Source organism: Diceros bicornis, chromosome 36 (assembly GCF_020826845.1).
Source record: "Diceros bicornis minor isolate mBicDic1 chromosome 36, mDicBic1.mat.cur, whole genome shotgun sequence".
Taxonomy (NCBI): Eukaryota; Metazoa; Chordata; class Mammalia; order Perissodactyla; family Rhinocerotidae; genus Diceros; species Diceros bicornis.
In genome coordinates, this window is record NC_080775.1 from 17,522,184 (window position 1) to 17,644,079 (window position 121,896).

General features: G+C 40.6%; 1 protein-coding gene across 1 annotated transcript; it reads right to left on the minus strand.

Annotated features, from left to right (window-relative positions):
* Positions 1 to 4,725: 4,725 nt before the first annotated feature.
* On the minus strand, positions 4,726 to 120,864 carry ST8SIA6 (ST8 alpha-N-acetyl-neuraminide alpha-2,8-sialyltransferase 6). The gene is made up of 8 exons (XM_058532863.1): positions 120,764 to 120,864; positions 120,126 to 120,224; positions 61,966 to 62,058; positions 42,770 to 42,856; positions 13,809 to 13,953; positions 9,469 to 9,581; positions 6,456 to 6,548; positions 4,726 to 5,194 (listed from the first exon to the last, which is right to left on the minus strand). The coding sequence occupies exons 1-8, from the start codon at positions 120,862 to 120,864 to the stop codon at positions 4,726 to 4,728; spliced, it is 1,200 nt and encodes a 399-aa protein (XP_058388846.1).
* Positions 120,865 to 121,896: the final 1,032 nt, after the last annotated feature.

Sequence of the window (121,896 nt, forward strand, 5' to 3'; positions counted from 1 at the left end):
GACCATTTTTATATTGAGTTTTCTGTCTTTTATTGTCGATTTGTAGTTCCTAGGAATGTTTCCATATTGATGTCATTAATTTTATGCATTGCTAAAACCTATTCCAGTCTATCGCCAGTCTATTAACTTTGTTTAAGGTGTGGTTCATTGACTAGAAACCCTTCATTTTAATATAGCCATAGCCATCATTTCTTTTTTTTTTTATAATTTTATTTATTTATTTATTTTTTCCCCCAAAGCCCTAGTAGATAGTTGTATGTCATAGCTGCACATCCTTCTAGTTGCTGTATGTGGGACGCGGCCTCAGCATGGCCAGAGAAGCGGTGCGTCGGTGTGCCAGCAGTGGAGCGCGTGCACTTAACCACTAAGCCACGGGGCCAGCCCTAGCCATCATTTCTTAAGCAAATTTTTAAAAATTATTGTTGGGTTATGTTTAAGAAGTATAGCCACTCACCTACGTTTTGTTCTACTAACTTTACAGTTTACCTTTTAATCCATCTTTAATCTATCTGGAGTCCAACTTTTTCTATGGTGCAACGTAGGAATTTGTTTTTCTCCCTATTGTGAGCCAGTACCAGCTCCCAATACCAGCTGCTAAAGAGTTTGTCTTCTCTCCATTATGCAAGTGATGCACCTTTATCATATATCACTCAGATTTTTTTGATAAAAAGAAGAATGCTCTTGGAAGAATGATGACACAGATAAGATGGGCAAGAGAAATATTCCTTCTCATTTGTCTTCAGGAGGGTAATGGTGACTGCTCACTATAGACTCAGCCTTCTGAAGTCACAAGCAAATAAAAAAACCTTGAACTCACCCAGTGGCTCTAAATGGACTTCTTAAAACTCAAGAATAAAGAAAGAAATAGTCTTATTAGGTCAAGTGCTTCAGATATTTCATGTGAATTCCTGCAATTCCTTCAATGTTTAGGAGCATAACAATGTATTTCCATGGCATGTTACATAAATAAAATATTTGAGTGTCACAACTATACTATACATTGCATCATAATTATACTTCTGCAGTAGCTATTTAGGATGTGTGCAGACCTGTTATCCACAAAATTTTCCGATTTTCCCAAAGCTTTCCAAAATTCATGGAATGACTTAGGGTATTTGGCATGATATAGTATTTAACTGGCAAATTTTTTGTAAGCAAGGAAGAATCTAGCCCCAAACACATCTGATTTATGGCTTAATTCAGTATTCTATACATAAAAAGTCCTCAAAAAAAAAAAATGTCCTTGGCTGACTACCTGGCTGCAAGCCCATATATTTACTGGGTTGGAATTGACATGCAGAAGGAAATCTTCTTTCATGAAAGTCATGATCTATTTGCCTTTGCCTTTTGTTAGGAGGAAAAAACACCAGAGACTTCAAGGACTATTATATTGTGTAAAACTTAACTCTATGCAATTGTTCATGGAGTCCTTTCCAGGGACCATACAGCACTATGGACTACATGCTTAAATGAGTATTTCTGCCTTACCACTTGGATTTCGATGGAAATTGTTTTGGAATCTTGTTATTTGGTTACATTGACCAATGATGCTAAACAACAAATAGAAAATAGAATCAAGCAAGCCAGTATTTCCCTGAAACTGGTCGTGTGCAGTATTTTCAGCTGAAGTCCTAACTAAAAGTTTAGTACTATGTAGCATCAGTACTCAGACTTTCTATTTTCAATGCTCATGGATGTACTTCAAGTTTAAGAGCAGAGGATTAAATCCAATCCATCTAACAACACTTAAGCAATGCTCATTATACCCAGAAATTTCTTGAGAGTGTCACAGTCAGACTTGGCAGTGGTTAATCTATAAATCTACAAGATGGAGTCCATAGCTTTTCTTTTTGTTTTGATCTTGGCGAAAACTTGTAATAATTCACCATGACAGAACAAAAAGAATGGTGATTTGTGATTTACAATTCACACGGCTGATATGTTACATTATCAAAATTCAAGTTCTATTATATTTTAGAAAGTTAAAAAAAATTCTGTTTCAGAACAAAAGGACGTTATTGGCACATCACAACAGAACATGTGGAAGGTCATCCTCTGCCAGGGAGGAAATGTTATGACGTGAATGAGGGCTCCCATTCCCTTATTTCTCCATAACACAATGACTACACTAGGGAGAGTGAAGGAGAGTTTCAAGTTATAGCAGATAACTGCAAGCTGTTGAAAAGATAGAAGAATGCACATGTTCTTTTTGACCAAAGACTTTTGGCTAATGTGCATCTAGCTAGCGTTGTTGTAAAGTTTCAACATGCTTTAAGGATGGCAAAACAAAAGGTAAGTAAGAAATCAACTTCAGTTGTGTTCATGAGGAAAGGTCTACAACTTTCTCCACAACTTAAAATTTTTTTTCTATTGTGCTTTTATTGGAACATGCGTATCATTAGACACTGCTCCTTGATCTCATACCATTTTGAATATTTCTGAAATCTGTGTCAGTGACATTGAAGATTCTGTTTTGACATTCTAAAGAAAATTTCCAAAGTTAAAATAAGAAGATATATGGGAAAATCTTAAATAAGCTCTAAATGTCCTAATCATATGTAATTTTATTAAAATAACTTATAAAGTCTCCATATTGTATATTTAATGATTTATTTCAGTGTATTCTATTACTTTTACTCATCAATCATATATTTCCAATACCATCAAAAAGAAAAGTTTAAGTTTCTACTCACCAGAAAACATTTTGAGGGAAACATTTTTCTAACTATAAAATATTAGTGTTCTGATCTATTTTTAATAATCCATTGCTAGTCACATAACAGAGACATTACCAATACTGATAGCAGATTTTTAAAAACTAATTAAATCCATTAGAAACAGTAGAAAACAGCCACTTATTCATCACCACAAAAAGAAAGATAAATGAATTAGACTTTATGTAACTAAAAACATGTTTCTTTTGGAAAATATTTGTATGGACTTTTAATCGATTTATGGAGCTAATAGGTTTCATTTGCTAGAGAAAAACAAATGAAAATCTGAACTAAGAATGGCATCACAGATGTCAACTACAATCAAATTTAAGATGCACTTTGTCAAAATAGTAGTTTACAGAAGTGTCCTTACAAGTGAACATTTAGGAAAACAATAATCCTGCTAAAGTAAGAATTCAGAATTATATTTGTAATTAATTCAGCATGCTGCCCAATCTGCTCTACCCCTATTTCTGCTCTTCTTGTGGTGGTACAAAGACAAGGAGGAAAGTATGCATATAATTACTTATTTAAGTCAAATAATTTATTCAGTAGATGCAGGGATGAACCATATTAATGGGTACCATCAGAAACGTAAGGGAGTGGTGTGAAAATGCTAATATTCAATATCTACTCAACTTCATTTTAGATTGATGTTGAATTTATCAGTCTTATTTCTCATGTACACGTACACCTTTCCTTACGAGAATTAAGTTTTTGTGTACTTTAATCCATACAGCTTTCCTATGAAATCAATCAGGTTGGTATTATTCCCATTTCTCAGACGCCCAAGCCACCACTCCCACATGCTATACCCTACCCTCATGTGGCAGTTTTTGGGGCAAAGACCATGATCTAACTTCAAATATCCTCATTCTGATGAATCAGAATCAAGGGGACAGCTCCTTCTGCTATCATAGTCCCTCAACCTAGAATCTTCTTCATGTGGTAAAACCTTACTCATCATCTAGGTTAATTCAGAAATCACCTCTTCTCTGAAACAGATCCCACTGAAATAGATTTGATTATTCCTGCCTCCATTCCTTATAGTACTTATTCATAACTTTTGTAATAACATTTATCGTACCATATCATAGTTGATGATATGCACATCCGTTTCCTTCTGCAGGACTTAGTCTTCTTTATGTCCCTTTCACAGAGCCTGTTACAGGGTCTGGCTTGAAGTAACTTTTCAATAATCAAAAAAAAATAAATAAATTGAATGAGTGACCCCATAGACAAGGCAACAGATAAGAAAAACTGGGTATTGTAACCATTCAGATCCTTGAAGCAGATCCCTTCAGTGGCAGAAGAAAAGGTTTAAGAGTGAGCCAGGAAGTTAATATAAACTATAAAGAGCAATTTAAAAATGTAGATAAAGGAGGAAAAGAATTGGAAATCCAACCAATGCGTGGTGTCATCGCAGCTGATACAAGTGAAGGTAATCAGAAGCAGGCACATTACCATACGAAAAGAAGGATTTCACTCCTGAATAACCAAGGGTTTCTTGTATAAGTACGTAATTTTCTTATATTTACTCTCTAAGATAGGAAGAAAGATGAGAAGGATATTATTGATAATAGAGAGGCCTGCCAGAGAAAGAACCCCAATAAATACTAGCAATTCACCATTCTCTCCAGAAAGGATCCCCAAGACAGCATCCCTTTCATTGTCAGTCTAGTAAGGGTGGAAATGGCTGCTGTAAATATCAACAAGGAAATATTCATTGAGTCCCTAACTCATGCCAAATACTTGGCCAAGAGTTTTCACAGATCATCATATTTTCCTAATAGGAATTAGATATCATGGTCCCCATTTTACAGGGAGGAAAATTGAGGATCAGAATGACTGAATGAGTTGCTGAGGGTGCACACTTAGTGGGGAATTTTGTTCAAACCAAGTTTGGGGGCTCTTCCTAGTATACCCTATAAACACCTCTTTTAATGTTTGGAAACATTGTTACTCACCTACTGCATTAAATTAAAACGATTCCCATTTTAAGACACTTTGCTTAGGCTATTGCACATTTGCTAAATTGTAATTTGAGGATTCCTTTCAGGTGGAGTTGGAGAATTTGGCTGTATTCTTTGGGCATCTCATGGAAACCGCGTTTAGGTAAATTGTTGTCGTAGTAGTGATGGCTGACAGGTGTGTCCTCCACAGTTTTCGAGAAGGGCCAAAATCCATACAATTTCACGTTCTCACACAGTTCAACCGCCACGCTTGTGATCATCAGGCCAGAGGACAGGCGATACTCCATCACACCCTTAGTTCTCCAGAAAAGGGCAAGATTTCTCAGGTACTTGGGATGGAAAAATATCACCTTTTGTCTTGCTTTAAACTCTTTCAGTGTGTCGTACACTTTAAAAGAGGCACCAGTGTTGGCCCTGAAGGAAAACGCTGGCATAAGAAGGAATGCATCTCCATACGTTGCAATGTCCTCCAGAAATAATGCTTTCTTTTCCTTTAAGTTCCCGTATCTGCCGAATTTTTAAAAAATCATCATCATAACAGCAATAGTAATCAAAGTAGCAGTTTTTGTAACATGAGGTTGAATTTACCAGTGGCCAAAAAACTGAACCATTTCTATCACTGTATATGAAAGAGACAAACAGTGGATTCAGAGAAAACTCTGCAAGTACATATCATGTAAATATCAAGGGCTAGGCCTACATCGCTCTTTCTTGGTATATGGAGGCTTTCACTTCTACTTTCTTACAGAGCGATACCTTTACTGGACATACATTTCTTGTATTAATTTTATCTTCCAACTCAGTAATTTTTTTCTTAGTTTGGTTTCTGATGCAGAAACACCTTGTAAATTTATAATGATGAAAGGTTTTCTCAAACATAACACACTGTTAAAATATCTATACATTAAAAAAGATTAACTGAGCTGTACTCTTGTGATTTGTGCACCTTTTATACATGTTGTTATAAAATAAAAGTTTCCTTTAGAAAACCTAAAATATCTATATGCATGTATATACACACACACAAACGCACATATATTTTAAATGTCCTCCATGTATTGTGATAGCTCTATATGTTTGATTCAAATAATACCTTAGTAAATAAATATACTTGTAAGTACAATTATGTGTGTTTAGAGAATAAGCCTTTGGGAGACAAGCAAAATATTTTCTATTCTCTCAAGACATACAAGAATTATTTGAGGGGTGTATTCTATTAATAACAATTATTAGTCACTTTTGATGAAAAAATGGAGTAAAACTACGTATAAGATTTTTAATAACCAACATTTTGTAGTAGTTACATTGCAAAAAATGAAATAAGAGGATTATTTCTTAGTAATAAAGTATCCAAAGTGAAAACTTGATTTTGCCAGGTTCTCCTAAAGCTTACTCTCTGAAGTTTCTAAACTACTAAGTTTATCAAGAAAGTGCTACCAAGAAAAAAAGAGTAATATAAAATTCCCAAAGAAAATTGAAAAAATTAACTTCACTATTTTTAAAAAGGATGAAGAGATAAATAAAATCTCATTTGATTAGCAACATTCAGCTTATGACATTAGAAGTACCATGGATCATATCTCTTATGAGCCACAATCTTGATGGAATGTCAAAAATTACAAATGTATTCTTACATATTTTCCCAAAAAGCCATTGCAGCTGTACTGCAAGTCAGTCTCAGCAACAAGATTAGTGCTCAGACTAATAAACATGTTAAACAGAGAAAAAAAAATATTCTTCAACAGTTATGTAACTTGGAGGTACTTACTTTAGTTTTATGATACTGGGATTTACAGTCACGAGATTGGTTTTACTGCCAACATCTTTACTAACATTTCCTGTGGTTGGGGGGAGGTTACACCTGAAATTTGGAAGGCAAACTGTTTTCAAAATACAACTTGTAAAAACAGAAGTGTGTACACACACATCTACACATACACATACAGTCATTGTCCTTCTATTGGAGAAAATAATGGCTATTAAGGGAGCCTCAGAATCCATCTAATTTCCATTTAAAACTATTTAATAAGTACTGAACTCTTACTTGGCATTTTAACATTGCTTAAAATATGAAAATTTGATAAATGCCTTCAATATTGATTAAGACTTTTATGAGTAACAAAACTAGAAATGACAATTACACCTTGCCTAATTTTTGAAGAGTTCACAATCCTTTTATTATAATTACCATTATTTATATTGATTATATTCCTACAGTGGTATGATCACCAATTTACAGATTTAAAAAAACTGAGGCATTGCGACTAAGGTTATAGAATTTGTCAGAAGCAAAGACTATATAAAAAAATCAAAATGTCCTGATTCCCATATGGATGGTTTTTCTATCAAATTATCCTGTTAATAAATAAAACCCTAATGTTCTTGTAATGATGTTTTCATACTGATGTTCTCATCCTCTTTTGAGTACTAATTTGTTTTTAAATTGGAAAACAAATTAAGAATTGTAATTTTGAGTAATTATATTCCTGTTACAAAAAAAAGGAAAGTTGGTTATGACTCCCTAAGTATCATTTACAGAGTTTCAAGTAGACCATTTTTTTAAAGGTATACATACAAAGAGACCACCTCTGACTGCTTCCTAAGGAAGGATGTGTTCTGCGATATGGCTGAGGCTGAAGTATTCTATTCCACGCTCCATGAAACATACGAATAAATGAAACATGTACTTCTCTCATTAATAAAAAAGATACATCAGAAAATAATTAAATACGGCACCTTGGGAAAACTAAATATTAATTATAGATAATAGGGCACAGAAATGCCCTCATTAGTGGGGTGCCAGTAACAAATCTACTTTCTAGAACAGTCTCATACTCTTTTGAAGAATCAAAGGTGATTTCCAATAAAGTATCATAGGAAACTCCTAAAGGAAATCTTGGGTATTGTATACATACAGTAACATAGTAAAGCCACTCGTTGCCTATTCTTCCTCCTTACACACTTAACCGAGAGCTCCCAAACTTTTGAAATGAAAAAAAAATAATAATACGCAGTTTCCAGATTGTTTTTATTAACTCTGAATGTGTATAGCCAAAATAATACAGGCTTAAAATTAAATAAATTTTAATGACACTGACCATGACTACTAGCCCTCATTTTGCTTTCAGTTTGGAGGTTAACTTCAAAGGAAATTCTATATTCAGAAAAATACCTGGCATCAGCCAATGCAGAACCTAGAAATATATGCAAATATAAGTAGCTGTCGAGATTTTTCTTTTTTTTTAGTTTTTAAACCTAAACTTGTTGTATTTCCTGTATTTGCTATAAAGTAAAATGGATTTTTAATACTCAGCACAGATGTCTTAGAAATTTAGGTCTATAAAAAGTCTATTACAAGACAAATTATTTATCTTCGTTATGGCTTTTTCATACTGAGTACTTCAACAAAATGGCTAAATCATCCAGATATTCGCCATTTTAACATTAATCGTGGGAACATGTTCAATAATTGTTGGACTGCCAGGTCTGTTGTTTTGTCATTACCGTCAGCATAAAATTTTAAAATGAGATAAAAGTGAGGGGGAGCTACTGATTCAAAATCGTGTTTCTTTTTCATTTGCTAATAAGGGCAGCATTAAATCGATAAGGATCAAAAGATCTCCTCTGATGGATGAAATCAGTGCTCCTAAAATGGGAAGAAATAGATTTCAACTTACTTTTTTTGCTGAGGAAGTTTTGCCCTGAGCGAACATTTGTGCCAATCTTCCTCTATTTTGTATGTGGGTCACTGCCACAGCATGGCTGATAAGTGGAGCAGGTCTGAGCCCAGGATTTGAACCCATGAACCTGGGCCACTGAAGCGAAACACATGGAACTTTAACCACTAGGCCCCGGGGCTGGCCCCTTGACTTACTTTTCGAAAAGGTGCATTTCAACTGAAATCGTCCTCAACAGGGATGAATTACCTTCCCATTACATTCTGAAAGTGGAGATGCCTTGTAGCTTGGCTTATTAGTATAAGCACACACAGAAACCACTTTTGTTTCTGTTTTTGCAAGCCAGCTGGTATTGAGACATAAATGTTTAAAAAGACCAGAATTTAGAAGCTGCACAAATTTTTTTTTTTAAATTTCAAAACAGAGAACTAAATAAATGATGTTGCATGGCTGTACAATGCCTAGGTCAGCATTTTCCCAAGTATTATCTGAGAACAAAACTTTCTTGAGATGCTCTGTTTAAAAAAAAAAGAGATTTTGGGGCCAGCCTGGTGGTGTAGTGGTTAAGTTCACACACTCCGCCTTGGCAGCCTGGAGTTCTCGGGCTTGGATCCTGGGTATGGACCTACGCACCGCTCATTGAGCCATACTGTGGTGGCGTCCCATATACAAAATAGAGGAAGACGGGCACAGATGTTAGCTCAGAGCCAATCTTCCTCAGCAAAAAAAAAAAAAAGAAGAAGAAGAAGAAGTTTTCAAGGTCAGGGGAACCTGGGAAATGTCGCTCTCTAGAGTCCTTCTCAAGGAGCTATGATATCCTTAATCCACTGAAAGCTCTCACAAGTCCTGCAGTGCAGACTCTCTTTCATCATGATTTCACCCAGAGTTTCTGAAAAGTGACCCTAGCACATTTTTATCCTTCTGGTATCAGCATTCTGAGGAACTCATGATCCATCTGACACTCCAGGAAAGCCTACCTAGATAATTTGTAGACTTCAGCAACACAGCTCAAAGGTCAAGATTTAGAGGGGGCGCCTTTACATTATCACTTTAAAACAGCCGACTGGTCTTTGGTTGCAAAGACACCAACCTGACAGGCCTTACCTAAAAACGAAGTCGGATTCATCTATTTCAGCTCCACAGAGAGACTTATTCAGAATTCCCCCATTTCCGACCACCGCGCACTGATTGTAAGGGGACTCTGTAAAAGGCTGCGACTATCAGGAGAAAGTGAAAAACTATCATGAAATATCTTTAGTTTTAGAACCACAAACACCATCATCAGCTTAACTCAGGTAGCTGAATTTTTATACACAGTAAGGAAAGAGGAACAAACAGAGGTAGCAACACCACAACATGCTGATAAACTTATGATTTAGAATAAAAAACCCTGTAAAACTAAGTTGCAATTCTCTTGAGAGGAATATACATCCTATCATAAACAATATAATGTAATATTACAAAATAGAATATACTTGTATATAAAATGTAATAAAGTTTGCATCATGTAATTAAGTAAATAAAATGAGAATGGCAAAATCCCACGTTATGCCTTTCCAAAAAACAGGAACGTTTTCAGCAAAAAAGAGAAAATAAAGCAATTAGAAAGTAGCACTAAATTGTATATTCTTGGGCATAAAATTAATAGCTAATGTAGCGAAAGTTTCCTGTGCTTCTTAAATAGTTAGACCTCAGGCTTAGCGATGACAGGAGATTTATCCCTGCCATCTCCGCAAATGACCAGCCAGAGTGCTTCAGGAAGGTCTACCAGCTCTGTGCTGACATATTTCATATTAATTTCCAAGGCCTGAATCTTTTATTTCCTCCAAGGACCCAACTTACCTACCCCACAAGATTTCCCACTTGCACCAAATCCTCCCCAGTCAGAAACATAACTTTTCAGTTCAACAGTGCACTTTTCCTTTGCTGGTCACTTTCCCTAAAGTAACGACGTGACCTTGACCAGAAGCAAGGGTGCCAGCTCATCCCCCACGGTGATGAGGTCCTGATTCACCTATTCTGTTTCTAGAATTTGAGTGTAAGTCCTCAAGGGCAGAGAGGGTGTTTATTACTTTTAATTTCCTCTCATCTTTCATTGCAAACCTAGCACGGTGCAATGTACGCAGTGACTTTTCAATAAGCGCTTACTGGCCCAGTGGCCGGCCCCGGTGCAGCCGCCAGCTTTGTGCTGGAGCCCACTTACACAAGTTCACGAGAGCCAACTGGTAAATAAATACTCAAGAATCGTGTGACCTGGTTGTTAAGCCATCGGTAAATTAACATCGGCCACAGCGGGGGTATTTACACCACTGAAATCAGCAAATGCTACAAATCAGGGCACCCTCCTGCCCAAAGCCAGTTCACCGGCATCACTGGCAGCTCCCCAGGGCTGATGTGGTTCTGAGCAGCCCAACAGACCCCTGAATCGCCATCACTGCCATGTGCTCCTGATGCGGGATCCGGGAGAGGCCAAACAATCAGAGAGAACTCTGTTTCAGCACTGCCAGGTTTTGTCTTTAAAAATTCAAAATTATAGGGGCTGACCCAGTGGCGTAGTGGTTAAGTTCGTGCACCCCACTTCTGGCGGCCCGGGGTTTGCGGGTTCAGATCCCGGGCGCGGACATATGCACCGCTCATCAAGCCACACTGTGGCGGCGTCCCACATAAAGTAGAGGAAGATGGCACAGATGTTAGCCCAGGGCCAGTCTTCCTCAGCAAAAAAAGAGGAGGATTGGCAACAGCTGTTAGCTCAGGGCTAATCTTCCTCACACACACACACACACACACAAAATTAAAAATCACATTGTGCTTATTATGGGAGAGGCACACAATAAGTTGTGTTCCAAGTACACAACTTATTAAAGCATTTAATCTGCATAACAACCTTATGAGTGTTTTACAGATAAGAAAATGGAGGCACGGATTTAAGTAACGGCTAAAAAATGGCAGATTCAAACTCTGGCACTTTGCTCCAGACTGCATGCTCTTAACCATGACACACACATCACACAGCTGCTCACATTCAATGATAGGATGTTAACTTAAGTATGAGCCTTAGTTCTCTTTATAGCCGCAGTGCCTAGCGGCATAGTGCTTGGCTCTTAAATGAACGGTTCCTGGAGACCTCAGGCTATTTCAAGTCACTAAACATCTAGCTCAAGATATCTTCGGACTGTGTTTACTATAAATTCTGTTTATATTCTTCAGATGGTGTTTACCACAATAAATTCTGAATTTCATAGACAGAGTAGGAATGCAAATACACTCTTTATGGTCCAATAGAAAAGATTACTGTGGGAAACATATCTTCAATAAAGCACTCAAAATAATGAATGTTTTTCTCTGGTTTCTTGGTCAACTGGGGGCAAACATCCATATGCTTTGGGATCTCGTGTTCAGTAAGAATTTAAAGAAATTACAAACTTCAGCATTCCCTAAGATAAACCTCTGAAGAAAATGCAAATTTGAACGACTCAGCTGTCTGCCTGTTGCTCACTCTGGTTGAAAACCAACTTTGTTGTTTTCCTTTTCGAGTAGAATGCTGGGTGCCCCGCAGTTCTCCGGGGCTGAACACCACAGAACAGAGCAGGACAGAGCGGGGTGGGGGTGTAAGAAGCAAGGCTGAGAAAAAGGTCAGCCTCCCTGGGAGCCACATCCATGGAAAGGGAATGTCTAAGCAACACAGAAAAGTGACCTCGCTTTGCAATTGTTACTGTCCTGACTTCAGAATTTCCTCCACGGAATATTTAAAAACCAGTATAAATCTGGAAAACGGATACTGTTGTTAATTGCATACAGAATTATCAAGCCTATGTCGTTATTCTTTTCAAGGTGCCAATTAGAGGCCAAATACCTGCTCCTCCTCTGTTCTGGTCAAGGAACACACTAACAAAAATTGCATGGGTAAAAGAGTTGCTCATTGTGGAACTCTCCACGGCTTTCCCTGACAGGGAATATAGTTATTCTTTAGTTATTATCTTTTCAATTATAGGTCATTTCAATGTACCACGAGGACATTTTTAGAATGCTTTATGAGTTATTGTTTTGTCCCTCTTTTTTTTTTTTAATTTATTTTTTTCCCCCAAAGCCCCAGTAGATAGTTGTATGTCATAGCTGCACGTCCTTCTAGCTGCTGCACGTGGGACGCGGCCCCAGCATGGCCAGAGAAGTGGTGCGTCCGTGCGCACCCGGGATCCGAACCCAGGCCGCCAGCAGTGGAGCGCGCGCACCTAACCGCTAAGCCACAGGGCCGGCCCATTGTCCCTCTTTTCTTCCAGAAAATTTACAATATTTTTTCTCCCTCATTTTCTATTATTTCTCATTCATTCCTAGCAAATTATTCTTCCTTTGAATTGTAATATATAAAAAAAAATGTTGGAACAACTTACAAGGCCAATAACTTAGTTGAAAGAAGTCAAAGGCCCAACAAAAGGAAATTAATTGTAAGAATCCAGTACTTGACAGTTGGTAAACTGCTACACAAAGTGATCCCATTTTTGACCATATTGACTTGGTCTAATTGCTTTTTTTTTTGGTGAGGAAGATTAGCCCTGAGCTAACATCTTTGCCAATCCTCCTCCATTTTGTATGTGGGACGTTGCCTCAGCATGGCTTGATGAGCAGTGTGCAGGTACGCGCCTGGGATCTGAACCTGTGAACCCCAGGCCACCAGGCTGATGAAGTAGGGTGTGCAAACTTAACCACTATGCCACCTGGCCAGCCCTGGTCTAATTGCTTTTAATCAAATCATGAAAAGATTCCTGAGAGTATATGTTTTATATACTCTAAGGAATATATTTTATGGGCTATTCTTCATAACAAAAATATCCCCCGAGTTTGGATTTACGTTAAAGGATAAGTTTCTTCTTTTAATGATACTGCATCATTACTCATTAGTTTATTTAAAAATACGTAATGAGTGCAATATGTGTACTGGGGAATGTTCCAGGAGCTTGGGATACATCAACAAACACAGCAGACAAAAATTCTTGTGTTATAGAGATTATGTTGATTGACCATGAATTCTCACCTATTTACTTTCCAAAGATGAGCCACATAAACCCACAGCTCATTGTGAAGAAATTGATTTAGTCACCAAAACTGACAACTGAAAGAATCTTATTCCAGGTGAAAAATGGTCATCTTCCCAGGCCCCAGTAATTACCATGCAGAACGCCCAAGTACCTCATCTCATTCAGGGATGAGTCATGAAGTTCAAGGACTGGGAGAGCTTATCATTTAAGATATAAATACCATTCCCTGCAGAGCCACCCTGCATTCAAAATTGCCTTTTTAAAATAGACCTCAATACATATCTTATACAACAAAACAGAGTACGGTATTTTAATGAATGATCTCCTCCATTATTATACCTTATAACTTAAAGTGAGAGAAAATTCACCTAGAATGGTGACACAAATGAACCACAACAAATCTTTACTCACCACTGGAAACATATTAAAAATGTTCTCTCTAATTAGGATTTCGTTTTTACTTTCCACCTCATAACTCATGTTAGTCCCAACTGGCGTGTTATTTTGAGAAACAATGAAGTTTTGAACAGCATCACAACAGGAAGCAAGTTTGGCTCTGCAAAGGATAAGAATAAAAGGGAACCAAGGAATAAGATTAAGAAACCAAAAGTAGAGACTACAATGGAAAATGCAAAAGAGGATTTTGCCATATTGACTTTCAGAAAGAAGATAAATCATTCACAAAGATGATATGTTTATCTCATTCCATTCTGACTGGCCCTGGATGGGGCAAGGTGACCTGGTAGGGTAAAATAGCAAAAAATATTAAACATACTTATTCGCAGGTACAGACTCTCTTACCAATAGAAATACTCGTTAACACAATGGTTTGAAATATAAAAACTTCCTTCTAATGATAATGTTATAACATTAAAGAGAAAAATGACAGAATACATTATAATTATTTTATAATAAAGTACAGAAACTAAATTAAGAATAGTTATAATCAACAAAGAAATATGTAATTATTTATTATGAGAAAATCCAATGAAAAGTAGAATTATTCAATACAGTGATTTTTCTTATCTTGATTGAGATATAATTCATAAATAAAAATTGTTTATATTTAAGGTATTAAACTTCATGTTTTGGTATGCATATACATTGTGAAATAATCACCACAATCAAGCTAATTAATATATCCATCACCTCACATGGTTATTATTATTTTCTTTTTCTTTAACTTTTTTTGGAGGTGAGAACACTTAAGATCTCTTAGCAAATTTCAAGTATACAATACAGTATTGCTAACTATAGTTGCATTGCTGTACATTAACACAGTAAAATTTTTTTTATTGAATACAATGAATTTTTAAATGAAGCAAATTTAAATTTGCCATTCCTTATAGAGAGCCCAGAAAAATGTAATTTAGTACCAAGCTATATTTCGAAACTATTACTGTAGAGTGAAATGTTATCATTAGAACGCAGACCCAGGAAGGTCCTTCCAGGGATCGTCTGCGTGGACCCCCACCCTCTGCCAGGGGAATTTAGAACCACTCAGAATTTATATTCTGTTTACGTGATTCTCCAGGGATGTGGATTCCATAACATCTCTTGATAATTATTCCAGAGTTTAATCAACCTTGAAGTCAAGAGATTCTTCCATTTGTACAACTGGACTATCTCTTAACTTAAATCCATTCCCCTTGTTAGTTTTGGTAGAATTTCCTCATAAAAACTCTGCATGTAATTGAAAACGGTAATCACGCAAAACTTGAACCTTCTCAATCTTGAAGAGTTTATAGAATTTCCTCTTTTCTTTTCTCATATTTTCCTCCTAGGACCAGTTTTTCATTATTTTGGTCATTTTGTTCCTCTTTAAACACCTACTTATTTCTCCATATTACTTAAAAATATATATCAAAGCTGGATGCAATCAGAGCCCCGGAGACAGTGGAGATTCAGCCACCAGAGCTGACTGTGGTCAGTGCTGACACCCTACATTCATAACTGGCCCTTCCTCGTTCCACACTTTTTTACTGGTTTTTGGTCCTGAAGGGTGTACTTCTGTACACGTTCCTACTGAATTTTGTCCTTTTGAAAAAAATACAATGCTGTAATCTGTTAACGGTCATTTTGAATTATATCCCAGTCTTCCTGAGTTCCAATAATTTTCAGGGTATGAAAAGTCAGCTCTGCGATATTATTTGTACCCCAAAGTCAAGACTTGCAAGAACACTTCTTATAAGTTGACTTACCTCACTAAAATAGTGCACTCTTCCTATCTGAATTCTATCACCTGCTTATTACCCCTAGCATTTCTAAAAGATAGTTCACGGAGATGAACACAACAAAAAATTGAAAAGGAAATGATGTGTAGTCAAAAACATGATACTAAGTAGTTTTTAATTATAAATTTAATTTCATAACAATTCATGTGACACATTGCAAACTCAGAAATCCTTATGTGTGTATAATTTTAAACGTCTCTTTTATGCAGCATTTTGAGAAAGGTAATGTAATGAAATCTCATTTACCTTTGAAAGCAACTTAATTTCCTGAAGGATATTCAGTGCTTAAAAGAATACTGCATCACCAAAAAACACTAACCAGAGTACCCTTTGCATTTTTCCATATTAATAGGTTTTTTCTGAAATTATATTTTTAACACTATATTATAAAATTTTCAAACCTACAGGAAAGTTGAAAGACTTGGACAATGAGCATTTGAATAACCACCAGCTAGACTCTACAATTAACTTTTTACTATATTTGCCTTATTGTGTATTTATCCATCAATCCATTGTTATTGTAGTTATTGCAATTCAAATTACAGATATTAGTACACTTCACCCCTAAACACTTCAGCATGTATATCATTATTTTGGGTAAAATTTAGGTACAATAAAATCATAAGTGCATTCGATGAGTTTTGACAAATGCACACACCTCTGTAACCCAATCCCCTATCAAGATATAGAATATTACCAACCTCCCCAGACAATTCTCTCATAGCCCTTCTCAGGCTATCTCCAGCCTTCCTTCATCTTGAGGCAACCATTTTGTGATTATTTTTTACCAAAGATTAGTTTTGTCTGTTCTAGAATCTATATAAACAGAATCGTAGAGTACGCATGCTTTCGTGTAAGACTTCTTTCTCCTGGCATAAATGTTTTTGCAATTCATGTATGTTGCTCTGTGTATCAGTAGTTTGTTCCTTTTTATTGCTGGAGTAGTATTTTAGAGTTAGTTTAGCCATCCCCCTTGCACTTTTAAAAAAATCACTATCAAAAATCAATCTTAAACATTTAATCACTCATAATAACCTCCCAGGAAAAATATCAGAGTAATTATCCAAAATGTCATTTCTGAAGCCCACCTTGGGGCTTGACTAACGGGACATTTTAAGCCTTTATATTCAGTGGAAGGATTATAAATTTATGCTCTTTGTCACTTCCCAGCTCATCCATGTAGTAGAGACTCCTATAATAGCCAGTGTTGGTATAAAGCTGAGCTGCTTATAATAAACAAAACAAAATGGAATTTTATCTCTATTATTCTATTTTCCATCATCCCTAAAAAGAGTCAGTTCTGATCCTTGGTGACTCTAAAGTCCGCTAGATATGTTCACAGGAATGGACATGGAAATTTTCCCCTTCTTGTGTAAAAACAGTGGGAGATGTCAAGAAATGAAGGCCTCTGGCGGTATTAACTAGAAGTGATGGTTGATTTTATGTGTCAACTTGACCGGGCCAAATCAACCTCAGATAGCTAGTAAAACGTTATTTCTGGGTGTGTCTGTGAGGGTGTTACCAGAAGAGATTAGTATTCAAATCAGTAGACTAAGTAAAGAAGATAGCCCTCACCAAAGCAGGTGGGCATCATCCAATCCACTGAGGGCCTGAATAGAACAAAAGGTGGTGGAGGGCAAATTTGCTCTCTGTTCGGCTGGGATATCCACCTTTTCCTGCCGTCAGACATCGGTGCTCCCAGTTCTCAGGCCTTCAGATTCAGACCAAGGCTTACACCATCGGCCCCTTAGTGCTTGTGCCTTCAAACTCAGGCTGGAACTTACGTCATTGGTTTCTCTGGTTCTCAGGCTGTCAGGTTTGGACTGGAACTAAACCAGCAGCTTTCTTGGGTCTCCAGATTACAGATGGCAGATAATGGAACTTCTCAGCCTCCACAATTGCATAAACCAATCTTACAAAATATATCTCCTTCTATATATCTATACATATCCTATTCATTCTGTTTCTCTAGAAAACCCTAATACAGATATTGGTACCAAGAAGTGGGGGTGTTGCTGTAACAAATACCTAAAAATGTGAAACAGGCTTTGGAACTGGGTGATGAGTAGAAACTGAAAGAAGTTTTAGGTGCATGATAGAAAACGCCTAGATTGCCGTGAACAGTATTTTAAAGGTGACTCTGGTGAGAGCTCAGTAAGAAGAGAGGAGAGCAGTAGAGAAAACTTCCATCTTCTTAGAGAATACCTTTGTAATCATGAACAGAATACTGATAGACGTATGGTTGGTAAAAGCCATTCTGATGGGGTCTCAGACGGAAATGAGGAACATTTTATCGGACAAGGGAGAAAAGGCAATCCTTGTTATAAAATGGCAAAGAACTTGGCTGAATTGTGTTAGAATTCTAGTGTTCTGTGGAAGGTAGAACTTGTGAGCAATGAAATTGGATATTTAATTGAGGAGATTTCTAAGCAAAATGTTGAAGGAGAGGCTTGGTTCTTCCTGACTGCTTATAGTAAAATGCAAGAAGAGAGAAATGCTTGAAGACAGAATTATTAATAAAAACGGAAGCAGAATTTAAAGATTTGGAACATTCTCTGCATGTCCATATCACAAAAAATGAGAAAGTGTGCTCAGGAGAGAACACTAAGGGTGTGGCCAAGCGTCCATTTGGCAAAGAGATTAGTGTGGGTGTGAACCACAGATTTAACCAGCCATCCAGCAGGAAAACTGCCAGTTTGAACTGAAGAGGAAGAAGATGGGAAGGAAGGAAGGAGGCTGTTGAAATTCTTGGATTTTACAGGATGGAATCATAGGGCTATTTGGCTGCAAACATGCACTGTTCTTCAAGGGAAGGGGAGAATGACCCCAAAGGTGATTCAGAGATCATCAGGGCTGCCTCCTCGATTTCAAAAGGGGGGACCTGCTTTCAACAGGCCAGACAGCCTCTGCCCAAAGCCATGGGGGTAGGGTGCCTGGTCAAGTCCTGGGGGCACGACTCCTGCCCAGCAGAGCTGCAGGGGCAGGACCACCACCACAGCGGGTTGAGAAGGTGGGACTGTCACCCCAGTAGGCCTGGAGGGTACAATATTGAGCCAAAAAGGATTATCTTCAGCCTTGAGATCTCATGAAGTTTGCTAAATTTTAGACTTGCCTGGGACCCATCACTGCTTCCTTCTTTCCTATTTCTCTCTTTTAGAACGGGAATGTCTATCCTATGCCTGTCCCACCATTGTATTTGGGAAGCACATAACTTGCTTGGTTTCACAAGTTCACAGCTGGAGAGGAATTTGCCTCAGGATGAATAGTACCTCAAGTCTCAGAGTCTCACCATATCTGATTTAGACGATATTTACTTTAGACTGTAGAGTTAATGCTGGAATGAGTTAAGGCTTTTGGGGTTGTTGGGACAGATGAATGTATTTTGCACGTGAGAAGGATGTGAATTTTGGGGGGCTAGGGGTGGAATGTTATGGACTAAATATTTGTGTCCTCCCAAAATTCATGTGTTGACACCCTACCCCCCTACATGATGGTATTTCGGGAAGATCAGGGTTAGATGAGGTCACGAGGGTGGAGCCCTCAGGAATGGGATTAGTGTTACTATAAGAGTTGGGAGAGAGCTTGCTTCCTCTCTCTGCTCTCCGTCCTCATGTGAAGATACAACCAGAAGTTAGCAGTCTACAACCCAGAGGAGGGCTCTCACCAGAATTTAACCATGATGGTACCCTGATATCCAGTTTCCAGCCTCCAGAACTGCGAGAAATAAATGTCTGTTTATAAGCCATCCAGTCTATGGTACTTTATTATAGCAGCCTGAACGGACTAACATGCTAGAAAACATGCTGTTCCTGTGAGACCTAAATTGTCTGTAATGTGTAGTTTCACATTCCACGATAGTAAATGTCCAACCAGATCAGCATGCACAAACCTCACACTTGCAAAGCACTGCACACTTTCCAGAGCATTTTCATACCCATTACCTCATCTGATTCCCACCACAACCAGGAAGATAGAAATTCCCATTTTAGAGACAAGAGAGGTTAAGTGACATGATCAAGGCACACAGCTTATAATGACTCCAACCTGTGTCTTTTCATACTCAATTCTCTGCAGTTTACACTGGAGTATGTTGTAACTGGGGGTTAATGCTCTCACGTGAGCTTCTTCCTTCAGGATGCTGTCCATAAGGGCACCACAACAACATAGTGCCTCCCAAAAGGATGCTCGAAGCATCTTGCTGAAAACTTGCCCAGACACAACTCAAAGGCTGCCATACAATTTACACATAAATGTTTCAAACTCTTCGTAACTGAGACATTTGAGGCTCTCATTTTACATGGAGGAAGTACAGGGTCCCCCGTGGGATCCAGGTTACCAAGTGGTCGTGTCTATGTGCCCAGTACTAAACTGAAAAGAAACCCTTGGCTTGATGATGATCTAACCTTTGCTGTTTCACACATTCAGCAACTTCCTTTATATAATCCAGTTTCAAAAGGAGAACACACATCCCTCCACCCTCAGGAAATAACGAGGGCCCTCTGTACTGCATGGAGTTCCAAAATGCAAGAGTTCACATACTTTCAAAAGTGCTTAACTTCCAGGAAGTAGGTTGGTCCTGGGAGAATCTGGCTTAGTACTTTTAGCCTTGATCCATAAAGACAGAACTTGAAAATGCGCAAACTCATCTTGGCGTCACAGTTGGTTTAACAGATATATTTTTGAGAAAGGGATTTTTGTTAAAATTGTGGAAATTCCTTTCTCTTTAACTGTAGGCACTGAGTGTTTCCTTTGCTTTTACTTTTTTCCTTTTTGTTTTTGATTCATTTCAAGTCTCAGGTCAAAAATCTTTTTCAGTTCTAAACGGGATGCTTCCTGGATTTCCATGAAATGTTAATGACCGCTTAAGGCTTACAGTGTGCAAGACACTATAGGACACTGAATACTAATGACCTCCCTGCCCCAGCCCAAGCTCACAGGCATCTCTCCTGTTTATCAAACTCTCTAAGACTCTCTAATGAGATGTGGGGCAGTCAGAGTGAAGCAGAGGCTACAGGCACTTTCTAAGTATTAATCAAGAGCTAGCTTTTTTGGCATCCATTCTCCAAGATTCTAATGAGGGTCCTAGGAAAAGGAGCTTTAAAATATAAGTACCTTCAGAAATTCAAGGCACTTATTTGCTATCCTAATCATTCTAAAACAGTCTTATTTCTTTTTCTTCACCAAAACCACAGCATGCTTAGGCCAAGCCATACATCAACTGCCTCCCTCCGGTTGAGGCCCCTGGTCTTTCTTCTGTCCCTACTCTATGTTATATAAGTCATTGATTGACTAATAATAACAATATCAAATATTTAGTGCATTCGTAAGATGTGTTAAAACTACATATATTAGTTCATTTAAGCCCTACAATGACCCTACAAAATAGGTACAGTTAACACTCATTTTATAGTTGAGGACAACTCAGGTCTATAAAAGTTAAGTAGGTCACGTATCACATATTCATTCATTCATTCATATTTATTTAGCACCTAAGTAGGCGTTGAGCACTGTGAAAAATGCTGTCTACACACTGGTGAATAAAATAAGCATTGTCTCTGGCTTTAGGGTGTTTATGATCTAATAAGGAAGAAAATAAAAAAGATACCTTCCAATATGAAGGGTAGCGGAATACATCCTCTCACCCAAAATGTGCTGATTTGGTACACTGATTATTTTGAGCTGTAGGCACTTGAAAAACAGCAAATGCAAGGAGAGGTTTTCTCTGAACTCCCCTTCTCTTCCTAAAGACAGATCCTCCAAAAGGAGCTCAACTGTCACAGACCCCCTGCTGGGCAGTTTCATCAAGAAGGAAGATGAAGTCTTATCACTGGAGAAGAGACTAGAGGTCAACATCACCCAGACAGACTTTGTCACAAACTATCATAGCTCCCATCTATTCTTCTAAAGGCTCATTCATCTTTCCTAAAAATCATTTACTGTCCCCCAAGAGGCCTATGTCCCTCCCGCTTCCCCTTTCCCTATGAAGATGGTGTTTAAGTCTGAATTCTAAGCCACCTCTGCGAGTTACTCAACTTTCCTTGGATGCCTCCCATGTATACATGAGGTATGCATGTTAATAAACCTCTGTTTGTTTTTCTCTTGTTAATCTGTCTTTTATTACAGGGGTCTCAGCCGAGAACTCAGAAGGATAGAGGGGAAATTATTTTTCCTCCCCTACAAATTGTAAGATAGTAAGTGTAAAGCCAAGATTCAAACCCTTTTTCTAAAGTGCACTCTCAGTCGATGTCCTACAAAGTCCCATCGTGTACAATGCTCCGTACAAAGAAACTGGGGGGAGATTAAATGAGTAAAATGTTCTTGTTTGAACCACCATATCTTACTACTCAATAGATTTTTCTAGAATCCTCAAGTTCATAATTAGAAGCACATTAAAATAAATAAGAAAGCACTATGAGCTCAAAGGGCCTTTCACATTAAGTAGACGTTGATGTCACATGATGAAAAAGACCCCCAGCCCAGCCTCTATGCACAGTCTTCAAGCCCAGCGACTGCGCTGGACTCTGTGTGAGTCTGTGTTTGGGGTGGGCCTGTATGTGCAGCTCTGTGGTGTAGGAGCATGAGAAGGTGGGAGAGAAATAATAATTTAGTATCGGAGGTTGAGCATAAGTCACCCCTGGTCAGAGGCCATTTAAGGAGTGAACAAGATGTGCAGGTTTCAAATTGACTTGATACAACTCAGCACGTGCACTGGTTTACTAAAATTTGAATGTGATCTGAAACTAAGAGTGGTTAGAAGGGGAGATACATTCTACTCTGTGATGATCAAACCACACTCAGTGTGCTTGGGTCTTTGCTCTCAAAGGCACATTGAGAAACTAGGGCCTGTCTGGAGGGAGCAGCTATGCTGGTAGAGGGATTGAAATCCACGACAGACAAAGAACCAATAGTCCAGACCAGAGAAGAACAGATCAGGGGGATTCAATAGATGTCTTCAAATATCGCACAGACTTAGGAGGAATTAGATTTATCCTGCTTAACTCCAAGATACAGATCTAGGACCAATGTATAGAACAATTTATCAGGTGATGGCCATGGTTCAAGGTCATGAGGATTACAACTTACAAGTTATTAAATACAAATCTGAATAAAGCATGGATGGGTCCTGCCCTCTGGTAGCTTACTTAGGTCAGATACAAAATGTAACTGGTATTTCAATATAATATGGATGAAGGTATAAAGAGGTTATGATAAGAGCACAAACAATGGGCACTTCAACTAGCCTGGGGGTAAGGGGAAGATTTCATGAAGGTGTTAGGACAGTGCCCAGCACATAGGAGGCATGGGATAAATACGTGTTCAATGAACGAATGAGCCTCTGTTTGGAATAATCTCTCAGGTAATGGAGGATGGATGATGGCGGAAGGAGACCACAGAGAGGAAAGCTGGCTGAGGGGGACTGGGAGGCTGTTGTTAGAGTTCACCTAATTAAAGATTAAAAGCAAGTGATTTTAGGGTGAAAAGGGCAGGAGTGGGGTGGGGGGAGATTCGAGATCTATTTAGTAGATGAAAGCACAAGGCTAAGGGATATGAGAAGGCTGCCAGGAGATGAGACAATGGCTCCATGACACGATGCTCTTCTCCGTCTTCCTTAACCCCCAATGTTCCCCATGGAAGCCATTCATGTCACAAACATTCACCAAGAGCGTCCCGTGTTCCAGGAATAAGAGACCTCGGCATGCCCTTGTCTTGCACTGGGGCGGCACAATTTAGATGAGGAGAATATAGAAGAAGGCTTCAGAGCAAAGCAATCAAGCTGATGAACGGTTTGTTAACCACGATCGAGGAGGAGAAGTCAACACAATGGGGAATCTTTTTTGTATAACGTGTCACTGAACCATAAGGAAGGAAAATCAACGGAAGGTTGTATACACAAAGGACAACAGAAAAGAGTGTATTCATAGGTTTCTAACTTTTTGAAAAGGGAATAGAAAACTCATGAGTTCAGAAAATATTGTTCAAATTTCAGTTTTTATATTAGGGTTAACTGTGGAAGAAAGGCAGAAAGTTTAAAGAGAAAGAACAAACTAAAACTGTAGAGAAACCAAGAAAAAAAAAGCAAATGATGGACATAGCATGAACCAAAGAAGAAAAATGAGAGAGAGACAGAAGGTAGAAGATAGTCACACATAAACAAGGACACAGAGACCCATGAAACAGCCAGTGAGAAAGGCCAACCCTCATACAATCACACAGAACCTTCAACAGAAAAGGGGCCAGAAAGCCTGACGCAAGATAAAGGTCCAGATAGGAATATAAAAAGCAGAACATAAATGATAACAGTAAATACGTGCATGTATTACTTACTATGTCCCAGGCATTCTTTTAAGCACTTTACACAGTAACTTATTTAATCCCCATAACAGTCCTATGTGGGAAATGCTATCGTTATCATATCATTATTTTTTATTCTCATCTTCCAGATGTTGAAGCTGAGACACGGAGAGGCTAAGTTACTTGCCTGAGGTCACACAGCTAGTAAATGACACAACTGAGATTTGAAGCCTAGTCTTAAGGTCCATGTATCCTTAACCACTGCTCCATACTCCTAAATGTTGTCTTATTATACACAAATAAACCATAACAGAGACACGCAGAGGGAAAAAAGTCACCGACACAGCCCACATAGCCACTGTCACAAGATATGCTGATGAACCCTCTGGATTTTATGGGAAAATATCTACATCTTGAGACATTTTGTAAAATGTGATAAAACATTTTTAAATTATGCTGAATTTTCATGACTATCTGCATAAAAGAGTAAAACAGTGTCCAGATGCCTCCTGTGGGTGGGCCAGGGAAGGCCCCGCTAGAGACAGGTTAAAGGGCTGAGGGCTGGGACCTGGGGTCCATGGAGTCAAAGCCAACGCTGAAACTTCCTGCCCAGGCAGCAGAGCTCCTAAGAAAAAGATAGAGTCTGACGCAAAGGAGAACAGATACGAACAGGAAGCACCAAGAGGGTAGTCAGGAACCAAGTTGAGTGATGTGGAACAGTGTTCAGGGTAGATTGAAGACGTCCTTCGTTCATTCATTCATGTGTACATTTATTCAGCAAATCAAGCTCTTAGCACTGTTCTCAGTGAATATAACAGAATATAACAGTTCCCAGGAATATAACAGAAAAAAGACAGAGGGAACGCCCATAGAGAGCTTGTAGTCTAGTGGGAAAGAGACAAGAGCAACAATTACATCATCCCATCAGGCCAACACTGCAACAGGGGTAGGGGGGGTCAGAGGGTGAGGAGCTGGGCTAGGCCGGGCCAGGCCTGCTGCGTACCACTGCTACATAGGAAAAGCCACCTGGAAGAGGGAGACTGCAGCCCACTGGGAACTTCCTATTGTGACAGTAGGGCGGACCTTTGATACTGACACGCCTGCCAGTATAAGGTCGGGAGCCCACAGTTTGGGTCTGGGCTCCTTACTCACTGCCCAAGAGCTGCATAAACTACAGAACTTTAGGTGCTGCTCTGAGTGGAACAATCCACTTGCTTGAACCTTTAATCACAGGTTTATGTTTTGCTGGTGCAGTCATAAAGCAAAGTGAAAGCAAGTTTAACTAAGTCAATTCCACAGTCATGCACACCCAAGGGGAGGGGCATGTAGGAAGGCAGCCACTCCAAACCTGGGGTGTTAGGGCTCAGCTCCCCAGAAGAAGCAAAGCTTAAGGTGAAAACCAAGAGATGAGTAGAAGTTAGCCAGGCAAGGCAAGAGAAAGAGATAGAGTGGTAAAGACCGAATGAGAAGCAGAGAACAGAGAGTGTGCAAGTCTGGAGGAGACAGAGAGAGGGCATGGAACAGGCAAAATGCTGAAAGAAATTCTGTCTGGCTTGGGAGACAGAGTACTAGGTAGGGAATGCTGCAGAATCATATTGTGAAAAGTCTTCTATGCAAGACAAGGGGAACAATTTGGCTTTCTTCTCTGGGGAAGGGGAAGTCATTGAAGGTCTTAGGTATGGTGTGACAGAATGAGATATGCGTTTTAGGATGGGCACCCTGGCTTCAGTGAGGAGGACAGATTAGGGGGTTCTGAATAAAGGTGGTGTGATCAGTTAGGAGGATATGGCAGTTACCCAGTATCGTAGATAATCGCCAAAAATGGCCACTATCAATTCCTTCTCTTCCTATACACACATGTTGTTCCTCACATCAAGAAGTGAAATCTAAACTCCTCCCCTTGAATCTGGGCTGGTCTTCATGACTCCTTTGACCAAGAGAATGCTGAAGAAGTAGTTCTAGGACTTCCAAAGCTAGCTCATAAAAAGTCTCCTGGCTTCTGCTTGGGTCTTTTGGAACATTCACACTTTGGACCTTTCCTCAGGGAATCCAGCCACCACGTTGTAAGAAGTACAAGTCATGTGCAGAGGCTCCTTTGAAGGTGCTGTAGATGGCAGTCCCAGCTGAACTCCTAGGAAAAGCCACTGTCAACTGCCAGCTGTGTGAGTGAGCCATCCTGGATGTCCAGCCCAGACAAGCTTTCGGATGACTCCAGCTCCAGCCATCACTGGAGTGCAACCGCAGGAAAGCCCTTGATTAAGAGTTTCCCAGCTTAGCCCAGTCAGCCCATGGAACTGTGAGAGAATATGAAATCATTGTCTTAAGTCATCAAGTTTTGGGGCAATTTTTTATATAGCAATAGATAATCAGAGGACCAGTTAAGAGATGAATAGCTCTATCAGTCAGGGCTTGCCAGAGAAACAGAACGAATTGTCTGTCTGTCTGTCTGTCTATCTATCTGTCTATCTATCTATCTATCTATCTATTGAGATTTATTTTAAGGAATTGGTGCACACAATTGTGGGGGCTGGCAAGTCTAAAACCTGTAGGGCACGCTGGAAACTCAGGCAGGAATTGATGCTGCAGTCTTGAAGCAGAATTTCTTCTTTTCTGGGAAACCTCCGTTTTTGCTCTTAAGGACATCAAATGATTGGATGAGGCCCACCCACACCAACAAGGGTAACTTTCTTTACTTAAAGTCAACTGATTGTAGATATTAACCACATCTACAACATACCTTCACAGCAATGCCTAGATCAACATTTGATAAAATAACTGAGTACTATAGCCTAGTCAAGGGGACACATAAAACTAACCACCACAGTAACCTAAACCAGAGTAGTGGTAGGGGATAGAAAAAAGTAGAGAGATTTGAAACATATTTAGGATGTGAAACTGTCAAAGTTGGGTGATTGACTGTAGATGGGCAATGAAGGAGAAGACATCAAGGGTAATACAGTTTTCTGCTTCAGGCCTTCCCCGACACGCGGAGTAGCCTAAACAAAAGGTGGAGAGGGTGATGGCTTTTTCATAATGAACTAGTGACCTGTTGTCATTTTAATTCATACTAAGACTCCTAAAAGGAAAATGAGATCACTTTGCAGCACTGGAACTAGAAGTTACATTATGAAAAAGCAGAGTTGTGACGTCTTTGAAAAAAGGAGAGATACTCCACCCCCTGGGTGGCTCCAGATGCCATTCTGAAGGAGCACAAAGCTATGACCGAACTGACCTCTCAAGGACCCTCCTAGTGATCTAGAGCATCACTGGCCCCTGTCTTTTTTAAATTGTTAAAGTCAGTTGTGAATTCCATAAGTGTGGAAAACACAAGTTCTAAAAATACAAAGTCAACTGTTAAGATGAATGTTAAGATTTCTGAATATATTTTACTTTGTAGACAAGAAAAATCCAGGTCACTGCCGTGATTATTCAACATGTGAAGAGAATGTAAAGAAGTCATTTATACCACACCTATCTGGACAGAGTTTATACTTCTATTTGGTTAGATATTTTATAGGGGAGAAGAGAGAGGTAAGAAATTTTTTTTTTTGCACACATTGTCTGGCAACCTATTTAAGATCCTGAATGAACACTCTGAACCCTACGAAAACAGAGTTTTGTCATTTTAAGGTTGAATCAATCTTATGTGTAATTGCACCAACATGATATGCTGTGAAGCATTTCCTAAGGAAAATGTTCCCAGTATATTTTGTGTTTACATCCTTTCTCTTATTAAAGGTCTCATTATTTTGTGATCTTTAGCTTACCAAACCAAGTCCTAATTGTATGCTTCAGTGAAAAGCGATGCATGTGTATCTCAAAGGGCCCCTTCTGTGCTAAGGATAGAACCTTCCATCATGGGCAGATGGAAGTACACGTAGGAGGCCAGCTCTGCTCACGGTCATCTAATGAGCCAGGTTCATATGCACAAATGGGCCCTAAGTGCTCCTAGAAAGCCACTGCAGGCCAGCTCAGAGCTCAGACTTTCTTCCAGGACAGCTTTCTTGGCTCACTGTGGAATTCATTGTCTTCTGCTTTCTGGCATCAGCCCCAAACTCAGCTTCTGTTTCTGCCTGGCCTCTGGGAACTGGACCTTTATTTTCCTGCTTTTGGTGTCTGGCTTCTCTCCACAACCCGACTTTTCATCTCTGCCGTCAGGCTTTGCCCAACAGACAAGAATTAGCCAGGCCTACCCTGAGCTTACCAGCCTTATTCAATCCTAACCGGAGGCTAAATAATTTGGAGAAAGGGTGGGATGTGTCACTCTTTGCACTGCCTACAATCAGGCTGATTAATTTTCAGGCAACTCAGAGTCATTCCTAGTTAGATCTCAGAGCATGGTACCAAACCTGATATGAACAGCCATCTTTAGGGAGGGACAAGCCACAGACTATTCACATAAAGGTAAGTTCTTTTCTACAGCAAAGAATGCACAGGAAGACTGTAACCTAGAAAGCTGAAGCTTAATATTTTCTGCTCTGTGTGACCCATTTTCCATCGTGAAAAGATCAAAGTTCAAATAGAACAAACCAAATAGGAGCTGGTCCTTATAAAATGCGTGGGATAATCCATACAAAATGCATCACAAAGCAAAACTGTGGCTTATAAATGTTTACACATCTCCCTAGGCAGAGGATTGGAACTGAAACTACTACAGTTTATTGATACTCAGGGAATTGCTGAATTTATTACGGATGCCAAGAGTTTAAACTATTTCCAGTAAAATATTAATTGTAATTTAGGAAAATTATATCAATCTGAAAACAATAATAATAGCTACCATGTATTGAGACTTGAACATATAATGGTCTCTGTACTGAACATTTTACATATTGAATATTCATAAAAACTCACAGAGGAAGGTATTATCTCCATTTTACTGACAAAGAAACTGGCTGGGGGGCCAGCCCGGTGGCGTAGCGGTTAAGTTTGCATGCTCTGCTTTGGTGGCCCAGGGTTTGCAGGTTCAGATCCTGGGCGTGGACCTACACACCACTCATCAAGCCATGCTGTGGCGATGTCCCACATCCACAAAGTGGGAGAAGATTGGCAGAGACGTTAGCTCAGGGCCACTCTTCCTCATGCAAAAAGAGGAAGATTGGCAATAGGTGTTAGCTCAGGGCCAATCTTCCTCACCAGAAAAAAAAAAAAAGAAAGAAAGAAATTGGCTGGGAGAAGTGGCTTAGCCTAATAATAATAATGACAATGCCACAAATAACCAACTGCCCAAATGCCTGTCATCAAAGGAAAAATGGTGCCTTTAAAATGTTCTAGTGGGAACTCAGCCATTCCTAGGGGAGAACCAATATAAAAATAAAATTAAAGACTATGGAAAACAAACAACAAAGGTTGATAATAAGAGGCATGGAGTCAACCTGAAGCTGAGCCCATGTTCCTAAGCCCAGAAACCTGACTATGCTTTCCAACCCCTAGTTCCTATACTGAGCCTTGACCCATTTCTAGAACAATCTAGAAAGATTCTTGGTTCCTCCTGATGAAAATATTTTCCCATAATTATTTTGCACTCTATAAAATACATGGGTCACAGATTAACCAGTTCTATCCATTAATCACACACAAAAAGTGGAAATTCATACTTGTGATCAGTGTTGGGAAGGAGAATCTCACTATAGGACAGCAGCAAGGACTTAATCAGATTGTTCAGGGAACGCCTCCCTGAGGAAGGGATGAGTGATTTGGGATGGGAAAGATTAGGACACATTAACTAGGGGATGTAGGGGAGGCAGAAGGGGCACTATTGTCAAGGCTCTATGGTTGAAACAAGTATAGTACATTTGACGAAGTGAAAGACTCATGAAGGTAGAGCAAAAACAGCCCCAGGGAGTGTGGTGTGTGGGGAGGCAGAAGAAGTAGGTAGTGGGCAGGCAACACAGGGTCTTGAGGGAGTTTAGTTTTTGTTTTGAATATAATTAAAAAAACACCAACAGATTCCAAACTGGTTGGGGCAGGGGTATGAGTGGTGGAAGCAAGTTGTGACCAGAGACCATAGTCTCATTTCCATTAAAATAACTGCAACCGGCTGTTGTGTAGAGAATGGATGAGAAGGATACCAATATGGTGCACGATGACCAGGGTGCAGGTCACTGCCACAGTCCAAAGGAGAGGCAACGATGAAGCAAACAGACCCCACCCAACCATAGTCAGTCATGGAGTGCCTGCTAGGCGCCAGCAGAGATTCCCATGTTCTAGAGAGAGACATCTAAAACATCATTATGACTTGAGGTTGGATTGATATGGGGACAAGGAGAATTGACGCAAAAGAACAAATGGAGTGACGCAGAAACCAAGTATAAGAATCTTTCAAGGGAAATGGTCCAACATTTGAAAATACTAGCAAGAGGGGAGAGGTCAAGCAATATGGGAATGGAGAATGCCTTTTGGATTTAGCAATATGGGGTCACTGCTGACCATAGGTGAAATGTAGTTAAAGATGTGGGTGAAAGACAGAGCGAGTATAGACAACTCTTCCCAGGGTTTGGCTGTGAAGTGGAAGAGAAAGAGTCATTGTGTAAGAAGTGAAATGAAAAAGAAAATCAAGATGGCATGCTAAAATATTATGATTTTAGAATCAATTGGCTCACAATGAACGTATGTTTCAAACTAAAAGAATGGTTTGTTATTAAGAACACAATGATCTAAGAATTCCAATGACTTAACAGGGATTCCCAAGGCATGAAAACATTTGCTTCAGCCCCAACAGATCAGAAGAATTTAGGGCTTCAAATAGACACTACTTTTTTTTAGCAACATGTCTCTCCCTAAATCAAAATAGAGCCATCCACAAGATTGAACTAGCCACCTGGAACACCAGGAGAAATTCCAGCAACCCAGAGGGAATCTGTTATTAGTGTGTGTGATTATCAGGCTGGAATCACACTGAAAGTTAGGATGGGGAAATTGATAGTTATCCCTGGTCACGACAGTAATCACACAGCAGAGTTTTATCTTCAAATTCCTGGCTCTCTCACCAAATTAGGAAGGTGGGATGGCCTATACATTTAGAATTAGAAAGTCAGCTACTGGTGATTGTCCTTAATGAATCCAGTTAGATACAGAATGGAAGGCATGGCATTCAGAAAAGCAAGAATATTATCAGATTACAATAATTACAGAAGACTTGTATGATCACCTTGCCACTTTTCCTTTTCCCTGGAACTGTTAAGTGCTCCCTGTCCTCACTCCACCCTAGTGTCTCTCTTCTAGATTGTTCTACTGGGCTTCTCAGTCCAAGCCTTCATCACTTCACACCTGCCCTAATGAAGTAGAGGCCCCTGTCTTACCCATTCTTCTTGAGACCACTAGATTAATCATCCTAAAGAAAATGTTTGACAGGTATGACAGACCTAGCAATGGTACCGAGAGAGAATTCCAAGATTAGATATCCAGTTTTCTCATTTACTAGTGATGACATCTTGGAAAATTCACCCAAAATCTCTGAGCCTCTGACTCTTCATTTGTTGAATGGGAAAAATAAAATGGTGTTATCCCCTTTAGGATCAAAGTAAAGATTTTTATAGTACTACAACCATGATGGCTATATTTAACCTTGAATTATTCCACCATCATTTATAAGATGAAATCCAAATTCCTAGGACCCTACATAACATGACATCAGCCTCCTGAAAATGGCCTATCCACACTTCCTTCTGGGACTGTGTAAATGGCCCTGCATAGGCTTATCTCCATTCATGCCTTCCGTTCCTGTCTGAATTCTTCCTATTCTTCAAGGTTCAGTCTCCTCTACTTCATGAAGGCTTCCCGTATAATCTCATTTCTCAGGGATCTGCTTCTCCTCTGAGTATCAACAGCACTCCATGGTTTATCTCATACAGTGTCTTTTATTGGCAGTTATCTAACCTCGCATATAAATCAAAAGTTGCCATAGATACTAAAGGTCTTTGAGGGAACTGTATCTCATTAATATCAAGAAAAGAGAAGAACACCAAGTGTATTTAGTACATAGCAGCTACCTGTATATACTAAACACTCAATAGAAACATGTCCATTGATTAATTTACCTTGTTGTATATGATCAACCTGGGCAACAACTCCATTGCTCTTACTACACAACAAGAGAAGGGAGCTCAACTCTCTCCCACTGCCACAATCCTAAGGTTTCTTTGGGGGAGAAGGAGCACGATTACAGAACTTTGAGCCGGAAATGGTCTTAGAGATTCTCCCCATAACTCCTCACTCTATAGAAGAGAAAACAGAGGACCAGAGACTTCTTCAGTGTCACTAGCCAGGTACTGGCAGAGCAAAGACCAGACCCTAAAATTCCCAGCATTTTAATTGTTGTATGCCTTGGAAGTGGGTGGTTATGAGACTGCAGATAATTTTAGGATCGTGCTTTCCTCTCTTCAGGCCTCTTCTTCCAACTTTCTAACCCCTACAATTTTTTGCAGTCTGTCCATAGAGATTTCATCTTTATATATGCATAATAAGAACACTACTCCATTAGATAATGTTCAAGACATACAAGCATTGATTTAACAGTAAAATAGTAATGACCAAAATATATTGGGTAGATTTGCATATGCTGTTAAAAGACCTAGATGAAAGGGCCAAAGCAATCCCTGAGACAGGAGTAGGAATAGAGAAAAAAAGGCTACACAAGGAAGTCCATTAATATGAGTATGTAAGGACTAAAATGGAAGGAAGAATAAGAAGTGAGTGGAAAGGAGGAACTGGTCAAAACTGAGCAATTTGTCTGAAGAGAGAAAAAGAATGGAAGAACCAACACTTGTAGAAAACTGTATCCTTCCAAGGTGGACTAAAAACGTAAGACATAGAATAGTGCTCACACTCCCCAATTTCAAAACTTACTACCAGGGTATAGTAATCAAGATTGTGGGGTGCTGGCATAAGGACAGAAAAACCAATGAACTAGAATTGAGAGCCCAGAAAGAAACCCTTACATTTATGGTGAATTGATTTTTGACAAGGCTACCAAGACAATTCATTGGGGAAAGAATAGTTTTTTCAACAAATGATGCTGGGACAACTGGATATGAAGTTGGATCCCTACCTCACAACATATACAAAAATTAATTGAAAATAGATCATAGACCTAAACATAAAAGCTAAAACTATAAACTCTTCAAAGAAAATATAGGAATAACTCTTTATGATCCTGGGTCAGGGAATGGTTTCTTAGATATGACACCAATAACACAAATAAATAAATTGGACGCCATCGAAATTTGAAAGTTTTGTGCTTCAAAGGACACTATCAAGAAAGTGGGGAAAAAAATAATCCACAGAATCAGAAAAAATATTTGCAAATCATATATCTGATAAGGAACTTGTATCTAAAATATATAAAGAACTCTCACAACTCAACAATAAAATGACAGAGTCCAATCTAAATTGAGCAAGGGATTGGGGCAGACATTTCTCCAAAGAAGACATACAAATGGTCAATAAGCACATGAAAAGATACTCAACATCATTAATCACTAAGGAAATGCAAATCAACACCACAGTGAAATACCATTTCACACCCACAAGGATGGCTAAAATTAAAAAAAAAAAAAAGACAATAAAAAGAGTTGTTGAGGACGTATAAAAATTAGAACCTTATATATTGCTGGTGGGAATGTAAAATGGTGCAGCCACTTCACTTTAGAAAACAGTTTGGCAGTTCCTCAAAATGTTGAACCTAAAGTTACCATATGATATAATATATATTATGTATATATTTATATCATTTGGTATAACATATTACTTAATATATGGTTTTACATTAAATTTTACATAACATATTTTTATATTTACATAATGTTTTATATTTAATTTTACATATATAATATATTTACATTACATTACATTATAATTACATAATAATGTATATTATATATGTAAAATTATATATATCAAAATATGGCATATCTGTACGATGGAATATATAAATATACATTTACTATATATATTTATATATAACATTATATATATGTTTAATCTTAAGATGTTACATGTTAACATTATAATATTAAATCTAAAGTTACAATATGACCCAGCAATTCCACTCTTAGGTATATACAAGAGCAATGAAAACATATATTCACAAAAAACCACAAATGTTCATAGTAATATTATTCATAACAACCAAAAAGTGGAAACAACCAAAACTTTCACCTGCTAATGAATGGTAAACAAAATATGGCATATCCATACAACAGAATACTCTTAGACAATAAAAAGGAATAAAGTACTGATAAGCATCTCCATATGGAGATGGAAATAGGAGAGGATTAGTTTTAGAACCAAAGCATTGTGTCTAGGGCTTTGGATTCAAATAGACACAGGTTTAAAAAACAGACCCTTAGTAAGTTCTTTTTCTTTTTCTCTCTTCCCTTCTCCCTCTCTCTTACCCATAAATATTTATTGGCTAGCTAAAACTCTGATTTAGGTCTATAACTATGAAATACTACATTCTCTCAAAGTGCATGGGAAAGAGAACCTTAAGTAGCCAATTTCAGTATGCTACAGAAGGGTGAGCACAGGGTAATATGGGATCGCATGGAAGGAACACTTAATCCACATTGCGGGGCTAGGGAATTTTCCTTAGCAATCTAAGGAAAGGAGCACTGGGGAGACAGACAGGTGATAGGGGGTCATATGGAGATGAAAAGCATTGTAGGCAATTAACATGTCCCAAGGACCAGAACTAAGAAAGAACACGGCCCCTTGAAGAAATTGCAAGTAATTCAAAATGGTTGACAGAGAGCACAGTGGGAGTAGTGGCAAGAGAGAAGGGCTGAAGAGATAAACAGAGCCAGATCATGAAGGGCTTTATTATCATGTTGTGATTTTGGAGGTGGGGTGAGTGTTGTGGGAAGTTCATTTCATGATTAAGTATCGTAGAGTGACTATTTCAATTGTAATGGGAAAGGCACACTGGAGGAAAACAACACTGGAGGGAAGGTGACAAAAGGGAAGCACAAGGTAATGCAGGTGACAAATAATGTCAGTAGAGCTGAAGAAAAGACAGACTGAGAAGATAGAAATGAAGCAGAATAGATGGAGCTGGACTGGTAGGATGTAGGAATGAGGCAGAGCTCGGGATCAACGATGTCCTTCAGGTTTCTGACTTGTACAACTGGCTGGAGGTAAGACCTTGACCAAGTCAAGGAACACGGAATGAAGGAGATCAGATTATGGAATGAAGATCAATGTTTCCGTGTTGAATCTGAGATGCCAGTGGGAAATCCAAGAGAAACTGTCTAGAAGACAAGTAGGCTTCAGTTCACTCATCAGTAAAATGGGGATTATAACATGAAACTCACAAGTTTAACTGAGTTTAACTCACAGATTAAATGAGATAATTTATTTCACTGCGCCATGCATTGTGGCTGGCATGTAGCAGGCACTCAATACGTGCTTGTTTGCCTCCTTTCCTTCCAGAGCCAGTCTATTAATCATTCACATCTCAACATGAGTTGGAACATCGCATGTCAGTGGAGGTCTAGCACAAAGAAACTGGAGTTTTGAGGAAGAATAAGGAAGAGAACATTTGGGAACATGTAAACTTGACATGGTGCAGTGTCCCTGGACCTCTTGCATTGAGAAGCAAGAGAGAAGCGAAGAAGGAGCTGGGACAATTTAGAGCAGGTCAAAAGAGGGTGTGAAAAGGAAACCCAGGCACCTGACATAGAGTGGATGTTCAATACATTTTGAAATATATATGAAAGAAAAAATAAATGAATGACCACGTCACATACTTTGTAATTTTGCTGAGGGTTGATCCCAGCTCTACCTCAACCCACTCAAAGTTCTGCTTCATAACCTAGCAGCCATAGAAAAATCCAAGAGGGTTACATGATCCAGTGTTCAATATGGGAGTTTCAGTCTAAAGAGGGAGAATGAATTAAAACCAAATTCAGTTACCAACTCAGACGACTGAGTTTTTCCCTCATTAGCTAATGTGTGCACTGATATTTTTATGTTTATGAAAGATCAGCTCATAGATCTGTGTAGAATATCAGAACTAAACCAAGGTAACATAAAATATAGAAGAACATGATTATCAAAGCGAGAGACAGGAAGTCAATTGAAATGTAAACTCAGAAGTGAAGGAGCAATGTTGAAACACTGGCGAAAGATCTATATACTGGGATATTGTGTCAGTATTTAAACAATGTAATATACCAGTGAAGGTACTGCCAGCAATGTAACAAGGAGCAGAGAGTTTGAAAGGCAAGGCAGTCTAGAAGGAGGCTTATCTGACATGGGAGCATAAAGCAGTATAGTTAATATCGAGAACAACTTGGGAGATAAGTTTTGAAATCAAATTTAGAAGATCAGTGAATCCCAGGTGAGTTAACTGCATTTTTATGGTAAAGTTTATATTCTGAAGACTAAGAGGGGAACTAGTCCCTAAATGTCCAAGAGCCAGTTTCTATTATTAAATCCAGCAGGCCTAATGACATGGTGTGGTTTTCGTTGCTTCTCTAAACGCACAGGCATGCTGTATGGCATGACAAATAGAAAGATGATATGACAGGATATTAACAGTGAAAAATGGTCTCGATGCAGAGGAAACCAGAAAAAAAAGCTTTTTCAATCTGATAAGTGACCCAAAACACCTACCATAAAGTACACACATCTTCTTAAACTTAAAAAAAAAAATATGTATTGCTTTGAGCCATCATCATAGTCACCCTGTATGAGTCATAAAGAGCAAACATTTAAAGTGTATGAGGAGGAGGAAAACAGTGGCTCAGAAAAATGAACATGATCTTGTATAATCAAAAGAAGCCCCTAATAGAGATGACTTTTGCTTCTCTCCAAGAAATCTGCGCTACAAAACAAAATGCCTGGGATATCATAATGTTCTGGAAGTGTTGACTGAATGAAAAAAAAGTGTAAGCTCACAAAAGGTCAACCAAAGTCAAACCATAACTACTGCTTTTGGAAAAGTATTTCAGAAATAACTGAAAACTTTGTTGGTTAAGCTAAGTTTGGTTGCTCAGTTCTATGATGTCTTGAAAAATATTAACTTATCCATCTACTTATTTGCAAAATTTGTATTCTTTCACAAAGCTAAATCATTAAATGGCACTGTTTTAATCATGTAAATGTCATGTAGTAAAAAAATTAACATATGTGATATACGGTATGTAAATTTATTTTGTTTAACACTCTATTTCTTCCAAGAAGCTCAAATAAAAATGAAAAAACACATTGGCTTTATTTTAAAAATACCAATGAATCTACTAATACAGGACTGGAATCTTTTCCTATATATCCAACAAGAGAAAGACAAAGGAATAACTTCTAAGAAATTTTAATCGAATCAAACCTGAGGGGATGATTTGAGACTTAATAAAATTGCTACCACGTAATAGTTATCTGTTACAAAGTAATCAGGCACAAAATACCTGTTTTGCAAGTAAGTTGAAAGACATCTCATTTGTGTGAGTCTTAAAATAAACATGCGTATTTACATAATAGCACTGTTTTCTGCCACTATGTTTTCAGTAAATATGTGATTGATAATATTTAGTCATTTTGGATTCAAACTCACGTCTATGAAACCTGGGGACATCTACAGAAATCAAATGGTATTAGACGATTCAAAAGAAACCAAAAACAAAATGATAGTATGACTATTTCTGAAAAAAAAAAAAAGAAAATTAAGCACTGTTGTTTGTGTACCTATTAGTTTTCCATTATTGATTACACAAATGAATGCAGTTCTTTTAAGTAGAAAACGATTCATGAAAGCTAATGCAGTAATTACCATGCAAGTTACCTAAAGAATCTAAGACTAATTATTGAAGCTCACAGATCTTCTGCTGGGACAAAACCTGCTTGCCAGAAATTTCCAGAGCTTCACAAAGGAGCTTTCAAGGGTAAAGTAGAGCAAGCGGGGAAAGAGGACTAGGGAGCATTTCATATCACGTTTAATTCAAATTTAAGCGTCTCGAGGTTATTTTCAAATATCTGAGTGTCCTGCTCAAGCAAATGATCATCCAGAAGTTTCTAAAAATGAGAGGGAGAGAATGTGAAGAGCAGTAATTTCTTAAACTGAAATCCAAGTTAGATTTTCCACAAATTATGTGTATCAGCTTGTATCAACAATGTGTATCAACAAGCAATCAAATCTCGAAGCAAACAGAGCCTCAGGTCTAGAAGAGTTCTTAGAAATATTTTAGTCCATTCTGAGGGTACTTGAGAGTCTGATGAAAGTTAGGGACTTTTTCCTAGAAACGTACAAAATTTTACATACAATTTCAAGGGCTTCCTGGAACCACTCATGTGGACCTCAGATGTTTCCAGGTAAAGGCTAAGAAAAGTTAGGGACTCAAACCCCAGGCTACAAGTCTTCAGACTCACAATTAAGTGCTGAATAAGTAAAAGCTTAAGAACCTATAAAAAGGGGACAAACACTGTTAAGTGGGAGGAAAAAAAAGATTGCTGAGAAGGTAGGCTTTTAGAGGGCCATATGTCTTACATAAGCTAGCTTTAAACTGCAGTCGCCTTTCCTCTCCCGGAAAGTCCATTTTCTCTTAACATTTATATTTATCCCAGACCAAAGAAACATCTTCTGCATCTGGTTGTCACAATGTCAGCTCAAAAACAGCCTATCCAAAATGGGCTATCTTCCCAAAAGCAACTTCCCTTTGAAATTTTGCTACTTGTCTCCAACACCACTATTATCCCAATCAACCAGCCTCCAAATTTCTCATTTGTCTTCAACTCTATTTTTCTTCTCCTTCAATTAGAACACTAAGAATCAATAAGCAATCAAGTCCTGTCAATTCTTCAGTCCTGTGCAATACAGCTATTTATTGGGTACCATCTATGTGGCACCGGTGACACCAAGATAAATAAAATACACTCATGCTCAGTCGGGTGTCCCTTCCTTGATATTTTTGTAGCTACCATTGATGTTTTAGATCTTCATCACTCTACAGTCACCTTCCTACAACCAGCCCCTAACTGCTCTGACTTCCTTCAGTCTATTCTCTCCCTCCTAAGACTCCAATTTGCATAATATTTTGCTGACCAAATACGTTCCCTAAAATAATAAATTGAGCATGTAATTCCCTTCCTAGGAATATCTCTGTTGGGTTCGTGGTATCTACAGAAAGCCTGTGGACTTTACTCTGATAATCAGAGCCCTGTGCATCATCAGGCCAGCCCCTCTCTACCTACAAGAATCTCCTTCATCCCAAGCACCCTTTAGTACTAATTCATTGCTCCAATGAAGCTGGTCCTGAAACTTACTCATGTTTATTCCTGGTCCCATCACTCCCATATTGGGCTCTCCTTCCCTTTCTACTCATCCTCAGAGTTACAGCTTAAGTCCTGCCTCTTTCCACAAAACATTTCAAGAAAGTATATCCCACAAGGCTCATGCATTGATATATTACGGTATTTGTATGCATCATTCATTTTGACACTAAATCATAAATATTCATAGTCTTATTTTTTCTCTCTCCAAACTGACTACAATGTCTTTGAGGTCAGTAAGAAAACCTCACATTTTTCTTATTAACTTTCACACATCCATTCATTTAACATATATTTGTTGACATCTACTTTGTGCCCTGCACTGTACCAGGCTGAAGGAGTCCACTGTGCTTTGACATAGTAAATCCTAAACAAACACTTATTGATAAATAAAATTGATCCCCTCTGCTAGTAAGTGGCATATTTATTTAAGAAAAATAACTCTGAGAAGCTCTCTTCTTTTTAGATCATGTGACCACAGAAGTCCCATAATTTTCAAATAGCCCCAAAGTGTCAAAGGTTGGGAGTTTCAACAATCAGGTTGCAGCTGGATTTAGAACATATTCTCTTGCTCATAGTCTTCAGAATTTACTGTAACTTTTGTAATTCCTGCTAAAAGAATATTACCACCTTTTTAAGGCTCATATTTCACTTCTCTTCAATTTGGTACAAAATGCTATAAATAAATAAAATGGAAAAATTCTTCAGCTACTTGACATCCATAATAATAGGAGACATTTTGAAACTACCAGCTTTATAAATAAGCCAGAAACTCCTCATATTTGGCCAGCTAAATTAGTAAAAATTTAGAAAAGTGGGCATTTATTATGGTTTAATTGCACAGACTTCTGTTGAGGGTTTATATATATAATTCAGTTTATAAATATGCCCATAAAAATAACATTACAATATAATACATATTCGAGTAAATAAATAAATGTCACTGACTGTTCTCTTGAATGACAACGAACAATAAGTGTTATAGTCCCAGTTGTTTACTTAAATTGGCCCTGTAGGGACAGAAGGCCATTGGGTCATCAACGTGGTTACTGACGCTCTTTTTATACCAAGATGGTACCAAAGTGAAAATGGCCATTCTATCTGCACATCGCCCATCTATACAGTTTCTATCCATCAAAATTTACAGCTGTGACTCTCATGCAGCTTTGGATTTCAAGAGACCCCTGATTTTTATCACCAAGAAGGGAAGAAAGAAAAAACCTTTAAAGAGAATTTCTTTTTTTAATTGAGCCAGACACTGTGTGTGAAAACTTGCAGGGATAATTTAAGGCTAGAATGAGGTTACCTTCTTTGAGAGAGGATTTACTTTTGTTTCTAGCAGACATCTAGGCTAAGGGCAGATCGAAATCCAATTGAGGATGGAGATGATTCAAATCTGGGCTTCAGTGGTTTGCTTAGAGAACTGGTCTTTTCTAGGGATTGCTGGAAGCTCTACTCAGCTTCTCTGCCTCTTAGTCAGGCTTTTACTTCTGCATTCTGCAAGTTCCTTGCGAGAAAAAGCACCTCCAAATGCAGGGCTCACCTCCCTCAGCTTCCCTCTTCTCCTGCATCTTAGTCCTGTAAATTTTCTCCACCTTGGTAGCTTGCCAATGCCCTCAAACAGGTGTTTAATATACTCTGTCTTGTATTATTCTCAGAAGGCTTGGTCTAAGTCAACTTTACAGCCAGAAGTAGAAGCTCCTTCATCCCTACTTTGATTACTGGTGTCACTACTCATCTGGTCTTTCTCGCTAATTATCTTGCATTGATCCTCCATAGCTCAATATCTCCCTCTTCCTTTTTTGCGTATTCTGCACATGTAGAAAGGTCTCTCGAGATCAGACTCCTCTGCCACTCACTGACCCTGTGATCATTTAGATTACAATTGCCCATGCAACTTTCTATCCAGTCTCCCTGTCACTAAGATCTCTCAAATCTAGTCTTGAGGAAGACTGTGTCTTAGCCCATTTGAGCTGCTATAACAGAACACTATAGACTGGGTAGCTTATAAACAACAGAAATTTATTTTCACAGTTCTGCAGGCTGGGAAATCCAAGATCAAGGTGCTGGCAGATTTGGTGTCTGATGAAAACCCACTTCCTGGTTCTTTGACAGCTGTCTTCTTGCTGTGTCCTCACATGATGGAAGAGGGAGAGAGCAATCTGGAGTCTCTTTTCTAAGGTCATTAATTCCATTCATGAGGGCTCACTCTCATAACCTCATCACCTCCCAAAGGCCCCACCTCAAAATACCATCACATTGGGGGTTAGTTTTCCAACTATGACTTTTGAGGATACACATTAGTCTATAGCAGACTGTGTAGCATAAAATACTCTGGAAACAAAATAGTTATACAGAAATCCCTTTTCCCAACCCTCACCCTGAAATGCCAGTTAGGAAAGATGCTTAACGGTATCCTACAGGAAGTCACAACATCTATGTGTCTACCCAATGGAGAGAAGATATTCACTTTTAGCTTTGACCCAATCAGGAAGTAACTCTTTCACCCAATGGGAGCTGACCAGAAGAATTCTGTATTGGCAGCAGAATCAAAACCAGTTGGTCCAACAACTCCAGTGTACACTGACTGAGGGGGGGCCAGGCAGAGCTACAGCCCCGCATAAACAAGAAGAGCTGCCTTCCCACGGGAAAGAGATCCAAGCAGCAGGTACATCTTAAAGAATCTTAGGGGAAAGCAAAGTCTCCTTAAGAAGATTTTTAAAATGCCTGATGCTTAAAGTAAACTTTGAAAATATGAACCAGTAAAGATAAAAACATATTTCTGGATGGTAATATAATAAAATAACTTGGCACAGGACAAAACTTGTGTTGGATGCCCAGCAAAGAATCATAATGTGAGCAAAGAAAAGCCAAGCTATGTAGACCAGCAAGCACAGAGACCACCGGCCTAGCTGCCCCATATGAGCAGGTATTGGGAGGAAGGGGTGTCAGATAAATATCCATGCTCCCCCCACAGCATACTGTCTTAACATAACTTATTTCCATCTGGGTGGGCTCCCAATTACCCAAGCACAGGAGAGAGCTCTAAAACCGTCAACTGATAACCTACTCTTGTCAGGTTGACGGTTACTTTCTAGGTTATTACCTGGAGCAATTGATGCTCCTGAACGTTGCTGGTGTTAAAAAGCTAATGATAAAAACTGTAAAAGAGTATGCAGAAAGGAACAGCTTTTGTTCTAAAGTGATGGGATTGTGGATGACTTTTTCCTTCTATGTTATCCAAACATTCCTTAATGCATTTTATTTACAAAATAAATAAATATATGTCAAATACAAATGGTACCAAGAAGAAGCAACAGCCTCTAAAATATGATAAAAAAAATATAACAAAACCTTTCTTTTTGAACTCAGGGTGTTTGTAATTAATTCCTGTAACATAATTACAAATTTCTAGAAAAGAGACGGGGCTGGAGTGCCGTGTGCTTCATGAAAGGGTCTTAGAAGGAAATCACCCTGATTGTCACTTGGCCCCTTCTTTTTTTTACAATATGTTGCTTATTTTCCCTACAAGGCAAATGTACAAGACATGTTTTATCTCATATTATTTATGAAGAATTTTTTTACCTAAAATTCTCATATGCTTCCACTTGTCGTTTCCAAGGACAGCTCTGTATATTTGTGATAATCTGAAGATAGTCATCCTCTGAGTACCTAAAAGTCAAATGTCAATGAAATTAGAAAATAAGGATCTCAAATATTGCTAAACAAATATATGTCTTCTAAAGGACACTTTTATAACCTACTCATTTTAGCCTTCTTGAATCTTTTCTGAAATAAGATGATGTAGAAATAAGTAAATATCATACCCATTTCAAAACTTCTAGGAATACATAACTTACAAAGAATTATTACGTTGGTTTAGGAATATGTAATTTGCACATATCATAAGTCAAGTCTAGTATTACAAACAAACCATTACAGGGCACCAACTCACATTCATATTTTACGGCCATTTCACCTTAGCTTTAACTCAATGACAAATAAATATATATTTCATAGATGTTTACCATAAATACATAGTTTATCATTTTTTTTCAGACTCTAAGTTGATAGATTTACCTTGAGATATATAGATAAAATTTCTCCAAAATAATCATCCTAAATTGTAATTCTGAACAGAACATTAAAAAACCAGATTAGGTTAAGAGAGACATATATGGCATAAAAAATTATAGGCACAGTGGTACAGTTTGGCCGGATCCCAGCCTCCATTAGACGTCCCTCTATCTGAAATTCCATCAAGTATTAATTCCTTTCATCACAGAACAGGTTTTAGGTTTTAAGGGTTATAATTTCACATGCAAATATCTTTTGAGTGAAAAAACCCTTAAATTTTCTTTCAAGTAATATCTTAGTCATTAGTTGCCAGCTATTCGAGATCAAGGCTCTGCAGTAAGGAGATAGACTATAGGTTGGTGGGGTGGGGAAGCGAGAGGGCAGTAAAGAACCTTGTCAGGAGAATCACTTCCCCACCCCCATACAGCAAAATGCAGATCTTCCGAAGTTTATGTCTGAAAGGAGGTATTTGTTACAGGTGGGGAAGGCAGTTGACCAAGCAACTCCCTTCCCCCTGAAATTTACTTACCTTTTGGGTATCTCTTTCTGCAATGTTGCCACCAAGATTAATCAAAAATATTTTCCCTTGGTTCCTATTGGCCCATCTAAGAAAAGCTGAAAATCTTGAAAGACTTTGCTAAATAACTAAAGCAGAAGCCAAGCAAAGAGCTACCCCAGGAGAGATTAAAAATAGTTTTGCTTGCATACAGGCTTCCAACTTTAACAGATTTACTTCCCTCCCACGGGCCCTAAGACTTGTCCTAGTACACCAAATGGATTGAGAGATCTATACTCTGGCCCCAAAGCTTTGTCTAGATGTGACATTTCCTAGCTGGAGTGAAGACTGCCTGTCTCCACTGGGTAGGAGACACCCAGAGACTCTCTGCAAGACAATGTTAAGCTCATAAAAGAAGAAATACACATTCAGCAGCCTACCCAAGGCTCTTCCAACTTCTGGCTCTTCAAGAGAGACATGACACTGTGACTATTCTCTCCTGTCTCCTGACTTCTCCTGGGAAAGTCTTGTCAACCACCAAGGCATGGCTTTTAGTCATTCGATCATACTGAATACAGGACAACAATCAGAGCACTATGTGTACCAGGGTCCATCAGGCAAAGTAACAAAAGAATTGTTGTCTCACAAAGCTCAACTAAAGAGAAAATGGAAAGAGAAATACAAATATCTTAACAAATTAGATCAATGAGAACTGCAAATGTATTTTAAGGCATCGAGATAAAACATATCATGAAAAGTACAGTAAACGGGAAATTACTATCTTGTCATAAAAACTAAATGTGTCAGAGTTTAAAGTTTTATTTAAGTGTTATTTAAGTGTCGTTTATTAGATGAAAAATACATTAAATTTCTCACGATGTAGAGCTAAGATAATAAGACTAGGGAACTTGAAGATATAGCAATAGAAACTATTGAAAATGAAACACAAAGGGAAAAAAAGGATGGAATGCAGAAGTTACAGAGAATCTTTCAAATGTGAGACAACATCAAGTGGCCTAATATATGAGAAATTATGGTCTTAGCAAGAAAGAAGAGACAAAAATATTTTTGAAAAAATTATGGTAGCAAATTTTCCAAATTTAATGAAATGTATAAACCCACAGATCCAAGAAGCTCAACAAAGCCAAAGCACAAGAATCATAAAGAAAATTATAACAAGGCACCTAATAATAAAATTTCTTTAAACCAGTGATAAAGAGAAAATCTTAAGTGTAGTTAGAGAAAAAAGACACATTCTGCACATAGAAACAAAGATAAGAATTACAGCAGACTTGTAAGAAACAATGCAAGGCAGAAGGCAGTGGAACAATGTCACTGAAATATAGGACAGGATTTGGGAGGACTGTCAACCTAGAATTCTATAGTCAGCAAACCTTTCAAAAAATGAAGGTAAAATAAGGACTTTTTTAGACATACAAAGGCTAAAAGAATTCATACCAGCAAACCTGCAGTACAAAAAAAGAATACACAGTGCAGATTCCATTCCAGAAAATGAAAACTAGTCTATAGTGACAATAAGCATATCAGGAGTTTCCTGGAAATGAACACTGGCATATGGGGGTGGGCACAGGCAGGGAGGAATGGAGACAAAAAAGCATGAGAAACCTTTGGTGGGTGGTGGATATGTTCATAATCTTGATTGTAGTGATGGTGTATACATATGCCAATACCCTTCACCTTGTACACTTAAGTCGCAATTCATTGTCAATCACTTACACCTCAAAAAACTTTCAAAATGTTCATTATTGGGCTAAAAAATTGTATGCTCCATGGTTACATAACTAAGATAATAGTAATATACATCAGCCATTGTTAGCGATCAAATATCAAAAATTCAAATCTCCAGGGGTTGGCCACATGGCCTAGTGGTTTAGTTTGGCACACTCCACTCCGACGGCCCAGGTTCAGTTCCCAGGCATGGACCTACACCACTTGTCGGTGCCCATGCTGTAGCTGTGACTCACATACAAAATAGAGGAAGACTGGCACAGATGTTATCTCAGGGCAAATCTTCCTCAAGCAAAAAGAGGAAGATTGGCAACAGATGTTAGCTTAAGGCAAATCTTTCTCAGCAACAACAACAACAACAAAAAATCCAAAACTCTAGTTACTATGAACCTTCAGTATATTTAAATGGATATGCTTTTTAAAGACTTTCCTGGACAGCTAATACGTTGCTACTTCCAATGTGCTCTCAGCGTGTCTTGATCAATACTCCTATACTAGTCCTTCTCACATTGAATTTCATTCTGTGTCTACATATTGGCTTCCCCTTCCAGACTCTCCCCCCAGGACCTCAAGGGCTGAGCATTTCTAGCCTAACACAATCCCCAGGACATGCTGATTGCTTTTGTTAACCCAGGAAATGCATGTTTCAATATAAATATGAAATGCAATGAGGTCATGAACTACTCTGAGTAAGTTCAAAGCAACATTTCCTTATTCCATGGATTATGGCTTCTACTTAATAACTTTCCCCAGTGCTAACTTCCACTCACTGATCCAATTCACAAATCACCCTATATTAAAACACAGCCCTCCTCCAGTGTATTGCCTGAGAATCCTCAGATTAGAGCTCAGTAGTTAGTCAGTCATTTCAGCCAGTCCATTAACCCAATTCACCCTTCCCACTTTCCCAATTTCTTAGCATGAAATAAAATGTTTTTACTTTTACTCCTTTTTTTGGAATGAGTAATCCATATGTTGACTGCCGCTGACTTCGTGTCTGAGCTCCCTCAATAAGGGTCAATGCAGAATTTGCTGAAGATTTTACACAGGAAATGGAGGAAAGGGGTTACACTTCGAGGTAGTAGAGATCTAACTTCCACAACTTTTAAAAGCAAAAAATATAATAAATCTGTATCTCTTTTTGGCTGAATCTAGACATTTTGGCTGAATGTAGACTTTTATCAGCCTTCTTTGTTGGCACAGTATGGATGTAGGGAGCCTCTCTTCCCTGCCTCCATACTTTTCTCGTTATCTTGCTAGGGCCAGCTCATACAAGCTTGTGAGAGCTGCTTATTAAATTTTCAGGATGTTGTGAGCAGGTTATTAAACTATTGGTGGCTTAAAATTGGCCAAGGTGGGAATATTCACACCATAGGAATCAGCAAACATAACAAATCAGGGCTCTCCATTTCCCCCATCCCACCCCAAGCTAGTTGTTAACATGAACAAGTGCACTGTTGTTCCTACACTTCTGTTTCCTAATTGGGCAACCTGTTGGCCTGGCTCAAAGCTTTTTACTCCCCCATGACTTGAGCCTTATGGAGGCCTGCCGAGAAGGCCAGGTGAGACTTTGCTGCCGCACCTGACTCATCAAGCAAGACGGGTCTAGAGTGGTCCTAAGCTGGTGAAACAAAACCATCATATTAGATCCACATAGCAACTACCACTTTGGGAAATTAAAGGTGACTTTATTTCCACCAAAATTTTGAACAAATGCTCTTAAGTGTACTATACTTTTACTTTGGCTTCCTTGAAAAGCAGTTTGTGTCATTTTGAATTCATACTTGTCTTTATATCAAGCTTAGTCTAGAACATTAAAATTACCATCCCACTGCCAACTAGAATAAAAGTGCATTGTAAAATATGTATAGTCTTTAAAATATTTTGTTTAAGTGACATACACTCCTCAATAAATTGTAGCTGGCTCCAATTTAACTTAATGTGGAAGGATGTCAATCATAATGTATCTAATTTTACTAGTAGGCTAGCTGCATAAAGGAGGTTTTGACTTTACAGTCACTGATATCTAAAACCAAGTCAACATACTATAGCAGCCTTGTCTATTATAAAAGAAGAAATGCTTCTGGTTTACAATCAGAAGACAGTGCTCAAGCCACTTACTTCTTGACATTCTCTGTGTTCAAAGAATCTGTTTGATGTCCAGTCTAGACATGAAGCATCATCCTCTGATCTTATAAAAAGGAAAACTAAAGAATAAGGAATATCAAAGGGAGGTTTTTTTTTATACATGCTTGCCTTTTTCTACTGAAAAATAAATAAATCACCAACCAGCTTTTTTTTTTTTTTTTGGTGAAGAAGATTGGCCTGAGCTAACATTCATTGCCAATCTCCCTCTTTTTGCTTGAGGAAGATTGGCCCTGAGCTAACATCTGTGCCAGTCTTCCTCTATTTTGTATGTGGGTCACTGCCACAGCATGGCTTGATGAGTGGTATAGGTCCGTGCCCAGGATCCGAACCCACAAACCCCGGGCCGCTGAAGCAGAGTGCACAAACTTAACCACTATGCCACTGGGCCAGCCCCACCAACTAGCATTTTTAGAAAATTAAGATTGCCACAGTACAATCATGATTTGTAAGGTGGGAGCATGGCTAGAGTGGAAAACCATCTGTGAAGGAAAAATCACAGGTATGTTACAAGTGTGGGTCAATCTGTGGAATAAGTGTGTCTGTATAAAAGTTGTCTGTTAAGTAAAATGCTCTAAATCACATCATACTTTTTGCAAATTGACATTTATAGTTATTTTTCAGTTAACAAAGTATAGACCCCACCCCACAATTTTGAGAGGCAGCTAGCCCTATGATATTCCCCCTATTTTTATGGATGACAAAACTAAAAGTTCTGAGAAGAAAAACAGTTTGTTCAATATTATATTGTAAATGGATGAGCTAAGAATTAAACTCATGTCTTTTGAATCACAGTCTGGCTCTCTTTTCAATACATCATGCTGCATCTCATCTATTTTCATAATGAAACTGAAAATTAATTCCATCAGAAGCATTTTCTGGTCCCAAGACATACAATAAATCATACTAAATAATGCAGTTAGTTATCTTCAGAAGAATAAATAATGTCTATTTAAATCATTATTAATAATACCCCAAATGAGACACATGATAAATAATATACTAAATGATACTGAATATATTAAAATTTAAAATATTTTTCTAGAAACTTCTCTTTGAAGATGAAGAACCACATGCTGTGACTAGTTTTGTCTCAATTAAGATATAAATAGGGCTTTTTAAAAGCTATGATTTATGATTAGTTAATTTAATCATTAAATATTTATTGGGTACTCATTAGGTGCTTAGAAGTTATTTTGAGGGTATTAATTTATTAGTACTATTTAAGCAGCTGAGATATGGATTTAGTTTCCTATAACATCTCTTCCTGGTAAAAGCCAACCTTTTTCTCTATTGAAATGAGTGGTGACATTCATGAAATGACCCCAACAATATTAAGTCAGTAGGTTTCTAAGTGATGTTCTGCGTAGACAAACAGTCTTTGGTAGCTAATTTCTACAAAACCCCTGAAGAGCTTAAGTCTACACGAAAATAAGTTCTGCAGATGAATACAGTACTATATTTTCAATCAATACAGCCAATCATCTCCACTGGGCAATATTTTTTAAAGGAATAGTTGATGAGTGTACGACAGCTGACAAAGAGAAGTGTGTTGCAGGTAGACTTATTTGAGAATGAAGACTACATATTGACATTTCATCCACTAAAGGTAGAAGAACTCAGTTTACACTGTTTTTAACTCTGCATGATGGTAACTTCTAATTAGAATGCTGTGGGTACTGTCAATTGGTACCAGAGAAAGAAATCACAAACTTTTATTCTCTCCACATCTTTTAATGTCCCTTAGACAAGTTAAACATAACAAAACAGCTTCAGGAATTAACTCCTAATAGTGCCAATGTTCTTCTTCACAGCAACAGTGAAATCTCCAAATTGCCATATTTGAAAAAGTCAGATATTGATTTTAAAAAAGAATACTTTCTTTGTCCTATACAATTAACTTTTGGGGTTTTGGTATTAATTATACATTTAAGACACGGCTAAGAAATACTGCAAGCAGTGACTAATCTTAGCCAACCAAGAGGGAATGGGGTGTCTATTTACAAAGGAGTGGGACGTGGGACAGGAAAGACTGCACAGATTGGTGGGGCACACTAGGGCTAGCAACAGGGGGAGAGAAAGAGAGCTGTTACCACCTTAAGTCTAGAGGCTCCCAGAAAGGGGTGTAGCTATAGGTGTAGAAGACAGCCACTGGACAGGAGTGGTGGCCTTTGGTAGAGGATGCAGTTGTCCCTAAACCAAGCCCACAGAGAGGGATCCAGGGGAATAAATATCCCAAACTTTCTCTCTCCCCACTTTCCACTCTCCTGCCAATGACTCCCATAGGCTGACTCTCACCAGAGGCCAAAGGGTGTGAAGGTCCAACCAGTGTAGCCCAAGGAAGTCAGCCTCCTAGAGCACAAAACAAGAACAAAAAGAGTAGAGAGTTGATCTGGAAAGTTAAAAAGGAATATATGGCACAAACGGAAATCTATTCACGATGTTATTTATCATAATTATTTTGGGTTAACTGAATTTACTTCACTGGAATGGTTTGATATAATGCCCAAATGAAGCATTAAACACCTCACAGAAAAACAAAAAGTATAATTTTAAGTATCTCCTTCATAAATATCTGCGACATGCAAATACATCAGCAGGATAGAAAGAATGAATAAACAAAGACTAAAGCTGCTATTGAAGATTTTCATATTTCCTCTTGCAATACAACATTTATGAAGATGAAAAAATGATGACCCACTTTTCAAGTCTATAGAAAGAAATCTCCAGATGTATAAGAGGATATCCAGAGATGAAAATAACAATTTAGTGATCTTATACTATCAATTTTTAGAAATAGGACCCTATATATTACAAGGAATCTGAGAGAACCAATAAATTTAGTGTTTCTCCATCTCTTGAAGACTAACACTATGTAGTTAGAGTTACAACAGAGAAGGAGCTAGCATGGCTAGTATATGTGGTAAGATTTTTAAGCCATGTATGTGTGACTATTAACCCTTTGCCTTTTTTTTTTTTTGTGAGGAAGATCAGCCCTGAGCTAACATCCGTGCTAATCCTCCTCTTTTTTTGCTGAGGAAGACTGGCTCTGAGCTAACATCTATTGCCAATCCTCTTCCTTTTTTTTCCCCAAAGCCCCAGTAGATAGTTGTATGTCATAGTTGCACATCCTTCTAGTTGCTGTATGTGGGACGCAGCCTCAGCATGGCCGGAGAAGCGGTGCATCGGTGTGCGCCCGGGATCCGAACCTGGGCCGCCAGTAGTGGAGCGTGCGCACTTAACTGCTAAGCCACAGGGCCGGCCACAGCCCTTTGCCTTTTAAATTCTTCTCACTCACATAAGCAAAGTTGATCTCTCCCTCTTCTGCATCCTTTGCACCACCCTGTATCTATTGTAATAGGGGATGATCAACAATAAACCAAATGTATGAGCTGAATTGTGTTCCCTCAACTTCATATGTTGAAGCCCTAACCCCCATACCTCAGCCTGTGACTGTATTTGGAGACAAGGCCTTTAAAGAGTGGATTAAGTTAAAATGAGGCCATTAGGTTGGCCCTAATCCAATCAGACCGGTGTCCTTATAAGAAAAGATAATTTGTACATACACAGAGACAGCAGGAGTGTGGCACACATAGAGAAAAGACCATGTGAGGACACAGCAAGAAGGCAGCCATCTGCAAGCCAAGGAGAGAGACCTCATGAGAAACCAAACCTGTCAACACCTCCATCTTGGAATTCTAGCCTGCAGAATGCGAGAAAATAAATTTCTGTTGTTAGAGCTACCTAGTCTGTAGTAAACTGTTACGGGAGCTCTCGTAAATTAATACACCAAATAATATATAAATTAATAATTAAGTACTATGTAGTTAGTACTGTGAAAAAAAATAAAGCAGGAAAAGAAAGTATGTGAAATAGGGTTGCAATTTAGGTAGGGTGGTCAGGGAAGCCCTCACCAGGAGGTAACAGTTAAGCAAAGATTTGAGGAAGATGATTAAGTAAGGTACGAACAATGGGGATATGGAGATGGGAAGAACATTCTAGGCAAAGAGAATGACAGTGCAGAGGCCAGAGGTAGAGGCAGACATGGTATGTTTGAGGAACAACAAAATGGTCAGGTGGCTGGAAATCACCTGTGAGTCACTCATGGGTAATGAGAGATCTAACAATGGTATAGGTCTTGCTATTCAAAGTGTGGACCTCAGACTAGCAGTATTGGCATTACATAGTAAGACTGTTAGAAATGCAGAATCTCAGGCCCTGTCCTAGACCTACAGAATCAGAATCTATATTAAAATAAAAGCCCCAAGTGATTTGTAGGCACATTAAAATTTTTAACAGCTTTGTTGACGTATAATTCATATACTACACAATTTACCCATTTAAAATGTACAAGTCGGGGCCGGCCCGGTGGCACAAGCAGTTAAGTGTGCACACTCCACTGCAGCGGCCCGGGGTTTGCCGGTTGGGATCCCAGGTGCAGATCGATGCACTGCTTGTCAGGCCATGCTGTGGCGGCGTCCCATATAAAGTGGAGGAAGATGGGCACGGATGTTAGCCCACAGCCAGTCTTCCTCAGCAAAAAGAGGAGGATTGGCAGATGTTAGCACAGGGCTGATCTTCCTCACAAAAAAAATAATAAAATAAAATGTACAAGTCAATGGTTTTTAGAGTATTCACAGATATGCACAACCATCACTACAGTCAATTTTGGAACATTTTTATCACCTCAAAAAGAAATCCTGTACACTTTAGCTATCACCCCCTGCATCCCATAAATTTTGGTATGTTGTTTTCATTTTCATTCATCTCAAATATTTTCTGATTTCTCTTTTAATTGTTTCTTGGACCCACAGCATAGTTAGGAGTGTGCTGCTTAATTTCCACATATTTGTGAGATTCTCAAAATTTTTTTCCTGAATATTGATATCACATTTCCTTACAATGTGGTCAGATAACATTGTATTTTTTCAATCTTTCGAAATTTATTGAGGTTTGTTTTGTAGCCTAGAATATGATTTATCCTGGAGAACGTTGTATGTACATTTGAAAAGAACATACATTTTGTTGTTGTTAGGTGGTGTATTCTATAGGTATCTGTTAGGTCTAGTTGGTTTAGAGTGTTGTTCAAGTCTTCTATTTCCTTGTTGATCTTCTGTCTGGTTGTTCTATCCACTATTGAAAATAGGGTACTTAAGTTTCCAATTATTGTTGAATTGTTTATTTCTCCCTTTATTTCTGTCAGTACTTGCTTTGAGTATTTTGGTGCTCTGTTATTAGGTGCATATGTGGTTATAACCATTATATATTCCTGCTGGATTGACCCTTTTATAATTATAAAATCTCCTTTATTTCTATTAACATTTTTTATTTTAAAAGTCTGTTGTATTGGATATCAATATAGCTCCTTCAGCTTTCTTGTGGTTGCTGTTTGCATGATCTATCTTTTTTCATTCTTTTACTTTCATTCTTTTACTTTCATATACTATTTGTATATTTGAATCCAAAGTGTGTCCGTCTTCTGTAGATAGCATATAGTTGGATCATGCTTGTTAATCCAGTCTGACAATCTCTGCCTTTTGACTACATGATTTAATCCATTCACATTTAATGTTATTATTGATATAGTTAAATTACCTCTGCCATTGACTTTTTGTTTTTATATGTCTCAAGTATTTCTTTTTTCTCTATTCCTCCTTTACAGCTTTCTTTTGCCTTAAGTGAATATTTTCTAATGTAGCATTTTAACATCTTTAATAAATTTTAAACTATATTTTTAGTGGTTGCTCTAGGGTTTACCACATACATTTTTAACTTAGAATCAGCTTCAAATTTATATTAGCTTAATTTGCACTCATAGATAGAAATATTACCCATATAGCTCTATTCCTTTTTTCTCCTTCTTGTGGAATTTTTGTTATACAATATTACATCTATTAATGTCATAAACCCAACTATACATTGTTCTAATTATTACTTTATCATCTGTAGTCATTTCCTTAGCTTGATACAGCTTTGCTCCCACCCACCTCCCTTGTGCTGTTATTGGCAAATATATTACATATATATTTGAGAAGTGCCTATAAGTGCATTGTAGGCTACTGTAACAATTTTTTCTTTTATTTTGAGTGAAATGGGAAGACACTGGAACAGAGAGGTGACCTGATCTGACCTACATTAAACAGGGTCCCTCTGTATACTTTGTTGAGAATAGTCTCTAAGAGAGCAGGGGTGGAAGCCAGGAGACCAAATAAGAGAGTTTGCCACAATCTAGGAGGGGAATAAAGATGGCTTAGACCAAAGTGGGAGTGGCAGAGTTGGTAAAAAATGATCAGCTTCTGGATATGATTGGAAGGTAACCGATGAAATTTAATGACACCTAATGGAATGGATGAAAGAGAGGAGTCAAGGATAACTCCAGGAATTTAGGCCTGAGCACTGGAAGAACAGTCTTGCCACTAACTGAAGTGGGGAAGACTACTAGAGAACAAAGTTTAGGCGGAAGCGCAGGAGATCATGTAAGACATATGAGGTTTGAGATCCCTTATAGACATCCCAGGGAAGTGTTGATTGAGCAGAGGTACATACAAATCTGGGAAGAGGTTCAGGTGGGAGATATAAATTTGGAAATCATCAATATGTATAGAGTATTTAAATCCATGAGACTAAATGAGGTCCTTGAGGACTGAGAATGAGGAGAAATGAGGCCTGAGGACTGAGCTCTGGAACACTCCAGTGTCAAAAGTGAGGGGAGATGAGGAGAAATATGCAAAGGAGAATGAGAAGGAGCAGCCAATGTATTGTAAATATCTGACTCTCTTAATATACTGTGAGCTTTTAAAAAGTAGAAGTAATTTCATCATCGTGTCCCTTACGCAAGACGTCTCAGCCCGTTCTCAACACATGCATACTTTGAAAAAGTCTGATGCACAGCTCCAGGTTGAAAATAATTGTCCCTGGGCCTATCATAGAGCTGGGCACACAGAAGTTGCTGTGTGTTTTTGAAATAGAAATTTAATATATGATTACAACATAAAAACATCCAAAGTTTTCAGATACTAACTTTGAACTAGGACAAAAATTAGCCATCAGCCATGATCTTACCAAGAGAAGCCAGACTGATCCCCAAGTTGCAATGAGGGTAACTGCTGTGCAAGATAATGCTTCCCAAGTCTATTTACATTTCAGAAGCTTAAGTAAAATATAAGTAACAAAAAGCGAGGAAAGTGGATAGTATTTTGGAGATGGATCACTTTTGAGTAGCTTCGCATTATAAAGTCAAATGCCTTTCTCTTCTTATATTTGTGATTTGTAATTCCACTCTCATTAAGAGTGGTACCATAGAGTTAGTGAAAACAGGCAGAATTTTGTCCAAATTCTGGCTCTGCTATTTGTAACTGTCTGATGTTCTGCAAGCCATTAAAACTCTCTGAACTCATTTCTTTCACTTGTGGAATTACAATAATGAAACTTACTCTGAAGAAATACTGCAAGGACCATAGAATGCATGTAAATTATCTTGCACATAGTAGGCCCACAAAAATGGTAGTTCCTATTATCACTATTAATAATTTTGATAATAATAATTGTCATTATGATAAAAATACAGTAATGTAAAGGATTATGAATTGAATAGTCAATTAGTTATCTATAGCTATATAATAAATTACGCCAAAACTTAGAGGCTTAAAACAACAATAAACATGGATTATTGCAGTTTCTGTAGGTCTGCAATTTCTGAGCAGCTTAGCTGGTTGGTTTCAGCCCAGTAGCTCTCATTAGGATGCAAAGTCAAGATGTTGGTCAGGACTGAAGGATCTACTTTCAAGGAGGCTCACTCACATGGCTGACAAGGTGGTGCCAGCTGCTGGCAGGAGATCCTTAGTTCCTTGCCATGTGGACCTCTCTGTGTCCTTATGACATGGTAGCTGGCTTCCCCCAAAATAATCAATCCAAGAGACGGCAAGGCAGAACTATCAAATTCATTTATGATCTGGCCTTGAAAGTCACACATCGCTAGTTCTGCAATATCGTATTGGTTACACAAGGCAGCCCCCTTCAGTGAGGTAGGGGAATAGCATGTAAATTCCAGGAGGAGAGGGTCATTGGGCGCCATCTTGGAAATTTGGCTACCACAAATAGTAAACTATACTTTTAACATTACCTGTGTATTTGAAAATGTTGAACAAAAGTAACATATTTGCTCTCTTTTTCAGTACCACTTCTCAAATTGGAAATAATCCCAATTATTTCTTAATGACCTTAACTAAGTGTGACTATTTTTATTGTCATTGTCTTCCTATTAAAGGTTTCTTTCAAATGACTAGTTATTTGAGCAAGTATGAGGAAGCCTTCTGATGTGAATACATAATCAAATAATCAACACTGCAGTGTAACAGGCAAGTCAGTGTTTCAATTTTCCTCTGAGGGAAAATTCAATTTTGTTTCCAGTGACAAACACTTACAATAAAATAATACACTATTTCAATCTTCAGCGTGGCAAAAATGATACTAAGCAATTCTTACCAAGTATTAATTAAGGAATTCAGATTAGGATTATGCTGGTTATCCTCTAGCATCAACAACCACACAGAAAATTTTTTATTCCCACCCTCCCATTAACTGGTTGCCTGACTTCAAACAAGTCATAATCCCATTTTTTAATCTTTAAATTGAAGGAATAAGATTTTTTAGAAAAATAAAAATCAAACGCTCATGGTAAGAACAGAAAAAAGTACATGAATTAGAAGAATTTAAGTGACTATTCCTTCACGCTCTTAAGTTGTATGATTGCTTCTTTCTTATTTACTCTTCAAAGTACAGAATGATGCTTAAACCACCTTTAATAGATTTGGCATAAATTTGTTTGGCATAAATACAAAAAAAGTTTCAGAGACTTCTATCATAGCCTCCATATTAGCTCATCTGCCCCAATTTAAAATTATATACCAGCAAATACAGTCACTGCTTTGGTTACCAAGAGAAATTTCCCAAGATATTAAGAATGTACCATGTTGGTATAAATGGTTGTTTTGTGTTAACTTATCTTTGAACTCTATACCAAGGAAATGAAGGAGTGCTAGACTTTGAAGCCCTTAAAAACTGACCAGAAAAGGCAAGTTAAAGGATCAGAGGTGAGAAGACAAACAAAACTGTAGGTATCACTTTAAGAAGCAATGAATGTAAAGCTGAGTAGAAACAAGTCATATATCATTCTATGCCAAGAAAATCTTGTATATGACCAAAAATCGTTTTTCCTGACAGACAACTTGAAACTTAGGAATACTTGCTTTGTTACCAGACTGTCAAGTGACATGCTCACATTTGGGTTTTTTGAAGTTTGATCTGCCATAATTTATACCTCTTCTTTTCAAGCCGCAATTCAGGTCATGCTGTACTCTCCAAGATAATAAATAGTGAAGAACATTTAGGGTCAGTCTTTAGTTCACTTTGCCTTTCATCCTGCAAAATGGTGCTTTCTAACTAGCATCTTTATGGTGACCCCTTAAGATGATACCTTTCAGAAAGTTCTATTGTTCTCAGTAATTCTAAATAGTATTGCATGAAATAGCTCATCAAACATACACGCTCACCAAGTAGTGTATGGTTCAAGCTACACCTAGCCTATGCAAAACAGTGTTCCAAATCTTAATTCTGAGAATTTGGATCTTACCAAAAAAAGCTATCCGAATGCAAGTGAATCTTTCATGCCTTAGTGGTTGCACAGGAAGTTATAGGGCAGTGGCTTACACTCTGTTCCTGAGAAGAAGATCTCTAAATCTCTCCTGTCACTACAAATACTATTTAAACTACTCATATGCTCAAAAGATGTAAGAGATTGCTGTTGTTTAAAAAAATGTTTTCTTCCACCTTTAAGGAAAATCCTAGGGGCCTATAGTCAATAGAATGATGAGAATAGTAGAGCTATTTAATATAAACATGGCAGGAATATCGCATTGACCACCACTGATTGGTGCTTCCTTTCCATAGCCTACAGTTGTTGCTGCAAGGAGCTTCCCAGCCAGGCACTACATTCCCAGAGGTCAACCACACACCAACTCCACTCACATGCTATTGGCCAAAACCAGTCACATGACCCTAAACATCCAGCTGGGCCAGTTCCAGCCCATAGGATGTGCGTGGAAGCGATATGTGTCCCCTTCAAGCTGTGTGCACTTCCTCCATTGTATCTTCTTCAGCAGCAAGCCTGGGATCATCTGTTGAAGATGGCTACATTGTAAGATGAAGGGAGCCAGAATCCCTGAGTCAATACTCAGAGGAGAGTTGCCTGAGCAAGAAGGAATACTTATATTGAACATTGCATCACAGAGAATAAAATATTGTTTTATGACATTGCGCTTTGGGAGATTTTGCTGGAGGGGATCATCTGCCCTGGCCAAATGGTAGAAACTGAACAAAATATAACTGTACACTTTCTTGGGATCTAGGATCATCTGGAAAAATGGAAGATGAAGAAAATGGCATAGCAACAGAGGCAGAAAATCCTAGGAGAGGAGACATAAGTTCGTTTCCTAGGTCAGCCCCTCAGAAGGATCTGCTCTTAAAAAAATCAGTTCATTCATCTGAAGCAATGTGAAATAAGACAGACAGCTTGTATATCCACACGATCATCATTTTTCTAAAAACATAAGCAGAAAATATTACAAATAACCTTTGCCATGCTGAAAAATGAGCAAACTAACAGTGATAAGATGGCTACGGAGCATTTTCAGTACAGTGTAATATTTCCTCTGGGAGATAACGAGGTGAGGAGGATTGGGCTGGAGAAACCCAGAGAAACATTCAGGGGAAAAGGATTAGGTCAGAGAAAACTGCAGATTCAAAGTAAGAGAAAGAGTCAGAGAAGTTAAATATCGGTTTCAAAAAGGAGTTGAAGTTCATGGATTTATGGATAATTTTTTAAGAGCTAGAAATTAAAGATGGTAAAGACCACGCTTTGACGACCTAAGAAATACATTCTTTCATTCATCTGTGGATTCAACAGATATTTACTGAGAAACTTCTATGTGCTGAAACCTGTAATAGGCATCAGGCACAGAATGATGAACAAACTCCTTGGAGCTCCGAGTCTTAAACAGAGAATACAGAATTGTAATACACAGTGCCTTATCCCGCTGGACCTCCAAATGACAACTGTTTAATTTTCTTTCATTCAAATATGTAGTGAAAACCAGTGGAGAAAAAAAGCACTGTCTCTCTCCTACTATAACTCCGTCTTCCTAAATTCTATTTTAGCAACCTGAAAGGGACAAATTGGCTGAAGAAAGAGAAAATTCTTTCTTTAACAGACCATGACAAAAATAGAGCTAAATAATTATTTCTAAGAAAATGAAATTACTTTTTATCACCACACACTGAATGGCTTTCCTGATTGTCCCCTGGGAGTCCGTCATAGCACCGGTCGCAGAACACACAATTCCCGACAATAGACAATACAAATGGAAAAATTAGTCTCCTGTGTGCAAAATAACACTTTCATACGGGCAATTCACGCCTGCTCTCTCTAGACCTTTGCTGAGCAGAATACCAGTGCAGGCTAATTACATGAGCTAGCTGAAAATTGTGTGCATCATGGGAAGGCATCCCCCTAAAGAAGAGCGGAGAAAAGGTCTTAGCATTGAACGTAGAACAACAGAAGAAAAGTGAGAGACCGAACATGAGACGGTGCGCACAGCCATTCTCATTAGCATAGTACAGTTAACCATTTTTGTTGATGCACATAAAAGAGTTGTAAAATTTTCTGCCTTGACAAAAAACACCTTCCATGATTAAAGAATTTTCCGCTACGCTGACTCAAGTGCTTTGCATCAATGTACAGCTTTGGATCATACTTATATTGAGGATTTCTGTCACTTTGTGGAGCAAAAATAGTTCATGTCAGAGGGAGAGCTGAAGAGAGTCAAAGGCCACTGTCACACACGGATTTACACGTCTGGCAAGGAGTACAAGCAGCTCATCGCAGGGTACGGTGGGGCGAAGACCAGTTTTTCCAAGTTCTACTTTTCATGTGTCATGTGCCCTATGTCTGATGCATGGAGGGCACTGCAAGAAGTTTGGAATTCGAGTCCCTTAGGAAAAGTTTCAGATAGAGTCTATAACATCCACACACCCAACAAACAACAAACAAAACAAAGGCTCCAACATGATCCAAACAGATGTGTAGCGCCACCTACAGGGCATGAACTACCTTAAGTCTACCCCACAGTTCAATGAATTTATCATGCAAGCAAAGGAGTACTTGCAAGTGTTCATTCTAGCTAAACTATGGTAAGTGAGGGTCCTGGCAGGAATGGCGGCCAGCTCCAATTGTGTCATTTAAGAAGAGCTTAAAGAAGGGACTTTGCCCAAATCCTAAGCCAGATGTAGGGAAATCTAAGTACAATATCAGGGGATTATTAACAGCTTATCTCTAAGCTGAAGGGTCCAGTGGAGGGAATGGAGAGCGAGAGAGACCTAACAAACATCATGACCTTCATTCAGGATGCAACACGTTCCTTTGGGCAAGGATGTAGTTAACCTGCAGCAACACCACAAGAAGAAATCTGTTCCTTCCTCCTTTCTGATCTCTTTCTAGTACTCCCCTCTGGGTCAAATCCAAAGAAAACTAGATGACAAAGGAGCGAGGACCCTATTGATGAAGGCCTTGTAGGTCGGCCTCCCAGGGCAAAGAAAGACACAGACTAACCTGTAGTGAAGGGAAAGAAGGGGATCAGGTACAGCAAATGGAAGATACACAGCCCAGTGGGTTTCTCTAGGAAGCTTAGGGCCCATCAGCTGGAATTTAAGGAAAAGAAAGCAAAAATTTTAACAGGGCTATCCTTTTGTAATAAACTGAGCTAACATACAGGATTGGATTGTCAAACCAGACTAACTCAATTCAGAGATCTTACCCAGTATCAGGCTTTCCTTATAATTTCAAGGATCCAGGCAGTCAAGAGGCTCAGACACAGCAGAGAGAAGCCTGGGACATTAAGGGTGGCCGCCCTGGTCCTATCTTCCCACACCGGACATGCACTCATGGCTCAGAATAGTAGGCGAGGGCTCTAAGTGAGGTCCGTGGGTTTCCTTACACGGCAGGAACATTTAAACTATGAAACATTCCCCTTTATACCCAGTCGGACCGCCTGTGTGCCATTCTCCAGGATGACCTGCCTCATGGATCCTGTGTCCCATTTACTGTAAGTAATACTTTAGCCAGGGAGCAGCCCGCTGGGGACAGTCAACGGATAAGGTCTCTTCTTCCTAGCAAATATCATTAGTCTGTTACGGAGAGGTCCAACTGAAAGGAGATTAAACCAGGTTACCTATCTTGGTTTCTTTTCCCCCAGGTCAACCTCTCACACCCCCAGGGAAGGGAGTAAATGGATCACAGGCAGCTGCGCTAACTCCTTCTTCCCACACACTATTTTTAAAATTAAAAGTGGAAGACATATGTGTGTTCATGCGTGTGTTTGTGGGTTGGGGGGAGGCAGAGGGGGAGGAAAGGGAGAGAGAAGGGGAGGGGGAGAAGGGAAGAGAGAAAGAGCTGGATTAATTAGTAGGAAGAGAAAGAGAAAAATACGGCAGAGGAAAAGCCACTGGGTCTCCCTCGCATAAAACTGGCATAAGGGAATCTGATCTACTACTTACCCTGGACAGTCTTCAACTTTCTCAGGCAAGTGCACAGCGAAATGCAACTCAGATTAGTTCCTTTGAGGGAGAGGACAGTGTAACCACGGGTCCCGCCTCACTCGCACACCCTTCCTATCCTTCCTCCAGCACTATCTCCAGACTCTGCTCCTTCCAGATACAGTCAAGGCAATGCCTCCCCCATCAGACTCTTAGGCCACCAGTGGCTCATCCATGTACGAAGCTCGGAGCTTTTAGACCCTTTTCTCAATTTGAAGAAGACAGTGTCAGGAACTCTCTAAAATCCAGGATTGTAAGCAAGTGTGGCGAAGTTGAGAGTGAACCACAGCTGGGACTGGGGGTAAATCTGTTAATCTTCTGGGATTGTAAGAGATTCAATTCAAGTGTGCATTTTTCTAGGCTAGCGTCCAGAATGCTCATGGGTTTCTCAAAAAGACTGAGGACCTGTAAAAGTTTAGGCAGTAAAACTACATGGTGTTTTTAGTGAATGTGGATCCAAGGACAGATAAACTGAGTCCCCACTGGCAGGGTCTGCACTGTTCACCCCTCGTCCATCCTCCTCATCCACGAGAGCTTCTCTGAGCCCAAAGTCAGGCCCAAGCAGGAACACAGTCTCAGTTTCCAGATGATTTAAAGATGCTGTGAAACATTTTGAATATAAACCACTTATTTTAAAATTAAATTAAATGTGAAGAGCGGAACTCACCCTTTCCTCGTTTTGTTAGATAAGGTCTCAAAGCCATTTTGCAGATTTTTGCATCTCTCTGTCAGTTGGAGTGACTTCTCATTCAGATATGTGCTGTTTCATGAAAGAGATTTAAAAAAAGATTTAAAATGAGAGCTTAGAAGATTTGTTAACAAAAATCCGATTTAATTGATACAGGGTGCTCAAATGAAATCTGATTTCCATTCCATTATTGGATTTCTCCGTGGAAAAGGAAATTGATATTTTCACATCTGACGGGTCTAAATGAAAAAAAAAAAAAAAAAGGAAGTTTACACTGTAAAGTCAAACAGAAAAGAACTCTCTATGGAAGACTTTATATTTTCACATTTTGAGGTTAGCATGTGCAACAAACAAGTTATCAAATAGTTTTCATCATTGTGTATGTAAACAGACTATTTTTAAAAGACGTCTCTGGTGGGAAGCATGCAGACACAAGAGCTCAATAGTTCTCTCCATAAAGAATGCAAGATAAACCTGGCCTTTGCTTATTATAATCGCTGTGATATAAGGGCCTGTTGTTATGTTTTATGAACCTGGAAAATTGGAGTTAGAACAAAACCAAATCACAAAGCAGGTCTCAGACATGGGTTATGGAGTTGGGCTGCCTAATGAGCCTCGTGGATACATGAGTGCTATTTAACCACCCCAGGCATCAGGTTCAGCATCTCTAGTGGAATAATGGTCCTTACCTCCTAGTGTTATTGTCATGATACGTACATGACCTAGGAAACAATGTAAAGCGCTTGGTACCTTGCCTGACAGAGTAAATGCTCAAAAAAATATCAACGATGACTTTCCTTAGACTTCAGAAATATGCATACAACTCTGACTTGCTGTTAATGCATTTATTTCATCATCCTGAAGGTATATGCTGAGAACCTACTATGGGCTGGGGGCCAGGCACAGGATGCTGAGGGTATGGAGATGGATAAAACAGAACATGGTCCCTTTCCCTGGTAGAGCTTGTGGTCTGGTTAGGGAGAAAGATATTTCTCAAATAACCACACAAACGAATACAGAAGTATGACCTGAGATTAGCGTCATTCAAATAGCAGTGGGTGCCATGGATGAAGGTAATGGGGAGACCCCTGCATCCTGAGGGGGCCTCCGAGACACTATCATTTAGGTGGAGATCCCAAGGGTGATGCAAGTGAGTGAGATGAACTTTGGGAAGTAGGGGGAGCATTCCAGGCAAAGGGAAAAGCATGTGCAAAGGGCCCAGAATGGGGAGCAGCCTGGAATGTTTGGGAAACTGAAAGAAGGCAAGTGGGGCTCAAGCCTGAAAGGCTAAAGGGTGTCTGGAGTAGTAAGTGGGGACCAGGGCACACAGGCCTGGTTAACCATGCTCAGAATTTATCCTAATAACAAGGGGAACCAGAGGAGGGATGTGACTGAGTGTGTTTTAAGAGGTTCACTATGCAGAGAAATGAAATGAGGGGAAGCAAGGCTACAGAAAAGGTGGAAAAGTTAGGAGGCTTCTGTGGGGTTCCAGGAGACAGATGATGGCAACTCATTTCACCAGCCAGGAGAGAAGAGACTACGTTGTGATAACTAACACCAACCAACTGGCAGTGGCTGTACATAACAAAAGTCTGTTTCTTTTTTTTTTTTTTTTTTTTTAGGAGGAAGATGAGCCCTGAGCTAACGTCCGATGCCGGTCTTCCTCTACTTTACATGGGACGCCGCCACAGCATGGCTTGACAAGCGCTGCATTGGTGAGTGTCCAAGATCCAAACCTGTGAACCCCGGGCTGCTGAAGCAGAGTGCGCACACTTAACCACTTGTGCCACCGGGCGGGCCCACAAAAGTCTGTTTCTTACTCATGAAATGCCCACTGCACATCTGGGTGCCTTTCCAGGGCAGCTGTGCTCCATGCAGTTTAGGGATCCAGACTGCTTCCATGTCGTGGCCCTTTCATGTCAACAACCTGCTTCCATAATTGCTGTGGCAGGAGAATAAACTGCTGGAAGGTCTTTACCCTGTGTCTGAATGCTCTAGCCTGGCCAGAACTAGTCACATGCCCAACTTGATTGCAAAGTGGGAGTCAGAAAAGGGCAACCATCCTTTGTGCCCAGAAAGAGAGGAGATCAGGGTACAGAAGTGCACTGGAGGCCTGCACCACGCTGTCCATCGGCATGAAGAGAAGCTGACAGATTTGAGATCTGTTCTTGTGATAAGACTGACAGGACTTCATAATAAATTGGATATGGGAGGTGAGGGAGCAGGGGTGTAAAGGTAAAGATATAAACAAAACAGATCATAATTAATTCACCAATACGTCTCAGAAATGCTTTCTAGAAACACTGCACAAAGCACATATGGGCTCACAAAATCCCTCTTTATCCTGATATGATTTTTCTCCTCCTGCCCACTCCCTTCCTCCTTCTGTCTACATGCCTCAACCTTCTGTGCTTTCTGAATGTATTATCATACTTTCCAAGGATTTGTTTATTTCCAATTCGCTGTGTATTTTATTCAGGCAGCACTGTTAATGAAATGAATTACCGAGCCAGCAGTGCCCTGCATTATGATGGCTTTGCAATATTGAATTGTGAAACTGTGACAAGCAGGCACCAATAGGATTTAGTGTGATCTAAATTTCCTTAAATCAGAGAGTGTCTTTGTTAATAAAAAGTCAAAACAGTTATGCCCAACTAAAATCACAGAATATCCATAGAAAGAAAATGAGAGAATCCTGGGGAAAGTGAGGATGAGAGAATCAAGTCAGAGGAAAAAACTCTTAAGTGTCGGCAGGGCCAGCTTCTGAATCTCTCACCTCAGCCTTTGAACCGCGGGTTTCCTTTTTCAATCTTCACTCAATAAAGTAATTATGGGGATGCTATAGACCGAATGGTTTTGTCTCCCTAAATTCATATGTTGAAATCCCAACCCCTCAAGGTGATGGTATTAGGAGGTGGGCCCCGTGGGAGGTGATTAGGTCATGAGGGGGGAGCCCTCATGAATGACATTAGTGCCCTTATAAAATCAGCCCCAGAGAGCCCTTGATCCCCTTCCACCTGTGAGGTTACAGTGTAAAGGTGGCCATCTATGAGGAATCAGGACCTCACCAGACACCAGATCTGCAGGTGCCATGATCTTGGAGTTCCCAGCCTCCAGAACTGTGAGAAGAAAATGTCTGTTGTTTATAAGCCACCCAGTCTGTGGAATTCTGTTATAGCAGCCCAGATGGACTAAGGTATGGGGTTATACAGGATGTGTATAAAAACTCCTGGCACAGAGAAGTCACTCAATAAATGTGTTCTTATTCTCCTAAATGCGTTATTGTATTCTTTCCTCAAGCCAGGCGTTGTTATTACCATAGGGGTGAGAACTTTCTCCCACCCATAGGAAGTCACTTTGCAGTGAAAGGAACAGAAACGGAGGCCCCTGGAGTTCTCATTGCTTTCTGTCTCTCTCCTGTCCCCTTTTCAAAGAGTCTTCATAGTTTTCTTCTTTTTCATCTAATGTCATTAAAACCTTCCTAGGAAATGTTAAAATATTCACATGCAGAATCCATAAACTTCAAATGTTTGTCTACCTTAGGCATCTGATTTATACAGCCCCTTTCTCTGCCCCTTAGACAAGACTCCTAGCTTACACTATTTTCAACAATGCCTGTTATTCAAAGTGACAGAAATACAAATTAACAATATAACTGCCATGTTTTAAAGTGCTTAAAGACCTGACTCCGTAAGAGATGCCAGGAGGGCCCAGAGAAGTGGAAGGAGCTAGACCTTCCAGAGACAGGGCTAGATCGTCAGTTCTCTCTGTTGTGCGAATAAAGGAGAATTATTTACAGGCATAATATATTCCTATACCTGACCCCTGAGGAGTGCTGGACAAAAAAGTCACACAGGTATGTGGGCTGGTGCCTTGATAAATTCATGCTATCCAATTTGCTAGGCCTTTTGTACACCTTGACAATTCCATTATGGTGCTAGATACCTCCCTCTTCCATTTCCCCCAATGGCTACTCTACACATTCACTGTTCTGCTGTCTTCACTGTTCTGTGCCTTCCTAATTTATTTAATTGCTTCCTATTTTAGAAAAATGATGCTGCCAGGTGTGAACTGATGATAAGCTATCAGCGATCCTTACTTTCCATCTCTGAGAAAGAAGTGTCTCCTCTTACAAAAGGATAATCCACCTGCCATCCCATCCCATCCCTCCCTGTCTCCTCTAAGATCCAGGCCCATCGCTTCATTTTTCTCTTTACTGGATCTTCAGCCCTTCCCTTCCACTGTCTCCTCCTCTTCATGCTCAATTCTCTACCATCTCAAAGTCAAAACCAAACCAAACAACTCACTCTGAGATCCTCCTCTGCCTACCGCTTTGCCTCTCCTTCAAATTTCAACCCTCTACTGTCCCTTTCCTTGTCCCGCAAGTCCACTAACCCATTCTTGGAAAGCATCACCAAATCCAGGAGATATTTCAGTCCTCTTACTTTACCTTCCGGCAGTATCTGAACCACCGGCCACTCCCGCCACCCCTCGTTCCCATCACAGTTCTCTCTCCTTGTTCTTCTACCTCTATCTGCTGTTGAGGGTCCTTCTGGAGGTTCTTCCTTGGGCTGATCCATAAGTGTTGGTTTCTCCCATGGTTCTTTTTCTGCCTGTTACTTTAAAGGAATGGATTGGTATTCAGTTACAGCATTCCCCAGGACTCCATGTAGGCCTCTTGTCTTCCCAGCCCGCCTGTGTTCTCCAAACACCTCAAACACCTCCAAACACCTCTTTTCCCTTCTGCTTCATCCTCCCTGCCCCCAAGGGGGGTGGTCTCGCATGTACATTTGATCACGTCATTTCCCCCCTCCAGGATATTCCATGACCCCCATCAGCCTTGGGACATGCTCCACACTCCCTGGCTGGACATACAGAGCCGTCCAGGACCTGGCGTCTGACCCTGATCCCAGCTTCGTCTTTTACTGCCATTTTGCTAACCATTAAATGGTACAAATTCCTCTTTCCTCATTCCCTGCAAATCTTATATTACGGATTCTGACTGCTTTTATTATTTAATTATAGAATTTATTTGTTTGGTACTGGCAAGCAAGCCTTCAGGCACATTTTCATCACTGGAGTATGTCAGAGGGGAAAAAAATCTTTAATAAGATTAAGGGGAAAATCATGCACAAAAACAAGCATTTCTGCTATCATTATTATCTGTGTGGCTGATCTGCTTTTCAGAAATTCTATCTTTATAAGTCAGTCTTGAGTTGAAAGTGATCATTTTACAAAACCACCTGGCAAGATTTCACAGAACAGCAAGAGAGACTACAATGGCTACTGCAAAATAATGAAAATTAAGGCTCTGATAATGAAAAGAATCTCTCTTTAAAAAAACAAGTGATTCAATCCCTACAAAATAATGTCATCAGGACCTCCAGAACATAGAGTTAATGTCACCTTCTGCACATGAGTTGCAGTTAGTGCAACCATGCAATCAGTCCCCTGGGCAAGTAAAACATCCCAAGGAATAATCCGCTTGTAGGTGACTAAGGAGTTTCAAGAACATCCACATTCCATTTACAGTGGCCATAAAGGGGACAAAACTGGGTTGTGAATCTAAATGAAAAGCTTAAAATCTAATCAATTTTATTCTCTCTGAAGAAAGACCGTCTTAACAGATGGGGAATTCAGCCTAAAAATGGAAAGCCCAAAGAATAAGTATTCTTCCTTATACTTCTCAGGCTCTTCCTCATTCCTGGCAAGATGAACTACTGAGCCATCCTGCACCCTGACCACCAGCAGAAACCTCCTTGTAAGAGGTGAAACAGGCTGGCCTGCCTGCAGGACAGAGGCAATGGTGGCCACCTGTGCTCTGACTCCAAGCTCATCAAGCAAACTTCTAATTATAACGTGCCCCCCATGCTGCAGTTTCCCTGAGGAAGAAAAGCAAGCATCCAGCCCACTGCACAGTTTGATTACTCTCTTTAATTGACAAATTAATATTCTGGTTTATAAATCACCCTCCTATGAGTCTGGTTAACACAAGTCTGCCTTTGAAATACCAATCATAGACAGTAACTGACAAAACCAAGTCTTGGTGCCTCTTTACTCAAGAAGAGGGGCAGACTCTGGCCTGCCTCTTCGTTCCCTCATTTACCAGGTATCTGTGGAGCCCATATCATGTGCCACAGAGAATGGCGGCAAACGGGGAAACTAAATTATATTGTATAGGAGTCCAGGCATAGGTGTTAAATAACGAAAGCATAAGGAACTGAGCACTATACCACTGTCCACTGACTCAGGACAGCGGCTTCCTACGTGGCAGGGTTTCTCAACCTCACCACTATTGCCATTTTGCGTCAAACGATTCTTTGTTGTGGGGGTTGTTCTGTGCGTTGTAGAATGTTTAGCAGCATCCCTGGCCTCTCCCCACTAAATTTCAGTAGGAAGCCAACCCCTTCCCCATTTGTGACAACCAAAACCGCCTCCAGACATTGTCAAATATTCCCCGGGGGGCAAAATCATCCCAGGTTGAGAACCGATAGGTTTAGGGAGAATAATGTGATAAGAAGGGGGCACTCATAGATTAATGCCCCCCGGAAAATTTCTAGTTTTTTACCTCATTATTATTTATAGGAGTTTGACTTTGTAATTTTTCATGGATTTTATATGTACGTTTTCAAGCACATTTCTCTGTGCATCACATAATTCACAATAAAAAGAAAATAAATACACTAACTCTGAAAAAAAAAAACAGTGTTCCTGCTGGCTCGGAGCAAAGAGTCTGGTGAGGATGACAGACAAGTAAACACAAGCTTCCCACGCTGAGTTTGCAAAATGAATGCTGTCTATTTTCCGTAATCATGTTAATTTCAAGAAACCATGAATCTGTGTTTTGGTGGATATCATTTAATTCAAAACATAGGAGCTGCTTTTAAAATGACTACATAGAACTTCGCTCTTTTATACATGAACGTTTCAGCCAACTAAAATTGCAGAAATTTCTGCAAATAATCTCTGCTACTTGGTTTTACTTTAACTTTGTCTTGTCTTTGGTTACCCTTGACAAAGATTAATTAGCTAGCTCTCTACTACTAAGTCAGTCACCACAATGTATTCTGGCCCCCCTACATAGTTGAAAAATAGTTTTCAAAAAAGGAAAACCATAAATCTCATACAGACATAAAATGAACCATGTGTTAAAAGATTTTATTTTTTTCATAATGAGGGAACCAGTTCAACGGAGAGTGCAAAGCACAGATACATTTATAGATCAGGAATATTGAGATGAATGTGCAAACGGAGGCCAAACTGGTGGGGAATGGGACAGGGAAGTCAACTGGATGCCCTACCAGATAGGATATAATTTTTGTATTTATAGACAAGAATTATTTTGCATTGCTCTGAATTAACTACAACTTACAGAGTTGGAAAATTGCTCCCAAAGGACCAGAATCAGATTGTTCAGATGTGTGTGATCTGAACAATGCAAACTCATTCACTGAAGCACAAAATTTTCCCTAAACCATTAACAGTATCAGTGCCCATCACTAAAATTAAAGGAATGATCCAGAGCAATGAACCTAACAGACTCCCACTTTATCTGAATATCAGTCCCCCGCCACTCCACAGCTTGCCCCAAGGGGAACAGGTGGACCTGGCTTAGGTCTGAGTCTTTTGGGGCATACAGGAAGCACTGACTTACCTGAGTAGGTTAAAGTGAGGGTTACCGAAAGGACAAGTCTGATATGGAGATTTCTTAAAATTTCAAGTACAAATGAGCAAGAGTAGCATCCTAAACAGGAAATGGAATCTTTAGCAAAGTAGAGATAAAATAAAATGGGAGCAGATTGGGAACAAGTGACAACACTGGTGCATCCGTGTCTCATTTCAATGATCCTTAAGTGTGAGATCCTTGGGGGCTGAGGCAAAGCTCAGAAGCGTAGAGTCGGCGGAATTCATCCCCAGCCCAGTGTTTCTAAGTCTTCTTTAACCCACCGCGAACAATATTTTCTTACTCCACACAGCCAAGATTGTTTTGACCTTTCTTTAACGTGCTTTGAATTTGAAAACCTTGGATAAACTGAACATATTTTTAATACTAATATCCACATTCCTTCATGCAAAAATTCTCATAAGCCCTCCCGGTTAAGCACGAAGATCCTAACAGCAACATCTATTAGACAGTCACTAGGTACCAGCTACTGTTTTAAATGTTTTTTTATGCGTGTCATCTCATTTACTCCTCACAAGGAATATACAAGGTAGGCTCTGTGTCCATTTTATAGATGAGGAAACTAAGATTTAATAACATACCCTAAGTCACTCCACTAGTTAGAACTAGAGTGGAGGTTTGAACCCAGGCACTACAGTTCTGTGTTCTTAGCCACCATGCTATTCTACCTCCCCGTATAGGGAAAAATTTATCCTTCAGTGGAGAGCTATTCATTGTCTATAGCACCACCACCCCCTCCAGGTTACCTGACTCTGAGTCTATGGGAGCTGACAAAGATTCTCTCCTTGACCAAACTCTAGTCAGGCTCTTCTGAGCTCTTTTTCAACTAGCCCCTATTCTTGGGTATGTTCTTAAGAGCCCAATTTTAATAAGAACTGTGTTAAGTCAGTTGAGCCAGAATCCCCCATCCTCCATATGTGATCACCCTTGAAATCTGACCAAATTCCTCATTCCCCTACCCCACCCCACGTGACAGCTGATCGCCCCAGCCTACCTTCAGCAAGAATCCTGTCATGTCAGTTTAGCCAGAAGCCCCCCTACCCTTGATGCTTCCTCCACAGACCCCACCCTGCTCCTTGGCTATAAATTCCCACTTTTCCTTGTTGTATTCAGAGTTGAGTCCAACCTCTCTCCCCTACTGCAAAACCCCACTGCAACAGTCCCTATACTCATGGAGATAGTACTGAATAAAGTCTGCCTTACCATTTAACAAGTGTCATAAATAATTTTTTTTAACAGAGCTATTTTGCAATTCTGTAAGTTGTAGCTAGCTGACAGCAACATAAAATAATTCTTGTCTATTGGCATGCAAATGAATGGTGTCCAGTGGAGAGACAACTCTGCCGCCACAGTGGGAAAATTCATTTTGCCTCCATTTGCATGTTCATCTCGATATTCCTATTTATAAATGTGTCTGTTCTTTTGAACTGGTCATAACACCTTACCAGTTTCCTCTCTGATGAGTTAAATAAAATCTTTAAAAAGTGTTCATTTTCAAAAAACAACAAATGTTGGAGAGGATGTGGAGAAACAGGAACCCTCATACACAGCTGGTGGGAATGCAAACTGGTGCAGCCTCTATGGAAAATGGTATGGAGATTCCTCAAAGAATTAAAAATAGAGATGCCCTATGATCCAGCCATCCCACTACTGGGAATCTATCCAACGAACCTGAAATCAACAATCCAAAGAGGCGTATGCACCCCTATGTTCATTGCAGCATTATTCACTATAACCAAGAAGTGGAAGCAACGTAAGTATCCCTCAACTGATGACTGGATCAAGAAGATGTGGTCTATATATACAATGGAATACTACTCAGCCATAAAAAAAGACAAAATCGTCCCATTTGCAACAACATGGATGGGCCTGGAGGGTATTATGTTGAGTGAAGTAAGCCAGAAAGACAAACATTGTGTGATCTCACTCATATGCGGAATATAAACCAACACATGGACAGAGAAAACTGTATTGTGGTTACCAGGGGCAATGGGGGTTGGGGGTGGGCACAGGGGGTGAAGGGAGACATATATATGGTGATGGACAAACAAAAATGTACAACCCAAAATTTCACAATGTTATAAACAATTAAAACATCAATAAAAAAATAATAAAAAGGTTCATTTTCATATCTGTATGAGAGACATGATTTTGCCTGTTTATTAAAATTATCTTTTAACACTCTGAATGAGAGTGCTGAAAACATTTTCGAATTGAATTAACAGATGACCCCGATTAAGACGATAAACTTCAGTGGCAAACTGACCATAGTTCAGATCTCTGCTCTGCCACACACTAGATGCTCAGCCCCAAGGGAGTTATTTAACCCCTCTGTGCTTTCAGCTTCACGTGCAAAATGGGGATAATACTGTCTCTTCGATAGATTTGATGCAATGGCTGTAAGAGATGACGCATAAAAACACTCAGCACAGTGACGGGAACAGAGCTCAGTTAACAAGCAGCACTCAGCAGGAGTCCTCATGGTGGCTGTCATGGCCATGGCAGCCTCTCGAAGCAGCCTTTCTCAAACCGCAGTGTGCCCATGAAATCACTTGGGAAATTTACTAACATGCAAATTCTGGTTCAGTAGATCTGGGGCGGGGCCTGATACCCAGCATTTCTAACAAGCTCCCAGGTGACGCCAATTCTGCTGGACTGAGGCTCACATCTTGAGTAACAAAGTCCTAAAAGGCTCATGGATCAAGTTCTTCTGCCCTGATAGTTTTTTCATAATAGTGAAGAGTAGACTTTCAGGAAATGTAGGACCGGACCGTCTTGTGCCGGAAGCATTAGTGGGAAAAGCAATGCAACAATTGGAAAAACTACAAGAGTGAAATGAGCTAAGTTACCATGTCACCAATAAGAGTTTGTTGTTGTTTTTTTTTAATTTTCAGATGAAAAGCTCAACAAAAGAAATAATGTAAGAGGAGACTGATGGGACTAAAAACATTCAGCACCATTGCTTCCCTGCAATGATCTGCAGCAGTTAGACTCTGCTACAGAGAACACACAAGTTGTCTCCATCATCACTAATACCTCCACTCACAGCCCTCCCATGAGCATTGTTCCAGCAAACTGGATGATAGTTGAAGGATACCGGCCTCTTCTGAGGAAAGGCCAATAGAAGTGAGTTGGAAATGTCTCGGAAATGTCTCTAAAATGTCAGTTAAAATGCATATTTAAGTGTCCATCTTAACTGCGCAATCTCAATCAAAAAGTTCTTCATCCCAACCAAAAAAAAAAAGAAATTTCTTTGTCAACTAAATATTTCTTCAATAAAACTTGAAGAAGTGATTCTGAGATAAGAACTTTAGGAGAAAATAATTTTATCTGTATTCCATGTTGACTCTATGGTAGTGTTTGAGAAAGCCACATAGTCACTGAACAACACTTAAGAATTTAAAAATATTAAAATATTTGAACCATAATGATAGTTATAAAATAAGTTTAGTCATCAAAGAGTGGAAACACTTATAACCTATAAGTCCATAGCTGTTTTGTTGTTTTTTTTGTGAAGAAGATTAGTCCTGAGCTAACATCTGTTGCCAATCCTCCTCTTTTTGCTGAGGAAGACTGGCCCTGGGCTAACATCCATGCCCATCTTCCTCTACTTTATACGTGGGATGCCTGCCACAGCATGGTTTGATAAGTGGTGCATAGGTCCGTGCTCGGGATCCGAACCCACGAACCCCAGGCCGCCAAAGCAGAGTGTGCAAACTTAACCACTACACCACCGGGCTGGCCCCATAGCTCATTTTTACATATTCATATTTCATACTCATTTTCGGGAAGGCATTCGGCTCAAAAACTAGGGCCCTCATGTAGAGAATTTTGTGGACTTTTCTTTAATAAACAAAAGGAACAAAGTTTAATAGCGTGCTACAATGGTTTCTGATCATCAGAGTAAGGAAAAATTGAAGCAATGAAAACTGGTGCCAAGACTGGGTGCCAACACGGAGAAGCTGCCTAATCAATGTGGCAGCTCCGGGGAAATTACATAGTATAAAAGCATAAACACTCCAAAAGCTAGTCACTGAACACATTCGGGCTCTGAGCAAAACCCCGATTTATTGACTTAACATTCAAAACAGGTGGATGTTTGTTTATCTTATAAAGGCTGTTTGGGTTTATTTGTGAAATTCAGGTTAGTGTCACCAGAATTAAAACCAGTGCAAAAAATCTTCCAGATATCATGTCCCAACATTTGAGGGTACCTTAAATATGAAATAAAATAGCAAGAAGAATATGTCGTAATAAAATAAAAATAACAAGTGGAACGTCTCATCTTACTACTGCAATTTTATACATGTGAAATGAGGCAAAAGGCCTTCTCACAGAATAATGATGATTTTCAACATTCTGAAATACAAAGATGGAAACTACTTTATTTAGTTAACAGGAAGCACACCAGAATCTCTCTGTCAATCCACATTTTTTCTATGACCCACATTTTGTAAGACGATGAAAAAACTATAAACTCGACTTTGTTCAAAAAGCAACTTCCAGAATTTGCCCTTGATTCACTGTTACACATTTCTGTGTCTGTCTTCGACATGACTGTGTCTTCCTCATCTATTAGTAGCCCCCCAAAAATGTGAACAAGTGGATGAAAAAATAAACAACTAAACCTGAGGTACTTCAAGATTATAACACATCCAGGGAAAAATAGATTCCAGAGCTGATCAGACTGAAAAGTAAAACAAAAATCTAGAAAAAAAATCCACAGGAAGAATTACAACCAAAAGGGTCTTCTGATTTACCCCTAGCTAATTATAAAATTTAATTAACCAGAAGAACCCAGTATCTGTTCATTCTATTTAATTGAGATTTTATTGTATTTAAAATGATGTTGCCCAAATGTTCTCATTAATATTGAATGAAAGTGTAAGAGAATTGGCTAACCAAATTTACTGTGCTTAGGTAAACCATAATTAGGAAGGGTTATGAGACTATCCTAAGAGACCTATCCATCTCAAAATGGAACAATATAATTACAGATGAAATCCAACAAGGAAACAACACAAAGTAATAATCCTTGAAAAGATGGAACACAATTACTCGAACGTGCTGTTGGGTTCTGAGTGGTACAGTCAATCAAGTCTCATTTCACACAACTCAGGAGCAATAAACGTACTCAACAGAATTCAACTTTTGATTACATTAAAGTGTATTAATCTTACATCTGCGGATTCACAATTTCCCAGCTGATAAAATGTCCTGCTGTTATTTCACTTAAAATTTGGAATAATCTGAATCCAGTAAAATCAGAGCTACTTTACCCGGTTGTGGAGTTTTTTGGTTTGCTGTCTTCCACTCTAACCTGGCAGAGCCCACGTGCCCTGTCTCCATTTGCGACAGGACCCCATGACATCTCAGGTTCTCCTTTAAAGCACCTTCTACCTAGAGGATATCCCTCTGGCTCTTTAACTCATTCTTTTTCATTTAAAAAACTAGGCTTTGTGAATAGGATCACACATGGTAATGAGTTCTAATGAGTTTTTAACATATCACACTTCGCAATGAACATATTTGCATTTTAAAAATGCTTTTCAGGAATGTTTTTTCTGCCCTCACGCCCAACCCTGTTGCCTTTAAGCAGAATCCCGCTCTGGTCTAGTTTGAGTACTGCAACCACTTGGAGCCTCTGGCCGTGCTCTGGCCTACCTGCTCCATGCCTAGGCCTACCCAATTCTCAACTTCCCACCCACTCCCACTGAATAGATTTGCCTTTCCTGATTTCCACCTTGGGGATCTCTCTTGGCCATGGTTAGATCACCGTGACTACCCTCACATCACTGACATTTGACTCCTGTTGCCCTGGATGACACCTGCCCTCCCTCCACCCCCTGCTCAGGTCTCCCAGAGCCTCACCCCTTCCCTCCTACTGACCCCTAGTCAAGCCAGCCCCAGGCCTCTTGACTGGGGCTCAGAGAAATGAGTAACCCAATCCAAGACCCTAAATAGGGATTCTGGCTCTGAAGCCAGCACCAAGTTTTGGACAGTGAGGGGCTCCTCAAGCCATACCATGGGAGCCCCCATTCCTGCATAAGTGGGGACTAAGATGTGATCTAACCAGGCCACGCACAGGGATGACCCTGAGTGAGGACCAATTTGCTGTGAATCCTGAATTTGAGCCTAGGGGATCCAGCCACTGCTACATCAAAATGGTTGCATCAGGGTGTCCTCCTTCGGTCTAAATCTGCATTTTCCTGATAACATGGGCCTTTTAGGAACTTCGTCTACAAGAACTTTACAGGAATGGGTCTGTAATCAACGTAAGTGCATATTAATAGAAGAGAATCAAAGGAAAGTTGAGATAAAGGCACACACAGGGCTAGCATTTTGTTATCTAACACACCTCTTTTTTCAAACCTATCAAAAATTGAATGCATTTTTTAATTCGAGAAATATAATGTTCAGAATGATTATTTTTATTACAGCTATGGGTTTTTCCTTAGGCAAGGAATGCTTCCATCTAATTCAACTACTTATTATCTTTTTTTCCTCAACTCTTCTATTTCTTTCCCAGTAGTAATATGTATTTTCTCAACTTTTAAAATCTCTTTATTAGATATAATTGAATGTAACTTGGAATTTACAAGTCTTATCACATTCTGATTCTGCCTGAGCAATTCTGGATATAAAAAGTAGAGTGCATATATTTCTTCAGAGTTCCTGTAACTTTTTGCTTAAGATTTTTGAAATAAAAATTATGGTTCTTGGACATCTTTTCCCTCTAGTCATTGTTGGCATCCGAAAAACACCAAAAGCCTTACTTACCCAGTGTTCCGCTCTGAAACTTCTCACTTAAGGGCTGTCTGACATGGGAGTACCGACTATTTTGCCAAGGGAGTCGGCACAGAGCTAAAAATAAGCAGAATCAACCCCCCTCCTTTTTTTTTGCTGAGGAAGATTGGCCCTGAACTAACATCTGTCGCTAATTCTCCTCTTTTCACTTGAGGAAGATTCACCCTGAGCTAACATTTGTGCCAATCTTCTTCTATTTTGTATGTGGGACACTGCCACAGCATGACCACTGACAAGTGGTGTAGGTCTGTGCCCAGGATCTGAACCCGTGAACCCTTGGCCACCAAAGCGGAGTGCCTGAACTTAACCACTACTACCACTGGGCCAGCCCCCAGAATCACCAATTTTTGATGCAATTATTCAGCCATTCATAAATCCAGCTTCTGAGTGACAGCTATAGAGGAATGCCTTAAGGAAATGAAGATATATTTACTACATCACTTTAGTTTACCAAGCTAATAACTCATCTTGTAGTTTACCAAGTATTTTCATTTGCTCCTTGGAATAATCCTGTGAAGTGAGTATTTTTATCACCAATTTCATATAATGAATATAATTTATTACTGTTAATTTAATACATTCTATTTATCCAACTCACTTATCCTAGTATTCGCTCTGTAATAATTCTTTAATCTCAGGGAGACCCCCCCGCCCCGCCGCCAAGACACACCTCCTATCCTCCTTTTTCTCCCTCTCCAACTCACACCCTCAAAAACATTTTTAATTCTTGTGTCTATCTCTCTGCTGCCCTTGCCTGGCAAATTTGGAGCCCTGGATATACCCAACTCTTTGCCATCTGGGCCTACCCCCAACCAGCCAAGTACTACTGGAGACAAATCGCATAACTCTGCTGAATGATTTCACTTTAAATTCAGCACTACAAACTTCAAGCGGGCATTCAATGATCCTTGACAATCATACTATGTTTCCCTAATAAATTTCATCCTCCTCTTTCAAAATCATTACTTCATTTCTTCTGTTTGCTCCAACCTCCCACACTCCCCACCTCCACACTCACTTTTGGCTCACAGCCGTACCTCATCCTTTGCTGAGAAAACAGAAGCCCGGAGAGGGCAACACTTTCATATGCCTTCCATCACATCTAAAACCTCTCAGCTTCTGGGCATCTTACTCTGCTTGGGCTGTCATAACAAAATACCACAGACTGGGGGATTAAACAACAGGCATGCATTTTCTCACTGTTCTGGAGGCTAGAAGTCCAAGATCAAGGTGCCATTTTGATTGGTTTCTGGTGAGACCTCTCTTCCTGGCTTGCAGATGGTCACCTTCTCACTGTGTCCTCACATGATCTTTTTTCTGTGTATGTGCATGTGGAGAGAGAGCTCTCAGGTGTCTCTTCCTTTTTATAAGGACACCAGTCATATTGGATTAGGGCCCCATCCTTATGACTTCATTTAACCTTCGTTACCTCTCTAAAGAGCTTCTCTCTAAATACAGCCACATTGGGTGTTGGGGCTTCAGCATATGAATTTTGGGGAGAACAAATCAATCCATAACTGTGCCAATCTCCTTCACCTTACCGTGAGTTACAACAGAAGAAAAGTCCCTACTCCCATCAAAAGCCAATAGCGCCCAATGTACTCTGGATCCCACCCCACTTATCACCTTCTTGAGAACTGACCCACTCACCTCCTTTCTTTTGCAGAACCAGAGTCTTTCTCTCCTGTGGGTCATTCTCACAAACATACATACATGCTCCTCCCTTGATCCCACAATCCTTCTCCATCTCCCAACTCATTTTTCCACCTCCCTTTCAAACACCTGTTCTCTAGAGAATTATCTAAAACCACTGCGTCCCCTTCCTCAGCAATTTATTCACTCATCAGACCACTCAAACCTAGCTAAAACTGCTCGCCTCAAGCTCTTCAACATCCTCCATGCTCTGAATTCAATGGGCACTTCTCTCTTCTCATCTTAATTTTTCAGCAACATTTGACCCAGCTGACCACTCTCTTCCCTGAAAACTCTCCTCCTATTGGACCCATGACATCATACTCTTCTGGTTTCCCTCTGCTGGCTTCTACTCCTCTTGCAAACCTCTAAATATTGGAATGCCGTAGAACTTGATCCTGGATCGTCTTCTCTTCTCCAGCTATTTCTGGTGTTAAGCGATCTCATCCCATTTCCTGGCTTTGAATATTGTCTCTCCGGTGATGACACCCAAATTTATACGTGCAGCTCTGACCTCTCCCTTGAGCCCCAGACTCATTCATACAGTCAAAATGCCGACCCGACAGCTCCTCTTGGACGTCTAATAGTCTTGTCAAGTGTAGCGTATCCACAACATAACCTTTGACTTCCTTCTCCCTTTTCCCGTCTTCCCCATCTCAGTGGATGGCAATGAACTGCTCAAGCCAAAAATTTATCATCCTTGATTTCTCCCCATCTTTTATCTCCTACATCCAGTCTTTTGGCAATTCTGCCTCAAATCCATCTGCTTCTCTTTATCTCTACTTCTATCACATCATCTCTTGTCTGGACTAGAGCCATGGCATCCTAACTAGTATTTCTGTTTCCATTCTTGCCCCACTGCCATCCGTTCACTATGCTGCTACCAGAAGATTCTTTTAAGAACCTAAATCATATTTTGTCATTTTCTTGTTCAAAATCCTTCAGTGATTTCACTTATTATTAGAATGAAACTCAGAGTCATCATCAAGTCTTGCATCCTACAACATTACCTGACTCGCCAGATTGCACTTACTATTTTCTCCCCTCTCTCTATGCTCTCTTCTTTCTGCTTCTCAAACATGTCAAGCTCAGGGTCTATGTACTCGCTGTTCCCTCTGCCTTGAGAACATTCTTTCTCAAACTTCAGGTCTTAACTCAAATGTCAGCCCCTCCAAGTGACTTTTCCCACTCTCCATCTAAAGCTGACCCACACTGGTCCCCAGCATTGACTTCTATTTCTTCCATTCTAGTTATCACTACTTATCTGCCCAAGAGGGCAGAGCTTCAGTCTGTCACACTCCCTGCGGTATCTCCAGTACCAAGCTCACACCTGGCATACGATGAAAATGCACTGAAAGAATGAAATTGATCACAGACTCTCTCCCTCCTCCCAGCAGCCAAAAGAAGCCCATAACTGCCTTCCCCAACTCTCCATCAGTCCCCACCCCATCTATCTCCTAAGGAGAGCTGTCTCAGCCAGACTGGTCCTGAGCTCTTCGTACATCAGAGTCAGAGTTGACAGAGAATTAATAGAGGAAGATAGAACCTGAAAGTCTTAGGGAGGGAAAGACTTGGAGAAATCAGGTGTCAGTCAAAAATAATAAAGGACAGAGGTTTGAGTGAGTAGGTGTGGGGAGGAGGCACTGGGAGGGGGAAAAAATCCATATGGTCCAGGTATAAGTGAGAGAGCTCTTTCAGTGCTTGTCAAATTTCAGCCTCTGCAGTGGGTGGGAGAGAAAAAACTGAGAAGAGTAAATGGGATATGAACAGCATAGCTGAGGATTCTGAATTGGATCCCTTTTTGTGTATTTTAAGGGAAAAGATAAGGATGTAATCTTTTTTTTTTTTTTGCATGTTGAGTTGTGCTTCCTTAAATACCAGCCTGGGGTTGAACTACATGGGCCCACGATTCCAAGACAGTTACATACATATGAAGAAATTAAAGTTCTGAGAGATTATGTGACATAACCACAGACATTCAGTTAATAGCAGCAAAACTGGGATTCAAACCTACCAGGCCTGGGCTTATATTCTTATGCCACCCGCTTCTTTCCAAAACAAGAAATAGGGTTAATCAGACATGCCTTGTTTCTGATAAACAACGTGGCCTCCTATTGTTACCATTTTCCCTTCTAATTGTCACAATAATTTAAGTCAAGTTCAACAATGTATAGTTTCCAAAATATATCTTTATCTTCCCTCCAGTTATCAAAATAACATTTGTTCCATTTTTAGTTTTTTATCATCTCTTCTCTGTGAGTCCTTAAAGATTACCAGTAGTGAGTATCCAATTATATGTGTAAAGAACATTTAGTTCCTGACAGATAATTTGTCTACATCTGGAGAACTGAATTTACTTAAAGTGACAAGGTGATCTCTGACTAGCTCTTCACCTGTCTTGGGTTTCCATTCTCTCTCTACTGTGCGAGACGTTTCCCATTGGAAGATCACTGTTCTTGAAAGGGAAGTTGGAAATAAAAAAGGAATGAAGCAGTTCTGATTTTCCCACCTTCAGGGAACAATACCCAATCTGCCCCAAGCAAGGAGCATACCCCTTTCTCATTTTTGCTTAAAACATGGCTATCAAAAAACATCAGAGGCTCACTGTATCCTTTAGCCTTTTTGATAACCTTTTTCCATCATCCACCCATTTTTTTGTGTAATCTTTGTTGTACACCCTTACTTTATCTTTCCACGTACCTTTTCTGAACCTGAGACCATCCAGTCATGTCAGTTTATAACATGCTTCCCAATTTTTTTCATTTGCATTGATATCATCAGAATTTTATTTTTAAAGAGTTTTTCCACCTGGCAAGCCTCAAATAGACACACGTTTTCCAAACAGATAAGAATGCGGTTGTAAAATGATAACCATGATATAGATAATTTTTTTAAATTATAATCTCAAAGACTGAGGTGTCTGAAATGCTTTGTAAAAGAGATAGTGCACTTTGCTATGATAAAGTCATATGAATGCTTGCATGGCTTGTGATCATCCCCCAAAACTCTCTCTAAGGGTCATCCCGGAACAGATACTGATGAGTCCTTCTTGGAGCCAATCTAGGGGCTTAAATACTCAAGTGCCGTGAAATTAGTGCTCACACGTGTAGAGGATGCTGTGGTGTACCACCCAGACCCCTCCTTCAGAACTGGGGCATTCATCCATCCTTCCGGCTCTGGGACTGTGGTCTGCTGATGGCCCATGTGGGTCCCTCCCCAGGAACTATCCTCAGGGGAAGGAGCTGCCTCCTCCAAGGTCACACTCCCTGGGGGGCAGCTGCATCCAATGACTGATCAACACCTGGCCCCTTACTCAGTTCAGCACAACTCAGAGGAGCCATTCTAGTTTCCCAGTTCCCTGTGGAATTGGCCAAGACCTCTGTTGCAACTGCATTACAATCCAGCTTCTTCCATTGCCCAATCCTGCTTCCCTCACCCCCTCACAGGTGTTGTTCCTGAGAGCACTTCCTAACAAGCTTCGTGCACACAAATCTCCATCCCAGAGCCTATTTCCCAGAGAACCCAACTTCCAACAGAAGTTGTATAGTATGTAGTTGAATTGATTTGTGCTTCTAACTGGTATGCAAAAAAAGACATGTATATAAACCGTCCAATTAACTAGACCTGAATGAGCAAGATTCAAGAATTAAAAGGATGCATACAAAGTTATAACAAGTCAAGCTGAATTTTATTGCTTTTTTGAGACAAGCACTTTCCAAAGGTAAACAGCCTTCAAAATATAAAAGAAGCAAGTGGAGAAATCTGAACGTTCTAGAAATGTTTCCTTTATACCTTCCTTTTCCAAATCTATTATAGATTATAATCTTATAGATTTTATTATTTATTATAATATTATAGAATTTATAATTTCATGCATTTAGATAATTTCAATCTTAGATCCATTTACATAAATAAGAGCACCTGACAATAATTAGGTCCCTCATTTCACTTTTCTTTTCTTTTTTTTTTTTTGGTGAGGAAGATTAGCCCTGAGCTAGCATCTGTTGCCAATCCTCCTCTTTTTACTGAAGAAGATTGGCCCTGGGCTAACATCCGTGCCCATTTTCCTCTACTTTATATGTGGGATGCCTGCCACAGCATGGCTTGATAAGCAGTGCGTAGGTCCACGCCCAGGGTTCTGAACCCGCAAACCCCGGGCCGCCAAAGCGGAGTGCGCAAACTTAACCACTATGCCACTGGGCTGGCCCCCCTCATTTCACTTTTAGTCAAGAGAAAAACAATCTTTAAGCCAATAGAAACAGTCTTGAATCATGCCATAAGAGGAAAAACCTGATATTTAAAAACAAAACAAATTAAAAAAACAAAACAAAAACTTTGGGAGAAAGATCACATTTGAAAAAGTCAACTATTCTAAAATTTTTATGAAATATCATTTTTGAGCCAGCCACGATGGACTAGCAGTTAAAGTTTGGCACACTCCACTTCAGCAGCCCGGGTTCGGTTCCCGGGCACGGAACCACACCACTCGTCTGTCTGTAGCCATGCTGTGGTGGCGGGTCACACAGAAGAACCAGAAGAACCTACAACTATACACAACTATGTACTGGGGCTTTGGGGTGGGCGGGGAGAGAGAAAGATTGGCAACAGATGTTAGCTCAGGGCGAATCTTTCCCAGAAAAAAAAAAGTGAAATATTTTTAATCTCCAAAATATTGAATTTATGGCTGAGTTATCATTTTCCCTAAAGCAACTCCCTACAAGTAGTAATCAAGAGTTGTTCTATGGGACAGAATTTAGCCAGTCAGAGGCAATTACTGTGAATCAGAAAGACGAAATTATATATCGCTTTCTGTCTCCCCACAATACTGATCTTCTCTTTACCCAACAGTAGCCAACAGCTACCTTCATCATTAATGGCGGATAATGTCCTACTCCATGGCAGACAGAGCCTTAAACAATTCTGCTCCTCCCTTACCGCCATCCCTGGGCTGAAGATGAAAATGCATTGATGTCGTTATGGCTCGAGACACATTGATTAATCAAGTAATACACATTCTAAACACTCAGTGAAATGGACTGTAAAAAAACTATTTTACTGACTCTCAGGGACAACAATTTGTCTTCTCCTACTTTAATGGCAGTGCTGTATCTATGTCTTTACAGCCGATGGTACTTAAAAATTATCTGAAATGCCTGGGCTTCGTGGATTCCACATCACTTAAAGTCCACTCAATTTGGTTTACATTTTCAAAAAATAAATAAATAAGAAAGAAATACTGAATAATATTAAGCATGCTAAGAGACAGAGAAGGAAATGATAGAAAATATAGAAATTGTTTAACAATACAAACTAGACAAGATGAGGGACAGTGTTAATTTCACTTTGAATAGAGCCGACTGGAAAATGCTAAAAATCCCTTTCAACACAACACAACAGAAAATAAATGTGCATGGGAGCGATTTTTAATAGAAAACTATTGCCATTCATTCAGCAGAACCAGAGCCAACAAGACTCAGAGACTGTTTGGTAACAAAAAATATGTGCCTGATATTTTATGCAGCCAAATTAGCAAGTAATTAGATAGAAATATTGAAACCGCACCAGAAGCGGGAGCCACCCCACAAACCCTAACCATATCAAACAAATAAGTGGAAGCTTGTGAAATGGACTGTATTTACAACTGCTCATTCCTGTTTTCCAAATCCTAATAATTTCCTCAGGGAAACCTTGAATCCTCCAGAATGGGTCCCCTTGCTATGTGTTTTCACAGCATCCTATTTTCTTTACCTTCGTGTAACTTAATATCGCCGCAGTTCTGTGATTAATGTTTCCCTCCCCCAGACTAGACCGTCAACTCCATGAAGCCAGAGACACCACGACTCTCTGGTTCCCCGCATGCCTGGTGCGGTGTGCGATACATTACAGGTGCTCCAAATACACTTTTTAAATGAATAAATAATCTCAACATATCAGCAGTTTTCACCATTTTCTAGTCTCTTTTTGGTTGTTACTGGCATTTTTCTCTAAAAACTCTTAATTTCTCTTCTGTTACTGCTCTGATGAGAATACAATAGCAGACAGCATCCTAGAACAAAGTGACATTTACAGGAAAGGGATGCATTCCTCCCACCCTTTGTACTATGCATACCAGAATAGACCACTTGTTCAAGTGCATTCAGGCACCCATGATGGGTGCCGAAATGCATAAGCAATAATCTTAAGGGGCGTCTTACATCTTTGTCTGAAATTATCTTCAAAACGACACAATATATATTCTACTAAGCCACTTATAGATAAGTAAAGTGATGCAGAAATCACAGGTATTAATTGAGCACCTACTGTGTGCCAGTTATTACAAAATTATCCAACATCAAGAACAGAGATATAACCAATTTTCACTGGATTTTTTCATCCACCTATGGTCATTCTCACACTTTCCAACTTCTTGCCTTGAAGCAACATTCCCTTCACCACCCCCACCTCACACTTTACGCTGACATCTCAGCCTTAACAACTTTGATAGCATTATTCACAACTTCTGCTTTTGCCTGATTGTCACTGTAACAGACACCATATTTCAATCCCACCTGTACCCCCCAAACGGTGCCTGTGTCTGTCTGTCATCTAGTAATGTATTCATTTTAAGAGTTTGCCCTTAATGTCTATTATAGAAGAAGAAAAGTTGAATTTTCATTGTACAGACATTTCGACAGGAATAACATGAGGGTTCCTCTTATTCCCTTTATTCATAATTATTTCAATATTTCCATTTTTTACTTGCAGCTTGTATCCATCAAACGTTAATTTCTTTTCTGTTTCTCTTTTAGAAAGGAATAATATATAACATCACCAGTGTTACCATAAATAAGCGGTCATCTGAAAGACGACCTCACCTTGCCACCAGTTATTTGAGACTCAAAACTGGAGTAATAACCTAGGAATGTTCTAGGAAACAAAATGACTTTCAGAAATTAGGAAAACTAGTGATGAGTATAGAATTGCTCTGATGGCAGGACATACTTGATGCCCACAGATGGTTGTCTTAGTTCAGGTTCTCCCAGAAGCCAACCATGGGACAAGGATTCAGATGTAAATAGTGTGTTTGGGAGGTGACCCCAGGTAAGATGGGAGGGGAGTGAGATACTGTGGTATAAAGCCTAAACTAAGGCCCAATATTATGTGTGCCTTGACATGTGGGGAAAATGGGGGGGGGGCCTCGAATGGCCAAGTTCCCCTCCCCACTCTGCTCCCATAGATAAGGTCCCCTAGCCAGGTCCATGCACAGTTCCTGTCGATCCCGTAGTAGTGGGCTTCAGTTCCCTGCCAGCCCACGGAATTAATCAAACAAACAAATCACATCCTCCCACCAGAACGGCAGGCACCTCACCCTCTTGATACTACAAAGCCCGCCTCCCACAGCCCTGCTTGTTCACAGCTTTCCTGAGAGCAATCTCTGTGCAGTCCTGTGTGGCGTCCAGTGTCCTCCTCCCCCAGGCTGTGAGTTTATGGGACTGATAAACTGCTGTCCATCTCATCTACCAGTGTCAGGTGTCGTGTGTTGGGTCATCTCCCTAACCCTAGGGCAGGCATGCCTCCCTCACCAATGGGGTGAATAGGAGAAAGTTAAAACTGATACAGATGGAAATGCGTCTAACAAAATGTGCATCATCAAGCAAGTTACTACCGTGGCTACTGGGTAACTGGAGCTAAAACCATTTGGAGAGTTCCAGAAGTCAGTGTAGAACCAGTCTCAGTGGGACCCTCCCCATGTGGTAAAAGAGCTGGGGCTTTTTAAAGCCTGGCCTTGTCAGTCACCAGCTGAGGGCATTCCCCCGGGGCATTCATTCTCCCACACTTCTGGCAAAGTGGCTCAGTCAGCCCGACAAAGCCCTCAGGCAAGGAGACATAGAGGCCTGCAGTGGAAGCTGGCCTGCAAACACCGCAGTTATAAGGCCTGAGGGGATGTGGGCAGAACCCCACTGCTACAATGTGAAACAACCACTGTCTATTAGGCCGAAATCCTGTTAGTTTCCAATTTTTTCCACAAAATTCACTAATCTGCACACAAAAAGACTCCATCTTTTTCAGTACAGATAAAGTTCTACACGTGAAAAGAGGATTTTTATAAGAAAAAAAGAAAAATGTTGAATTCCCCGGTTTGACAAAGTATAGTGCCAATCCACGTCTCCAACTTCTGGCATTTAGGGTTGAGGGACTCCAGGTTGGTGGTTCTCAAACTTTAGCACATGGAGGGCTTCGGTCTCAACTCCAGTCTCTCATTAAGCAGTCTGGGTGAGGCCTGAGAAACTGTATTTCTGACAAGTTCCTTGGTGATGCCATGCTGCTGGCCCAGGAACCAGATCTGGCTCTAGGCCAAGGTTCTGCCATCAAAGGTCTTTAAAGGTGAGCTGTGGAGACCTGTGTTGAGTGATAAGGATGTGACACGGTTAAATGACGTCAGAACAGGCCTCTTCAACAGTGGGATGGACCATCAAAGCATGAGATTAAATAACAGAAGAAAAACCAGCAGCTTTGTCTTTGCAGTATTGTAATTAGAGGAGGCGATGAGGTTTCCTTTATATAGATCAAGGGCAAGGAGACAGTCCAGGTAAAAGCAATTAGGGATGGCAGCTGAACACACATTCATGCAAGGTCCTGATACGCACGGACCTTTTCTCCATGGACAGAGTGACAAGGGGTTTCCGAAAGATATTGAGAACTGGAGCCAAGGTCACTCTTTCCCAAGCAACAATTGGGCACTTATCTGTTGATAAGAAGATGCCTGCACTTCAATTCTCTATTCCTTTATTTCTTTAGTCTGTTTTTGCCTTTGGAAATAGCCTGGGGTCTTGGTCTTACAGAAATCCACTTGCTCATGAAAACAGGACAACCCTGACTACAGGTTATCTTTTTGCCCATGTATTCAAGTGTTCAAGAAGCTATCAGCAAATCAGTCACTGCTTGGAAAATAAAGAAGAGGAAAACCCTGAGACCTCAACATTGGGTGACTTAGGAAAGCCCATCACAGCAGTCTCAATGAGGCGTGAGAGAGTATACTGATGTAAGGCAGAAGGAAAGAAGTCTTTCTTCCCCAAAATCTCTACTGAAATTTGGAATTCAGCCCCCAAACGGATTTGATCTCAGAGGTCCTAGCTTCCCATGCTATTATCTGCAAGGGCCAGTCTCATCATTCATAAGGTTTTCATCTCTCAAATGCTATTGAGTGCCTCTTGTGTGATAGGCAACACGTATTCTACAAGAGTATATTCAGAATACACAATTTCCTGCCTGATGGGTTTAAGACGCTCTTGCAAAGACCAATGTATCCAAGTAGATCTATCCAACCCATTTGAAATCCTGAAATTTCAGATTCATTCCTTCACAGTGAGGCACAGGGTCTTGAAGAGACTTTTTGATGACCTTATAGCTGGTAAGTATTTCCAATACTGAGCTAGAAACCTGCAGAAACACCTTGGTGGAAATTAACATCTGATACTGGTTGCCAAGTGATGGATGGCTCAGCACAGAACCACATGGACATGATATGGAAAAGGAAATTTTGATGGTGGGGAACACAGGGTATAAACTACGAGAAGCAGTGAGAAATCAGGGTGAGGGGAAGTACTTCATTGTAGAACCTGAAAAACTAGTGGGAAACAGTAAGGCCTAGAGGTGATGGGTGGCCCAAGGAGCACGGGGACCCGGGGGCAAGGAAGGAAGGCTCTGGGTGATCTATTTCACAACTTTTTGCCTATAAATTGAGGGTGAGGCTACATGTGTGCATGTGCATCTTCCTGCTGCCTGCCCCTGTGGAGGAAAGCCAGACACCCTCTAGAAGGTCAGTCTAAACGAAAGGCAGGCCCAAGGAGGAATGGAATCCGTAGGAAGGGTTTTCTCTATGCCTGCAAGACATCCTTCTCCTTGTACGAAGGCAAGAAACAAGATCATTTTGTTTACTGCCAGTGTTTCCAGGCATTGTTTCGACTTCATTTTAAGCTCTATTAACTTTCAGTATTATCCCTACAAGTTCTCCTCACTTACTAGCCTGGTGACTAAACCTCTCTGAATGTCCATTTCTTTAAATACTATAACATGAACACTCTAACATGTAGTCCACAGGCTGCTGTGGCGATAAAGCAACAATACACGTAAAGCGTCTAGCCGGGCCTGTGTCCTTGTAGCGGAGTGTCAGCGGCCATCATTCCTGCCCCTCCCCTCCCACACCCTGTCCCCCCAGCTGTCCTGATGAATGCTTTCTCTCTGTAGAGTTAGAGTGCATTAGAGATCCTAATACTTTCATTCATTCATTTAACGAATTTTGTTTTTCTTTGTGATATGACACTCAGTGAATGCTGGAGATACCAAACTGATGGGCAGCCCCTGCTCTCGCATAGTTATGTCTCCCCGGGAGATGGGCAAAGAAAGAGTCAATTTGCTTGATAAAGAGGTATGCCAGAGAAACAGAGGGAGAAAGTTAGAAAGAGGGAGGGAAGGCAGCTGGGAGGGTTCCCAAGGGAAGGGGCAGGTGAGCTAGGTCTCCAGAGAAGAGCTGAGGAATCAGCCAGGTAGAGAAGGATGTGGCCAAGCAGAAGGAACAGCAAGTGCGAGGGCACAGAGGACAGAGAGTAGGACGCCTCTGAACACTAGGGGCTGTGAAGGCAACAATGGAGGACGGGAAGGCAACAGTGAAGGCCAGAAACAGAAGGCCAGTCACAAAGCTGGCATCGTGGGAGTCACGGGAGAAAACCATTTGGAGAAGAAAGCAGTGGCCAAATCCGAGGAAGCAAGTAATACAGGGATGAAGTGCTGGCCGGCTATGTTGCTGATAATCTCCGCAAAAAGAGTGTTGGGAGAGCAGTAGGGGCAGAAGTCAGTCTGCAGTGACTTGGGAGTGGCTTTTGTGGCCTGACAGGCACCACCGTCCCCACCACGCCCCCTTGTGCTGGGGAGTCATGGTTACACCGTATCTCGTACAACAAGCACAGACGTGCCTGCTGTTGGCTTATAGCTAGTGCTTGCAGATGTGTCTCTTTACATCCGTATTTCATCTTTTGGAGAACATCTATTGCCCTTACAATTCATGACCCCGACACACTTATTCAGCCAGTTTTTCCCTTTAGACGTATACCACTACCACCACTAACCCCACTACTGATACCCCCACATACTCCTGTGGACTTGTTCTACTTTGATCTGCACCTCACATCTTATGTTTTGGGGCTTCATTTAAGATCTTGTTCTTTGCTCTGTAGCACCCCTCCTCTTCCAAGAATCTATTTTCTTTATAATAGGGTTACACAAAATACTTGCTCGATGTGACCGGTGGCTCCCCGTTGCGACAGAGAGTGGATGGACAGCCCCCAAGCCATTCACAAAGCCCTTACCTTCGCCTTCTTCTAGGACTCAGGTGAGAAAGCTAGAACATTTCTCTTTCTAGACTTCCTTGCAGTCAGTCTGGGCATGTGATAATTATGGTCCAAAAGATGGAGGCAGAAACTTTTGGGCAGGGATTTCCTTTTCAAGTATAAAAGCAAAGCCACATTAGGAAAAAGCTCTTTGCCCTCAGCCCTTCCCTTTTGCTCCAAAGTGCAGTGCAGACCGTGCAGGAGGCAGCCGCCATCTGCAGACAGAGGACGAGAACCACACGCTGAGCATGGAGCAGAGGAGGGATGAAGGAAGCTGGGACTCGGATGACACTGGGGAGCCGCTGCACCAGCCTGGGCTGCTACCTGAGGACTTCTTGCTCAGTGAGAAGCATAAACTCCTACTGCTACACGCTCTGTTACTCATCGCTAAAGACAATTCTAGATGATCCACCCCTGGAAGCATCGGAAGGAGGCACTTGGTGCTCATTGTTCTGTGGGCCCCTGAGACTGGAGAGCCCTCCCACCCCCACGCAACTCTCAAATGATCCATGCTGGCAGCTCCACGTGAAAGAAATGAGACTGCCCCTTGTTGCACTGCTGCCCCTAGTACACCCACGGCTTCTGCTGAGAAGACCCCCTATCTGACAACCTTGAAGTCCAATTTGACAGGTTTCTGGACACTCTCAATTCCTGGACAAAGCCACAGAAGGACCCAGAAACTTACTGGGTAAGAAGGTACAGAGATGCATGGGTCACACATACAAACATGGGCATATCCCCTCCCCAGTACTATGGAATCACTGAAGGAGGGGAGAAGTGGGGAGGGGAGGGGGACGAGGGTCTAGCAGTGGACAGTGATGAGCAGGCAGGGTCCTGAGGCCCTGATGACCCGGGGGCAACCTGAGAGGGCGATGAGGGGAGCGTATGTTGAGAGAGAGCACCAGGACACACGAGGGCAGATGAGGCATAACGTGGCTTGTTTAGAAATGCAGGTTGCTGGGACCTGGCCCCAGGAATTGGGTCTAAAGTGGGGCCCAGGAATTGTCTTGCTTTCTTTTTTTTTTTTTTTTTGGTGAGGAAGATTAGCCCTGAGCTAACATCTGTTGCCAATCTTCCTCTTTTTGCTGAGGAAGAGTGGCCCTGGGCTAACATCCACTCCCATCTTCCTCTACTTTATATGTGGGACGCCGTCACAGCATGGCTTGACAAGCAGTGCGTAGGTCCGTGCCCGGGATCCGAACCCACGAACCCTGGGCTGCCGAAGTGGAGTGCACAAACTTAACCACTAGGCCACCAGGTCAGCCCCCAGGAATTTTCATTTTTAATGAGCACCTCAGGGGATAATTGTGCCTGTGGTTCTCAGTTTTAAAGCTCTGCTAAAGGCTATAAAACCATGAGCTAGTGAAGGGAAGCCCGGACTGAAAGTTGGAGAAACTTGTTGAGGAAGTAGCTTCTCTAGGCTTCAGCTGTTGAATGACTAAACAAACAGTTCTCAAACTCTTTTGCTGTGGAACCCTTTTTTTTTTACTGATAAGATTTAATACGAATGCTTAATATATCAAATTGATGAAAGAGACCTATCTCTGACTGAAGCAGAGTGGGGAACCCGCAGTGCCACCTGATCCCCTTCACCCCGTCACCTTCCTCTGAGGAAGCCTGAGGCTCTGTGGCCTGGCCAAGTGGCCTCCTGAGTCCATTCCAGTGAAGACATGTGACTTTAACAGAATGACAGATAATTGAGGGGAAATCTTTGTGGTCCTTGTTCTGAAGGTCAGGTAGATTCCATCCCGAGATGGAGGATAAAGAATAGAAAGTCAGGGTACATATTTTAAACCACATTTATAACCTTGATATAAAAGGGATTTCTTCACAGTGCTGGTGTAAAGGTATTTTAAGCACATCGCTTCAAGGTGTGACCAGAATCATGATCCACTGATTTAAAAGCAGTCATTTCAGTAAACAATGGACGAGTAGTATAAAGGGGAGATGTAAAATAGATTCATTTGGATTTTTGAAAAATATAGGCTCCCCAGGCTACCATGAAGAATGGATACACTAGAAGAACAGCAGAGCCCGCTGTAAAGACTAAGGAGGAATTCAGAAAGCCAGCGTTGAGACCGTTTCCATCATAAAAACATCCCTGGAAGAAGGAGTCCGGCCTCAAGTCCCAAGTCTTACAGCTGCTACCTGTGTGATGTGGGGCAAGTTATCATTCTCTGTGCCACATTTTCCTCACTTATAAAATTGATGGAATTAACTAAGCAAATATTTATTCAGTTTCTACTGTGTGCCAGGTACTGTTCTAGGGGCGGCCGTAAATGAAACAGGCAGAGATCCCTGGCCACGTGGAACTTACTCCCTAGTGAAAGGAGACAGACAGGAACCGCTGAAGTGAAATATATCTTCAGTCATCTGGTGACAAGCGCTAGAGAGAAGAACAAGGCAGGGAGAGGAGCTGGAGAGTGGGATTAGGAAGTGGGGACTGCAGTGGTCAGTAGGGTGATGCTTCAGTGAGCTGACCACTTGGAAAAAGGACTAAATGAGGGGAAGGAACGGTAGGTGGATAATTGGAGGTGAGGGTTGGGGAGCAGTGGTCCAGGCAGAGGATACAGTCTGAGGAAAGGCACCAGAGCACAGCGCGTTCCAGAAACGGCTAGGCGTTCCATGTGACTGAAGCACAGTGAGCAGGGAGGAGACTTGAAAGGCATGAAGTCAGAGAGGCAGTGGGACCAGATTTTCTGATTCATGGGCCACTGAAAGGACTTCGGCTTTTGCTTGGAGCAAGATGGGCAGTTACTGGAAGAGAGTGACGTGATGGGGTTTACGTTTAAAAGGCCCATTCAGCTCGTTCTGAGAATCCACTCTAGAAGGGCACTAGTTCGGAGGCAAGTACAACCACCCAGGCAGGCAAGTGGATGGATATGTGCCTTTTCTACCCCTCTCATTCGCAATGATGTAATGCCTATGAATGTAAGTTTCCAAACACTGCCTGCGGGTAAGGCTTATTATTATTGTCAGTTTATGACCTTTATGCTAAAAACATGCTAGCAGGAAAAAATACAGCCAACAAACATGCTTTGTATTATGAGCTTGCAGACGACAATGAAGATACACTTTTCAGCTTGTCAAAACTTGATACTAGGGGCCGGCCCCATAGCTTAGTGGCTGAGTTCAGCACATTCCACTTCAGCGGCCCAGGTTCACAGGTTCGGATCCCAGGCACAGACCTACACCACTCATCAGCCATGCTGTGGTGGCAACCTACACACAAAACAGAGGAAGACTGGCACAGATGTTAGCTCAGGGCTGATCTTCCTCAGACAAAAAAAAAAAAAAAATTAACACTAGATGAGTGTCAGACCTAGAACCTGCTTAATGGCCCAAGGAAACAGATGTGTGAGACCATGGACAGGTCACATCCCAACTTTTCTGGCTTCTTTGTATGATTCAAAAAACTAACACACATTATACATCAGCAAAAAAGATTATAACTTCTACCTTTCCTCAATACAACAACAACACATTTCTACATCAACTTGGCAAACACACACACACATATACACACACACACACAAATCTTGCTTTAACAACTGTTGAACACCGATGGCAAAAAAAATCAAAGGACATCATTAACTCATTTGTAAGGTTGACATTCTAAGAAATAGTTTTAACATTCAACTGTTAATAATCAAAGAAATTCAAATTAAAACAAAAAGATACCATTTTCACCCATCAAACTAACAAAAATAAAAACATAATAATACTTAATGTAGGAAAAGGTATGAAGAAACAGGAATTCTTATAGTAGTAGGAGTCTAAATTGGCATGATCTTTCCAGAATTGACAAAATAGCAACACGTATCAAAGCTTTGAAATTGTTAATATCCGCTGTTAGGGATTATCTTTCTAAAACCAACCCTACAGAAAAGAATTTGTAAAGTGAAAAAGTTATGGGCACAAATATGTTCTAGCACTGTTCATTCATTCATTTATTCATTCAACAAACACTTATTGACTATCTCACATGTTCCAGGTACTGTTCTGGGCACTGAGTATAGCGCAGTTGGGGTGAGGGTGGGAAATATTAAACTTCAAATCCTGCCCTTTTGGAGCTTACATTTTGTAGGGTGAAATGGACAATCAATCAGTCAATCAACAAATATATATCATACATTGATAAGAGTTAGGGAAGTAGAGTTGGGAAGGTAGAGGTCAATATTATGATAGTGAAAAACAGAAATAGAAGAGAATGAGTCAGTCATGGACGTTTCAGAGAAGAGTGGTCCTTTAAAACATATTTATAAAGAATGTTTAGATTCCTAATAATATTAAATGAAAAAAGGAAAATACAAAATTGTGTTTATATATGTATATATGTGTCTGTGTGTGTAAGTGTATGAGCTCACCTATATTAAGTGTGTACACACACGTATTCTGATAAAAGTAATCAGTTGTCTTTCAGTGGTGAGATGGTAATTTTCATTTTCTTTTTTACAATTTTTGTTTTCTAAGTTTTTTACAATGAATTCATAAAACTTTTATAATCAGAAAAAAAAACCACAATTTTTTTTAAAGACACAACTTTATGTTAAAGGGAGAAAAATGCCAAGTAAAGAAATTGTTGTGCTCAAGAAAGCTAAGTGGGGACACCCAGTCATATAGCTCTGAGATGTCCAAGCCTTCAGCTAACATATTTGGGCCATGTGAAAGCAGAAGACTAAATAGAGCCGTTTAAGCCATGCTTTCTCAAGGCCTCACGGATCCTCCAGACCTGGGGTTCTCAAAGGATCATCTGATCAGAATTAGGTGGTGCACTTGCTACCAGCAGCCGGCTGAGCCCCGCCCACTGCATGCCACCCTCTGTGAGGGGCCCAGGGATCTGCATGTTTGACGAGCTCCCCCAAGATTCTCCTGCACATAGAAGTGGGCTGATCCCTGCTCCAGACGCCACGGCAAGTCCTGATTGACATCACAGGGAGGAAAACCTGGGACGAGAGAATGGTTTACTCCGTTATTTTTATTTTTAATTACAAAGTCTCCAGTTTGTCCTGTGTGGGCGCCATTCTTTGTTGAAATGACATACATGAAAATAAGAAGGCAATTTTTTTTTTTTTTGAGGAAGATCAGCCCTGAGCTAACATCCATGCCAATTCTCCTCTTTTTGCTAAGGAAGACCGGCCCTGATCTAACATCTATTGCCAATCCTCCTCCTTTTTTTCCCTTTTTCTCCCCAAGGCCCCAGTAGATAGTTGTATGTCATAGTTGCACATCCTTCTAGTTGCTGTATGTGGGACGCTGCCTCAGCATGGCCGGACAAGCGGTGCGTCGGTGCGCGCCCGGAATCCAAATCCGGGCCGCCAGTAGCGGAGCTCACGCACTTAACCGCTAAGCCACGGGGCCGGCCCCAAGAAGGCCATTTTGATCAGAGCAGCTAGTACCACTTTTGACACTTTCTGTGACAACAAAAGGGACGAGTAGTGCCATGTCATCCAACATAGTAAAAAAGTCATTTTAGTCTTAGATGTTAACATAAAAACATCTATTTTTAAATTAATATAAAAACATAAAATGCAATAAAAGAAAAGAGATCAACTTCGAGCACAAGTTCTAACATAATACATGTTTCCCCATATTTTGGACAGTCTCTTTAGAGTAGATAAAGTAAGCCTTCGGTTGAAAACATATACCTTATGTTATCCCCATCAGGAAAACTATACTAATGAACCGAGAGCTGCTGTTCTGAGACGATTTCAGATGTATACTTACCAGGTAGTTTGTCATTTAATATGTAAAATGTAATACTTTTAAAAACCTGGAATGGCCCAACAACCCCTTTTAAAATTAATACAGTATGTACATTAACATGAAAAGTGCATATCTGTTCAAAGTTTTGGAAAGATATGGCACAAGTTCTGATTAAACATGGTAAAATAAAGGCATATATTTTTCTCTGCTTCCTTCTAAACTCCCATTAAAATGATTTTATTAAAAAGGAATAACAAAGATACAAATCCATACAAGCAAAGAGAAAAAAAGAAAATGAGAGATTTAAACAATTTTTTTGGAAGATGAAGAGTAGATGGATCAATCATAACTGACTTCACGCAGCAAAGCAAGCTTGACTGACATGCCTACAGAGGGGAATTCCAATAAGAAGCATACTGGTTTGATCCACAGAACCTGAGAAAGGCACAGGAATTATAAGCATGAGGACCTCCAGAAAGCAGGGGGGCGCTGTATACCAGAGGGTCTGTTAACACAGGAGGAGCCCTTGCTCCTCTCTAGCCATCTCTTCTGCACACCAGCAAGAGACAAGATGTATCATCTCTGGGGAAACTGAACCAGAGAAACTACAAACTTGAAGACATCAGTGACAAAGGAGGGTGGGGTGAGGCACTGGAGTGAAAACAGAGATGATTAATAAAAGTCTGTGTATACAGATATATCAAATGGGAAACCCTAAGCCTTCCTCCCACTGGACTCTCAGAATGCCAACAGCCAGGCTTATACCACTGGCTGGGGGATTGGAGTATCCTCTGGAGAGAAAAAGGAAAAGGTCACATACAAAAGATCAGAACGAAAGCTCTGTGAAGTCAGAAACTTTTATCTGTTTTGTTCTGGATGTCCACCACCTAGAAGAGAGCCTGGCACATAGTAGGCGAAGAAATAGTTCCATAGATAGTTATTTGTTGGATGAATAAATGAGTGAATGTATGAATCAGTATATGAAATAGCAATCAGAATGGCACCAAATTTCCCAATGACAACATTGGAAGCTGGAAGACAGCTGAGCAATGCCTTTGAAATTCTGAGCAAAGGTCATTTCCAACCTAGAATTCTAGTCCTAGATTAACTTTCAAGAAGTGGGAAGGTGGAATTAAGATGTTTTGGACATGCAAAGTCTCAAAGAGCATATCTTCTGTGAATCCTTTCTGAGAAAGCTATTGGAGGATGTGTCCACCCAAACGAAAGAGTATACAAAAAAAGAGTTTGAGATTCAAGAAGTGAGGAGGGGGTGGCAATTTAAGGGAGAGACTAAGAGATCTCCCAGAATGATCCTGAAATGAAATTCTAGTATGACATCGAGACAGCACGCTGAAAGAGAGACCAGTCCAGATTGAAGCAGGGACAGCAGACGGCTCCAAGAGGCGTGTTTTCTAGAAAAAGAATTTAACTGACAGATTATCTGATTGTTGGACTGTATTGAGTGGGATTTTACAGCTCCTTTGGAGAATGTGGAGTAAAATTTATGAAAGCGACTCACAAAACTAAGCAAACAAAACTTAAGCAGGAAAAAATAAAAAAGACAACTACACAAAAACTTGCATATGGATGTTTATAGCAGCTTTTTCCCATAATTGTAAAAACTTGGAAGCAACCAAGATGTCCTTTAGTAGGTGAATGAATTAATAAACTGCAGTACATTCAACAGTGGGATCTTATTCAGTGCTAAAAAGAAACGAGCTATCAAGCCATGAAAAGACATGGAGAAATCTTAAATGCATATTACTAAGTGAAGAAACCAGTATGAAAAGGCTACACTGTATGACTCCAACTATATGACATTCTGGAAAAGGCAAAACTATGGAGACAGTGAAAAGATCAGTGGTTTCCAGGGGCTAGGAGGGAGATGAACAGGTAGAGCACAGAGGATTTTTAGGGCAATGAAGCTACTCTGTATGACAGCATAAGGATGGATCCATGTCATCATATATTTGTCCAAATCCATAGAGTGTACAACACCAAGAGTGAACCTCAGTGTAAAGCATGGACTTGGGTGATTACAATGTGTCCATGAAAGTTCATCGATTGTAACAAATGCCCCACTCTGGTGGTGGATGTTGACACCGGGGGAGGGTATGTGTGTGGGGATGGAGGAGGGTATATGGGAACTCTCTGTACCTTCCCTTCAATTTTACTATGAACCTAAAACCGCTCTAAAAAAAACAAAGACAAAAAAAAACTCAATGAAAACAAACAGGAGATTTAATCATAGTTCAGTATAAAGCTCAGGTGTGAACAATATTTACAAAGTCATGATAATGTAAACTGAATATAGATTCAATTTAAAAATTGATAAAACTATATTAGGAAAGTAAGGGGAATGAGGTGTGAAGAGGTATGTCTGTCTGTCTTTTGCCGAGGGGGATGGAGAATAAGAGGATTAAGTCTATTTCTGCCATAAATAGACTTCAATATATAATTAAATTTAAAAATTCAATTATAAAAGTAAATTAAACTTTATAAATTAATTAAATTGTAAAAACCAAGAAGCAGAAGTAGAAGCACATTATTGAGAAATATGAGATAAATATAAGAAAAATAGCTAATGGGATTGGAAGTTATTGCCACACGGGCGGGGGAAAAAGGGCAGAGAATTGCTACTTTTCATTATGTCTTTCAGTAATAACAGATGACACTTCCACAGAAAGTACTTATTAGGTGCCAGGCACTAACACTAGTCTAAGCTAACATATATATTTTTTTTCCAAAAAAAAAAAAATCATTTAATAGTCCTCTTTGGCTTTTTAACTATACACTAGTTAGAAAACAATAAAAAGTGACTTAGAAATCGGGCACAGTGGCTCTCAAACTATGCAATTTCATTACACATCGAATTTAGGTGTTTCTAAATTATAATAAAGTTCGATTCTTATTAGAGTACACACCATTAATAATCTGGAACACCACGGACAGACAATAATGAGGCAGAATTTCCTTTGAGAGTTCTACTGTGATTTAGACTGAGACTCATTGATTGAATATTCCTCTGTGCCAGGCTCTGATTAAACATGGCAGAATAAATGCATTCTCTGAGTGCTTTACATTACCTCATGTCACCCTCCCACCACCTTGAGAGATAGACACAGAGTGTCAGTGAGAAGGCAGGTAAATATCCTAAGGTCACAGTTAGGATGTTTGGGTCTGGAAAAAATTCATGTTGAAGCCCTAACCCCCAATATGATGGTCTTTGGAGATGGGGCCTTTGGGAGATAATTAGGGTTAGGTAAGTTCACGTGGGTGGAGCCCTGATCTGATGGGATTAGTGCCTCTATAAGAAGAGACATCAGAGAGCTCTCTGGCTCTATCTCTATCTATCTGTATCTCTGTCTCTCTCTGTCTCTCTTTGCCATGTGAGGACACAGCGAGAAGGCTGCCATCTGCAAGCCAGGAAGAGAACCTTCACCAGAACCCAACCATGCTGGCACCCTGATCTTGGACTTCCACCCTCTAGAACTGTGAGAAATAAATGTCTGTTGTTGAAGCCACCCAGTGTGTGGTATTTTGTTATGGCAGCTCTAGCAGACTAAGACAGATGGCTAAGGAAAGATGAGAATTCAGGCTCATCTGACTCCACCCTGCCTCTTAAGCAGTTTATTTCTCCTGGATCAAAAGAATCCATCACACACACACACATACACACACACATAAACCATCCAGAGCTCCAACCACTAGACTATGACCACTCCAGAAATATCCTACTGAAACCCACAGACACTCAGCTAGTCTTTCCCAGACATCAACTACGAGAAGCCAAAGGAATCGCACTCACCTTGAGAAAATCTGAATTTCCAAAACTATGTTAAGATCTGCCACCCTGATTTAGGTCACGGGATTCTTTCCATGAAAGTTGCCCTCCCACCCAACAAATAACACACACCAATTCAGGTCATTGGAAGTACAGGCAAACCCCATTGTATGACTCCTCAGATTGAATGACTTTAGACTGCTCATCGATTTTGCTTATGTCTCTGTGTTATGGGCTGAATTATGTCCCCCTACCCTCAAAACTCATATATTGAAGTATTAACCTCCAGTACCTCAGAATGTTACTGTATTTGGAGACAGGGCCTTTAAAGAGGTAATTCAGTTTAAATGAGGCCATTAGGGTAGGCCCTAATCCAACGTGACTAGTGTCCTTATAAGAAGAGGAAATTGGGACACAGAAGAGCACAGAGGGAAGATGGTGAGAAGACACGAGGAGAAGAGAAGACATCCACCTGCAAGCCAAGGAGAGAGGCCTGGAAAAGATCCTTCCTTCACAGCTCTCAGAAGGAACCAACTCTACCGACACCTTGATCTCGGATTTCTAGCCTCCAGAACTAAATTAAATAAGAATTAATGAGAAAATAAATTTCTGTTGTTTAAGTCACCCAGTCTCCTGTACTTTGTTACTACAGCCACGGCAGACGAATCCAGTCCATAATGATCTTGACCAGGCTCCTTTCACCCCCCCAATTCCATTCAATCATCAAGACTTGAGGATTCAAACTCCTCACGTTTCTCCTTACATTCCCGTCCACTCCTATCAGGTGGGTTTTAACTCAGGCCCATCCTAATTTCTGGCTATGACAGTCTCCCGACTGGTTTCTCAGTTCCTTCCCCTTTCAATCCCTCATTGGCACAGAGGGGATGTTCACAATAGATCCCAACCACACAGAAACAGATGCTGGGCCCATGGTGCCGGGCAAGGTACCCACACTGTAGGCACCTGCTCAACCAGGTCACCACCTCTGTTGTCCCTGGGGGAAGTCCCTGGGGCTGCAGCTCTCTCATTACTTGAATAACTGGTATGGTCATCCCAGCTGAACCTCAGCCCAGCCTTACACCAGCCCCAGAGTCCACTCTCTATATTACAAAGCTTATCACATCACCGCTCCTGAAAACCCTCCAGTGGGTTCCCCCGACCTCTGAGATAACACCTGAATTATGTAGCTAAGTGCTCTCCTTTGTTCTCTAGCACCTGTCTCCTTTTGCAGCCCCATGGCCACCACTCTCCACTCACACCCCAGGGTCCAGTTACCCTGAAAGAGTGCCAGTTTTACAAACATACCTTGTTCGTGCGTCCCCAAGTCTTTGCACCTGTCGTGAATGTCTACTTCCCTCTTTGCCTCCTCGTGGAACATCTACTTAGGCTTCAAGACTCAACACGGGCACTTCACTTGTCCAGCCTGCCCTGGCTTCCCTCCCCTGGGCTGCCACACTGGCCTGGACATGTCTCCGTGGCAGCATTTACACTGGATGGTCATCGCGGGTGCCTGTCACTCCCTCTCTAGGCTGGGGACTCCCTGAGAGCAATGACTGATGCTTATTCCAGGCTGTCCCAGACCTGAGACCTCTGGCTGACCAGAGTGGGGCCTCAAAAAACATCTGGAGATGAGAGGATGGATGTGCTTTGCTGCAAACACTGAGCTGAACTTAGCAACTCCCTAAGGAAAGAAGGCTGTTTTCACCCGAATCAAATTAGGCACCACCTGCATATCCACCTTCCTGACACCCAGCTCTAAGATAAGAGCCCAGACTTCCTGCAGCATAAATATCTGCTGAATGGATGAATGAAGCCATTAATAACCTTTGACTGCGTGTCGGAATCAGGACTGCTGGGAAGAATATTTTCAAAAGAAAAGAAAGTCACCTTTTTGAGTGAGTGGGGATAGAACTGTTTGGATACAAATTCATTGTTTTCTGAGGGGACTTGTTCCTAATGAAATTCATGGCGAGAGTGGTGGACGTGTGTGCCCCTTCAACCTTTGTCAACACACGGTACAATCTCACAAACACGGCCTAGGAGGGGGAATAAAGGGGGAACCTGTGCCCATGACTGCGGGGAGGACACACGTGCGCACACACACACATGCACACACACAGCAATTAAATAAAGCTGGGAGAGGTAAGCTGTCTGAGTTGGGTAGTTCCAACTTGGGTAAAGTAAATAATGGGGTCTCAGTGCACTTTCTCTGACACCATTTGTGGTTTCCCTTGTAACCTGAGAGGGCTACTTTCTGGAGGTGGGCCCCAGAAGACAGCTTCAGCCCTTGAGGCTGGGCACAGACTCTGCCCACCCATGCAGCCTGGGGCAGCTCTCATCTCCCTTCCAGCCAGGCATAAGAACTCCATGCTGAGGAAAGCTCTCCAGGGGATTCTTTTCAAGAATGGCCTGGGGCCTGGATTAGCATCCTGGAGCACAGGGATGTGGACCCCTCACTAGCCACTGAAGCCCCCCTCTCTATGCTTGGTCTACCTTGCATCCTCATTGTTGCTGCACAGCTGACTTCTCTAAGTCTGACTCTATAGTCTGAAGGGATTCAAAGATCTCCTCAGGGCTGGTCCCCTACCTCCCAGGATAACATAGGTCCCCAGGCTCTCACCCCTACACGTCCCTGAGGCTTTCCACCCCCACAAGGCTCAGTCATTCATGATCACTCCCTACCATTCTCTCCCTCAATGTCCGGAAAGATCACCCTGCATTTAACATGGGACACAGTGTGACTTACTCCGGTTTCTCCATCTAGAGCACAGCCTCGGGAGCTAATCAGCTGTCCCCTTCAGCTATATGGCCTGGACGAGTGACTAAACCCTCTGTGTCTGTTTCTCCTTCTGTAAAATGGGAACATTAATATACACATACCTCGCTTTACCATGTTTCACTTCATCGCGCTTCGCAGATACTGAGTTTTTCACAAGACCCTCCACCAGCAAAAAGATTACAACTCACTGAAGCTCAGATGATGCTTAGCATTTTTTAGCAATAAAGTATTTTTTTAGACATATAACTTAATTAGCTAACATTCTAGACACAGGCAGTTCAACTGACCACAAAGATGAGGGGCTTTGTTTTTTTTTTTGAAGAGGTGGGGTTTTTTTGTTTTGTTTTTGTTTTTTGGCAACAGATGTTGCCAATCTTCTCTTTTTTCTTTTTTCTCCCCAAAGCCCCAGTACATAGTTGAGGATCATAGTTGTAGAGTTGTAGCTCTTCTATATGGGACGCCACCTCAGCATGGCTTGATGAGCAGCGAGTAGGTCCGCACCCAGGATGCGAACCGGCGCACCCCAGGCCGCCGAAGCGGAATGCTGGATCTTAACTGCCACGCCACCAGGCCGGCCTCTAAAGTATTTTTTAATTAAGGAATGTATATTGGTTTTTTAGACATAATGCTATTGCACACTTAACAGACTACAGTATAGTGGAAACATAACTTGTACGCACTGGGAAACCAAAAAAGTTGTGTGACTCGCTTTATTGTGATATCCGCTTTATTGCGGTTTAACCCGCAATATCTCCGAGGTCGGGCTGTAGTCCTACAGAACAGTGCTGCTGTGAGAATTAAATGAAGTCATACATATAAAGCTGGTAAACCCGGCAGAGGGTAACAGCCCAGTAACTGCTCAACCACCCTGATTTTGCAGAGCTTTGACACAACGCCCCACGCATCGCAGGCACTCACATCTGAGTGACTATTCTCTGTCTTAAGTAAACAGCATTTCAAACCTGACTTGCACTGCTTAGAAAACATGAAAAAATGCAGGAAATCTGAATGCTAATGGGGAACTTTGCACATTGTGTCTATTTCTCACCTCAGGATATTGTTGATAACTAGGTAGATTACCGAAGGAGACTTTTTGATTTTGGCGCCTTTCAGAAATACTTAAATCCTTGCATATCCCAACAGCACAACATTACTTCTACTCATTAGCTTCCTACATTTGAAGTCCACTCACGTATGCACACACACTACACAAAGCTTACATATAAAGCAAAACCGTGGATGCAAACATGTATTTTCTCACAAAATTTCCTGCACATAAACAGTGGAAGTGCACAATTCAACGATATTTAGTAACTTTATAGATTTATGCAACCATTACTACAGTCCAGTTTTAGAATGTTTCCATCACCCCCAAAAAGACTCCTTGTATCCAATTTCTACCCCACTCCCATCCCCACCTCAGGCAACCACTGATCTGGTTTGTAGCTCAATATGTTGTGTCTGGCTTCTTTCACTTAGCATAACGTTTTTTGAGGTTCATCCGTGTTGCAGCACGTATGCATATTTCACTCCTTTTATTGCTGAGGAGTATTTCACGTATAGATACGCTGCGTCTTGTTTATCTATTCACAGTTGATGGATGTTTGGATTGTTTCCATCGCTTGGCTATTATGAGCAATGTTTCCATAAACGTTCACATAAAGTCATTTGTGTGGACATCTGTTTTTATTTATCGTGGGTAGACAGCTAGGAGTGGAATTCCTGGGACACATGACAAGTTTACGTTCAACTTGCTAAGAAACTGCCAAACTCCATTCTGAAATAGTTGCTGTTGGCCTGCCACTGATTTAGTGCCAGCAATCTCCAAGTCTCATCTCCCACCTGTGTCTGTCGCCTCCTGCACAATTGTAATGACGCTTACTCCGACCCCCACCACCCCCAGTGTGTCAGCGGGGGGCCCCCAGGTGAACCTAGAAGCAGAGCTATCACTGTTGGGGCTCATCCCCTGAGGGGAAATGGTTAATTAAAATACTAAGAGTACCAAATATATTTGCAGCTGTTCCTGCCCTTGATTCTGCTATAAAAATCCTCATCTTCAAGGGTACACAGGGACTCACCCTTGGCGCCCAGGAGCTAAAACTCCAATGTTAACCAGCCCTGAATGCTTTATCTTCTCCCCTCCTAAGGAGGAAACTAATGTACTCTGGAGCCAACGTAAAGGTCATTGACAAAGATTATGCATCCTCCTTAATGCCCTAGCATTTCAACATGTCACAGCCTTATTAAACCCTAAAAAGGAAAATTCACAAAGTAATTCTACCACTGAAGAGAAGCCCAAGGGTGAAAACTCAAATCCTGACAAATGAGATTGAAACTCCCTAAACAAGAAGGCTTATAAATATCATCAGGAGGAGGATAAATTCCCTGATGTAAATCGTCGGAGTTAGTGATCTAGCTAACAGGTTTTATTCAGTCCCCATTTCTCCAGCATCACAGCCACAATTTGCATTCACCTATGAGGTGTCCCAATATACCTTCACTAAATTACCTATGGGGTATATCAATATCCCCACCATTTATGCAGACAGGACCCTCATGGGCTTGCTCTGTTCTCAAGCACCCAGCTACGGCCTTATAATGACAATATTCTACTGAGGAGAGAAACTGATGAAGCTATTGCACGAGGCATTCGAATTGTGATCCAGGCTTTGACTAACTGCAGTTGAGTCACTGCACCCCAAAAGATCCAAGTTCTACTACCTTAGATTTGGGGGCATCATTTGGCCCCAAGAAGGCTGCTCCATACCAGATCCAGTCAATAACCTTACTCCTAACACTCTCAAACAAGCCCAACATCTACTTGCCTACTTGGCTTCTGGAAGCAACATATTCCCCACCAACACATTTCATTTAAATCTATTTAAGCAATCACAAGAAAATCGGCTCAATCTGAATGGAGCTCACTCCAACAACAGGCCCTTGAGGCCACCCAAAAAGCCATCCAGCTAACAATGCCACTAGTCCCATCTGGTGGCTCCTTTACTGTGGAAGCCCTAGCCACTAATTCTCAGCTTTCTGGCGTTTCCTTGCCCAAGTCCATGGATCCAAGAAAGACTGCCCCTTGCCTGGCCCTGTTGGCCACTTGCAGGGTTCCTTGAGTCCAGGAGACAGGGAATCCATTTATTTTATGGAAAACAGCACTACCATCACATGTGATGGAACCCACTGGAGAGCTGCTTCTTTCCATCCCATTGCCAAGACACAGCTGATAGACGATGGGATCCAAGGGCCAGTCACTTTGGTACTAGAGTATTCTCTCAATAAATATATTCATTGTCCATGTTTTTACAGACTCCTGGATGGTAGCTAAAGGCCCCACTGTTTGGTCTAATCAATAGGCACGAAATAGATTTCACATTCCAGATTGTTCCCTATGGGGCCTTCCACATTGGGAATATACCACTGCTCAGACCTCACATATTATAATTAAAGTCTCCCTTGTCTCAATTCATACGAAAGATCCCATGGAGGAGGCTCATTTTAATGCCATAGCTGATCAACTTGCTCATAGTTCTTACATAAACTCATATAGCACCCCCACTCCCTTGGTTCTAAAGGCCTGGCCATTGCGGCCCTTGGACCCCTAAAGAGAGGGTTGAATGCCACGGCACCCCCATGCCGCTGGCTCTAGCGCAAACCCCAGCCTCCCAATGTGATTTTTGTGCCCTGTTCTGCTCCAGCATCATGGCCAGTGAGGATCACACCAAGGAGCAAATACCCCCTCACTAGCAAATTGATTTTGTTGGGCTGTTGCCCCAATCCACAGACACAAATTCCCATGCCCTCACAATGATTAATACTTACATGGGTCTGCTTTGGGTTTATCCTTCCCAGCATGCTGCTGCTGACACATGTAAGTCTCCCCAAAACTCTGTTAGTTCCCTTTGGGCCCCCAGATATCATCCACTCTGATCAGGGTGCACACTACTTGTTCAGTGTAGGCATGGGTCTTACAACAAGGCATCACCTGGAATTCCATTTTTCCTTTTGTCCACAGGCAGCAGGCCTAATAAAGAGTCTTAATAAACAGATAAAATAACCTACTCAAAGATGTCGTCTTCAAATTACAAAATGGACATGGTCTCCCACGTGGATCTCTCCTTTGCCCTCTGCCTTAGTTACCTTGAACTCCTGACTTTCAGGTCTTATGACACCCTACCAAAATGTAACCAGCATCCCTCTTCTCATTCTAGCCATAACAGGGAATACTGCTCACCTACTGACTACAAAACCCAAATCCCCTTTCCCACTTAATAATAACTCCCCATTCTGCCATACCTTCTCAAACCTGGAGCCCAGACTGAGGCAGATAATACAATAGGACTCACTGAAAATGAGGCCCCTAACTCCCAAAACAGGCTATTCTACGTGCCTTAGAAACCTGTCTGCCAAAGCCTGCTGTTGTTCCCCAGTATGATGGTTTTAAAGGTTGGCTAACTGGAGGTCCTTCTATGTAGGAAACAGAAGTCTTGGCACCTTCTTTTAAACTGTAACAGTGGGTCTCACCACAATCTCTGCTATCGCAGACACGTTAGGTATTTTCAATTGTAAAACTCAGCCTCAACATTCCCTATAACTGTGTGAATCTTTCATTGAGAAAAGAAGATCTTAAATTAGTTCCCAGCACGAATATTCTTAAACAAGATGCCAGCTCTGGCTCCAATCAGTTACTGTGATTTGAATGGGGGATTACAATAGGATTTGGGATGGCAATGCCCATGGCTCTCATAATAATAAGAAACAAGAAATTACTCCGTGACTCCTGGAGCCAAAGGGATACTGATTTTTAGTCACTTCTGTAATAATTTCTCAAATGTAAAACTTTGCCTCAAGGTCTTAGGGCTACCCATGAACTAATAAGAAGTCTACAAACCTCCCGTGCACTCACTACTGTCTCTCTCTGTTCCAGAACTTTTCCTGGAAAGCCTTCCTTCCCTCCTCTCACTTCAAGACTTCCCTGCCTGTGGGAGTAATACACCATTCTTTGGTCAGACCAAATGACTTCTGTCACGAACTTCAGTAGTAGAACCTAACCTCTCAATTGAGTTGTTTGTCTTTGTGTTATTGAGTTGTAAGAGTTCTTTATATATTCTGCATACAACTCTTTTATCGAATATATGATTTTAAAATATTTTTCTCCCAGTCTGTGGCTTATCTCATTATATTCTTAGTGGTATATGTGGAAGCACAAAAGTTTTTAATTTTGATAAAATATAATTTATCAATTTTTTCCTGTATTGATTACACTTTTGGTGTTGTATCTAAGAACTCTTTACCTAATCCAAGGCCGTGAAAATTTTCTGTTTCTTCTACAAGGTTTACGATTTTAGCTCTTAAGCCTATGATCCATGCTGAGATAATTTTTTGTGTATGGTGTCAGGCAAGGGTGGAAACCCATCTTTTTGCATGTAGAGATCCAATTGCATGTAGAGACGATCCTCACTCTGCCATCTGGAAGTCCTACCTCTAAATTTGTTAATTAATTTAAGTAAGTTTCATTTTAAAGAATCTGTCACACTAATAAAATCACATTTACATAAAAAAACTTATCTGAAAGTTCCACATGTAAAACTTTCCCCAAACAGCAGCTCTATTCTGATTTTTATTGTTTTCATAGCGAAGATGATATAAAACAATCTTTTAAATGTATTACATGTCTTATTACCACCACTCTTAAGAAAAATGGAGAAAACCTTACAATGTTGAAAATTTTGTAAAATCTAGATTTTTTTCAGATTGTTAAGAGCTTTTTCTAAAAAGCACCCTATGGTTTACAAACATGAGTAGTTAATACATTATATAATCTTTTTTTTTTTTTTTTTGCTGAGGAAGATTCGCCCTGAGCTAACATCTGCTGCCAATCATTTTTTTTTTTTTGCTGAGGAAGATTCACCCTGAGCTAACATCTGCTGCCAATCTTCCTCTTTTTGTATGTGAGCCGCCACCACAGCACGGCCACTGACAGACAAGTGGTATAGGTCTGTGCCCAGGAATCAAACCCAGGCCACTGAAGCAGAGCATGCTGAACTTAACCTCTAGGCCACTGGGGCTTGCCCTATAACCAAATTTTTTTATGTGGAGACCTCCCAGCTTAGAATATGTATCTTGATTTAAAAAGATCTTTCAGCAGAAGCCCAGCATAAACTTGGGTAACACTGAATTTTTGCTTTGGACATGCATTTTTTAATCATCATTTATCTAAAGTTACATTTCTATAAAAAGTTTCCAATGATCTGTGGTTTTACAAAGAGTTTTCAAACGCCCTCAGAAGTAGGGGTTCTAAGATGGACTGCAAAGATATGTGATCACTAATCTCTAAATTTTTTATTAGAAAAAATTCTTCTAAGTACAAATATCATAAGACTTCATGTCTGCTTACTCAAATTCTTTGTTAATGTAAGTCCTTCCTTTAAGAAATGATTATAGATATGAGTTTTCAACCCTCCAGGTTTAATCCATCCTCTCCCAATTACAAAATTTTATTTTATATACTCATACAAGTACACAACTATAAAACCAAGTTTTGTTGTCATTGGTATTCTACCATGTAAAACTCACTACGTGTCTCTCTTGCAATGCAACATGATAAAGTGTACCTCCAAAAACCTAGTATCATCATTGAGACAAGGCAACAGACTCAAATCCCAACATGCTGGGGTTCCAGATTATAGTGGAGATACTGTGGTGAAAGAAACAGACAAGGTACAGATCTCAGCAAACTACCATCTACTATGTGATATTCCCCAGACATAGAAAATATGAGTGCTTTGGTATCCCCAAAATGAATGGAGAGTGTTGGATGAATTCCCAAATCAAAAACACAAAAATTTGCCCACAGACTTAATGTGCAAATGGTAAAGCTATGCTGACAAATATAAAACATAAAATATGAGTATTCCTCAGCAACAACAAAGTAGCAAATATATTATAAAATATATACTATAGCATTAAAAGACACATCTCAAACATAAAGTTTTGGGATCATACATTATATCCCATGGAACAAAGAAATAATGAGATGCTATCTCAAAAAAAATATATGGAATATTGAATATATCCAAAGACAGCATATGAGGGTACCACTTGCTTTCCAACTCAGATTCCAGAAGTCAGTTGAGAGATTTTTAATCATTTTCAAAATTAATGGTCTTTACAACCTACAATTTCAGTTTTTTGGAATACAGTTTAAAAATTATATGTTAGAGAATTCTAATGTTTTTACAATAACTAGTAACAATAGCTAGCAAGAGAATGGAAATTATTTTACAATAATTTCAAAAGCACAGGTTATGCCCTATAAAATTATCTCTAGAAATAATTATGCCCATGGACACAAATGTTCCCAAGCATTACTGACTGATTATCTAGGGCATGTACAAAGAATTCTTATTAGTGCTTCACGAAACAAAATAAACTTTTTTTTTTTTGCTGAGAAAGATTAGCCCTGAGCTAACATCTGTGCCAATCTTCCTCTACTTTATATGTGGATCGTCGCCACAGCATGGCTGACGAGTGGTGTAGGTCTGCACCCAGGATCCGAATCCGTGACCCCGGGCTGCTGAAGCAGATCACACTAAACTTAACCACTAGGCCATGGGGCTAGTCCCCCAAAATAAACTTTTTTAAATCTGAAAGTATAGACAAGATAGATTTAACTGCCCTGGATATGCTAACTTCTTAAGTGTGTGCAGATGAAGATGCTACTTTATCTGTACTTTATTGATTTCATGACTATTCATAAATAAACATCATCTTAATGGCAAAAGAAGCTATAAAACAAGACCTCAGGACACAAGAACACTTTCCACAAGTTTACTCAAAGCATCAGTGGCTCTTTAAAGAGCTTCTTTTTCTGCCCTCAAATGAGAGGCTGTAGAAGCTTCGCACCCTTAAACCACAGGGCAGCTAATACCTGTGGCTCCGAAAAGAATCACTGCGCCTGGCAGATATTTATTTCCTTTTCTTCGCTTCAGATCCCTTCAGTTGTGTCCAAGCCTCTCCTCTCACTATTTGCTCTGTTAGCACCTAATCTCCCAGAATGTTGGTGCTTCTCTATAACTCCCCCCAAAAGTCTTCGTTCCTCCTACCTGGCAGTCAAGCTTTTCTGTTTGTTTGTTTCAAATTCACCCTGATGCCTGTTGGCGCAAGGAAAACGTCTGTGAAGGGCACGGTGAATTAATACACAAGGCCAGACAACACCAAGGCAACCTTGATTTATGTCGCAATGGAATCACCTTTGCTTTGACGTATGTGCGTGAACAGTATTGTCTGCCAAATGTCGCCTCTCAAGTCATATAAAGAAATACCCCAGCCTCTTTGTGAAGGGAGGCTCTGTCAAGGAAGTGGTGGAGTTCTATGAGCGTAACAGAAAATAAAATGCCACCTCCAACAACCTCTGACGGGAGACTTGGGCCAGACACCATTTCTTTGTGAATTTCTGATCTCCTCATCCACCTAGCTCACAAAGCAAAGGAAACAGCAGGACATTTCTTCGTGTCCTTCAAGGTCATCCTGGCTTTCCTGTCCACATGTCAAAGCGCCCACAGAAGCCCAGCAGTGACTGCAGCCCATATTCTGAAGCCCTCTCTCTGTGTCGGCTTCCCTGGACAGTCGCGCCATGCAGCTTTCACCAGACCAGAGCAGCCAAAGACGTGACATAGGCACCAGAGACCAAAGGGACTGAGAAATGCCGATCTGGGAAGCACCAGTGCAACCCATTTCCAAACAGGGAACACCAAACAACACCAGAGCAGAAAGAGAGAAGATCTCCCCCTACACCTTGAAGGAGAAGGGCTGCAATGAAGACACAGAATTAGGAACTAGAGGCAGAATGCAAGATTTAAAGCCTCGTTTCAAATTATTTCAGAAACCAGACTCAAGGCAACTTGAACGAGTTCTGAATTTTTAAAATCAGGACACATATAGTATCATTACTTCTAAAAGTGAAGAAGGAAAGACACAGAAGTGAATTATATTGTTCTCGAAAGTAAAATTCCCTCACCTTCATCCATGTGGGGGTGGGGGGAGGAGGTAAGGGGGTGACAATCAGCTGGTCCAGAGTCATGCTGAGCTATACCACCCTTTTCACAAGCTCTAGTTCACGCTCATCTTGCATTTTCTGAAGCTAGCAGTTATGATCCCAGTGTGAACATAGACAACAAAAAATGTCGAATAAAACATTATTACAACTTTCAGGATAAGACAGTAGAGAGTAAACAGTGCCTGATTCTCCCTCCTCCAGACTATTTATATTCTTACGAAAGTACACAAGTCTACACACAATGACAATAACACATTTGGATGGCAACAGATAGCTGCTTCAGAAATTCATCAGGTTCGGGGAAGAAATGCTATTCACGAGGGGGCATACGGAACCACGTGGAGGAATTACCAGCAGTGGATGTCAGTTTTCACCTCTGAAATGGAACAGGTCCAGGGAGGAAAAAACGAGAGTGGCTTTGATCTTCCTCCCACTGTCCACCTTTCTTTACCTGAGCAGAGACAGCCTGCCCCAACTAGAAAATCAGGTCGCTGCCCCCACACAGGAAGGACCTACTGCTTCCTGAGGCAGCGGAGGCTGTCTGGGTGCTATGGTACCTGTGTTCATCCACTGCTCTCTTCCTACATCCTCTTGAGATTGTATCTCTGTTACCTTACATTATAGAGCAACACTGAAGCAATGGAAGCAGACGGAACAGCAAATCAGTCCTTGCACCCCAGGACATGAAGGGGGTGGCAGGCATGGGGAGACCTCCAGGAGTCCAGCTCTCTCTGGGTTTCAGGGAACCATTTCTGGCAACAGCAGAGGCCCCGATTGATTAGGATCACCCAGGATTATACATGCTTTCTGACAGTCATGTGATCAAGACATGGAAAGAGGTAGCTTTGAGGTCCAGTATTTAAAAATTCAAATTAGTAAATTTTATGTTACTTGTATAGTACCCCCAATTTTTTTAAAAACTCAAATTAGTAAATTTTATGTTGGGTGTATTTTACTATAATTTTTTTTTAAACTCGAATTTCAAAAAATCAGAGGGATCTGTGGCTCAGCCTCTCATCTGGCGCGTGCTCTAAGAAGGGGAATCTTTCAGCCCCTGGTGGGAGCTGCAAGGAGTCCTAAGGTATCCTGTCTGATGAGCACAAGGCCACAGAGCATCCGCTTCATTTGACACTGTCCAAATTTAAAACAAGCCAAAAAAAATCATAAAACTTATGAAAAGATTCTCTAACTCAGGGGTAGAATATTGTTCTTAAGATGCCGAGAAAAATCATACTTTTGAAAAATATTTACTATAAGACGGAAGAAATCTTTAGAAAGCATTTATTTTCACATTCTCCATAAAATACAAGAAAATGTGAAGTAAGAAATGGAAGGGGAGATTTAAAAGGTTACTTAGATGCTTTCTACGATGTAAACTGATGTGATAATGTGCAGGCTGAGAGAAGAAAAGAATTGTAAAGAATAAAAATGTAACAGATTTACGGCTTTAGATAGAGCAAAACAGAGAATTGACACTACAGAAAAATAATTCAGTAATGTGGAGGACAAATTTGAGAAGCCATGCCAGAAGGCAGAGGAAAAAGACAAAGAGAAAACCAAAATTAGAAGGAGAAAAACAGCTGTTTATGTGGGAAAGGGGTGCTGAGGTAGAGGAACAGCGATGGAACAGGGACAGAAAATGAAGACCCACTTCACAAAATACAACCAGAATACGTGGAACACATCAAATAATCGAAGATATAACACAAATTTTCTTAATTTAAAAATAACCAGGCCAGGAGATTAAAAAGGCTTACAGACAAAATTAAAAGAGGTCACTGCATAAACATATCACTGTGAACTTTTAAAATGTTAAGTATAAGAAAAAATTCTGTTAGGATCCAGTAAAATAACCAAACAGCTTACTTTATTTTTTCTTCTTTTGCTGAGGAAGATCAGCCCTGAGCTAACATCTGTGCCTATCTTCCTCTGTTTTCTATGTGGGTTGCCATCGCAGCATGGCTGACGAGTGGTGTAGGTCCGAGCTCGGGATCTGACCCCGAGAACCTGGGCTGCCAAAGTGGAGTGTGCCAAACTCAACCACTAGGCCATGGAGCCAGCCCCTCAAACAGGTTACTTGTGAAGAAATAAAAGTAAGATTTGCCCTTATTTCTCTTTCAGAGCCCTAAAAGCCAGAAAAGAGAGGAACAGCATCTTACAAAAATTTTAAGACAGAAAAGAAAAAGTGGAGTTGTGATGCAATGATTCCATATTCATGGATGAAAAGTAAGTATTGCATCTTCAAATATCTGAGGTTTCAGAAACACTATTATCTACATTCCAAGGCTAAAAATATTAGATTTATGCCAGTGACCAAGAAAGGAATGGAAACAAAGAATTAAAGATATGGGGAGGGGATCATTTACAAGGACAAATGTCAAGCATTGAAAAGAGAACCTAAATAGTATTTCTAGTTTCGTAAGCAAGACTTTAGTTCAAATTAAAAAAAAAATCATCAAAAGAGAAAGTATGTAATAGAATAATAATAACAATAAAAAGTACACTCCTTTTTGCCATGTGCTAAACAAAATTCTAGATGGAGTAAAGATTTATATACTAAAAAATGAGAGATGTACACTTACCTCAGGGTAGTAAATATATCAATAAATTATTAACAAATTTATCAAAATTCCAAAGCAGAATTAAAAAAAAAGTAGATATAAGTGATATGAATACAGAAAGGTTGGAATGTCTACAGATTAAATAAACACAGACATAATTAAATGTTAACTAAATTAGAAAATCAATTTAAATGCATGGCAAATAAGGGTTTTATAATTTTGATATTTATAAACATCCTGTAAAGAAGAAAAGAGAATATCTTGATGGAAGGATAGACAAGGATATGAAAAGCCAATTTAGAAAAGGAAAAAATATGAATGGTCAACAAACATCTTAAAAATTAGACACAATGGTGGGGCCGGCCCGGTGGCGCAAGCGGTTGGGTGCGCGCGCTCCGCTGCGGCGGCCCGGGGTTCGCTGGTTCGGATCCCGGGCGCGCACCGACGCACTGCTTGGTGGGCCATGCTGTGGCGGCGTCCCATATAAAGTGGAGGAAGATGGGCACGGATGTTAGCCCAGGGCCGTCTTCCTCAGCAAAAAAAGAGGAGGATTGGCGGATGTTAGCTCAGGGCTGATCTCCTCACAAAAAAAAAAAAAAAAAAAAAAAAAATTAGACACAATGGTAAACAAATAAATACAAAGTAAGACATCAACAAAATACTATGTACTGAGGATGAAATCAGAAAAAATGAAAAGAAATTCTAATGCACAGAACTGGCAGGAGTTTGAGTCAATGGTACTCTCATGTACTGCTAAAGGAGTATAAACTGGGACAACTATTGTTCTTGTTGAACAAGTCGTAGCAACCCTCTAAAATTTCATATATTCTGTGATCTAGCTCCTCCACTTCTAGGAATTTATCTGAATAATCAAGAATGTGTGCAAACTGCTGGTGGGAGTGCAAACTGGTGCAGCCACTATGGAAAACAGTATGGAGATTCCTCAAAAAAATCAAGGATAGAACTACCATATGATCCAGCTATTCCACTGCTGGGTATTTATCCAAAGAACTTGAAAACACCAATATGTAAAGGTACATGCACCCCTGTGTTCATTGCAGCCTTATTCACAATAGCCAAGACTTGGAAGCAACCTAAGTGCCCATCAGGGGACGAATGGATAAAGAAGATGTGGTATATATACACAATGGAATACTACTCAGCCATAAGAAACAGTGAAATCCAGCCATTTGTGACAACATGGATGGACATTTAGGGTATTATGCAAAGTGAAATAAGTCAGAGGGAGAAGGTCAAATACCGTATGATTTCCCTCATTAAGTAGTAGATAATAACAGCAATAAAGAAACACATAGAGACAGAGACTGGATTGGTGGTTACCAGAGGGGAAGGGGAGAGGGAGGAGGACGAAAGGGATAATTTGGCACAAGTGTGTGGTGATGGGTTGTAATTAGTATTTGGGTGGTGAACATGATGCAATCTATGCAGAAATAGAAGTATAATGATGTACACCTGAAATTTATACAATGTATAAACCAATGTTACTGCAATAAACAAAAAATTAAATAAATAAATAAAAAGAATGTGTGCAAGGCTATAAAGCTGCTCATATTAGAGTATAAATCAAAATCAAAAATAATAAATAACCCAAGTGTACCAAAGGAAAGAATAAATAATTATAGTATACGCATACTTTCAAATACCATGCTCTAAAAATTATGTTGTAGAAGAACACTAACAACGTGAACAAAGATTCAGATGTTGTTAAAAAAAAAAGTTACCAAAATATGCATAGCAAAATCACTAGATATGTGCAGACAACAGGTACTGAAAATATGAATAGTAGCCATCTTTTGGGTGTTGAAATGACAGGCAATTTTCCTTTTCTTTGTGTTCATCTAAAAATATACAATAAAATTTCTGCAATAAGGCTCCCTACAATGTGAGTTGGGATATAACACAATTGAATCTTGATGTCTGCCCTCCACAGAGCCCTAGTTCTCAAACAGGAACAAGTCAAAGTTCTACTGCAGGGAGAAAGGGTCACAGGAAGGGGAAAGAAAGGCCATTCAAGGAAATAGCAGGCCAACCTCTCTAGGAAAGCAGAGAAGTGGAGGTGGAATCCCCATATCTCTGGTAAACTCATAGTCCAATCATCCCAGATGGGCCCCATGAAGCACCAACTAACCAGGACATTCAAAGAATAGCTGCTGCTATCCAGAAAATACTAGACAGACAGAGGATCCCAAATCATCACCACGGATGTTAAAGCCAGAATGGACACTGCCAGCAAAAGGTGCCAAACTACAACCAGGACCTGGATAGTTCCCATGGAGGGACCCTGGAACACCAAGCCAGGTAGTTACACAGACTTGCTCTGGCCATGTCATTACTCTTATAATAATCCAACCTCTCATTTCTTTTCTTTTCTTTTTTTTTAAAAATTTTTATTTTATTTTTTATTTTTTTCCCCCACAGCCCCAGTAGATAGTTGTATGTCATAGCTGCACATCCTTCTAGTTGCTGTGTGTGGGATGTGGCCTCAGCATGGCTGGACAAGTGGTGCGTCGGTGTGCGCCCGGGATCCGAACCCGGGCCGCCAGCAGCAGAGTGTGCACTTAACCGCTACGCCACAGCGCCAGCCCCAACCTCTCATTTCTAATGACTGAATATTTGGGAACTCACTTATGACATTATGGCAGGATTTCATCGTTCTTTTATAATCAAAACTGAAACTAATATTATTTAAGAAAAAATATTAAATCAATATTTAAGAAAAAATATCCCAACCACTTGGAAATTTAAAAGTACTCTCCTAAACAACTATGGAGGTAAAACAAAAAAAAATTTAATGTAATTGTAAACAATTTAGAATATATTTTAAAAAATTAGAACACTATGTATCCAAACTTAAGGAACAGGTCCAAAGCTATATTCAAAGGAAAATTCATAGTAATAAATATTTTTGTTACAAAGAAAAAAAGGAAAGGAAATAAATCAAGCATTCACTTCAAGACATTAAGTTTGGGGGAAAAAAGAATGCTATTTTATTTTATTTTATTTTTGCTGAGGAAGATTCGCCCTGAGCTAACATCTATTGCCAATCTTCCTCTCTCTCTATATATATTTTTTTGCTTGAGGAAGATTCTCCTTGAGCTAACATCTGTGCCAATCTTCCTCTATTTTGCATGTGGGTCACTGCCACATGGCTACCAACAAGTGGTATAGGTCCGTGCCCAGGAACCGAACTCTGGCCGCCAAAGCAGAGGGTGTGGAACTTAACCACTAGGCCATGGGGCTGGCCCCAAAAATGCTATTTTAAAAGATAAAAGCAACACAAAGGAAACAGAACATGGAAATACATCAGAATTGAGAAATAAATCCAAGAGCTGAGTGACTGAAAAGCAAACAAACGAATGACAGACTTTGACAAAGCTTGTTAGAAAGAGAAAGAATCCACTGTAATGGGGTCGCATTTTGAAAATTATTAGCATACTTTTCTCTTTTGTCTTTCTGACTTTGACCTGACTTTTTCTCTAGTCATGCTGAAGCATCCTTTGTGGGAAGGTATGGAGAGATAAAGACTTTTTAACGAAAGAATGTAAAGAGAAAGGATAAGGTAATATTCAATTTTAGACAAGTAAAATAAGATTTGCTACAGCCCCAAGAGAAGATTTCCTAAATTCCTCTCATTCTCCCTCTTTAGCACATTAACCACCTTACCTGGAAGACACAGGTCCTTGAGTTTTCCCAATCCTGTTACTCCCAGGCCCCACAATTTACCATTAAGGCTTAGGTTTGAGTCAGGCCTGGAGTTTGAGTGAGGACAACAGAAAATATGAGGCAGGGGGAAGCCTGCACATTTCCATCCTAGAGCAAGGGTAGAAAGAAGAGAGAGAAAGGAAGAGGGGAGCTTTGGCTTGGAGAGAGAAAGGTGAAGCTAACAACAGGGTAGAGAGGGCTTTGCCTCCACCCCCAGCTAGGACTCTAAGAAGAGATCACCTCTTGGGCAGTCTCCCATCCTGAAGTTAACTTAGAGTAGGGTCATACCTACTTTATGGGGCAAGTGGTGGGAGGCCCTGATATTTAGTTTCCTGAACCAACCTTGGTTCTTGTATGTTTCGATGGAGGGCCAGAAATAGCTGGGAGACTGGCTGGGGAGTTAGCTAGCCAGAGCTGGGTGAGACAGCATTGCAGCAAACGTTGCAGTGACAACCCAGGATAGGACCAAAAGAGGATCTTCACCCAAAGGGAGCATCAGGTAGGAGCTCAGGTGAGGCCAAGGCAGTGGGGAGGACCAGCAGGTAGAATGCCTGAGGAAAAAGAATGAACCACAAGCTGCAACTTTCATCATTGGCTACCGACAGGGTACCCAGCCAACAGACGGAAAATGGACAACATCACCCTGGAGATTAGAGGAGTCTAAGGAGACCGTGATCAGGAACCCCATCTCTTAAGTCCACCATCACATCATCTAAGCCCCTCTCCCGCTTATATATGGATGCCATCTTAAAGTGAGAACAGATGGTGGAAGCAATCTGAAAGATTGAGCGTTTGTTCCGAGACAGAATAAATATTACTGAAAAGAGTTGCTTAAATTGTCATATCCGACTAAGCTTTAACCTGGACACACACACACAGACACAGACACACACACACACACTCTTGCCCAGCACCTATGAAAGCCTGCACACCAGGAGATTAAGAATGTGGGATTCTAGATTCATGTGGCCTGGCTCAACAATTTGTCAACTCTGTGACTTTGGGCAATTTACTTAATCTCTCTTCAGCTTCCTCATCTATAAAATGAGGATAATAATAGTTTCTCTTAGTGTTTTTTAAGGATGACATTAATAAATGTAAAGTGCTTAGAGTAGTGTTGGCTATCTTTATTACTATCAGCATCACTATTATATTATTACTTATATCTTTTACTTAGAGTGTGGGGCTCATGGAGGAAGATCAGCTACAGAAAAATGAAGAAATTACTATTTCTCTACAAAATCAAGTAATATGGATTAAAATTTGCACCCCTGCTACATAAATATTCAAAATCAGAAGTGATCAAGAGGATATAAAATAGATCAAAAGACAGATTTTAAAAAACACAACAGAATGGTATAAATAAAAAATCTTAATAAAATGGACTACATTCAGAAAAAAAATATGAATTACCTATATTAGCTCAAGAAGTATGCCAAAAGAAACTGAAAAATTCATCAAAGAATTGCCTCAAAAAAGATCTAGGACCAGATCATTTAATTTGTGCCTTATTTCAAACTTTCCCGAAAGGGGAACCCCAGAATGTATAATAATCCCTGGACTTGGAAAAAGATGGAATGCTCCTCAGTTCATTGGAAAGCTAGGCTACCTACGGTACACAACCCTGCATAAAATAAAACCATAGGCCAATATTTTTCTCAAAAGTTTGATTATTCCAGGATTTCTCGGTGCCTCTAATATGCTGTGAAATTTCACTAGGAGGATTGTGACAGCAGTGTTCTCTCTGCACGTCAAGATTTCTTTCAGGCTCCCCCAGACCCTTCTTAGGATCACACAGGAGCCTTGAGTCATGCAATCAGAAGATTAAGATGGTCCCACAGCCAATATACAGAAGAATACATAGAGGAAAAGGGATTCACAAGAGATAAACAGAGAAAAAAAGACAGTATACAAAGTTGCAGCAATAACAGCAGTGCTGAGCCACAAACCAGTACATTCTGCTGGTGAAAATGTAAATTGATTCACCTCTTCTAGGAAGCAACTGGCCATATGTATTTAGAACCTAAAATGTACGTACTCTGACTTAATAATCCAACTTCTATGACTCCACCCTAGAGAATTAATTTAAAATGAAGATAAAGATTGACATACAAGGATGCACTTAATAGAATTATTAATAGCAAACAAAACACCAAACAACCTAAATCTCTAAAACTGGAAACAGTTAACTAGATTATGACACATTCATATGATGAATGAGGCAACAATCAAGGCAATGTTTTGGGGAAAATTTTAATGACATGCATATGTTTATGATTTTTTAGGTAAAAAGGCAGAACACAAGCTACAAAGTATGATCTTAAGTATATTTTTAAAATATATGTATATAAGAAGAATATAGACCAAAATCTTAAAATGATCTCTGGGTGGGGACTCTGAATCTTTTTTTATACATTTCTCATACTACCTAACTTTCTGCACTATGTATGTATTATTTTTATAATCAGAAAAGAGATAAAAACCAAATAACGATTGCACGTGGGTAAATACTCATGCGAGTGAAAAAGAACAATTTTAAGTCTCTGTTCACTAGGACGACAACACTGTCAACACCGCACAGAATTCCATCCTCCTAAACGTGAATCTTAACACCGTGCACTTCACAGCATAGAAGACAGAAAGCAAACCAACCCAATTCCTCAAGAGACAGGCTGAGCTGCGTCTCTGGGAGGGTTTCAACTATCGAGAGGGGAACTCAGCGCCCCTTTTTTAAAGCGCAGCTATTTTAGTATCCCCCTTGGTTCACCTGGAAGAACAGGCGTTACAGGAGAGGTTGAGGGAGTGTGAGGAGTTACACGCGCGCGTGCACACATTCTCTCTCTCTCTCACACACACACCCCCCCCCCGACACACTCAAATCCACTCAATCGTGTTGTCCCAGCCAGACAATTCGAAGCGAGTCCTGCGGCCGCAGCCACGGAGCCCCCTCCCTCGGCCGCCCCGCGCCGCGGGTACCTGTTCGTGGTGCGCGGCAGCGGGGTCGCCGGGCTCCTGAGCGTCCTCAGCGCGGCGGGGGTGCCGTGGGTGGCCTCCCTGCTTTCCTCTACCAACAGCCTGCACAGCCAGGAAGAAAACTAAGTTGTTACACCTCGCAGGGAGCAGCGGGCTGGCAGGCTCGGCAGGAGCATCGCGCTCGCAGCCAGCCGGGACGTCCTCGCGCGCCCTGGCTCCCCCGGGCGCCTCCCAAACCCCGGAGTTAGAAGAGGCTTAGGGCGGGAAGGAAGGGAGAGCACGGACCAGAAAGGAGAGTCCGCGATACTGATGGGGAACCCGACGGCAGGTCCCGCTCTGCAGCTCCCTCACCCAGAGCGACGCAAGCTGGAGTCCTCGCAACCCTGACCAGTCCCTCCCGCCACAGCTGGTGCCCTCCTGGTCCAAGTGGCGCCCCTCTGATAACCCCTGTCTCCTGGAGGCTCCCAGCCCACTCTCAGGCCGCCGCCGCCCGTCGGCTTGTCCTCGCAGAGGCCAAAAGTCTGCGCGCCCAAGCGGAGCGGCTGGGGTGCCGGGGGCGCGCGGGGGGCGCACAGCGGGGCGCGCGGCGGGCGGGGGGTCCCGGAACGCGCCGGTCGGCCCGAGCGCGGCGGGAGGGTTACCTGGAGCCGGCGGGCGCGTCCGTGGAGCGCCAGAGCAGGCGCAGCAGCAGCAGCAGCAGCAGGCTGGCGAGCAGGGCGAGCAGCGCGCCCCCCGGCCGCATCCTGAGCCACAGGCGCCGCCGCCGCCGCCGCTGCCCCGGCGAAGCGCAGCCCGGGCGGCCCCGACTCGCGGCTCCTGCTGCCGCCGCCGCCGCCGCCGCGGCCGCAGCCACGCACACCTCCAGTGTCCAAACGCGGCGGGGACGGGCGACGACAGCGCGCGGCGCGGGGTCCCCAGCCCAGCCTGGACAGTCTTTGGGGAGCAAAGGAAGAAGCCGAGCGCTGGCTCTCCCCCTTCTCCCACCCAGCCCTGGAGCGCCGAGCTTGGCTCCCGGATGGCGGTGACGATCCGCCGAGCTCGCCTCCTCTCCTGCCGGAGGCGCTCCGAGCTGCTGCGGGCTCTGGTCGCCGCCGCCGCCGCTGTCGCCGCCGCCGCCGCGCGGGGTCACCTGAAGGTTGGGGCTCGGGAGCTCGACTCCGTGCTGATTGGGCTCCAACTTTTCTGCGCTTTCACCTTCTCTGAGTGCCCGCGTGCTCTCCTCCGAAGCCCACGCAGCCCACGCGGGCACAGCACGGTCTGCATCCCTGCGGTGGAGCGCAAGGACTCGGAGGGGCGGAGGAGGAGAGATGAAAGGGCCCACTTCAAAAACTTTTACAACTGTGGAGTCGCTCTGCTGGATCGCAGAAAGGCTGCCAGGGACTTGGAAGTTGGGTGGATCACAGTACCGAATAGCAGTAACTTCCCCTTGCTTAAACGCAGGTTGAGAGGCACAGCGAATCGATTCCCAGGGGCCGTGCAATCTTTACGGGTCCGCGAACTACCCCCTGCCGGCCAAATTCGGCCCCTGCCCGTTTTCCTAAACCGTTTTATTGGAACACCTCCATGCCCATTCTTTGCATTTGCAATGGCTATATATGGCTGTATCATGCATGGCTGCTTTTACGGTACCAGGGCAGAGTTGAGCCCTGGTGACAAAGATCGTATGGCCCACAAAGCCGAAAATATTTACTACCTGTTCCTTTTCAGAAAAAGTTGGCAGACTCTTGGTCTAAATCATATTGGGCTATATGTTATTGGTTAGTATGTCATTTAT

Coding starts and splice junctions, on each gene's coding strand:
- ST8SIA6 (XM_058532863.1), bottom strand. CDS start 120,864: ATGCGGCCGGGGGGCGCGCTGCTCGCCCTGCTCGCCAGCCTGCTGCTG. Junction 62,059..120,125: donor CTGCCGCGCACCACGAACAG/GTACCCGCGGCG, acceptor TTCATGAAACAG/CACATATCTGAATGAGAAGT. Junction 9,582..13,808: donor TTTTTAATATGTTTCCAGTG/GTGAGTAAAGAT, acceptor TTCTCCTGATAG/TCGCAGCCTTTTACAGAGTC.